The 132,947-nt window shown below is 44.6% G+C and overlaps 7 protein-coding genes and 1 long non-coding RNA gene across 13 annotated transcripts; 5 read left to right on the top strand and 3 right to left on the bottom strand.

The window, feature by feature from the left end:
- Window positions 1-21,229: 21,229 nt before the first annotated feature.
- On the top strand, window positions 21,230-26,552 carry LOC121559137 (plexin-C1-like). The gene is made up of 4 exons (XM_045208401.1): window positions 21,230-22,375; window positions 22,478-22,630; window positions 23,151-23,229; window positions 26,542-26,552. The coding sequence occupies exons 1-4, from the start codon at window positions 21,425-21,427 to the stop codon at window positions 26,550-26,552; spliced, it is 1,194 nt and encodes a 397-aa protein (XP_045064336.1). The 5' UTR covers window positions 21,230-21,424.
- A 1,244-nt stretch (window positions 26,553-27,796) lies between these two features.
- On the top strand, window positions 27,797-46,089 carry plxnc1 (plexin C1). Of its 3 annotated transcripts, none has more exons than XM_041872448.2 (30): window positions 27,797-28,881; window positions 28,972-29,109; window positions 29,628-29,762; window positions 29,852-29,961; window positions 30,271-30,548; window positions 30,646-30,748; window positions 31,023-31,110; window positions 31,219-31,257; window positions 34,116-34,249; window positions 34,476-34,652; window positions 35,165-35,267; window positions 35,470-35,649; window positions 36,102-36,272; window positions 36,395-36,494; window positions 36,692-36,793; window positions 37,027-37,130; window positions 37,264-37,305; window positions 37,449-37,555; window positions 37,763-37,961; window positions 38,598-38,744; window positions 39,524-39,692; window positions 39,887-39,987; window positions 40,777-40,849; window positions 41,471-41,505; window positions 41,587-41,679; window positions 41,977-42,140; window positions 42,459-42,606; window positions 44,429-44,569; window positions 44,661-44,735; window positions 45,243-46,089. In XM_041872448.2, exons 1-30 carry the CDS (start codon window positions 27,931-27,933, stop codon window positions 45,345-45,347), a joined length of 4,512 nt encoding a protein of 1,503 aa, XP_041728382.1. In that variant the 5' UTR covers window positions 27,797-27,930; the 3' UTR covers window positions 45,348-46,089. The 3 variants fall into 3 exon arrangements, with proteins under 3 accessions (XP_041728382.1, XP_041728381.1, XP_041728380.1); XM_041872447.2 differs by having other exon boundaries at window positions 37,443-37,555; XM_041872446.2 differs by having other exon boundaries at window positions 37,431-37,555.
- On the bottom strand, window positions 45,657-55,914 carry LOC121559136 (centrosomal protein of 83 kDa-like). The gene is made up of 16 exons (XM_045208752.1): window positions 55,848-55,914; window positions 54,679-54,858; window positions 54,448-54,598; window positions 54,254-54,346; window positions 53,729-53,860; window positions 50,178-50,429; window positions 49,868-49,999; window positions 49,525-49,639; window positions 49,206-49,350; window positions 48,728-48,877; window positions 48,546-48,621; window positions 48,260-48,417; window positions 47,984-48,113; window positions 47,722-47,825; window positions 47,445-47,640; window positions 45,657-46,375 (listed from the first exon to the last, which is right to left on the bottom strand). The coding sequence occupies exons 2-16, from the start codon at window positions 54,849-54,851 to the stop codon at window positions 46,229-46,231; spliced, it is 2,154 nt and encodes a 717-aa protein (XP_045064687.1). The 5' UTR covers window positions 54,852-54,858; window positions 55,848-55,914; the 3' UTR covers window positions 45,657-46,228.
- Window positions 55,915-58,859: 2,945 nt separating this feature from the next.
- On the bottom strand, window positions 58,860-70,143 carry LOC121559133 (host cell factor 2-like). Of its 3 annotated transcripts, XM_041872441.2 has the most exons (17): window positions 69,356-70,143; window positions 69,094-69,218; window positions 64,489-64,637; window positions 64,099-64,262; window positions 63,654-63,856; window positions 63,372-63,456; window positions 63,165-63,268; window positions 61,604-61,846; window positions 61,192-61,386; window positions 60,834-60,898; window positions 60,473-60,653; window positions 60,311-60,360; window positions 60,087-60,230; window positions 59,713-59,898; window positions 59,277-59,574; window positions 59,087-59,162; window positions 58,860-58,944 (listed from the first exon to the last, which is right to left on the bottom strand). In XM_041872441.2, the coding sequence occupies exons 1-17, from the start codon at window positions 69,703-69,705 to the stop codon at window positions 58,935-58,937; spliced, it is 2,628 nt and encodes an 875-aa protein (XP_041728375.1). In that variant the 5' UTR covers window positions 69,706-70,143; the 3' UTR covers window positions 58,860-58,934. The 3 variants fall into 3 exon arrangements, with proteins under 3 accessions (XP_041728375.1, XP_041728378.1, XP_041728376.1); XM_041872444.2 differs by lacking the exons at window positions 69,094-69,218; window positions 69,356-70,143 and adding an exon at window positions 65,287-65,781 and having other exon boundaries at window positions 64,489-64,665; XM_041872442.2 differs by lacking the exons at window positions 69,094-69,218; window positions 69,356-70,143 and adding an exon at window positions 65,287-65,780.
- On the top strand, window positions 67,417-78,331 carry LOC121559134 (ETS domain-containing protein Elk-3-like). The gene is made up of 5 exons (XM_041872445.2): window positions 67,417-67,747; window positions 72,038-72,246; window positions 74,509-75,282; window positions 76,245-76,367; window positions 77,354-78,331. Exons 2-5 carry the CDS (start codon window positions 72,040-72,042, stop codon window positions 77,447-77,449), a joined length of 1,200 nt encoding a protein of 399 aa, XP_041728379.2. The 5' UTR covers window positions 67,417-67,747; window positions 72,038-72,039; the 3' UTR covers window positions 77,450-78,331.
- On the bottom strand, window positions 78,317-123,060 carry LOC121559138 (cyclin-dependent kinase 17-like). 2 transcript variants are annotated; one of them, XM_041872451.2, is made up of 16 exons: window positions 122,707-123,060; window positions 90,272-90,438; window positions 89,247-89,411; window positions 85,632-85,765; window positions 83,261-83,386; window positions 82,946-83,002; window positions 82,713-82,827; window positions 82,443-82,537; window positions 82,226-82,288; window positions 81,869-82,113; window positions 81,351-81,448; window positions 81,011-81,116; window positions 80,698-80,740; window positions 80,424-80,514; window positions 80,243-80,320; window positions 78,317-80,107 (listed from the first exon to the last, which is right to left on the bottom strand). In XM_041872451.2, the coding sequence occupies exons 2-16, from the start codon at window positions 90,396-90,398 to the stop codon at window positions 80,070-80,072; spliced, it is 1,581 nt and encodes a 526-aa protein (XP_041728385.1). In that variant the 5' UTR covers window positions 90,399-90,438; window positions 122,707-123,060; the 3' UTR covers window positions 78,317-80,069. The 2 variants fall into 2 exon arrangements, with proteins under 2 accessions (XP_041728385.1, XP_041728387.1); XM_041872453.2 differs by lacking the exon at window positions 122,707-123,060 and having other exon boundaries at window positions 90,264-90,346.
- On the top strand, window positions 95,551-112,573 carry LOC121559139. The gene is made up of 3 exons (XR_005998689.1): window positions 95,551-95,561; window positions 97,099-97,102; window positions 112,458-112,573. It is a non-coding gene; the product is annotated as an uncharacterized LOC121559139 (long non-coding RNA).
- A 1,543-nt stretch (window positions 123,061-124,603) lies between the features above and the next one.
- On the top strand, window positions 124,604-129,950 carry LOC121559068 (phytanoyl-CoA dioxygenase, peroxisomal-like). The gene is made up of 9 exons (XM_045208429.1): window positions 124,604-124,785; window positions 125,184-125,239; window positions 125,482-125,592; window positions 125,973-126,141; window positions 128,218-128,299; window positions 128,454-128,635; window positions 128,724-128,873; window positions 128,977-129,108; window positions 129,212-129,950. The coding sequence occupies exons 1-9, from the start codon at window positions 124,720-124,722 to the stop codon at window positions 129,263-129,265; spliced, it is 1,002 nt and encodes a 333-aa protein (XP_045064364.1). The 5' UTR covers window positions 124,604-124,719; the 3' UTR covers window positions 129,266-129,950.
- Window positions 129,951-132,947: the final 2,997 nt, after the last annotated feature.

Raw genomic sequence — 132,947 nt, 5'->3', positions numbered from 1 at the left:
GGCCAATTTTATTTATCAGCTTTTCAATTTTTTTATAGGCCAAAAGCCGGCTATTACCGGCGAACGGAAACCCTGAGGCAGATGTGTCATTGGCCTGGCCCTGTTTGTGTTTGTGTTTGTGTGTGTGTGTTGTAATAGGGAAATGTTAAGATGAATTAAGTTAAAATTCAGTTAGGAGTAATTAACAGAATGCTTAGCATATTTATATGTTTTCCCTTTTCTGTAATACACATGATTTCCAGTGTTTTATTTGGGAAACTCTTTTGTGTACTGGTTGATGATCACTAGACTTGATACTGAATGTTATGGATTGTTCTCATATCTGTTGATCGTGATTGACGCCAGACTGGAGGTACAAGGACAGAGGACACTGATTTGTTATTGTAAGATTAGAAAAAGCAGGCCTAGACACAAACACACACTCCTAAAAACACGCCTTTTCTCAGTGACTCAGACCCTGAAAAGTAAACAAACACGATGGCATTGCGACATTCACTCTGTGGAAAACAAAATTAAATCATAGTATTTTCTTCTTCTTTCATGTCCAATAAATCTAGTCTTATTTTCACAACAGATTGTTGTAACATTACATCACAATGAATCAGGGACATTTATGGCCAGCAACAATAGTTAAGCAGCGCTGCACTCAGTTTTTATCAAACTGAAATGCCTCAACAAGGTCAAGGCTGCATGCCCAACAAGCACTCTCCAGGATTTTTCCACGTTTTTTTAAAGTGCCGCTGGAATTAGAGGAGTTTGTACATGAACTACAGTACCAGTCAAAAGTTTTGGACACACCTACTCATTCCAGGGTTTTTCTTTATTTTCACTATTTTCTACATTGTAGAATAGTAATGAAGACATCACAACTATGAAATAACACATATGGAATCATGTAGTAACCAAAAAAAGTGTTAAACAAATCAAAATATATTTTATATTTGAGATTATTCAAAGTAGCCACCCTTTACCTTGATGACAGCTTTGCACACTCTTGGCATTCACTCAACCAGCTTCATGAGGTGGTCACCTGGAATGCATTTTAATTAACAGGTGTGCCTTGTTAAAAGTTAATTTGTGGAATTTCTTTCCTTAATGCGTTTGAGACAATCAGTTATGTTGTGACAAGGTAGGGGTGCTATACAGAAGATAGCCCTATTTGGTAAAATACCAAGTCCATATTATGGCAAGAACAGCTCAAATAAGCAAAGAGAAATGACGGTCCATCATTACTTTAAGACATGTAGGTCAGTCAATCCGGAAAATTTCAAGAACTTTGAAAGTTTCTTCAAGTGCAGTCACAAAAACCATCAAGCGCTATGATGAAAATGGCTCTCATGAGGACCGCCACAGGAAAGGAAGACCCAGAGTTACCTCTGCTGCAGAGGATAAGTTCATTAGAGTTACCAGCCTCCGAAATTGCAGCCCAAATAAATGCTTCACAGAGTTCAAGTAACAGACACATCTCAACATGAACTATTCAGAGGAGACTTCGTGAATCAGGCCTTCATGGTCGAATTGCTGCAAAGAAACCACTACTAAAGGACACCAATAATAAGAAGAGACTTGCTTGGGCCAAGAAACATGAGCAAATGACATTAGACCAGTGGACATCAGTCCTATGTCCAAATGTGAGATTGTTGGTTCCAACCGCCGTGTCTTTGTGAGACACAGAGTAGGTGAACGGATGATCTCTGCATGTGTGGTTCCCACCGTGAAGCATGGAGGAGGAGGTGTGGGGGTGCTTTGCCGGTGACGCTGTCTGTGATTTATTTAGAATTCAAGGCACACTTAACCAGCATGGCTACCACAGCATTCTACAGCGATACGCCATCCCATCTGGTTTGCGCTTAGTGGGACTATCATTTGTTTTTCAACAGGACAATGACCCAAAACACACCTCCAGGCTGTGTAAGGGCTATTTGACCAAGATGGAGAGTGATGGAGTGCTGTATCAGATGACCTGGCCTCCACATTCACCTGACCTCAACTGAGATGGTTTGGGATGAGTTGGACCGCAGAGTGAAGGAAAAGCAGCCAACAAGTGCTTAGCATATGTGGGAGCTCCTTCAAGACTGTTGGAAAAGCATTCCTCGTGAAGCTGGTTGTGAGAATGCCAAGCGTGTGCAAAGCTGTCATCAACGCAAAAGGTGGCTACTTTGAAGAATCTAAAATATATTTTGATTTGTTTAACACCTTTTTGGTTACTACATGATTGCCTTGTTTTTATTTAGTGCTTTATTGGTCTTGATGTCATGTTGACATGTAGGGACATTTCTTAAAATGTAGGGCCATTTCTCAAGATGTTTCATTTGCAAATGTTTACAGTTGTAAAAACAAAAACCATACTCTGTAAAAACAAAAACCATACCCAAACATAAATTCTGTAAGTAATGTAAGAACATTTTAAGAACACTTTCTTCTCTGACATGCGTAACGTGTGAGTTCTGTCTGCGCCTCGGCCAATGCTAGTAGAATTCATAAGAGGCTAATTTATAATAGGCTAAAGGTAATTCTTAGCACAGCCACATGCACAAAATGTGTGTCTTAGTTATATTTTATATATTTTTGTGAATGAAAAGCCTGTGTTCCTGGGAAAGCGTTGAAGTACAACTCAAGTGCCGTCTTGGACTAGTGGACTCTCATACGTACACTAACACACCTCGCTGCAGGGCTTTTTACACATCTGTTTTAGTGGAATGACAGGGCTGGCCCAGAAACAGAGCCAGGGAAACTAGGCTAGCACAGGTAGGGTGCAGTGACTGCAGCTAGACAGCAGTCAAATCAATCAAACTTTATGTACTCTGACTTTTTTTTACAAAACACTAGTCACTGAGCAAGGCTAGAGGGGGAGAGGAAAGACTACCTACCGCTGCCTTCATATTTATTAGGCACCAGACGGAAGACAACAAACTGAAAGTGGGAGGGACTACCTCCCTGAACATGTCAAATAATAAACACTTGTTTTTTGGTGTGCCCTAATGACTACGACCCAGTTGTGTGGCAGTCCTTGTCTTGAGATATCTACATCCAACCCCCATCTTTTTCCACCCTCCCTTTCTCTTTCACTCTCCCCTATCTGCTGGTCTAGTTGGTGAGTGGTGGCTGTGGAGGCGAAGGTCAGAGACCCCTCTCAGCCTCTGTCCCCTGAGAGGATCACAGGCCATGAACCACGTGCCCAGAGCGTAAATTTCTCTCCTGGTTGGTTGGTTGAGACAAAGCCACAGTGACCTCTGACCTATCCAAGGGCATTCCAGGCCAGGGACATTCCCGGATGCTCTTAGGAACACTGCACTCTGTGACATCATCACTCCAGCCGAGCATTTTGCCTCTTACTTTTTTGTCAGTGCAGAGGGAACAGGAGGAGGGATGTTTGGTAACTCTCTGTGGGGGAGTTGTTAGATGGGGGTGTTGAATAATGGAAGTCGTTTTGGTTGCTATTGTCACAACGCCGCACGAGCAGGTTACTACAATTTAGTCTTTAGTGCCTTTCTGAAGGGCGTTGTGGCCCATATGTGAAAGGTACTGTAAATAAATGTGATTTAAAGGTTCAAGTCTCGTATTGAATGCCTTTTGTATCCCTGAGGGTAGGGTGGGAGGGCTGAAGAAATCTTACTGTCCTATATCCACCTTTTACGAGAGAGGAGGGGAGGAGATCTGATTGAAAGAGTAACTGAATTATACAACTATCAACAAGATGTTAGGAAATGTGAATTGTGCGTGCTAAGGGAGAGTTCGAAATGTACTGGGGCGGGGGGCGGGTGGGGGGAGGGGAGGCATATCTTCTTGCAACTCGAGGAGCCAAAAATTCAACTCCATCCCCAATGTTACAAATATTTTCACATGACCCGCCCCTTGTACTGTAAAAAAAAAAAATTGCGCACCCTCCCCCCTCATAAAATACTCCAAAAAATAATAATACCACCATGAATAACAACTGTAGCAACCCTGAGTTTATACACTGCTCAAACAAAATAAAGGGAACACTAAAATAACACATCCTAGATCTGAATGAATGAAATAATCTTATTAAATACTTTTTTCTTTACATAGTTGAATGTGCTGACAACAAAATCAAACAAAAATGATCAATGGAAATCAAATGTATCAACCCGTGGAGGTCTGGATTTGGAGTCACCCTCAAAATTAAAGTGGAAAACCACACTACAGGCTGATCCAACTTTGATGTAATGTCCTTAAAACAAGTCAAAATGAGGCTCAGTAGTGTGTGTGGCTTCCACGTGCCTGTATGACCTCCCTACAACGCCTGTGCATGCTCCTGATGAGGTGGCGGATGGTCTCCTGAGGGATCTCTTCCCAGACCTGGACTAAAGCTTCCGCCAACTCCTGGACAGTCTGTGGTGCAACGTGGCGTTGGTGGATGGAGCGAGACATGATGTTCCAGATGTGCTCAATTGGATTCAGGTCTGGGGAACGGGCAGGCCAGTCCATAGCATCAATGCCTTCCTCTTGCAGGAACTGCTGACACACTCCAGCCACATGAGGTCTAGCATTGCCTTGCATTAGGAGGAACCCAGGGCCAACCGCACCAGCATATGGTCTCACAAGGGGTCTGAGGATCTCATCTCGGTACCTAATGGCAGTCAGGCTACCTCTGGCGAGCACATGGAGGGCTGTGCGGCCCCCCAAAGAAATGCCACCCCACACCATGACTGACCCACTGCCAAACCGGTCATGCTGGAGGATGTTGCAGGCAGCAGAACGTTCTCCACGGCGTCTCCAGACTCTGTCAAGTCTGTCACGTGCTCAGTGTGAACCTGCTTTCATCTGTGAAGAGCACAGGGCGCCAGTGGCGAATTTGCCAATCTTGGTGTTCTCTGGCAAATGCCAAACGTCCTGCACGGTGTTGGGCTGTAAGCACAACCCCCACCTGTGGACGTCGGGCCCTCATACCACCCTCATGGAGTCTGTTTCTGACCTTTTGAGCAGACACATGCACTTTTGTGGCCTGCTGGAGGTCATTTTGCAGGGCTCTGGCAGTGCTCCTCCTGCTCCTCCTTGCACAAAGGCGGAGGTAGCAGTCCTGCTGCTGGGTTGTTGCCCTCCTACAGCCTCCTCCACGTCTCCTGATGTACTGGCCTGTCTCCTGGTAGCGCCTCCATGCTCTGGACACTACGCTGACAGACACAGCAAACCTTCTTGCCACAGCTCGCATTGATGTGCCATCCTGGATGAGCTGCACTACCTGAGCCACTACCTGCACTACCTTTACCTATTCTAGAATGATGATCGGCAACAGACAGCGCATCAGTATCAGAAGCAAAAATACTACTGTGCCTTTCTATAGTCTTTTGAGAGTAGACCCACAACAGATCCAAATGGAATGAAACATTCAAATAACAGGACTTTTGCACCATAATTCAAATCAATCAAATCACATTTTATTTATTTGTCACATGCTTTGTAAACAACAGGTGTTGACTAAAACTGAAATGCTTACTTACTGCCCCTTCCCAACAATGCAGATAAAGAAAATAGAGAAATAATAGAAAAGTAATACCCGTAATAATAGATACACAATGAGTGACGATAACTTGGCTATATACAAGGGGTACGTTTTAGTCATTTAGCAGACGCTCTTATCCAGAGCAATTTACAGTAGTGAGTGCATACATTTTTATTTATGTTTTGCTTTTTCCTGTTCTGGTCCCCTGTGGGAATCGAACCCACAACCCTGGCGTTGCAAGCACCATGCTCTACCAACTGAGCCACACGGGTACCAGTACCAAATCGATGTGCAGGGGTATGAGGAAATTGAGGTAGATATGTACATATAACTAGGAATAAAGTGACCGATAGTGAACCGTAGCAGCAGCATATATGAGTCAAAGTTTGTGCAAAAGGGGTCAATGCACATAGTCCAGGTAGCTATTTGATTAACTATTTAGCTAACTATACTGAACAAAAATAAACGCAACAATTTCAAAGATTTAGCTGAGTTACAGTTCATATAAGGAAATCAGTCAATTTAAATGAATAAATTAAGCCCTAATCTATGGATTTCCCATGACTGGGCAGGGGCGCAGCCATAGGCCCACCCTCTTGGGAGCCAGGCCAACCCACTGGGGAGCCAGGCCCAGCCAATCAGAATGAGTTTTTCCCCTCAAAAGGGCTTTATTACAGACAGAAATACTCCTCAGCTCCCCCTCCTGACGATCCCGCAGGTGAAGAAGCCAGATGTGGAGGTCCTGGGCCGGTGTGAATACACGTGGTCGGCGGTTGTGAGGCCAGTTGGACGTACTGCCAAATTCTCTAAAACGACGTTGGAGGCAGCTTATGGTAGAGAAATGAACATTCAATTCTCTGGTAACAGCTTTGGTGGACATTCCTGCAGTCAGCAGGCCAATTGCACGCTCCCTCAAAACTTGAGACATCTGTGGCATTGTGTTGTGTGACAAAACTGCACATTTTAGAGTGGCCTTTTATTGTCCCCAGCACAAGGTGCACCTGTGCAATGATCGTGCTGTTTAATCAGCTTCTTGATATGCCACACCTGTCAGGTGGATGGATTATCTTGACGAAGGATAAAATGCTCACTAACAGTGATGTAAACAAATCTATTCGCAAAATTTGAGAGATATAAGCTTTTTGTGCGTATGGAAAATTCCTTGGATCGTTTATTTCAGCTCATGAAACATGGGACCAGCACTTTACATGTTGCGTTTATATTTTTGTTCAGTATATTTAGCAATCTTGGGGGTAAAAGTTGTTCAGGCCAGGGTCCTGTTGGTTCCAGACTTGGTGCATCGCTACCGCTTGCCATACGGTAGCAGAGAGAACCATATGACAAATATAATTTTCACTGCACTTTATAGCCTAGAGTATAATTTTACTCAACTGTACTCACTAATGCAATTTATTCATTGGATTGTGGTGTTGTAGGGTAGTCTAGGTAGGATCATTTTATGGTCCCTAAACAAGATCAATAGGGGAGCTTTTTGAGCTGCGTGTCTTCACTGTTCTTTTATGCGCAATGAAGCACCTGGCCTATGCTGCCTATCCGCAATTCCTCTACCTTGTGTATTTATATAGAAAATTGGTTCAGATTTGAATGATTTTACAGAGCCTTCGGAAAGTATTCAGACCCCTTGACTTTGTCCACATTTTGTTACGTTACAGCCTTATTCAAAAATGGATTAAATAAAATAAAATCCTCAGCACTCTACACACAATACCCAATAATGACAAAGCGAAAACAGGTTTTCTATATTTTTTGCAAATGTATTAAAAAAATTAAAAACAGAAATACCTTATTTACTTAAGTATTCAGACCCTTTGCTATGAGACTCAAAATTGAGTTCAGGTGCATGCTGTTTCCATTGATCATCCTTGAGATGTTTCTACAACTTGATTGGAGTCCACCTGTGGTAAATTCAATTGATTGGACATGATTTGGAAAGGCACACAAATCAAATCAAATGTTATTTGTCACATACACATGTTTAGCAGATGTTATTGCGGGTGTAGCAAAATGCTTGTGTTTCTAGCTCCAACAGTGCAGTATATCTAACAATTCACAACAATACACACAACACACAAAACCTAAAAGTAAAAAAAATTGAATTAAGGAATATATAAATATTAGAAATATTAGGATAAGCAATGTCGGAGTGGCATAGACTAAAATACAGTACAATATAATACAGTATATACATATGAGATGAGTAAAGCAAAAATATTTAAACATTATCAGAGTGACTAGTGTTCCATTATTAAAGTGGCCACACCTGTCTATATAAGGTCCCACAGTTGACAGCGCATGTTAGAGCAAAAACCAAGCCATGAAGTCGAAGGAATTGTCCGTAGAGCTCCGAGACAGGATTGTGTCGAGGCACAGATCTGGGGAAGGGTACCAAAACATTTCTGCAGCATTGACGGTCCCCAAGAACACAGTGGCCTCCATCATTCTTAAATGGAAGAAGTTTGGAACCACCAAGACTCTTCCTAGAGCTGGCCAACCCGGCCAAACTGAGCAATCGGGGGAGAAGGGTCTTGGTCAGGTAGGTGACCAAGAACCTGATGGTCACTCTGACAGAGCTCTAGAGTTCCTCTGTGGAGATGGGAGAACCTTCCAGAAGGACAACCATCTCTGCGGCACTCCACCAATCAGGCCTTTATGGTAGTGACCAGACAGAAGCCACTCGTCAGTAAAAGGCACATGACAGCCCACTTGGAGTTTCCCAAAATGCACCTAAAGACTCTCAAACCATGACAAACAAGATTCTCTAGACTGATGAAACCAAGATTGAACTCTTTGGCCTGAATGCCAAGCGTCACGTCTGGAGGAAACCTGGCACCATCCCTACGGTGAAGCATGGTGGTGGCAGCATCATGCTGTGGGGATGTTTTTCAGCGGCTGGGACTGGGAGACTAGTCAAGATCGAGGCAAAGATGAACGGAGCAAAGTACAGGGAGATCCTTGATGAAAACCTGCTCCAGAGCGCTCAGAACCTCAGACTGGGGCGAATGTTCACCTTCCAACAGGACAACAACCCTAAGCACACAGCCAAGACAACGCAGGAGTGGCTTCGGGACAAGTCTCTGAATGTCCTTGAGTGTCCCAGCCAGAGCCCGGACTTGAACCCGAAAATAGCTGTGCAGCAATGCTCCCAATCCAACCTGACAGAACAGAATGGGAGAAACTCCCCAAATGCAGGTGTGCCAAGCTTGTAGCGTCATACCCAAGAAGACCCGAGGCTGTAATCGCTGCCAAAGGTGCTTCAACAAAGTACTGAGTAAAGGGTCTGAATACTTATGAAAATGTGATATTTCCATTTTTTTATTTTTAATAAATTAGCAATCATTTCTTGATGAGGAAAAATAGCAATTTAATCAATTTCAGAATAAGGCTGTAACGTAACAAAATGTGGGAAAAGTCTAGGGGTCTGAATACTTTCCGAAGGCACTGTATGTGTGGTATGATTGCTAGTTAATAATAATAAGCCATTTAGCAGACGCTTTTATCCAAAGCGACTTACAGTCGTGCGTGCATAAATTTTTTTTTTGTGTGTATTGCAGATCTGGACCAACGATCCACCTACCACTATTGTCACTATGGTTAGAGGGCAGGATAGACAGTTGACTGGTCGACCATATTGACCTGTCATATAGTAAGCGCGTGGAAAAGCGTAGTGATTAAGGGAAGTATCAAAACACCTTGATAGGGGAGGCGCATGCAAGCAGATGAGGAAATGTTTCTATATGGAAGACATTAAATAATAATACCTGAAAAATGGTTAATGTGTATCAGGGAAAAAGTGCACTACCCTCCCAAAAGCAAAAAAAAAGTTAGACAACCGTCCCCTATTTTGGACCAGCCCCCCGACCCCAGTACATTTCAAACTGTCCCTAATCTCAAGTTAGAACTTGGCCTTGATGTGTTTATTGACGAGGATTTCGTGTGAGTTCATGTGAGGACACAAGCTTCAACGGGTATCAAAGGTCCTTTCACAGAGAGGAAAATGATGTGGCACCCACACACACTGAAACACATCCACGTACTCTGGATCAGTTGTGTCAGCTATCCACACACAGAGGCCACACTTACGAAGCTGAGGAGAGAAACCTTAGTTCTCCCACCCTGTAATCAGAGAGAAAACAACAGGGAGCTCTAGAATAACAGGAAATAAGACCCGAACCAAGAGGGAGAGGAAAAGTGAGAGTATCTGTGTGTGTGTAACCAGAACCGGCTCAAAAACAAACAAGATAACTTAACCGGCTCAAATTGTAGAGCATGGCAAATGTCCAGAGTGAAGTTTCGACACAACTTTTTGCTACTCACATGGACGCCAACGTTGCTCTTCTCTAAGCACCTGTTCACACTTCTGTTTGCTTTACACTGCAAGGTGCAATTCAGCAACTGGACAAATATCAAATACAGTACCTCATGAAGAGACGCTTTGTAAGCTTCATTCATACACAATACACACACTCAGCTATGTGTGTCTCTCCGTTCTGGGTAAAGCGTGTATGTGTGTCAGTTCTGGGTGAGACTGGCTGATCGGAGTGTCGGTTTGGTGTGTGGTTTTAAGGGTGTGCCTCACCCCACAACCCATTCCTTTACTACTGAATACCTAGCTCTAGTCACCCCACCATGGGGACGTGTGTTTGTGTGAGCCCAGCATTCTTTCCTGGACCATATCTTCCATCTCTGAAGAACTCATCCACTCCCTCCATTACGCGTCCCTCCCTCAGTAGCACGGCTGTATATCAGTCTACGACTGCGGCTCCCGCTGGTATGCACTCTGTACTAAATCACCGTCTAAATCATAGTCGTCCACTGACACCGTATTATTTTCTATACGTTAGACGTGTTAGAGATTATCGTCATGATTTATGCACCTCCCCACCCCTACTCCACACACAAGGCCTGAATGAAGTCTAGAGTTCAATTATCTTTTCATCGTATATGGTGTATACAATTCACAATGGTTTATCAGCAGTCATACAATAACCAAACACACATAGAGGGGACTGGGTTTGTTTGAGCGGATATTCATTCTAATCTGTTCAAAGCTGGAGGCTATATTTAAAACCTCCCAACCCAGGAAGTACAAGGAAAAAGAGGGAGAGGACAAAGAAGAGGGGGAGGGGTGAAGGATTTAGTAGAAATATTATGCAACACCTCTTCAGATCTCATGTGTTTAACAAGCAGTAAGCACACTCAGTCTGTACAATACCTCGGGCCATATGACCGACGGTATGCCCAAAAAACGGAGATGAATATTTGCTTTGTTGTGTCTGTTTACATAAACAAATAATGCAGTAATTTCAGTCATGTTGCCTCGTGGATTTACAAAGGCACACAAAATGGACGGGGAGAAACTCGTTTTTAGCGCAGACTCTAGATCTCGAAGAGAAGCAGCAGAATAGATGTAAATGAATTCTTGTTTTGTCTTCAAAGCTTGTTTTCTGGTACCACGCCACCGTGACCCCAGTTTCCCAGAAGAGCATCTGCCTTCCCAGTAAAACTCTGTGTGTGCATCAATGCTACAGTGTCTCTTAAATACTCACTCCCTCACATATACATACATACTGTACATACACACACTTTCTCTTTCACACAGATACACACACGCATTTGCACCCACTTGACCTCCAACACACCCACTCGCATTCACATAAAACGCTCATAAAAAGAGAACAGTACAGACCGAAACACACCTGCACTACCTCTCATACATGCAGACATACACACATCGCTGTCTTGTTGATTAACCCAGGCCAGGAGAGGGTGTCTCCTTACGGTGCTGAAGGAGGCCAGCGATCACGGGAGGAATTTCAGTGGGATTACCTAGCGACCGCTTCCCAGAATGCCTCAGTCAGCGCCTGGAAACGGCTTTCCCAGAAGCCTGATTAGAGGAAAGTGGCAAAGTGCCAGCCAGCCAGAATCCATCCACAGGCCGCGCTTCAGCTAGGACATACACACACAATAATTAAATCACACACTCTGAGAGACACACATATTAAATCATACATGATTCCACGTATTTTCAACCACCCACACACACACAAATACACTCATACATTTGCATCATTTACGTATACACACATCACAATCACACACATACCCTAACCTCACAGAGACAGACAGACAGTCGGTGACAATCCTCAGTCCAATCCTGTCTCTCTCTGTGCCTTGTGGGGTTCAATGATAGGGTACACCATGACACTAAACACTAATAAGAGTATTTATTATGAAGAATCCCTATCCCCTGGGTAAGAGTATTGGTAGTCTAGTGTGTACACAGAAACACAGTCAAGCGCATTAGCCAGGTATGTTTACATGTGATGTGCGTTAGTTGCGATGGTGATGCCAAATGCATACTTTAACTGAACCTATAGCGTAATCACATGTACTGTTGCCATATAATGATTCCCGGTAGGCACACTGCACCTACTTTTTTCACAGGCATGGATGACCAAATGTGATATCTTGTGCATGACGCCTCTGATGATGCCAGACCCATATCAAGTAGTGTATTTAAATGTACCTAGGCTAATTCCCTGTAGATGAGTGGCTAGCCTGAACTAGGTTAGATGGACCCGGGCCATGTTGAGGTACCTGATACCATAAGGCTTTCCCTATGCAGTATGTGGCAGTGGATTTCACTGAGATGGGACAGAGATTACCCTCCCTCCTTTTCCCCCTGCCCTCTCTTTCTCCTCCCTTTTAGAGATAAACAATATATTAATGCTGGATGTGAGTTTGGCCAGTCATGAATCGGTTCATACTGTGTTCTCTTTCCTGTCGCCCTGTCTCTCCCTTCCCTCATGTTCTCTCTCTCTTCCTAATCACTTTCATATCCTCTGTCTCCTTCCCACTTTCCCTCCACTTCATGTGTCCTGGTTTTGGCATTCACCAACCCCATTGTTCTTCCAAACCTTTCCCTTCTTTCTCTCTCTTTCCTTCTGTTCTTTGTGTACAAGGCAGACTCAAGCATGCCTTCTTCCCACTCCTTCCTTTCTCTCCCTGTTCAGAGGATCGCGGGCTCTGAAGGATCTAAGCCTATGAGGTGAGATTTATTGAGATTTAAATTGGACGTCAGTAAAAACCTGTTTGTTGGCTTCCAGACAAGCTCTCGCTTTAATTGGTGCGTCTGTCGGCTCCTGGCCTGATTCCCTGACCCCGAGGGAAAAGGGAAAAGAGAGAGGGGGATGAATAGAGGGAGGAAGAGAAAAGTGGCTGTGTGTTAGACACGGTTGGCTCAGCGTGCAATTACGTCCTCCTCTGTTTAAATCCCAACGGTATGTTTTCTCCGAATTAGTCAGCTTTCCAACTCACGTTTTATTATCCTGATAGGTTTCAGGGAAGAGTTCCTTCTGTATCTGGAAAAGACTCAGATTAACTACTATCAGATTAGTGATCCAGCTGAATGAGTTCGGTTGATTGTGCAGTACAGACGACTCCTGATAAGTGTGCTTGCCTTCGGATAAATACAAACTCAGTTTTACAGTCCCAATTCAATTACATTCTTTTTTTATTTTCTCTTAAAATGTTCTCCTGGAATCTGCATGGCCCAGTTAAGTCTGTGCGACCACAACAGTCCCAAGAATGTGTATTAGTATCTATGAATTTGTTTAGGCTACACCCAAACACACCCTATCTTCACAGAGCGTGACAGATGGTGACAATCCTCAGTCCAATCCTCTGGTTCTCCCATGTGAGTGGGGGTCGATGATAGGGTACGCCATGATACTAAACACTAATAAGAGTATTATAAAGAGGGCCTCCCGAGTGGCGCAGCGGTCTAAGGCACTAGAGGCATCACTACAGACCCGGGTTTGATCCCGGGCGGTATCACAACTGGCCGTGATTGGGAGTCCCATAGGGCAGCGCACAATTGGCCCAGCGTCGTCCGGGTTAGGGGAGGGTTTGGCCAGGGGGGGCTTTACTTGGCTCATTGCGCTCTAGCGACTCCTTGTGGTGGACCGGGCGCCTGCAGGCTGACCTCGGTCATGAGGTGAACAGTTTTTCCTCAGACATATTGGTGCGGCTGGCTTCCAGGTTAAGCGGGCGGGTGTTAAGAAGTGCAGTTTGGCGGGTCATGTTTCGGAGGACGCGTGACTCGACCTTCGCCTCTCGAGCACGTTGGGGAGTTGCAGTGATGAGACAAGATCAAAAAAGGGGGCAAAAAAATATATAATATATTGTATTATAAAGAATCCCTATCCCCTGGGTAAGAGTATTAGTAGTCTAGTGTGTATGCTATACATTGCACTTAGCATAGGCTACGAAAACACAGGCAAGCACATTAGCCAGGTATTAGTAGTATCTATTTCTTCTTAATTGTATGTTGTGTCATGCCTGTGTTTTCTGATTGAAATAGGAAAGGGGTGAATTATACAAGAAGAGAATATTCCATATAGTGCCATAGCGTGAGGAAGAAGGGAATCTCTTAGTGAGCTCTTAAACTTGACAACACACACCACAGGGAGAACCACGTCTCAGAGAGCACTGTTTTACACTCCCACATTTCCACCTCGCATGAACTAACACACACACACACACACATTGACCGACGGGCTCATATGCATAATTGATCCTGCATTCTCTCACACAGCATACAGTACTGTACATAAATAACATCCTCACACACACTCAGACAAGAACGATCACACACACAAATCCCAAACTTATGCAAAGGTGACAAATGCATGAGACCACACACCAACATCCACAAACACACAACATACACACACACTCATTTATAGATTTTGTAACTGGAGGAGATCCATTGTTGATGCTGTGTGTCAGTGGGTCACACAGCTCAGAATTTATAGAAACCCTAACCTCAGAGCATCTGAAGAAGGTCAATTTTGAGGCAGTGCACTTACAGCAGGGGAGAAGGTGTGTGTGTGTGTGTGTGTGTGTGTGTGTGTGTGTGTGTGTGTGAAATACGGCAGCAGAGAAGCAAGAAAAGGAAGAGAAATAATTGACCAGTAGCCCTTATTCTCAGAAGCAGCATAGGCCTACCCCAGCCTGCCTCAGCCCCATGGGCAAATTACAGGTATTATGTGGAGTTATTGGAAGCAGCTGTCTCTAAGCAGAGGGATTTCTCCACTGGGTCAGGGTGAGAGTTGTCTTCTCGCTCTCTCTCTTAGGAGGAGGCTGGACCCATGCTGCCCTGGCTGCCAACGGACCTCCTTCCCCCGGCTGAGTTCCCTGAACTGGGAACGCCATATGGAAATCTGGAGCTACTGGGGGATTGTAAGTGGCCCACTGATGAATCCATACCTCACTGGCCTTTCTGTGAGGTGACCCGCAGGATTAGTCCTGTGGAATATGTAATTATGACATAACCACCGCCACATAACGTCTCAGTCAGGAGCGCTGATTGGATGCCTAATGAGCTGTCTTAGGCCCAGACATTGGTTGGAATCCATTGATTGAGTTTCACAATAGCTTACAATTCCCATTACAGTGCAATGCTGTTCCTGTATTACGTTCGTTTCGTCACAGAAAGTAACACTTTATAAGGTGGGCTATAACTACTGTTAAGTGCCTTGAAATGTGTAGTCTGCCCTGGCTATGAAATAGGCCATTAGGACTGGAAGGAACCTGCATCATCTGAGATCAATTTCAAAGTGTCCTTTGTGATTCACTCATTCAGGCCCTGGTTTGTGCTGGAAATACATGTAGCCTACAAAGGGAATAGTGGATAAGAGTTTCATTTGAAAAAAAATTGGCTAATGTTGCAGACCTAATGTTATCTCTCTCACATATAAGGCCTATCATCACAGTTAAACAGGTGATTAATTAGGATCTCAATGTAAGCCTATGTATATTATAATAACGTTTTTTATGGTAAACTGGGAGAGTAGGCTACATCTGTCACATGGGTGAACAGATCTTTAGGCCAAGGCCTGTGTGTGTGTGCGTGTGTGTGTGTGTGTGTGTGTGTGTGTGTGTGTGTGTGTGTGTGTGTGTGTGTGTGTGTGTGTGTGTGTGTGTGTGTGTCTAGCCTAACCTGGACAGCTACTCTAATCGATGTTCCATTTCAGACACTGTGATGGTCGACAACTTCCTAGAACAGCACTAGAATGAAAAAAACATTTGAAAACTCCTTGGAATCTCAGAACGAGGCAATCGTTCCCGTATTGATCTTTCCACAAAGGGAGAGTCCCAGGATGTGGTCATTACTGTTGCCGTGGTGACTGCATCACTCCATGGCTGGGTGGATAGGTATTGGAAATTACAAAAGTGTGGGGGGGTGGTTGTGAGGGCTGGTGGATAGCCAGACTGGCTTTGGGTTGCAGCTGTATGGGTACCGAGCTGTACTGTGCTGGCCTAGTTAAACATCCACCATAGTTGCTGGAACAGTGCAGGAAAGGTCATTGTGAAAAGAAACTCTCTGAGCCAGCATGGTACGGTTCAGGTCTTTATGATAGTGTGAAAAGGGTCCTAGTAGAGTACAGATTCAAGGCCATATGAAATCACACAGCCGAAGACAAGTGTGATGTATCATGAAGGCTGCCTTACTGTAAACTCTGAACAGTTTACTGCGTGGGAAACAGCCCATTAAGGATTCCTTTCTCACAAAGGCACATTTATCATCTAATGTTATGGAGCCTCCCTAAGAAGCCTACTGGTCATGTGTGTGTCGTTTCATTCCTATGATTGGCTGAGCTGTTGTCTAAACAGTACACAGGATGTGATATCACTTGATTGGTATCAGGTGAATGTTAACTTGGCCGTTAATGACATCTGAGCTGCGGCTTAGAATATATATATATAAGAGCACTTCCTCCCAGCTGCCCACTGCACTGAGGCTAGGAAACACTATCACCACCGATAAATCTACAATAATCGAGAATTTCAACAAGCATTTTGCTACAGCTGGCCATGCTTTCCATCTGGCTACCACTAACCCGGCCACCAACTCTGCACCCTCTGCTGCAACTTGCCCATGCCCCCCCCCCCGCTTCTCCTTCACACAAATTCAGACAGCTGATGTTTTGAAAGCGCTGCAAAATCTGGACCCCTACAAATCAGCTGGGCTAGACAATCTGGACCCTTTCTTTCTAAAACTAGCCGCCGAAATTGTCGCAACCCCTATTACTAGTCTGTTCAACCTCTCTTTCATAACGTCTGAGATCCCCAGAGATTGGAAAGCTGCCGCGGTCATCCCCCTCTTCAAAGGGGGTGACACTCTAGATCCAAACTGCTACAGACCTATATCCATCCTGCCCTGCCTTTCGAAAGTATTTGAAAGCCAAGTTAACAAACAGATCACCGACCATTTCGAATACCACCGTACCTTCTCCGCTATGCAATCCGGTTTCCGAGCTGGTCACGGGTGCACTTCAGCCACGCTCAAGGTCCTAAACGATATTATAACCGCGATTGATAATAGACAGTACTGTGCAGCCGTCTTCATCGACCTGGCCAAGGCTTTCGACTCTGTCAACCACCGCATTCTTATTGGCAGACTAAATAGCCTTGGTTTCTCAAATGACTGCCTCGCCTGGTTCACCAACTACTTCTCAGATAGAGTTCAGTGTGTCAAATCGGAGGGCCTGTTGTCTGGACCTATGGCAGTCTCTATGGGGGTGCCACAGGGTTCAATTCTTGGGCCGACACTTTTCTCCGTGTATATCAATGATGTCGCTCTTGCTGCTGGTGACTCTCAGATCCACCTCTATGCAGACGACACCATTTTGTATACATCTGGCCCTTCATTGGACACTGTGTTAACAAACCTCCAAACGAGCTTCAATGCCATACAACAATCCTTCAGTAGCCTCCAACTGCTCTTAAACACTAGTAAAACTAAATGCATGCTTTTCAATCGAACGCTGCTGGCACCCGCCCACCCGACTAGAATCACCACTCTCGACGGGTCTGACCTAGAGTATGTGGACAACTACAAATACCTAGGTGTCTGGTTAGACTGTAAACTCAACTTCCAGACTCACATAAAGAATCTCCAATCCAAAGTTAAATCTAGAATCTGCTTCCTATTTCGCAACAAAGCCTCCTTCACTCATGCTGCCAAACATGCCCTCGTAAAACTGACTATCCTACCGATCCTTGACTTCGGCGATGTCATTTACAAAATAGCCTCCAACACTCTACTCAGCAAATTGGATGTAGTCTATCACAGTGCCATCCGTTTTGTCTCCAAAGCCCCATACACTACCCACCACTGTGACCTGTACGCTCTTGTTGGCTGGTCCTCACTACATGTTCGTCGTCAAACCCATTGGCTCCAGGCCATCTATAAATCACTGCTAGGCAAATCCCCGCCTTATCTTAGCTCATTGGTCACCATAGCAGCACCCACCCGTAGTCTGCGCTCCAGCAGGTATATCTCACTGGTCATTCCCAAAGCCAACACCTCCTTTGGCCGCCATTCCTTCCAGTTCTCTGCTGCCAATGACTGGAACGAATTGCAAAAATCTCTGAAGCTGGAGACTCTTATCTCCCTCAATAACTTTAAGCATCAGTTGTCAGAGCACCTTACCGATCACTGCACCTGTACACAGCCCATCTGAAATTAGCCCACCCAACTACCTCATCCCTATATTGTTATTTATTTTGCTCTTTTGCACCCCAGTATCTCTATTTGCACATAATCTCTTGCACATCTAGCATTCCAGTGTTAATACTATTGTAATTATTCTGCACTATAGCCTATTTATTGCCTTACCTCCATAACTTGCTACATTTGCACACACTGTATATATATTTTCTGTTGTATTTTTGACTTTATGTTTTTTACCCCATATGTAACTCTGTGTTGTTTTTATTGCACTGCTTTGCTTTATCTTGGCCAGGTCGCAGTTGTAAATGAGAACCTGTTCTCAACTGGCTTACCTGGTTAAATAAAGGTGAAATAAAAATAAATAAAAAAATACAAATACAAATGTCCAAGTGCTTTGATCACTTGGACATGCCCCTAGGGACTTCACATACTGTAGGGGTAAGGGGCAAAGATATGCTTTATTGTCCATTAACTTGCAGAGAACAGAAATGTGCCTTTATACTCAACCAAACCCCCCGACACACACACACCCTGAGGGGCTTAAGCAATGGGTCAGCTGCAGTGCAGCGCCCCTAGAGCAATTGTAGGTGGTTAAGTCCCTTGCTCAAGGGCACAATGGCAAGGATGATGTCAGCAACCCTCCTGTTGCCGGCTCACTCTAAGCCAGATTTTCCCGTCGGAGCTGGGATTCGCACCGGCAACCCTCCTGTTGCTGGCCCGCTTCTCTAAACGCTAAGCTACCTGCAACCCCTAGGGTCCATTTGGAATGGGGCATCAGTTGGCTATTTGTGGAGTCCCTATAGGACCTTGTGAGTGTTAGATTACAGTGAGCTATAATGACCCAAAATCGAGAGCTGAGAAAGATGCCTTTTTTAAATGTTTATTATTAGGATCCCATTAGATATAGCCAAAGCAGCAGCTACTCTACCTGGTGTCCACACAAAACATAAAACACCACATAATACAGAACATTAATAGACAATCACAACTGAAGGACAGAACTACATAAAAGGGCATAATACATAACATTATTAATAGACAGATACAGAACTACATAAATGAACATTTTAAAATGCAATGGGCCCATTCTCAACTTTAAAGGCATCCTTCAGTGATTTTGTTTGACTTTTCCTGTTGAAAAGCGATAAATACAGTGAAGTACACACACTAAAGGGTAAAAAAGTTTTTTTTAGACACAACTGCAAACTTCAAGGAGTAGGGCATTCAAGGAGTTGGTGTGATGGTGACTTTGTGATGTCATCGGCCTCCACACTTGCTTGATGAACAAAAGAGGAACAAAAGAGCTCCTTCTGAGCTTTGGTGCAGAATGTTTACTGCTATGGTCATTCATTGTATCGAATAGATGGAAAGGAAATCCCAGAAGATTGAATTGGTAGTAGGAACAGCAGAGAAGTGTTTGTGTGTCAGAGATTTTAGGGCAGAACAACTACAGGGGGTTTTGAGAGAAGGGGTTCCAGCTTCCCATGCCGATGGCCTGGTGTATGATCTGTTGGGGCCGAAGTAGTGGGAAGGGGTGTTGAGGATAGTGTTGTGTGTGTGTGTGTGTGTGTGTGTGTGTGTGTGTGTGTGTGTGTGTGTGTGTGTGTGTTATATATATATATATATATATATATATATATATATATATATATATATATATATATATATATATATATATATATATGGTTAGATTATGGTGACATTTTCTTTTTCCCCATTTCCCTTTTCCCTTTTTTTGTGAACAAATGTGCAACGCACTTTCCGAACTGTGAAAAGCAGCAATACAGCAATAAAGCATCTAGTCTGCCAGAAAACCACAGGAAGACGAAGAAGAAGCTGGAGACTGGAGAAGCACTTTAAGTCCTGGTTTAACATGAGGAAGATAGAAGTACCATATCCTTACAGAGGCCACTTGCGTTTGGGATCTATTATTACTGGTATTAGACCGCCATCTTCTGGTCCAAAGTTAAAAACCTTTACAGAGGTTTCTGCTGCAGTATACACAGCAGGGACAGTTGAATGTGTGTGAGTGTACACGTTTCGAAAAGTATCATCATAGTGCAAGATTTCACTTTTTGTTACATGTATTGTGTGTGTTGATTTGATTGATTGATTGATTGATTGATTGATTGATTGATTGATTGATTGATTGATTGATTGATTGATTGGTAGGCCTGTTTAAAACTAGAACCACAAACAATATAATATTTTTCTTAGGTGGTTGTTACCTATCAATGTTTCATTAAATCTTAATTCAACACCTGGTATGTGAGTAGATTGTGGTGTACCTCATGCCAGTCTTTAGGCTAGTAATTTGTCTAGTACATTCTAGTGATAGCGTAGTAGGCCTAACGCAATATTTTCACCACCAGGAGGCAGCAAATGACTTAACAAGAGCCACCATGGAGTATCAAAAGACGTCAGAGGCATGCACTGTCTTAAGTATTTAATAGTTAAATCTAAGTATTTATTTCAATTTCAATAAAGCCTATGTGATAATGCCACTGGCGTTAGAATAGGCAATGTAAGCATTACCACAAATGCACGTTTAGAGACCTTTTGGAAACGTTCAAATTACGATGTAACTGATACATCCCTCTGCTGAGATTGAAAGGTAGGGAACTAGCGTTAATATTGATATCTCAGTAGAGAGTTAAACAAGGAAGTTTGCAATGCACTTTCCGAACTGTGAAAGGCAGCAATACAGCAACAAAGGATCTAGTCAGACGGAAAACCACAGGAAGAAGAAGCTGGAGACTGGAGTAGCACTTTAAATCCTGGTTTAACATGAGGAAGATAGAAGTACCAGAGCCTCACAGAGGCCACTTGCGTTTGGGATCTATTATTACTGGTATTAGACCGCCATCTTCTGGTCCAAAGTTAAAAACCTTTACAGAGGTTTCTTCTGCAGTATACACAGCGGGGACAGTTGAATATGTGAGTGTCCACATTTCAAAAAGTATCGTCATAGTGCAAGATTTCACTTTTTGTTGCATGTATTGTGTGTTGACTGATTAATCGGTAGGCCTGTTTAAAACTAGAACCACAAAAATTATAATACTTTTCTTAGGTGATTGTCACCTATCAAATTTGAACTAAATCTTAATTCAACACCTGGTATGTGAGTAGATTGTGGTGTACCTCATTTGTCTAGTGCATTCTAGTGATAGCGTAGTAGGCCTAACGCAATATTTTCACCACCAGGAGGAAGCAAATGACTTATCTCAGTAGAGATTTAAACAGGGAAGTCTGAGCTTCAGAGCATAATTGCCAGAGAGGAACTCAAGTTAACCCTAGTTGCAGCATCCATCCAGCTTTTACGCAAACCTCCTGTTGAACTTCGGCACAGTACGACAGTGGCATCAGAGGCGCAGAAGGGTTTACACCATGTACCCCTCTCAGGCTTGACTGACTACATGACATACGAGATGAGGGCTGTTTTCTGGGGGGTTCTCCTCGCCTGTGTGGAATGGGGTCGTGGCCAGGAGACTCAGACATTTGATGGAGACGTCCGCGACTTTGCCATTGGTGACAGCTCGGTATACGTCGTTACCGATGACCGACTCTACCAGTTGAACCATGATTTTACCAAAGTTACAAAGAGGGATAATCCTAAACAAGAAGTACCTCCTGATGAAACGTATCCATTTAAGGTAAACATTTTACTGCCATTCATCAAAAACAAGACCTTGATCACCTGTGGGACCGCAAAATGCGGCTACTGTGAAATACTCGATCTCAACGAAATCTCAAAATCTGTGCATTCCGAGGATATTGAAGTGGGTTCATTGGACCCTGGAGATTCAACCATTGCTTTTATTGTTGATGTCGGGGAGAACTCCTACATTATGGCTGGAAGGTTGCAGAGTCGTGTGCATAAAGCGTGTCCCAATTCTGATCGGTCGCTTGTCCTACGGAATACACTGGATAGTCAGAAAGGGGGAATCTTTTCTGATTCAGATGATAATGAGAATCCATATATTTACACCAGACACAAAGAGAACATTCAGTTTGTGGACGGCTTTCAGAGTAATTCACACATCTACGTGTTCTCGAACGTTCCCAAAGAGCCTCAAGTTCGACTTATTTGGTTCAAGAGCGAGAACAATAAAGCAACCACTTTGAAGTCCCTCGAAGGTACGACACTCAAATGCTGTGGAAACATGGAACGCCGGCGGCTCCTGTCTTCCTCTGTGATTCCAGGTTCTGGTGGGCCCAATGGGCAGGTGCTCTGGGCAGGTGTGTTCACGGCAGGTAACACAAGCGACCCCATCAACACCATGCTGGCCATCTATGACATCAGCCCCTCAGCAGGGCGTCAACTCGAATACAAAGACCCAGACTTCTGCTATCAAGTCTGTGGAGAGGTTGGTGAGATGATGATGATGATGATGATGATGATTTTATATATGGTTTATAACCAACACCATAGCAAAGACACTATCAATATTGTTACCCTAATTTCTTAGCGGAACACCAAGCAGCCAGTGGCGGAGCTGCCAGTGGCGGAGCTGCCAGTGGCGGAGCTGTTTAAATACAGCTCCATGACATCAGTGTTGGCAGTGAGACACAACTCCTGGCTGGTGTTCTTCATCGGGACAGGAGACGGACAACTCATCAAGGTCTGTGGAACACATTTATTAGAACTCTTAAAACATACACACACACACACACACACACACACACACACACACTGGCCTCGTAACACCCCTCTCATGTCATTATTTCTCCCTTGAACACACAGATACCCATACAACAGAATTACAGCATTTTCTACCAAACGTGGCTCACATGAGGGAATTTGAGGTCTAAATTAGCCTGGAGAAACCCCACAGTAACTTTACTAGGCACAATAGTCTCCTTCATGCAGTGTTGTCCCTGGAAAGCTCTAATAATCCTAGCAGCAAATCCCCTGTATATTTCTTACGGTAATATCACATCCATGCAGTACATACTCACAACCAGACAGGGGATTGGTCACCACAGCACATCAATGATTATTAGTGTATCATGTATCATCATCATCATCAAATTAATACTCTTGTTGACAGAGAAATGTGTGTATTGTGGTTTGTTAGTGGGGTATGTCACCTCTACAGAGAGATGTGCATTATTAATGTGTTACTTTTTGTCCCGTGTCAGCTTGCTGTAGACAAGGCCTACAAACCTGCCTGTCCCAGAGTGCTCTACAAGTCAGATGACGACCGCAGTGTGTTAACAAGTACAAATAACCTTGTACTTGTTAACTGTACCATCATCATTCTTTTTATATTTGAATCCGTCAATAGGCCCACTTTGCTCACCTTGCTCCATCTCGCCTCTAGCTCCCAACCACTTTCCTGACCTGAATAATTTGTCACACTGCGCATGCGTGAAATGCGTTAAAAAAATTGACGTAATTAACAGCAAACAACTAATTAACGTCGTTAACGCGCTATTTTTGACAGCCCTAATATATATATATACTGCTCAAAAATTAAGGGAACACTTAAACAACACAATGTAACTCCAAGTCAATCACATTTCTGTGAAATCAAACTGTCCACTTAGGAAGCAACACTGATTGACAATAAATGTCACATGCTGTTGTGCAAATGGAATAGACAACAGGTGGAAATTATAGGCAATTAGCAAGACACCCCCCAATAAAGGACTGGTTTTGCAGGTGGTGACCACAGACCACTTCTCAGTTCCTATGCTTCCTGGCTGATGTTTTGGTCACTTTTGAATGCTGGCGGTGCTTTCACTCTAGTGGTAGCATGAGACGGAGTCTACAACACACACAAGTGGCTCAGGTAGTGCAGCTCATCCAGGATGGCACATCAATGCGAGCTGTGGCAAGAAGGTTTGCTGTGTCTGTCAGCGTAGTGTCCAGAGCATGGAGGCGCTACCAGGAGACAGGCCAGTACATCAGGAGACGTGGAGGAGGCCGTAGGAGGGCAACAACCCAGCAGCAGGACTGCTACCTCCACCTTTGTGCAAGGAGGAGCAGGAGGAGCACTGCCAGAGCCCTGCAAAATGACCTCCAGCAGGCCACAAATGTGCATGTGTCTGCTCAAACGGTCAGAAACAGACTCCATGAGGGTGGTATGAGGGCCCGATGTCCACAGGTGGGGGTTGTGCTTACAACAAAACACCGTGCAGGACGTTTGGCATTTACCGAGATGAGATCCTCAGACCCCTTGTGAGACCATATGCTGGTGCGGTTGGCCCTGGGTTCCTCCTAATGCAAGACAATGCTAGACCTCATGTGGCTGGAGTGTGTCAGCAGTTCCTGCAAGAGGAAGGCATTGATGCTATGGACTGGCCCGCCCGTTCCCCAGACCTGAATCCAATTGAGCAAATCTGGGACATCATGTCTCGCTCCATCCACCAACGCCACGTTGCACCACAGACTGTCCAGGAGTTGGCGGATGCTTTAGTCCAAGTCTGGGAGGAGATCCCTCAGGAGACCATCCGCCACCTCATCAGGAGCATGCCCAGGCGTTGTAGGGAGGTCATACAGGCACGTGGAAGCCACACACACTACTGAGCCTCATTTTGACTTGTTTTAAGGACATTACATCAAAGTTGGATCAGCCTGTAGTGTAGTTTTCCACTTTAATTTTGAGGGTCACTCCAAATCCAGACCTCCATGGGTTGATAAATTTGATTTCCATTGATAATTTTTGTGTGATTTTTGTTGTCAGCACATTCAACTATGTAAAGAAAAAAGTATTTAATAAGATTATTTCATTCATTCAGATCTAGGATGTGTTGTTTTAGTGTTCCCTTTATTTTTTTGAGCAGTGTATATTAGTGTATCATTCCCCCAAGACATGCTAACCTCTCACATTACCATAACAGGGGAGGCTAGCATTTGTTTGGGGCTAAGATATTTGTGCGTCTAACTTTCTCACTCATAATTATTCACTATTCATTCAGGATTATGGTAGCATTCACATTCATGTAGAAGTGTGCTTGATGCGGTCATTGAGTGCTATGAATATGGGAACAAACACTAAACTTTTTACTACTTTAATACACATTTTCCCAATACCTTTGGTCCCCTAAAATGGGGGGGGACTATGTACAGAAAGTGCTGTAATTTCTAAACGGTTCACCCGATATGGATGGAAATACCCTCAAATTAAAACTGACAGTCTGCACTTTAAACTCAGTCATTGTTTGATTTTAAATCCAAACATTTGAAGTATAGAGCAAAAATAAGAAAATGCTTCACTGTCCCAATTACTGAGGGCACTGTATATCCTTAGTTTGTTAGTTTTGTTAATTATTTTCAGTTTATTCCCCCTTTTGCTTGATTTAATGTGCTATTAGGTCTGGAAGGAACCTGCATTATCTGAGGTCAACAGAAGACTGTCCTTTGAGTCTTTGCGAATTTGTTGGCAAGGTGGTTGATCTTACTCCAGCGTAAATCACCTTCTCCATCATTATTTTTGGATCAAAGATGTCTTAAATGTTTTGAAATTGGAGAAAATAAAATGTACTCTACGGTGAACCTCTTGTAAATTCAACAGTTAACTGCCTGCACTTGTTTTGCCTGTAATTTATATTATTGTTTGTATTATCCTGACTTAATATAAGACTGTGCCACTCATATATGTACCTTTTTGTTTTACCATGTCACCATATTATGTTTTTATGTATAAAATAACATGCCTATTCTAAATCAATTGCTGTTTGTATTAAAACTGAAGAAAGTTTCCTTTGTGATTCCCTCATTCAGTTTGTGCTATTTGTATATTCATGTAGCCTACATAATAGTGCATAAGGCTAATTTGAGAAAATAATGTTGCCATCCTTCAATGTGTGAATCAATCAGACCATCTGAACTGTTGTCTAAACATGGTACAAGATGTGAAACTTGTCGACCAGAGTCTGAGTCAGTTGGCATAAGCCTTAAAGCCCAAACTGTACAAATGCCCAATCAAGCACTTTCCCTTACATCCAGGTATTTGTGAATCCCTATAGGACATACCAACTCAGTGGCCTTGTGGTTAGTGTCTGCCCTGAGGTTGGGAGTTTGATCCCCGGCTGAGTCATACCAAAGACACTCATAATTAAAGAGATCGCTTGGGAAGGCCCTGCGATAGACTAGAGTCCTGTCCAGGGGGTGTATGTGTACATCAAGCTGCCTCACGCTACAGAAACAGGAGATCCTGCGTCTATGAGTTGTTCCGGCTCGCCGAAGCCAAGGCTTGTTCAAGGCTACTTACTTATAGGACGTGGAGAGTTGGATCACGTGAGCTCTATGACCCCCAATCTCGCGAAAGCTGAGAGGGATGCCATGGGCCATTCTCAACATTGATTCCTGTATCAAGCGTCGCAGAGTACGAGTGCTGATCATTTCCCCCCCGTCCATGTAGTCTAATTCATTGTGATCCTAAAGACAAAACTGACCCTTAATCGGCACTCCTACGCTGAGTAGCTTGATCCATACGGTCCCAGGTGGTTTAACATGAAGACGAGAGAAGTATGAGGCCAGTACAGAAGAGATAAATACATGTTGCGCTCCTGAAACCCTGAGCAGTCGACGGATAGTTGACTTCAAATTGAACCTGACAGAAGTGAAGAGGAAGAACCTGCGCCGACCGGTGAGGTGAAAGCTTCCGAGCATCACCCCAATGATCAGGAAAATGCCAGAGATGACTCTGGCCCAGTGGGAGTACTCTGCACTGACTCTGTTGCACCGGCTCTATGCACACTTACTGGGCTCTAACCACACACTCGCACTGACGCTCCAACACACACATACACAAAACACACACGCATATTGACGCCACACATACACACTTTCACACTCAGACCCAGTGGCGAGAGCGAGACTAAGAGGAGCCTGTCTGTCCTTCTGAGCTTTGGTGCAGAATGTTTACTGCTATGGTCATTCATTGTACCAAATAGATGGAAAATAAATCCCAGAAGATTGAATTGGTAGTAGCACCAGCAGAGAAGTGTTTGTGTGTCAGAGATTTTAGTGCAGAAGGACTACAGGGGGTTTTGAGAGAAGGGGTTCCAGCTTCCCATGCCGATGGCCTGGTGTATGATCTGTTGGGGCCGAAGTAGTGGGAAGGGGTAGTGGTGTGTGTGTATATGTGTATATGTATATATATATACAGGGTTAGATTATGGTGACATTTCCTTTCCACCTTTTTTTGTGAAAAAATGTGCAATGCACTTTCCGAACTGTGAAAGGCAGCAATACAGCAACAAAGGATCTAGTCAGACGGAAAACCACAGGAAGAAGAAGCTGGAGACTGGAGAAGCACTTTAAATCCTGGTTTAACATGAGGAAGATAGAAGTACCATAGCCTCACAGATGCCACTTGCGTTTGGGATCTATTATTACTGGTATTAGATCGCCATCTTCTGGTCCAAAGTTAAAAACCTTTACAGAGGTTTCGTCTGCAGTATACACAGAGGGGACAGTTGAATATGTGTGTACACGTTTCAAAAAGTATCGTCATAGTGCAAGATTTCACTTTTTGTTGCATGTATTGTGTGTTGATTGATTGATTAATTAATCGGTAGGCCTGTTTAAAACTAGAACCACAAAAAATATAATACTTTTCTTAGGTGATTGTCACCTATCAAATTTGAACTAAATCTTAATTCAACACCTGGTATGTGAGTAGATTGTGGTGTACCTCATTTGTCTAGTACATTCTAGTGATAGCGTAGTAGGCCTAACGCAATATTTTCACCACCAGGAGGAAGCAAATGACTTATCTCAGTAGAGATTTAAACAGGGAAGTCTGAGCTTCAGAGCATAACTGCCAGAGAGGAACTCAAGTTAACCCTAGTTGCAGCATCCATCCAGCTTTTACGCAAACCTCCTGTTGAACTTCGGCACAGTACGACAGTGGCATCAGAGGCGCAGAAGGGTTTACACCATGTACCCCTCTCAGGCTTGACTGACTACATGACATACGAGATGAGGGCTGTTTTCTGGGGGGTTCTCCTCGCCTGTGTGGAATGGGGTCGGGGCCAGGAGACTCAGACATTTGATGGAGACGTCCGCGACTTTGCCATTGGTGACAGCTCGGTATACGTCGTTACCGATGACCGACTCTACCAGTTGAACCATGATTTTACCAAAGTTACAAAGAGGGATAATCCTAACCAAGAAGTACCTCCTGATGAAACGTATCCATTTAAGGTAAACATTTTACTGCCATTCATCAAAAACAAGACCTTGATCACCTGTGGGACCGCAAAATGCGGCTACTGTGAAATACTCGATCTCAACGAAATCTCAAAATCTGTGCATTCCGAGGATATTGAAGTGGGTTCATTGGACCCTGGAGATTCAACCATTGCTTTTATTGTTGATGTCGGGGAGAACTCCTACATTATGGCTGGAAGGTTGCAGAGTCGTGTGCATAAAGCGTGTCCCAATTCTGATCGGTCGCTTGTCCTACGGAATACACTGGATAGTCAGAAAGGGGGAATCTTTTCTGATTCAGATGATAATGAGAATCCATATATTTACACCAGACACAAAGAGAACATTCAGTTTGTGGACGGCTTTCAGAGTAATTCACACATCTACGTGTTCTCGAACGTTCCCAAAGAGCCTCAAGTTCGACTTATTTGGTTCAAGAGCGAGAACAATAAAGCAACCACTTTGAAGTCCCTCGAAGGTACGACACTCAAATGCTGTGGAAACATGGAACGCCGGCGGCTCCTGTCTTCCTCTGTGATTCCAGGTTCTGGTGGGCCCAATGGGCAGGTGCTCTGGGCAGGTGTGTTCACGGCAGGTAACACAAGCGACCCCATCAACACCATGCTGGCCATCTATGACATCAGCCCCTCAGCAGGGCGTCAACTCGAATACAAAGACCCAGACTTCTGCTATCAAGTCTGTGGAGAGGTTGGTGAGATGATGATGATGATTTTATATATGGTTTATAACCAACACCATAGCAAAGACACTATCAATATTGTTACCCTAATTTCTTAGCGGAACACCAAGCAGCCAGTGGCGGAGCTGCCAGTGGCGGAGCTGTTTAAATACAGCTCCATGACATCAGTGTTGGCAGTGAGACACAACTCCTGGCTGGTGTTCTTCATCGGGACAGGAGACGGACAACTCATCAAGGTCTGTGGAACACATTTATTAGAACTCTTAAAACATACACACACACACACACACACACACACACACACACTGGCCTCGTAACACCCCTCTCATGTCATTATTTCTCCCTTGAACACACAGATACCCATACAACAGAATTACAGCATTTTCTACCAAACGTGGCTCACATGAGGGAATTTGAGGTCTAAATTAGCCTGGAGAAACCCCACAGTAACTTTACTAGGCACAATAGTCTCCTTCATGCAGTGTTGTCCCTGGAAAGCTCTAATAATCCTAGCAGCAAATCCCCTGTATATTTCTTACGGTAATATCACATCCATGCAGTACATACTCACAACCAGACAGGGGATTGGTCACCACAGCACATCAATGATTATTAGTGTATCATGTATCATCATCATCATCAAATTAATACTCTTGTTGACAGAGAAATGTGTGTATTGTGGTTTGTTAGTGGGGTATGTCACCTCTACAGAGAGATGTGCATTATTAATGTGTTACTTTTTGTCCCGTGTCAGCTTGCTGTAGACAAGGCCTACAAACCTGCCTGTCCCAGAGTGCTCTACAAGTCAGATGACGACCGCAGTGTGTTTCCCAAGATACACCTGGATCCCGTGGACCGCAAACATGTGTACATGGCACTGAGGAACCAGGTAAGTTCTACTGTACACAGAGACAAATATTATACTGTACAACCATTCTGAAATAGGACCCAGGACATAATATTGTGTGTTTGTTCTAGATGATGCGTGTGCCTGTGGCTCAGTGCAGTAAACACAAGAGTCTGAAGGACTGTTGGTCTGCTCAGGACCCCTTCTGTGGCTGGTGTGAGTCTGAGAACAGTACGTCAAGGTCAGTCACAAGAACCACAACTACACACTTCTACAACTTACACTATATAGAGATGTATTTATTATATCACATTTTCCTTTCTAAAATGTACATTTTAATTATTGTTATGAAAATAAGCAGTGCCAGTCATTTCAATGTCATTCAATGAGGAGAGTTGTCTGGTTTGTCTGTGTTAATGACATCACCCACAGCTTCTTAGAATAAACTTGCCAATATAGATGAAACTTTCTGTGGATATACTTCTATGTCCTGTTTATCAGTATCACCCTAAACCTGCTCATCTTGACCCCTCCATGTGATGTGTTCTAGATGTTCGTTTCAGGATGACTGCCTTCAGCCTTCAGCCTGGATCTCCATCTCTGAGGACTCCCAACAACAGAACATGGTCTCTTACCAGGTGGAGAAGAACAGCAGTGGAGAGATCACACTCACTGTCAAGGTCCACCTGAATGTGAATTGGACAGGAAGTCTCGCCTTCGCCTGTAACTTCCTTATAGGACGTGGTAATCTGTGTAACAGCACAAGCCCCGCTCCAGCGTTGCCACGATGCTCCTGTCTGTTCTCCATCGACCAGCTTCCTGCTGAAGGTCAGTAACCTTTCACCTTCTAACTCTCCTGTAGATTTCTCAATGACAAAATGGAGCATCTTGCTTAGAGATTGTTTCCCTGTGTTCTTCCACGTAGGTCTGAATGTCACAGTGAAGATAAGAGTGGGGAAGCAGAACCTTGCTGAGAAACTAATGCTAACTGACTGTTCAGACATCACTGGACCACCTACCTCTGCCCTGTTAGTCAGAAATCCCAAATCTGTCATGCTACGCCTCAGCACCTTGATATGGCTATGTTTGAACCTACTTGTTTGGGACCTACTTGTTTAGACCTACTTCAATATTTACCATAATGAAATCTTTTAAAAGATATGTTGGGCAGATTGTGTTATACACTTGCCTTTCTGTATGTTATATATTTGTTAGTACATATTTTGCATGAGTAACAGATGGTACACATGTTTATGATTAAATTCACTGTAGTTTTCTTGTTCCTTTCTCTATGTCTCTCAGGTGTTCTCAGTGCATGACAGCTGGATGTAGCTGGAGTAATGATGCTTGCTCCTGGACACCTAGGTCTGCCAACTCAGACCCCATACAGGTATGACACACACACACCTTCTTCTTTAAGGGTGTTCATCTCGCAACTTCTTCACCCATGTTTGTTCCTGTATCTTGTTCATTAACCCTCTCTCACTTCCTTCCCCAGGATGTGTGCAGACTCAGCCAGTCAGGGATGAACTACTCTGTAAGTCCATCATACTGATCAACACTTTTTCCTCTTTATCAGCATCTCTCAGTGGATTTTCTGTCCATTATGAGGAAGTTTGATCTCAGAACAGGGAACTAGGTGTGTGTGTGTGTGTGTGTTTGTGTGTTTGTGTGTGTGTGTGTGTGTGTGTGTGTGTGTGTGCACATCGGTGTCTGCATGTGACACAGAGTGGACTTGAAGTGGTCTGGGATTTTCACAGTGACATAGTCTCAGAAAATTGCAGGCACAGTTATTTCATGCTAAGTACCTATCAAATAGCTAATGACGTGTTTTATGAAATGTGACAAGGACAAGGCTTTCTTGTATATGGTCAGCTCTGAAATAGTTCACGACAACCCATACACTACCACAAAATGTTCAATTTTGTTCACACGGTGTGTCGTAAGATACATACATACATACATACATACATACAGTGGGGAAAAAAAGTATTTAGTCAGCCACCAATTGTGCAAGTTCTCCCACTTAAAAAGATGAGAGAGGCCTGTATTTTTCATCATAGGTACACGTCAACTATGACAGACAAATTGAGCAAAAAAATCCAGAAAATCACATTGTAGGATTTTTATGAATTTATTTGCAAATGATGGTGGAAAATAAGTATTTGGTCACCTACAAACAAGCAAGATTTCTGGCTCTCACAGACCTGTAACTTCTTCTTTAAGAGGCTCCTCTGTCCTCCACTTGTTACCTGTATTAATGGCACCTGTTTGAACTTGTTATCAGTATAAAAGACACCTGTCCACAACCTCAAACAGTCACACTCCAAACTCCACTATGGCCAAGACCAAAGAGCTGTCAAAGGACACCAGAAACAAAATTGTAGACCTGCACCAGGCTGGGAAGACTGAATCTGCAATAGGTAAGCAGCTTGGTTTGAAGAAATCAACTGTGGGAGCAATTATTAGGAAATGGAAGACATACAAGACCACTGATAATCTCCCTCGATCTGGGGCTCCACGCAAGATCTCACCCCGTGGGGTCAAAATGATCACAAGAACGGTGAGCAAAATCCCAGAACCACACGGGGGGACCTAGTGAATGACCTGCAGAGAGCTGGGACCAAAGTAACAAAGCCTACCATCAGTAACACACTACGCCGCCAGGGACTCAAATCCTGCAGTGCAAGGCGTGTCCCCCCTGCTTAAGGCAGTACATGTCCAGGCCTGTCTGAGGTTTGATGGAGTGCATTTGGATGATCCAGAAGAGGATTGGGGAGAATGTCATATGGTCAGATGAAACCAAAATATAACTTTTTGGTAAAAACTCAACTTCGTCGTGTTTGGAGGACAAAGAATGCTGAGTTGCATCCAAAGAACACCATACCTACTGTGAAGCATGGGGGTGGAAACATCATGCTTTGGAGCTGTTTTTCTGTAAAGGGACCAGGGACGACTGATCCGTGTAAAGGAAAGAATGAATGGGGCCATGTATCGTGAGATTTTGAGTGAAAAACCTCCTTCCCATCAGCAAGGGCATTGAAGATGAAACGTGGCTGGGTCTTTCAGCATGACAATGATCCCAAACACACCGCCTGGGCAACGAAGGGTGACTTCGTAAGAAGCATTTCAAGGTCCTGGAGTGGCCTAGCCAGTCTCCAGATCTCAACCCCATAGAAAATCTTTGGAGGGAGTTGAAAGTCCGTGTTGCCCAGTGACAGCCCCAAAACATCACTGCTCTAGAGGAGATCTGCATGGAGGAATGGGCCAAAATACCAGCAACAGTGTGTGAAAACCTTGTGAAGACTTACAGAAAACGTTTGACCTGTGTCATTGCCAACAACAGGTATATAACAAAGTATTGAAAAACTTTTGTTATTGACCAAATACTTATTTTCCACCATAATTTGCAAATAAATTCATTAAAAATCCTACAATGTGATTTTTTGGAATTTTTTTTCTCATTTTGTCTGTCATAGTTGACGTGTACCTATGATGAAAATTACAGGCCTCTCTCATCTTTTTAAGTGGGAGAACTTGCACAATTGGTGGCTGACTAAATACTTTTTTTCCCCCACTGTACATACATACATACATACATACAGTGCCTTCAGAAAGTATTCAGACCCCTTGACTTTTTCCACATTTTGTTACGTTACAGCCTTATTCTAAAATTGATTAAATATATTGTTTTCCTCATCAATCTACACACAATATCCCATAATGACAAAGCAAAAACAGGTTTTAATACATTTTTGCTAATTTATAAAAAAAATAAAAAACTGAAATATCACATTTACAATAGTATTCAGACCCTTTACTATTTTCAGTTATACGGAGCAATATTCATAGATCTGGGCATCTTTTGTAGTTACGCATCCTACATTTAGATCACTTATAAAATAGAGATTTTATCGTAACCAGAATAACATGGATGAAAAAGGTTAAATATAGTAAGAAGATGTTTGTGAATAGAGTATTTGTCTCTGAGTCAAGTCATCATACCTCTTACAGTGGGGATTGTGATTGTGCCCCAGGGTAGTAGTAATTTTGGAGTCACTTTTATTGTAAATAAGAATAGAATGTTTCTAAACACTTCTACATTAATGTGGATGCTACTATAATTACAGATAGTCCTGAATGAATTGTGAATAATGATGAGGGAGAAAGTTACAGATGCACAAATATCATACCCCCAAGACATGCTAACCTCTCAACATTACAATATCAGGAGAGGTTAGCATTTTTTTAGGGGTATGATATTTATGCCTCCAACTTTGTCACTCATCATTATTCAATAAAACTAAAGAGAAAGCCTAGGGCCACAAACACATATTTAGTATCACTTGTCTATCAGAAATATTGTCTGTGTCTGTCTCTGTGTGGGTTTGTTAGGAGCCAGTGATCTTCTCCATAGTGCCCAGTGTTCTGTCCTTCCATGGGAGAAACCACGCACTGATGACTGGGAAGAACCTGGATCACGTGATCAGGGTTCGCATCCAAGGGGACATGAACTGCAGTCACAAGGAGTGAGTCAAAGTGGACAATCGGTTGAATATGATTTATTTACTATTTTATGCAGACATAATTTTTTGAGAGAAATAAAAAAATGGATTATTTTAATCAATGCTTTTAAACAATGATTTTGATGTTTTTTCACTGGCGCTCACTTCGCTCATGAAAGCCCAAGGCTTTATCACTGTGTTTTGGTAAAGTGTGTGTCTAACCTGTGTAGTGTGTGTATCACATGGTCAGGTCTCCTGTGTGGAACCACACTGGGTCCAGTCTGACGTTCCACATCCCCAGTGGAGACAAAGGTTCTGTCAGTGTGTGTGCCGTGCTGCCAGATGGTCGCTGTCTGGGAAAGGCCACTGTCACCTATATGTCCTCACCATCCTGCACTGGGCTAATGCCAAGCACTACCTGGTATAGGTAAAAAACACACACACACACACACACGTAGGTACGCACATATGATCAGAATTATTATATACACATACGCACACAAGCTATACAGAGGTTAAGAAGCATGCCTGTAACTCTTTTCCATATATGGCTACTGGCTATGGTGTTGTCTGATGGGGAAAGAAAGTGGGCCACTTCCCAGAAGTTGCTTCATACAACGGTGTTATAATAGATTGTTTCAGTTCCCACTTTCTCTCAGCTGCTCAGCACTGGCTTCCCTTTTTGCTTTTGGTAGCTCTCTAAAGCAGATTTACCAAATGTTTGTCATTCTTCATTCTTGGCTAGCTAGTTTTTATGGACCATGTCATACTTTATTTATTCTGTGAAATGTTTTTTTTTTTGTGTTACAACCTTTTTCGTAAAAGCATGTGTTTTTTCTTCTGGCTTATTCAAATAATGCTGATAGGACAATCCCATCAGCTCTCTAGGTGTGACCAACAACCCTCCTCTGATTGGTTGATTTCCTATGTGTCCTGCAGTGGGAAAAGGAGGATCATGGTCCAGGGGTCCCATCTGGAGTTTGTGGAGGGGGTTGTTCATGACCACGCCCCTCAGACCATCCGAACCAACTATAGCTCAGGGGTAGGCATCTTAACACACTGATTTAATTGATTTCTTGACTAAGCATCATGTCTTCACCCACTCTCACTTAACCAGTCAGTAACCTAATATGAACATGCACACTGCCACACCTCACCAAACTTTCACCTTCACACAACACAGAAATCAGTCATGGTGGCCTCAATATCTAAGGTATTCTAATTCATGTTGTTGTTGTTTTTAGTCTCTGTGGTACCACACACCTCCTTTTGAACACATTCACCAGCCAGTCACCTCCACTGTGTCTCTGAGAGTGGCCAATCAGACACTGGCCTGCTCATCACAGCTCACCTACCATCCCGACCCAGAATTCACCAACTACACTGCAATCAAGACAGGAAAAGACCTGCGTGTCACCATTGAGGTATACACACATACACATGCATGGAGGCACGGATAAACCACCATATGTACTTAGTACACTCACTCACTCACTCACTCACTCACTCACTCACTCACTCATAAAGAGGCAATTCTTAGAAAAGTATTCAGTTTCATCAGTTCTTTTTTCTCCACAGCTCCTTATTTGGTTACAATCTCTCTCTCTCTCTCTCATGTGCTCTCCCCCTCTCCTCTCTCTCCCTATCTCTCCCTCTCCTCTCTCTCTCTCGCTCTCGCTCTCGCTCTCGCTCTCGCTCTCGCTCTCGCTCTCGCTCTCTTTCTCTCTCTCTCTCTCTTTCCCTCTCTTTCTCTCTGTTGCGCTCTGTCTCTCTCTCTCTCTCTCTCTCTCTCTCTCTCTCTCTCTCTCTCTCTCTCTCTCACTCACACTCACACTCACACTCACACAAAACACTATATATATTTTATTTTTTTCAGAAAAAGGCTGACAAGTTGGACATCACCACAGCAGAGATCTCAGTGTTGGGTGTTCAGGAGGAGAACCAGTATGTAGAGTGTGTCATGGACCCCAACGAGACGAGCAACAGGACTGACTCTGTCATCTGTGAGATAAAGAACACTCCCAGCGCTAACATCAAGTCACTGAGGGTAAAAAATATTATTCAGATAAATCAAAAAATGTTGTTAGTTGCTCTTGGAAACTCAAAATCAGAACTGTCCTTGGAAATAGTATTTTACAGTTAACATGCATTATGATGTTTATTTTTCAGATAACAGTTGGAAATGTCACGATAAACCTTTTAAAACAAGCTGAACCTTCAATGCTAATCATCCTTGTGCTTATACCCATCATCATTGTGGTCATTGTGGGTCAGTATTCAACATCATCAACTTTGTTTTGACTTAGTGTCTCATGACAGACTGTAAATGTCCAATCAAGTAGCTGGCACACAAGATCTGGTTCTGGGTTCTGAAATGAGTTCTGACCAGGTTTGGTTGAACAGGGCCCATAGGTTTAGGTATGGTGGTGGTGTGTGTGAATAAAGCTCTTGTCCTGTCCTGACCAGGTGCGGTGTGGTATTCCTACAGCAAACAGAGGAAAATGGCGGCACAAATGAACAAGCAGCTGGAACGGCTGGAGTGTGACATCAGAAACGACATCAGACAAGGTCAGTCGTCGTGGACACACCGACCTTGATTTATATTCTTCAATCGCACACAGACAGTCACACACGCACACACACACACACACACACACGCACATACTCACTGATGCACCAAATTGGCATGATGAAATGGATTTAACAGAGTAAAGGCCCATGACTTCCACCCACATGCAACACACACATACGGTACAGTTACACCAAAAACAAACACCCTTACTTAACCTTCTGTTCTCTAGGATTTGTGGATATGCAGACAGAAAAGTGTGATTTAATTGAGAACGTTGGAGCCATCCCTTTCTTGGACTACAAGCACTTTGCTTCCAGGATCTTCTTCCCTGACGTACGTAGGAGCTGAACACAGAACAGAGTCAATACAGCATACCTAGTACAGTCTGCTTTAAAATAAGAAATGTTGTGTTAAATGGACAGATAGGTTGTGTTATGTTCATACTTTGTCCTATTGTTTCTATTAGGGTGGACCTGTAATGACCTCCTGTATCAAAGACATTGGCCAGGTGAGATTTGATTTGAACTGAAATCTGCTCGTCTGATTGCCATAACATTACTTTATCAATGACTGAAAGGGAAACGGAGGATGTAAGAGATTTCCATAAGTAGCTAACATCTGTCCTGTGGTCAGGACGTGGTGAAGGTGCAGCCAGACGAGAGCTCCCAGGCCCTGTCCAGACTGATCCGGGATCAGGTGTTCCTCACCTCCTTCGTCCACGCTCTGGAGGAGCAGAAGAACTTCAACGTCAAGGAGAAGTGAGTCAGTGAGCACAGGACAGGACACAATTTAGGCCAAGTGTGACTTAGTTGGTTTGAGTATAGGATATACGACAGGTAAGGTTAAGGCATATAGTACAGTAGAAATGGTTTAGGTGTCGTTTAAGTCATTATGGATGAGCAGGTATGGTGTGTATAGCAGGTAATAGAGATGTCATAAGTCTGATGTATGTTGTGTCCTACAAGGTGTGCGGTGGCCTCACTGCTGACCGTGTCCCTCCACGGTGACCTGCCCTACCTGACCCAGGTGATGGAGGAACTACTCAGGGCTCTGATGGAGCAGCCCAGTAACTCCCAGCCCAAACTCATGCTGCGACGCACTGAGTCCATCGTGGAGAAGCTACTCACCAACTGGATGTCCATCTGTCTCTACGGCTTCCTCAGGGTCTGTCTGTCTGTCTCTACGGCATCCTCAGGGTCTGTCTGTCTGTCTCTACGGCTTCCTCAGGGTCTGTCTGTCTGTCTCTACGGCTTCCTCAGGGTCTGTCCGTCTGTCTCTACGGCTTCCTCAGGGTCTGTCTGTCTGTCTCTACGGCTTCCTCAGGGTCTGTCTGTCTGTCTCTACGGCTTCCTCAGCGTCAGTCCGTCTGTCTCTATGGCTTCCTCAAGGGTCAGTCTGTCTGTCTCTACAGCTTCCTCAAGGGTCAGTCTGTCTCTACGGCTTCCTCTAGGGTCAGTCTGTCTGTCTCTATGGCTTCCTCAGGATCAGTCTGTCTGTCTCTACGGCTTCCTCAGGGTCAGTCCGTCTGTCTGTCTGTCTATATCAGTTATTTTCTTGCTTCTAGCAAAGCCTTATTAATTCATACTGTATGTATTTATTAGCCTCCATGTCATTATGGTCAGGTTACAGTAAAAACAAAATGATCTAATAAATGTCCACGTGTTTGAGTGTCTATGTGAATGAGTGTCTGTTTTTGTAACTTTTCATATTAGTGCATGTTAATGAGTTATACCTAATTGTACATGTGAATACCGGTTTGTGTGTGTTTAACTGAGCTGTGTGTGTGTTGTGTCCCAACAGGAGAGCGTGGGCCAGCCCCTTTTCCTGCTGGTGTGTGCTCTGACCCAGCAGATGTCTAAAGGCCCAGTGGACTCAGTCACAGAAAAGGCTCTCTACACACTCAACGAAGACTGGTTACTGTGGCAGGCTCAGGACTTCACCACAATGGTACCCCCCACCACAAACACACAAACACACACACACACACACATCATCAGCACATGCACACACCAAATGTTCACCTTCACATACACACACCCTTCCTGGATCTAGTGCATGGCAACAGGGGTAGTTGGCAGAAAACCACTTCAGTTCCTCCTTTGTTTTGTTTGTTACCAGAAAAAGTTGTGGTTAGAGGAGCTCGTCTGTTAAAGAACATCTCTCAATATGCTGGGGCAAAAATGAAAGTGATGTTACCCTCAAACATGTCTTCTTAGTTATCTGTTGGTTGTATTCAGCCTAACCTCGAGGCGCATGTGTGTAAATGTATCTAATTAGTATTTTTGTGCTGTGGTTTGTAGATTGGGACAGTTGCACACGCAATGTTGACAGGAAAAGCTATAGCTTTTTTTAGGAAGCTATTAGTAGATATGGCCTCAGTCTCTCTGAAGCAAAATATACAGTTGCTCAGTGGTTTCTTATAACAGAGAAATTAGACCGAGGTATTTATCACAAGAGACGACACCACACAAGATATCCTCCATCTATTCTATCGCTGTAGTGTATAGGTTGAATTGAATGAAGTCCATCAAGTGATATACACAGACATGTGGTTTTATAAAGCTTTAGCTAACTGTTTGGTTTCCCTGACCCAAATAGAAAGACAGTTGGTATGAAGGTTAGCTTCAGTTGTTAGCCATACTGATGAATAGAGCTAATTTCACATGTAATTTTCTAAATAGCCTACATCATGATGTATGTGTGTCTGTTGATTTCCCCCCCCTCAGAGGCTACAGGTGCTGTTTGCTGTGGGAACAGACGGAGAGGTCAGTGAGCCCCTGGAGGTCAGTGCTCTGGACTGTGACACAGTGGAGCAGGTCAAGGAGAAGATCCTCCTGGCCTTCAAGACCAAGTTTGGCTTCCCCTACAACACCCCTATCAGACAGATACACATCGGTCAGTTGTAGTACCTCATGTGTCCAAGACATTAGGAGAGAATGCAAGAGTGATGAGTGCTAACGAGAATTATGACTCTAAAATCATGCATACCTCAAATGAAAAATATTGATCGATCATACATTCTTTCAAAGGAATGGCTTTCAAATGTTCATTATAATGACTTCTCTCTCTCTCTTTCTTTAACTCTGCAGAGTATGAGAAGGATGGAAGGTTTGTCCCACTAAAGGAGGTGGATGCCAGCTCAGAGGTTCTAGGAGAAGTGACCATGCTCAACACACTCAAGCACTACAAGGTTAGAGAACACTACCAAGCTTCCTGATGCAGGAAATAAGCCTAATCTCACGTTCAATATCTCTCTCTTTATCTCCTATCACCATATTGGACAGAGGTAAAAAAAAAAAAAAAAATTGACATGTAGTTGAAGGCCTATACTGCAAAAATGAAGATTAAAGGTCCAATCACTTGCAGCTGTAGTATTACTCAATGTGGCTCAACCGCAGAAGATCTGCGCTATAGCGAGATTTACATTTAAAGGCAACATTCCTGTGTTTGTGGAGACTGCATTCACGGTAAACCCTGCATATGTCGGCTCAATCGGGAAATACCTTTACATTTCAATCGCGCTATTAACGCTGAAGATACGCAGATCTTCAGCGGTACGGATTGAATCTAGTCCTAGGTAGTTGTAATAACTAGACAGATTAGGTTATCAAATTGTTGCTTAATGTCACCAAACCACATGCACAAATTCGTCAGGTATCTTATAAGCACATTATAAGTAGAGGGTCTCGCTAGAACATCCTTGAAATTGAATCAGAGTACTGAGTACAGTGTACTGCTCTCATTCTGCAGCCTGGTTTTCAAGGCTACTAACAAGCAGTATTAGCTCCATTCAAGGCAGCCTGGCTGGTTGGACTGAGCTGCCCGTGTCACAAGGTCAAACCAGACCACAATTAGATTAGAACTCCTGTACTCGTTATTAGTCTCACTGTAGAACATCACTGTATTTTAGGTCTACCAGCTGGTTGAGAAGCTGGTAACTCAGCATTTATCGACCTTCTAACTCAGTGTGTTTCTACAGGTAACGGATGGAGCGTCCATCAAAGTGCTCTCTAAGACTCATGGCCCTCTGAGTCCTCAGAGCAGCCTGAAAGGTAAGGGTGTCAACAGAGATTGCCATTCTACAGTGCACCATGCCTCGATAGCTCCTGGAGTTGTGGACCTTGTACACGTCACCTCACACTGTATTAAACAGGGAATGAATGGTGTGTGTGTGGGGGGGGCATTTTGTGAATGCCTACACTACACAGAGTACACACCAACAGTATTCACACACACAAGCGCATGCTCATAGTTAATGCTCATCACACTACCACACGTGTGCACAGAGTTTGTCAAAGTTTTATTGTATTTATTTATTTTGGCATGGTGGAGTCCCATTGAGACCAAGGTCTATTTTACAAGGGAGCCCTGCGTGACAAACAATTACTCAATCAAGGCAGCATGGGTGTATAAGAAATGCACAAACTAAAAATACAAATCATAAAAAACGACATTCAACAAAACAAACATCCCTCAGTAAAGTTGCGTTTAAAGTAGACATGTTTTGGTCCACATTTACCCTCCCCCTCTTTCTAAAATTGTTATATGGCAGATGTGAAACACAAGTGAGATGCAAGTGAGATGCACAAGTGAGATGTCTGCTTATATAAAAAAAACTAACAGAAACCAGGAAGCTATTTAGTACAATTGTCGTTGTTGTGTATTTTTCACAGACGATCAGAACTACTCCACAAAGTACTTCCATCTGGTAAGTGGCAACATGACCTCTGAATTAGTTGTCCCTGATGTGCGTTTGATCTGATTGATTAATAGTGCTCTTTGACCCCAGATTGACCCTGACATTGATCAGGACCAAAAGAACCCGGAGAGGAAGAAGCTGAAACTAAAGGAAGTGTACCTCACCAAGCTGCTCTCCACCAAGGCAAGAGGAACTCACTGTTAACTTACATCCTGACCTGTCAAACCAACCCCTTTCAACCTGCCACTGTCCTCTGATAAATGGTTAACTGAAAGATGGAAATGTCTAGACTTTGCAGTTATGTGAGATCCAGCATACAGTGACTGTGTAACAGTTCCCTTCCCTTCTCATTTCCCTTATGAACATTGCTTTTAAAAAAAGTGGATAGTTACTAAAGTGGCTTGCTTGGAGCGGTCAGTGCGGTTTCAGTGGAAGGGACATTATATATGGCCATAAACCATCCACTTCCTCCTCTCTCAGGTGGCTGTGCATTCGTTTGTGGAAAAACTGTTCAGAACCATCTGGGGAACCCCTAACCTCAATGCCCCGCCTGCCATCAAGTACTTCTTTGACTTCCTGGACGCCCAGGGAGAGAACAAGAGGATCAGTGACCCGGATGTACTACACATCTGGAAAACCAACAGGTATGTGTTCATCTGGGTAATATTCATTAGGTCACACCGTAGCAAAACATTTTGCAATGGAAAACGAATGAGCGTTTTATTGGACAAGTTCAAGTAGTCCTTCTATTTTTCAGTGTTTTCTTCCATTTGATGCCTAAAGAATATGACCCTGATAGTACACCTGTTTGAGTATGTTTATAGTAGAATCCATCTTTCTTAATGTCTTTCCTCATGTCCAATCAATGTGTTGTATCTACTAATTCAATACTCAAGCCACTAATCACTGTATTGGGATAGTGATAGAATGTTTGACTGGTCCTCTGTCCTGCTCCTTCCCAGCCTGCCCCTGCGGTTCTGGGTGAACATCCTGAAAAACCCCCAGTTTGTATTCGACATGGAGAAGACCCCGCCCCTGGACGGCTGTCTGTCCGTCATTGCCCAGGCCTTCATGGACTCCTTCTCCCTGGCTGAGAAACAGTTGGGCAAGGTGGGGCCAGGACAGAGACATCACAGAATATAATGACTAACACACCTCATATATTGTGCTTTTGTGTACATTTCTGCAAATCTCAATGTCAAATATGCAAAAAGAGTTTGTGGTTCAACTGTTAAAACGCTGCCCTCAAACTAGAGTAGAGTGCATATGTCATCAAGAACTGTCATGCTAATCTACGGGTTCAAACATTTTTTGCACAACTTTCAATGTAAAATATACTAGGAGCCATGTAACAGACAGAGGTTGGTGGTTCAAACCTCATCTCTTGCGCAAACCTCAACGTCAAATATACGAAGAGTAGAAAATGTGAAGGAGTCGGTGGTTCAATTCCTGCCTTGCACCCGAGATGTAGGTTCAAAGGTAATTTCTTGTGCTGTTGTGTACGTTTCCACAATTCTCTATGTCAAATATACAAAGAGCCGGGTAAAGAATGTGAAGGAGACAGTGGTCCAATGGTTAAATCCCTGTCTAGCGGCCAAGTGTTTGTAGGTTCAAACCTAATTTCTTGTACGTTTCTGCAATTGTCAATGTCAAATAGACAAAAAGGGTTTGTGGCTCTGGTGCAAGAATCTCACCCCGATAAGCACAGGGTTGTAGGTTTGAACCCAGGTGCCAGCTCCTGGGCATGGTTGCCTACTGAGGTCTCTGCTGGTCAGTGAGTCAAGGCCAATAGTGCTGAGCGATTAGTGCTTTGAGGTTGTTTCAGTTCGATTATTATAAGATTATCAGTTTTTGACATCTCACGATGTGAAACACAAGTGAGTTATGCAAAACCACATAACTGTGTCAGCTTATATAAAACACTAACAGAAACCAGGAAGCTATTTAGTACAATGTTCCCTCTAAACTGCACACGCTAGGCCCGCACCTCCTCCAGGACTGCTGCGCAGAAGAAATGCCAGGCCACAGAGACGCAAGAGATAGAACTTCATTGAGTTCACCCCATTAGTTTGCACTATATAGATTCATGTTTGTTTCTGTGATCGATTCAACATTAAATCAGCCCCTTTTCAATGCAACAAACAAATCTAACTTTGTAAGATTGAGGCTGTGATTTTGTTGTAGGCAGAGCCCCATGGAGTAGAATTATATTGGTGGGTAGCCCACTAGGGGTCTTTCAATCACCCGCTAGTGAATGAATGCGTTTTTAAGGTCAGTTCAGAGCTGCTCATGTGAACATTTGTTCATATTCTTTGCCAGTTAGCGTAGTTATAGATAAGTATAGGTCAGCAATGGGGAGTACTGCTTCCTACAAGAGCACAAAACATGTGGGCTACATTTCAAGCGTTCTTTGAAAAGCTTTCACGTGTCCACTCACAATACCACAAATTTGCTCAGTGCCGCAAAAAATTAGCGCCAACATTGGTTGTATCTCTTATCTCCCGTTTTGTGTCTGCCTCCCAAATACAGGACAAGTAGGATCACAATGGATTGTCATTGTAGTTAATTACGTTTTTTGCAGTAAACTATGTAGAATATTGGCCTGTTGGAAACTGCAACTCCCTATTACATCGCACAGATCAGGCTTGATCTGATTTATCGCTAGAGAAACTACGCATTGAGCTCACAGAAAAAAACAAACGAAATGGAATTCAAATAATTGAACCGACGTCGATCAATTTAGTTATTTAAAAACGAAAAATGTCAGTTAAACGCTCAGCAGCCAATGGAAATGTCTGCGATAGGTATAATGCCGGTCTCATAACTTGCAGGCCTCTTAGTATACCTGGCATTGACAATGCTAGAAGCTCAAAAGGTAAGGACACCTATCACCTAGATTTGACATGACTCTTCTACCCTCTCTCTGTTCCAGCATGACCCAACCAATAAACTGCTCTATGCCAAAGATATCGCTCAGTACAAGCAGGAAGTGAGGGCCTACTACAAGCAGGTCAGGGACCAGCCACCAATCAGCAGCGCTGAGTTCAAGGAGTTCCTGCACAAGGAGTCAAAGGTACTGCCCCTCTAGTGGTTCAGCTTTCTAATAAATAATTATTTTGATATTGTGCTTTAAGGACATTACATTTATATTTTTGTTTCATTAGAAACATGAAAACGAATTCAATGAATCAGCTGCCCTCCGTGAACTCTACAAATACATGCAGCGGTACTTTGATGAGGTAAACCGTCTGTCCATCTTTCTAGCTCTCCCCTTAATTGGCATTCATGATTTTTCCCATAAACTTCACACTTCCCCTGCACTGTCTAATCACTTCAACCAGGACTAAAAATCTTGAAAAAGCTGTTGTTCAGGCCAACATCACATGATCACTGTGTAACTGTAAAGCTGCCTGGCACAAAGCCTAGTTCGTGGGAAATGAGAACTGCAGTGGCAGAGCGTAGCGTAGCATGAAACACAGCCTATGCCACTTCTATGTGGGGTGGTGATTAGGCTGGTTTCAGTTCTTCATTTTGTAGTGATCTACTGTTTTGAGCTCCACAATAGCAGCTGACCATACCTATGCCACATAGAGTTTAAACATATGCCTAGACCTAGTGTGGATTGATAATCCCCCATTGTGGCATATTGCTACTGGCTGATGTCTTAAATTTATGGACACAAGCTGGCCTTTTTTTTTTGCCCACATGTAAACAAAACAATTGAATGTGTGGTGTCTCCCTGGCAGATTAAACTGAAGTTGGATGAGAATGGCGCCCCCGTGGAGCTGAAGGAGCAACTGCAGCACGTGAAGAGCCTGTTTGACAGCCTCAAGAGCTGTTCCTGGAACTGAGCTCACTCCCTCCCCTTCGACATGCTGAAGGCCAGAAAGCTGTTCTAAGGACCTATGTCCACCCCGCTTTGCTATTCAAAGACTAATATGTCAGGAGACTACATAGAGATTTACAATTTTATAAAAAAACGAGAGAGGCTTTTCAGATTACTGGGATGAACCAAATGATGGCAGAAATTAGCAGGTCACATTCCAGCCAGACATTTATCCAGAAGCAGGGAATATACTCTTATTCTGAAGCTGGGACTTTTGTTTCCTCAACTGAAGCTGAAAGACTAAAGAAGACTTCAGCGGTTCTAGTGCTAATGGTTCACACAAGAAAGTCATAAAAATGTATTTGTATGAATTGCAAATACAAAAACACACATCTTGAAATAACATTACAAAAAAGTTGTATAAATGTTGTGCAAGTCACAGCTCTTTAGAGCCATTAACCCAACCTTTTTTAACACATAAAACCATTTCTTGTTCAGCCAGAATGCCTTTGGGACTCACGCTTTTAAAGTTTCAGAGTGATGGCCTTAGTGTAAACATTTGATACAAATCTCACAACAGTCAATTAAAACTCTGAGGAAGTCACTTGTTAGCCATTGAAATCATTCTTTACATAGGCATCAACAGTCAAGGCATGGAAGGACTCCAGTACCGTTACTCACCAAGGAATGTAAACATTGAATGCATGTAGTTCTTTCTCTTTACATTTGATACGTTTTGTGCCAATAAAATCTAAATGTTGTTAATATAATATTTGAGATCTCACTGATTCAATTAGAATAGGATCATACATCACCAAACATCACACTTTTAGGGAGTAATAAATCCTATATCTCATAGTTTATGGTGAAGGTCAAGCTCACTCTCTGGGGGTCCGAGTGGGGAGGTCAGAGATCAGGGCAAGAGTCGTGCAGGCCAGAGCCCCTGCTCCTGTCCATGGGAGGCCCCAGTTCCTCCATCTGCTGCTGCTGAGTACAGGCTAACTGCTCCAGCCTCCGACGCAGCAGTGATAACTCTCTCTGGTGCTGCTCCTCCTGAGCGAGAGAGAGGAGGGACAGAAAAGTACACAGATTTGCAGATGTTATCGCAGGTGCAGTGAAATGGACACATAATCCAGAAAAATTGAAAAATTATATAGGATGAGCCATGACTAGAAGTATAAACAAAGTGAGTAAAACAGCATGTAAACATTATTAAAGTGACCAGTGTTAAATGATGATGGACATAGGGCAGCAGTCTCTAAGAGCCAATTTATGCTTGATCCGAAAATGTGGTCAGAGGCACCATATGGATGGTGTGACGCAATTGCGGAGCCTCGGGAGGCACGCAGAGGCCAACTTGAGCTCCGTACCATATCGCCGTGCGCCTCTCAAATTTTGTAACAATGCGGAGGGCTCCATATAGCTCTGCAGTGACATGATTGGTTGACGGTAGGTGAGGGCAGGAGGTCCTTTATAAACACAAACTCACTTCCTTGACAACTTCCTTCACAACAGCTCTGCGCTGCTTGGTGAAGCACAAGAAGTATGAATGGCCTGACTTCTACAGAGGCCATTTCACCGTAAATGCTGCATGGCCAATGCAGACGTCGGAATGACCATGCAGCGCCTTTAAGGTTCAGGGCAGGGTACTGGCCGCAGGCCGGCTAGTGATTGCTATTTAACAGTCTGATGGCCTAGCAGTTTCTCAGTCTCTCTGTCCCAGCTTTGATGCACCTGTACCATCTCTATGTTATCCGGGTGAACAGGCCATGGCTCGGGTGGCTGAGGTCCTTGATGATCTTCTTGGCCTTCCTGTGACACCGGGTGCTGTAGATGTCCTGGAGGGCAGGCAGTGTGCCCCCCGGTGATGCGTTGGGCTGTCCGCACCACCCTCTAGAGAGCCCTGCGGTTGCGGACGGTGCAATTGCCGTACCAGGCGGTGATACAGCCTGACAGGATGCTCTCACATAGCTATTCCATTCAGGACCAGACCCCCCCCTGTCCACATAATGTTATTCATCATGATCTAAAACTGATCCTATATCAGCACTCCTACTCTGAGACTGGCCCATCACCAAGGTGATGAGGTATATGAGAATGTACCCGGCTTCAGTGTACTCACGTGAAGGCTAGGCCCCTCAGACCCGGGTACGAGGATGGAGATAGGGCCGAGGCCGGGGGTGGAGGTCATGAGGGCGGGGCCTGTGGCAGAGGTCACCTGGTTGCCCAATAGGAGGCGTCGGAACTCGCTGTGTCGGCGCTGCAGCTCCTTCAGTCGTCTGTTGAGGTGGGCATGCTCCTCTGTGTAGGAGGGACGCCTGGGGAGGAACACACATATTGGTGTTAAAACACACACACAGTCATTAACAGACACAGACACAGTAAGAATATATACATACTTATTGGCTGAGCTGGTCTGTAGCTCCAGCTCTGCCATCTTAGCCTCCAGTAGTTGGATCTTATCCTGGTATCTCTTCTCCTTGTTCTCGGTCATGTTTTTCCTCTAGAAAAAGACACAGAGAGAGATTTAGAGGTCAGAGAGACATCAGAAAAGGGAGGAAGAGGAGCAAAGGACGAAGGGAAGAAAAGTGAAGATGGAGGTGAAAGGAGGATGGGGAAAAGGATGGGAAAAAGGAGGAGGTAGCGAAAAGAGGCAGGTACCTTTTTCTGTGCCAGCGCGGCCCTTTGTAGTTTCTCCTTAGCCTGGCCGTACTTCTCCTGCAGCTCTGCACCCATCTCCTGCAGTTTGTGTTTCTCCTCTAACCACTCCACACGACGCTCCTCCACCAATCTGCAGAGAGAGCGAGGATGGTTAGAATAGAAACCACTTGATGGTTCCAACAGTATCATTTCTAACTGTTCTATTCCTCCTACTCTTGACATAGACAGCATATCCATACTGTATACAGACCACAGTATAAAGGTGATGTGTTGTACCTCTCTGCTTCGTGTTGGGTCCTCTCAGCTTGTGAGCGGGCGCTCCTCAGGTCCTCCCGGGCCCTCTCCAGGGTGTCCCTCAGACGCTGGTTGGCCTCCAGAAGCTCAGCCTCGGAGTGGGACAACGTCCCCAGCTGCACCCCCAGCTCGTGGTTCTGCTGTGAGAGGGAGGGACAGGTACGTGGTCAACTCAATGTTGTTTGGACATTAACATCAGCCAATCAATGTTGAAAGGGCAATAAAAATGGAATGTCAGTCAGGCGCTGAGCCTCAGGCAGTTTAGTACCTGTCTCAGGTCAGCATTCTCTGTCTTCTGTCTCTCCAGTTCCTCCAGCTGAGAGCCCTGCTGCTGCAGTTTAGTCCTGACACATGCAAAACACAAAGGGCCATTAACACACAAAGGTTCATGCATACTATATATTAGTAATGCATTCTATACACAGGTACAGTAACACACCTCTTACTAACCTGAGGTTCTGCAATTCCTTACGGGCAGACTCCTCCCCCAGCTGGGCGCCACGGAGACGCTCCTCCCACTCCTCTTTCTGGGCATTGGCAGCAGCATCCTGCAGCGCCCTCTGCTGCTCCAGCTCAGCCAGACGATCCTCCAGCACCAACCTGAGGACACACACACACACATATTATATAGACACACACCAGTGGACTGCTGAGGGGAGGACGGCTCATAGAAATGTCTGGAACGTCACAAATGGAATGGCATCAAACATGGAAACCATGGAAACCATGTGTCTTATACCATTCCACTAATTCCGCTCCAGCCATTACCACGAGCCCGCCCTCCCCAATTAAGGTGCCACCAACCTCCTGTGGACACACACACGATCGATGTACACAACTTCAACAAAGTAGTCTGAGACAGTGTGTATGTATGTATGTTCGAGAGAGAGAGAGAGAGAGAGAGAGAGAGAGAGAGAGAGATCCTCACTTCTCCTCATGCACGGTAGCGGTTTTGTGGAACTCCTCCTCGCGAGCGGCCTGCACCCTCCGGACGAGATCCCTCTCCCTCTCAGCCAGCACCTCCTTCTGTCTCTCCACCGTCCCCTTCAACACCTCCACATCAGACTGCATACCTGACAGAGAGAGAGAGAAGAAAGGAAGGGGGAGAGAGAGAAAGTTGAAGGAGATGAAGGAAGAAAGCGAGGGAGAGAGAAAGGAAGGAAAGAGTTACGTTTGCAGACTAAAATGAGTGTGATGTACAGTACATGTATACTCAAAACACACGAGGAGCTTTTTTGCGGAGTTACCTTCCATTTGTCCCTGTAGTGTGTCTCTCTCCCTCTCCACCTCCCCTCTAGACCTGGCACACTCCAGCTTCACATTGGCCACCTCCAGCTTGTGGGAGTGCCTCATGCCCTCCATCTGAGAGAAACAGATGAGACTAGCATGAGCACACAGCAACCTAATGATATAAGGGGTTATGGTGGGGACTGTAAGTTGCTCTGGATAAGAGCATCTACTAAATGACCAACAACAAAAAGAAGACCAAAAATACCTATTTTTACGAGAGGCGAGGCATGAGTAACACGGCTGATGACCTCTGTGGTTAGAGGTTAAGGATTAGGGGTCAGAGGTCATATAGGTACTGACCTGGCTGGTGAGAGTGTTGACCTCTCTCTCAGCCTTGTGTAGTCTGCCGGTCAGCTGGGTGTTCTGTTCATGACTCAGCTGCAACTCACTCCCCAGACGCTCCAACTGCAGGCGCAGTGACTGCCTCTCTGCCTGAAACACAATCAATGTATTAATTATTCCACAAATCAATCAAGCACACACAGTAAAGACATTCTACCTAAGTTAGGACTTACTCCATCTACAGATTTATTTCATCATGAAGCTTAAGTTTCAAAGTGACAGTAACAGTTAAAGATTGACTGACATACCGAGACTACAAGTTTCTTACCTCCAGAGACTTGGCTGCAGCCTGGGATTCTGCGAACTGGCGGACCTGGATGCGCTGCACGTTCTCGGCTTGCTGGCCTGAGTTGTCCCTCTGTGCCCGGAGCTCAGCCACCTCAGCCTCCAGGCCCTTCAGACGCAGGTGGAGCTGGGCCTTCTCTCTCAGCAGAGACTCCACGCGTTTCCCATCTCTAGACGGGTCTGTGCCCTGATACTGGGCCATCAGCTCCTCTCTGTCCCTTTCCAGCCGTGATACCTGAACACACAACATATCAGAAGAGCAACGTCTGGACCTCCAGAGTGGCGCAGCGGTCTAAGGCACTGCTTTGCAGTGCTGAGGCGTCACTACAGCCTGGGGTTCGATAGGGCGGTGCACAATTGGCCCAGCGTCATCCGGGTTAGGGGAGGGTTTGGCCAGGGGGCTTTCCTTGAATGCATAGTGCCAACTGTAAAGTTTGGTGGAGGAGGAATAATGGTCTGGGGCTGTTTTTCATGGTTCGGGCTAAGCCCTTTAGTTCCAGTGAAGGGAAATCTTAGCTCTTCAGCATACAATGACATTCTAGACCAGGGGTGTCAAACTCATTTTAGCTCAGGGGCCACATGGAGGAAAATCTATTCCCAAGTGGGCCGGACCGGAAAAATCATATATAACTTAAAAACAACAACTTCAGATTGTTTTCTTTGTTTTAATACGATCAACATACAACATAAAGCTGGAGCCTGAGGACAGTGTGTCCAAAATAGTACAAGCACAACATCACTATTAATCATAAAACACGTCAAATTTATTTGAAAATTCTAAAGAAAAAGAACACACAAACACACAATGCCTCAGTGATTAACAGAACTGTTTCACAGATCACAGAACTATATCAGGGTGTCATTTCTCAGGCAGAAATGTAGATAAAAATAATGAAATCCTGTTCCCCAAACAAGTGCAAGAACCACAGAGTCAAGAATAGGTTAAATATACAAATAAAATAAAATCAATTAAAAACAATAGCACATCAACATAAAAACATATAAACATAAAGCTGGAGCCTGAGGACAGTGTCCAAAAGCACAACATCACTATTAATCATAAAACACCGCAAGTTATTTGAAAGTTCTGAGGACAAAGAACACACAAACACACAATGCCTCAGTGATTAACAGAACTGTTTCACAGATCACAGAACTATATCAGGGTGTCATTTCTCAGGCAGAAACGTAGATAAAAATAATGAAATCCTGTTCCCCAAACAAGTGCAAGAACCACAGAGTCAAGAATAGGTTAAATATACAAATAAAATAAAAACAATTAAAAACAATAGCACATCAACATAAAAACATATAAACATAAATCTGAAAGCGTTGCTCAAACTCCCGTAAATCGGTCCGTTATTTTATCTTTGAACCGCTTCATGTCTGCCACATGTTGGGTCGCGCACACATTTTTCAGACAGGGGAAGTGAGCTGCATCACCACCGGCAAGTTGCGTCTCCCACAATGACAGCTTCAACTTGAAAGAACGTATGCGGTCATAATACTGCGTGACAACTTTGTTGCGCCCTTGCAGCTGTTTGTTCAAGTTATTCAGGTGCTCTGTAACATCCACCATAAATGCAAGGTCCTGCATCCATTCTGCGGAATGAAATTCTAACACTGGTTTGCCCTTTTCTTCCATGAGCTGTTCAATTTCTTCTCGTAAATCAAAGAAACGCCTCAGCACAGCACCTCGGCTTAACCATCTTACCTCAGTGTGGTATGGCAGGCCATAGATGTGGTCTGACGGTGATTCAGGCTTCTGGATCGGATGAAATTAACAGTTTGGATGACCACCTTCATGACGTTATCCATCTTTAATGACTTGCAACACAAAGCCTCCTGGTGCAAAATACAGTGAAAAGTCAAAAAATCACGTCCTCCATTTGCAGATTGCACTTTCTCTCTGAACTTTCTCACAACGCCTGCTTTTTTCCCGATCATTGAGGGCGCACCATCTGTAGCTAGGCTGACAGCGCGGGACCAGTCCACTCCGACCCTGTCCAGCGCGCCGACGAGTGCGGTAAAAATATCAGCTGCTGTCGTTGTATCTGTCATCGGCACCAACTCCACGAACTCCTCGGTGACGGTCAATGTGTCATCAACTCCGCGGATGAAAATGGCCAGTTGTGCAACATCTGTAATGTCCGTGCTTTCATCAATTGCAACCGAAAACGCAATAAATGACTTTACTTTTTTGCTTCAACTGGCTGTCCAAATCCACTGAAAGATCGGAAATCCTGTCTGCAACTGTGTTTCTTGTCAGGCTGATATTTGCAAAAGCCTGCCGCTTTTCAGGGCACACAATCTCCGCTGCCTTCATCATGCACGTTTTTACAAATTCACCCTCACTAAATGGTTTTGAAGCCACTGCGATTTCATTAGCAATGAGGTAGCTAGCTTTCACTGCAGCGTCACTGATGTCTCGGCTGTGAGTAAACACAGACTGCTGTTTCTTCAGACCCGCCAACAGTTCATTCACCTTCTCTCATCCCCGCTGTCCTTGAAAGTTGTCATATTTGTCGGCATGAAGACTCACATAGTGGCGACGAAGGTTATATTATTTCAGCACTGCAACATGCTCTGAACACACCAAACATACAGCTTTCCCATTCAATTCCGTGAATAAATAGGATGACCATTTTTCTTGGAACACTCTGTACTCTGCGTCCACTTTTCTCTTTTTTGACAGAGACATATTGGGGCAATGAGGGTGCCAAAGCACATAATGTTAAAAGTAGAAGCCGTAATAAATATTGCGGGCAAAACAAAGTAGCTCATTGGCTGCACGTGCTTGACCTACTTGCTCTGCCCTGGTATAAACAGTTTGCTTGCTTAACACAATTGCGCCATCCAGTGGACGCAATTGGAACAGCAGTTTATTTTATTGAAAAATTGCAGCGCATTTTATACTTTACAAAATTATTATTATTATTATTATTTTATTTTTTTATCATCTCGCGGGCCGGATTAAACCCGTTTGCGGGCCTGATCCGGCCCGCGGGCCGGACGTTTGACACCCCTGTTCTAGACGATTCTGTGCTTCCAACTTTGTGGCATTAGTTTGGGGAAGGCGCTTTCCTGTTTCAGCATGACAATGCCCCCGTGCACAAAGTGAGGGCCATACAGAAATGATTTGTCGAGATCGGTGGGGAAGAACTTGACTGGCCTGCACAGAGCCCTGACCTCAACCCCATCGAACATCTTTGGGATGAATTGGAACGCAGACTGCGAGCCAGGCCTAATCGCCGCAACATCAGTGCCCGACCTCACTAATGCTCGTGGCTGAATCGAAGCAAGTCCCCGCAGCAATGTTCCAGCATTTAGTGGTAAGCCTTCCCAGAAGAGTGGAGGCTGTTATAGCAGCAAAGGGGGGACCAACTCCATATTAATGCCCATGATTTTGGAATGAGATGTTCGATGAGCAGGTGTCCACATACTTTTGGTAATGTAGTGTATATCGAAAGACAAACATATCAGATCTCACTTTTTTTTTTTTTTACATTCTCTCTCACACGCACGGACACACACCTCAGCATCAAAGCGGATCTTCTTCTCCTCCAGTATGCGAGCGCTCTCCTCTCTCTGGTGGTCAAACTCAGACTTCAGGAAGGTGTAGTCGTACCGCAGCTTGTTATACTCAGACCTGTACTTCTCAGTCTCCTGCAGGGAACACAGAGAGAAGAGGGCTGGTTATAATCAAGGAGGAGAAACAGAGAAAGTTTAATTTGATGTACTGTTTTTTCATTGTCAATAATCTGACAGTGTTAAGTGTGATGGCCCACTCTTCTCTGCCCTCAAAAACATTCAACGCTTAGTTCTCAGTTGCTATGGAGATGGCACTTACAGCTGTGACAGTTCGAGAGCACGGTGGAGCTAAAGTGTCAGAAACAGTAAAAAGCTATCAATAGCAGCTGAAGCTGGATAAAAGCAGTACAAAGTATAAAAAAACAGAAGCAGAGGCAGTCAAAGGTGGTTAAAAGCAGCCAGGAGCAGTAGAGAACAGTAAATAGCATTAGAGAACAGACAGAAGCGTTCTGGGGGGGCGAGGCTCACCTCCTCTAGTTTGTTGAAGCGCTCTCCGACAGGCCCCTCCAGCTCCTGCTGCACCTGGGCCCTCAACAGCTCCAACCGCTGGGGGGTCAGCACCTTACAAAACAAACCGACTGCTGTAAACACTGCCATACACAAAGGGACACTAGCGTAGTCATAGGTCAGTAGGTGTGTTTTCTATGGACTAGCTCCAGTACCTGTAGTCGTAGCTCCTCCAGCTCCCTGGTCTTGTCCAGCATCTCTCCTCTGAGTTCAGCCAGCAGCAGCTGCAGTTTCTCCTGGACAGTCTGCTTGTCACTGAGGAGACGCTTCAGGTCCACCTGCCCCCGGGTAAACTCATCCTGCAGCCTGGGACAGACAACATAGTGGAGGAGAGGTATACAAATGTGCACACATCACACACACACATACTTCTCCCGGGCTGTTACCTGGTATGTTCAGCCTTGAGTGTCTGGTAGTTGGTCTTATGGTTCTCACATCTCATCCGCTCGTCGATCAGCATCTTCTGCAGCTCCATGTCGGACCCCCCCAGCTTCACCGTCCCCCCGGGGTCCAGGCTTGGGAGCAGGGGGGCAGACTGGGCTAGGGCAGAGGGATTCATCTCACCCCTAGTGGATAGATATATAGATGAGGTTAGGGAAAGTTAGAGAGCTGCAGGTTGTTCCACTCCATCTATGTCTAAATAAATCATCCCATTAGTATGAAAGATTAACATCATAGCACGATCCACTTCCTCATCTACACAGGCTTTGGCTCAAAAAAATTAATCATAAAACAGAACCAACTTCATTAGGGAAGAGACTGTCAGTGCTCTCCTCTGCTTGCAGGTCAGACAGATGTAAGGATGGTGTGGTGGGAGGCTTGGGACAAATTGCAGTTGTTACCATGGTAACCCTAAATTCCCCTGGTCTTTGTGCAAATGACAACCGCTTAGGTAACTAGACTGCCTCGGTCTCAAGTGATTTCTCCACCTTTTGTTGTGGATACGCGGGGCCAAGGCCAGAGAGGGATGATTATGCTTGATTGCAAACACTGCCCTCATCATCTCAAGCACCCCACCCACCCTGGAAATGTAGCTAATCAAAGAACAAAGACAGAATATGTCAGACTCAGAATACAGGCTAGGCAATCCAGCAAAGTAAAAAAAACTGTCCCAACATTGTACCCTAAACAAATAGTTCCGCTGACTTGCTGACTGTCTTGCCGGGACCATACTTGCAATGACAGTGGTGAGTAACTTTAGCTAGCTAGTTGATAGCATAACAACTGTTTGGCTGATTACTGTCGCACAAAAACAAATCGCAAGGACACAGATCGCAAAGCTGTCATCATTAGCTAGCCAGTCATCTAGATAAATAGCCATTGCCACTCTTTTCGAAAGTGGCGCTTTAACTCCCGCGGTTCTAGCCAACTAGAAACTAGTTAACGTAACGTACGCTAGCGTGCTAGCAACTGGTCACTGAACAATGTCAAATCAGTTATCAAGCTAACTTAAAAGTAACTGGCTAGCTCTTGGGCACAATTTAGTGTTTCTTCCTTGAAGCTACCACTGTAGCGAAAATGAAAAATAATATGCATTGTTTTGATCGTTGCTTACCTCTTGTCTTGAACTAGACTCCTTGACAAAACTAGCTTTTTTTATACTGCAGAGAACTACAGATTCGCATGGGATCATGGGAGATTTATCTTAACTCGGCTTACATTTTTGCCTCCATGTGGTTAAATGGCCGCATTACATAGGCTCTTGGAAAAGGCCTAGTGAGTCCTGAACTCTTGCCACAATTAATTTGTTATTCAGTTTGATACATTTTCACAAATTGAATGAAAGAGGTTCTGCAGTGTGTATTGTGTAATTGACCAGTTGTTGATGTTAAATGACTGATGCCACAGATGACCTGATTTCAGACAAGAATCACACATACACTAATATTCAATGCTCATGAGCAGATTGTCTTGACCAGTTTTATTTCTTCTTGTTTTTAACCACATTTGGACTGTTAACAGAAGTCCACACTGTTCTCAGTTCTCATTTGACACACTGTACAACATACACCTACCAAGAGTACAGGGATAACAGTTAGTCATGCTGCCGGAATTATTTCTAAATAAACCCCTGTAACAAAACAGGAACGTTAAAACAATTCTCTCCTGCACTGAGCTCATATTAACAAAAATGAGATCTACGCTACATACTCACTGAGTAACATATGATAAAAAAAATTAACGATTCAACAAGAAAAAATATTTGAATCATATGTATCTTCACTTTCGCCATACTACGTAGCTTTGGAATCAGATTTAATTCATGTCTGGATCAAAACTACTATTCAATTCGTAAACATGAGTGGCCCAAAGAAATCTAGTGATTTCCACATTGCATAGTGAGCTACAGTGCTATAAGAGAGGAAAGGTAGTGTCAACCACTGTATTTATGTAGTAATGGAAGTATGGATAGCTTAAGATACACATGGCTTACTTCCTATGGCTACAAAATAGAAATAAAGACAATTGAATAAAGGATAATAACAGTATCCATAAATGAACAACATAAATTGATGAACTCAAACACTCACATTCCATACCCACAAGGCATGTAAGAAGTGCTGTGCTGGAATCATGTTATAATTACAAAAATAACACTTCTTCAGCATGTTGAGGCTGAAATAGAACCATTGACTTGGCCCAAATGATAAATACACAAAACATCCCACTACTATTCAATTCAAGTTTGCTATACAGTGGGGAGAACAAGTATTTGATACACTGACGATTTTGCAGGTTTCCCTACTTACAACGCATGTAGAGGTCTGTCATTTTTATCATAGGTACACTTCAACTGTGAGAGACGGAATCTAAAACAAAAATCCAGAAAATCACATTGTATGATTTTTAAGTAATTAATTTGCATTTTATTGCATGACATAAGTATTTGATCACCTACCAACCATTAAGAATTCCGTCTCTCACAGACCTGTTAGTTTTTCTTTAAGGAGCCCTCCTGTTCTCCACTCATTACCTGTATTAACTGCACCTGTTTGAACTCGTTACCTGTATAAAAGACACCTGTCCACAGACTCCAACCTCTCCACAATGGCCAAGACCAGAGAGCTGTGTAAGGACATCAGGGATAAAATTGTAGACTGGGATGGGCTACAGGACAATAGGCAAGCAGCTTGGTGAGAAGGCAACAACTGTTGGCACAATTATTAGAAAATGGAAGAAGTTCAAGATGACGGTCAATCACCCTCGGCCTGGGGCTCCATGCAAGATCTCACCTCGTGGGGCATCAATGATCATGAGGAAGGGGAGGGATCAGCCCAGAACTACACGGCAGGACCTGGTCAATGACCTGAAGAGAGCTGGGACCACAGTCTCAAAGAAAACCATTAGTAACACACTACGCCGTCATGGATTAAAATCCTGCAGCGCACCCAAGGTCCCCCTGCTCAAGGCCCGTCTGAAGTTTGCCAATGACCATCTGGATGATCCAGAGGAGGAATGGGAGAAGGTCATGTGGTCTGATGAGACAAAAAATAGAGCTTTTTGGTCTAAACTCCACTCGTCATGTTTGGAGGAAGAAGAAGAAGGACGAGTACAACCCCAAGAACACCATCCCAACCGTGAAGCATGGAGGTGGAAACATAATTATTTGGGGATGCTTTTCTGCAAAGGGGACAGGACGACTGCACCGTATTGAGGGGAGGATGGATGGGGCCATGTATCGCGAGATCTTGGCCAACAACCTCCTTCCCTCAGTAAGAGCATTGAAGATGGGTCGTGGCTGGGTCTTCCAGCATGACAACGACCCGAAACACACAGCAAGGGCAACTAAGGAGTGGCTCCGTAAGAAGCATCTCAAGGTCCTGGAGTGGCCTAGCCAGTCTCCAGACCTGAACCCAATAGAAAATCTTTGGAGGGAGCTGAAAGTCCGTATTGCCCAGCGACAGCCCCGAAACCTGAAGGATCTGGAGAAGTTCTGTATGGAGGAGTGGGCCAAAATCCCTGCTGCAGTGTGTGCAAACCTGGTCAAGACCTACAGGAAACGTATTATCTCTGTAATTGCAAACAAAGGTTTCTGTACCAAATATAAAAAGTTATGCTTTTCTGATGTATCAAATACTTATGTCATGCAATAAAATGCAAATTAATTACTTAATAATCATACAATGTGATTTTCTGGATTTTTGATTCCGTCTCTCACAGTTGAAGTGTACCTATGATAAAAATTACAGACCTCTACATGCTTTGTAAGTAGGAAAACCTGCAAAATACTTGTTCTCCCCACTGTATGTTAATTATTGTGAAGCAGTCGCTGGCCGGTCAATCACCCCCCCCCCCATTCAAAACCCCTTCATACACTAAGGCACATTCATTCCTTGGGGAAATTCGCTGGTCATAACATCAGTTATTATCTATTTAACTTAAAAAATACTAATAGAAGTACATTAAAATAACACTTTTTTTTACACTATAATGTAATACAGTGTGGTCAAAGCACAGGTGGAAATTAACACACACAACAGTTATGTACAACAATGACAAAAAAACATAAAAAATAACTTACAAATCTATAAGTTCTGTACAGCATTTTTGTGAGGGACATGGCTCGGTTGGAAAGTAGTCATGCCCTCTGACTTGTTACATCATTTTTCCTGGGTATCGGTTAGCGTCTGGCAGTCGATCTTCAACTTGAGCTGCAAGACACGAGGAGGAAAACCGACAATAAGTCCTCTAACATCAAACTCCAAAAAGAGCAAGCCTGACAATGGCAAGGGACAACTCATCTCATATAAACCTTTTCCTAAGGTTTAGTCAGTGAGAGCAGAGCTTGTTCACCTGTCTGCTGCCTCCTGTTCTGCCTCTGTGGGGCTGCCATCTGGTTGTGATGACGAGGCTTTGAGTTTACTGGCATCTGAAAGGAGACAGAGCCCATGGTTAGAGACCACTCAGTGGTGACAGTCAGTATGCCACTAGAGTACTGATTCAGGGTCAGGATAAACACACCCCCACCCGTCTCGCCGCGTACCCTGTAGCCAGCGGATCTGCGTGGCGGGCCCGTAGCCCTGTTCGTTCTTTGCGGCGATGCGGAAGACGACAGCTGGCCGGTTGGGGGCGGAGCTGTCGATGTAGGCGTTGGCCAGGTGGGCGGGGCTGACGGTGCAAGAGGTCTTGGTGCCGCGGTAGATCCTGATGAAGGCCAGCTGGCCAGGACGCTCAGAGCTGCTGGACCGGCTCTTCCTCACCGCCAGGTACATGGAGTACTCCAGGATCTTACCTGACGGAGAGGTGGGGGAGTCCCACGTGATGTGGACCGAGTCATTAGCCTGGGGGGAAGGAGAGGGGTTGATGTATAAAGGATGAGAGGAAAAGCAGGTTATTTAGGTGAAACTGATTCACATATATATGATTAAACGAGATAAAGATATTGTGAAACTAAAGTAGGCTGTAGGAGTGTACTGTACCTTGGTGATCTTGACAGCAGAGGGCGCTCCGGGGAAGCCAGGCTGGCAGGTTTTGAACTCGCTGGCAGGGCTGAAGTCTCCCTGACCACAGCTGTTGATGCCTGCTACTCTGAACCTGTAGGCTACACCTGGACACAACTCCTGCTTCTCCCTCCACTCATAGTCCTGAGGCCCCTGCAACTTCATCTGTGGGAGTGGGGTGTGTTGAAAATGGTGTGTGTGTCAAATCAGGAAATCAATAAACAGAGATTAGAGACAAATTTACAAAAATGAGTGCTAGCTGAAGATGGTTTCTACATGTTATCTGCACACATTCTGGGCATGTTTTTTCATTATATACTGTCATTTAAGATTCAAACCAAGTTGTGGTTTACCTCTTTAGTATTAGTGGGTCTGCTGTAGATGGTGGGATTAAAGACATTCTCAGGTGGCAGGTAGTAGTGGGTAACCTCAGAGAACAGGGTTTTGAACACTCCAGCATCAAACCACTCAGACTCATCTGATTTCTCACCAGATACCTACCGGGCACAGACAGGGGTTACTTCCATCAGTCTCTATGGTAGGAAAATGAATAACTTCTTTACTATTCTTATTCTACCTTGCACGTGACAGTGTTGGGATCTGAGGAAGTGGTGTCAGGTTCTTGTCCTGTGAATGAGTAAGGACTGTCATTGGTTATACCGATGAGATTCAAACCACACTCATTATCAGTGCCCCATACTGATAGAGTAAAAAGCTAGCTTGGGGTCCATGCTGTTACCTGGCTGGTGTTCACTGCTCGCCACTGTGTCCGAGGGCTGGGAGGTTTTTGTGGGGTCACCCTCCTGTCCCAAGGGCTCAGAGTGTGTTTCTCTACTAGCATCACTCACCCCCTCTGGATGGGGATCCCTAACAGCCTCTGACACTTCCATGGGAGTCTCCGCCTGCCCTGCCGCCACCTCCTGGCGTGGGGGGAGAGACAGCAGTATCCGGTGTCAGTCAACGTAGCATTAACAATCAGGATGTAAGATTTAGCTTAGCTGTTACGGTCTCAATGGCAGTACTAACACCATCTGAATATAGCACTTTCCCAGCACTGTAGCTAAGACAACTGGATATGGATATAAGGGTCACCATCTGACCTGTTGGGACGTCTTCTGGGCTTCCTGTGAGGTGGGGTCATCTGGGACCTGAGCTGACTGGACATCTGGAGGACAAAGAGCACATCAAGCATAGCTTTACATATATACCCCTTCTTAGATCTCTTAGCCTGCGTCAACCTTCAACCCCGGCCCAGTACAGACGTCAACATGGCCTTGAGTGGACCAGATGGCCCGGGACAAAGGCTTCTGCTTCTAAACCACTTTCAAAGCCAATAGCTTGGTATCAGACAGAACACCTCTCAAGGCCATGTGAAATTCACTGGCTGTAGTCATTTCTATTCAAATTAGTGGTCTCTGATTGGTTGTGCGTGAGCAGCAGGTAGACTTCTCCTCTCACCTGATTGTTCCTGGGGGTTCCTCTCCTGGGCACCTGTGCTGGGTGGGGCTGTGGGGTTGTCTAGGGTGTTAGAGGGAGAGACGGGCTGCAGCTGGAGGAGGTAGCACTCTGCTGCCGGTAGGGGGCGCCAGGCCACATGGAGCATGCTGACAGTGGACTTGACCAGTAGAACTGCTGCTGGGGTGGAGGGCCGCTCTGAAAACCACACAAGTCACAGTTAGGTTGTAGCAGCAAAATGGCCTAGCAGGTAGCAATATCCATTTAACTTCAGGGTTGCTATTGTGAACAAATGAGAAATACACTCTCTCCATATTAAAATATGCTTTGAAGATGGTATGACTCTGCAGCACATATTGAGCTACAGTAATAAGACATATGCTGATATTAATAGTATCCTTGTCTCTCTTCTCACCTGTCTCCAGGTACCACAGGTCCTTGCAGCACACTTGGTAGTTCCAGCTCTTCCGGTAGCCGTCACGGCCGCTCCAGATGTAGAGGCGGGAGCCGATGGAGGCAGCACAGTGGCCTGCCCTGGCTCTGGGGCCCCCGCTGCTGGGCTGGGGCTCTTCCTGGTCCCCCTGGCCCTGCTGGTCCTCCTGGCTCACTGTCTGCCCCTGTTGCTGATCTGGGCCTAGGCTCTGCCACGTCATGGTGTCTGATATCAACAGGAAAAGGGTTCAACTGTTTAAGCACTTTGTGACATCTGCTGATGTAAAAAGGGCTTTATAAATTAATTTGATTGATTTAACCTTACTGGGTTCAATTCAATATGATGATCCTCATAATATGAATTGAATTAAATTATGTGACCAGTCAGATACCCTAAGTGATAACATTTTACATTTACATTTTAGTCATTTAGCAGACGCTCTTATCCAGAGCGACTTACAGTTAGTGAGTGCATACATTTTTCATAATGGCCCCCCGTGGGAATCGAACCCACAACCCTGGCGTTGCAAACGCCATACTCTACCAACTGAGCTACACGGGGTAATAAAACCTTGCCTGGAAATGCAAGACACAGATGACTACAAGCACGATTAGCAGTCATACATTCTGTAGCACTCGATTGCTCCACATTGAACGGCCCACTTCTTTCAGACAAATTGGAGGAGGTTGTAGTAATACAAAAATAATACAAAAATAACAGCAAATATGATCACAAGAGGGGAAAAAACTAACACGCTTCACTTCAGAGCTCTGGTGCTGATAGGAACATGTTCTTTCCAAACTCTAAAAGCTAGGACTATGAATACTACATTTATCAAATACTCCAAGTGCAAGATATGTCCACAGTCCACTATCTTACCTAGATAGAAACAAATATGTTCTCAGAAATAAAAACGACTTCAGGCCAAACTGAGCTGCTTTGAACTTGTGGTCAAGTTCCTGGAGAATGTCAAGTTCGTGGCAGGGGAGTACTTCAAGTGTTTAAGTAACTATTGTTCACATTCACACTCAACCCAATCACTCTCACACACACAAAAATACAATATATTCGCATAGTGGTCCTAAGGTTACTAATAGTATAGCCTATACGACCTACAAGGACCAGCCTAGAAACACATTTGGGCCATGGCTGCCCTAAAGACACAGGTAGTAACATCTGGACCAGGGATAAAGCACACCAACCACTGGTCCACCAGAAAAATAAGAGCCAAGCTATCAATAGGAAAATAAAAGGAAACCAAAAAGGAAACCGGAGGCATCAACTTTCACTGCATGACAAGCAGAAACATATTAAGCGTAAGGAGTCACTAGACTTTTAAAAACACAGTTCATAGATTTGGTACAAAGGTACTAAAATGTATTGTAAGTTTAACATCTGAGTAATGCATGACTTAAAAAAGTCACCCCTTCAAAATAAAAGCTTGTCTAAGATTACCCCAAAATATTCAGGTAAAGTCATGAGGAAAGCCAGTAATAAGCTGGTAAATAAGTGATAAGCTTGTAATAATGAGTATGATACTGACCTAAGTTGAGCACGGATAAGGAGTTGGTACAGATCCATTCAGCTCCCAGGGCATTAGGTTTGTCTGTCTCTGGAACGGGGACCCATCCCCCGAAAACATACATCCTTCCCACACAGGGGCAAAGCAAAAAAACTAACCCATATTAGGCAAACATCCATGATACCACACAAACATATACAGTACACACAAAATAAGTATTTCCATTACTTGTTTCCTATAACGTTGGCAGAGTGAAGGCTTCTGGGTAGAGGAGGGGGTCCTTTAGTGTCAGGAGTAGACCATGTCATAGATTCTAAAAGGCAGACAGAAGAGAGTGGATTCAGACAGCCAGTTAGATTACCTCACTTCAATCAGTTCATCGCCACAACCACGAATGCAAGGTTGCGGTTTATGGAAACTGAAGGTTGGTTACAGCTACAGCAACCTGAATTCACACCAAGGAGGTTAGTTAATTCAAAGAAGCATGGTTGTAGACTGAGGTGAGGTTACCGAGGTCAAGCTGCCAGAGGTCGTCAAGGCGACTGCCTCTCATCCCTCCGAAGATGTAGAGTTTGGGGGAGCCTGTCCCAGTGTATGCCACCGAGGTGTGGGACTCTCGAGCCCACGGACCCACACCCTTAGTATCCGGAATGTTCCAACCCTTCACCCCTGACACTGACTGCAGCTCCAGCTCATAAAAGTCATCCAGGTACCTGCAGAGGGGAAACAGAGACAGCCAGTGGGATGAGAACTAGCCTGGTCCAAGATCTGTTTATGCTGTCTTGCCAACTCCTATGGTCATTGGTGTGACCAAACAGATCTGGGTCCAGGCTAGATGAGAACAACATTAGTGACAGAGCAAGCATTAAGGTTTCTTATGATTATCACAACCCTCAATACCCTGATTAGAGAAGTTGCGTTGAAGACTGTTGGAGCTAGGTACATAGCTCCATACCTTGGGACATTGCCATTGGGGTCCTCACTGTCATTGGCCAGCCCCCCGAACAGGTAGCACTTGTTCCCAATGAGGGTGAAACTGTGTCCGAGGCGGGGACAGGGGGGCGGCATGCCGTTCTTGGGCGGCCTGGGTTTCAGCTTCTTCCACAGCCAGCGGCTCGCCTGATAGACAAGGGGTCAGAGGTCAAACATAGCATCTTATCCATCAGAGTGACTACATACCATCTACTGTACAAACTAAGGGGGAAAGACGCTATACTTGTGAAGACCTTTCATCAGAGCTACAGGTCTGTGATTGACAATGCTGCTGCACACTCTTCACCTTATGCATAAAACATGACAGGAGGATCCCGATTACTGAAGACACTAGTGAGTGTGAGAGCCTCACCTGTAGCTCGTACAGGCTGTTGTTGTATTTGCCAAACTCCACCATGCCTCCAAAGACCAGGATGCGGGTTCCCTCACAGGCAAAACCATGGGCAGCACAGCCTGGAGGGATATCCCCTCTCACCGCTGGGAGAAACCACTGCTTAGAGACTAGACAAAGGGCCAGAGATCTGATCACCTGAGAAGAAGTTAATTTAGCTTAAGTCTACAAACATTAAAGGCATTAAAGGCCCCGTGTAGCTCAGTTGGTAGAGCATGGCGCTTGCAACGCCAGGGTTGTGGGTTCGTTTCCCACGGGGGGCCAGTATGAAAAAATGTATGCACTCACTAACTGTAAGTCGCTCTAGATAAGAGCGTCTGCTAAATGACTAAAATGTAAAAACTCATGTTTACTCAATCATAACGCACTGTGTGACTGTAATTATGCAATATCATTTATAAAAGCTAAGTCTTGACACAAAAAATAGTTAGATAGCTAGCTACATGGCCTCCAGATTCTCAAGTGATCATCTGTTCCACACCACATCAAGTGTATGCTAGCTAGCTATTCTACACATAAACAGTACACCTGAAAACAATCATAGTAGATAGAAAGTTGGTTAGCTTAGCTAGTTAACGTTAGCCAAGTAAGCAAGCTGCCTGCTGAGCTTCAGGGAATGTTTGTGAAACTTTCAAGGCATTAAAATATAAGGTCGCACCAGATGGCTAGGAAAACCAAATAGCTAGCTAGCTCACTGCTCAAACGCGAAATGTGTAGCATCCATTAGCTTGCCAAACTAGCTAACTAACGTTAGCCTACCGGTGTTGTAAACATGGAGCTCCTCCGCTATCCCCTCGTTTCCACCTCCAAACACGATAATAAGTTCCCGAATAGCCGCTGCTCGGTGTCCGTGCCTTGACCGAGGAATAGGTCCAGTGAATGAGTTGACTTTTTTCCATAACGGGTCCATTGTTCCGTTAGGAACGCTACACACCGGGGTTCGGTCCATGAACGGTGACAGCAGTTTGGCGCTGTTTGTTGTTAGCAGAGGGAAATAGGCGGAGCGAGGTGGCAAACTCTCGCGTTGTTCCCTTCACCTGAAGTGCAATACTAGACAGAGGAAGTTGCTAGTTTTTTGTTTGGAAATTAATGGAAGTGTCAAATTTGGACTTCAGAAACAATTTTTCCAATAATAGGTGTTGATCCAATTTATGGATTTGGCTTGCCGAAGTGATTTTTAAGCTACTGGTATAAAAATTCAGTTTTGGACATCCTACCAGTTTTTGTGTAGGCTTGCCTAAATGCCAGAGAGAGCCAGTCAAGAAATTGAGTTGAGCCAGAGATTAACGTTTGATTTTAGTTTTAATCCTTGTCCTCTACTTTACATTTTAGTCATTTAGCAGACGCTCTTATCTAGAGCGACTTACAGTTAGTGAGTGCATACATTATTTTTTTATTTTTCATACTGGCCCCCCGTTGGAATCGAACCCACAACCCTGGCGTTGCAAACGCCATGCTCTACCAACTGAGCTACATCCCTGCCGGCCATTCCCTCCCCTACCCTGGACGACGCTGGGCCAATTGTACGCCGCCCCATGGGTCTCCCGGTCTATGACAGAGCCTGGATTCGAACCAGGATCTCTAGTGGCACAGCTAGCACTGCGATGCAGTGCCTTAGACCTGCATTATTTACTGGTAATACAACAAGCTACAACATTCAACAAATATCCCGAAACACTCTTTCTCCAGCCTCACATGGTGCAAGTGGAGAAGATCCACAGCTCTTGAGTTTAAAGTTTGGGGAAGCTTCTGGTAATTATTTTCCCAACACTTTTCCCGGCTGCCACTGCTCTTGCTCAACCAAAAATGTCCTCTGTGTCATCACAATTTTGTGGTAAATTGATCTAATTTGTTGACATTTTGAAAAAGTTGTTGGTGTGTATATATATATATATATATATATATACAAGTAGGAAAGCCTTAAGAGAAATAATCCAGTTGTTTATGGATGAGTGTGTTGTGGGCAATTCGGCAATTCCCCTCCCCCTCCCCTATTTTATGCACATTTCAAGCGAAGCATTGTCAACAGGAGGCATTTATGTAGTCCATGTATCTGATGCTGTCTGGACAGAAATAATATGACATGTCATTTAAAGAAAAATCCAAACACCATCAGAGGGGCGCTGTTTCGCTTGCTCGGATGCTTTATCTGAGATTGATGCATCTTTCTGTCGGGGCGCGTCTCAGTCAAATAAATGATTAATATTTCAATATTTTATTTGGACAAGGTAAGCTACTGACCTATGTGACTGCAGATGTTTTGTGAGCCACAATTTCCTGTCAGTGAGAGGAAACCCCATGCAGGAAACCGGAAAAATGGATCCACTCCCCAACACACGCACACAAGCCTACTTCTTGCACACTCATTGATACACAACAACACTCATGCACACAAACATAATCACATCACTTTATTCCAGTAAAGCCAGGATTCAATCCGATCCGTGTAATATCCACGTTATAGTGCGCTTGACATTTAATGGTAATTTCCGATTGAGCCGACATCAGCAGCGTTTACCATGAACTTCTGGGGAAATGCCTTTAAAACCGCTGTGAATGGAATCTTGGACTAAAACATGTTGAAGGATTAAAGAGCTCCTCTACTCCCGTTTTGACCTCAAGTGAAGCCTGTGAGAATGAAAGTGTGTGTGCACGCGTGTGTCTGTGTGTAGTGCGGCTGATGCAGAATTTTAAGAATAGCCTACTTTTTTACAACTAGCCCAATGCCCTTCCATTATTTGATGTCAAGGAGATGTCACACCCCCCACCCCCCACGCAGAGAGAGAGAGAGAGCAGTCAGTGTGTGTGTGTGTGTGTGTGTGTGTGTGTGTGTGTGTGGAGAAAGGAACACGAACGCCTCCAGGTGTGTGTGTGTGGAGGAAGGAACACGAACGCCTCCAGGTGCTGGCCAAGAAGAAGTTGACATCAGTTGGGCCCGCAAGTAGTCAGAATTACAATATTACTGTGCGTGCGCAGAGAGGAGGAAAAGCGTGTTTACACAGACGGCCGAGAGCCTGGGGAATAATGCGCGAGAGGAAGTGAGCCGGCTCTCTGTCTGCGCGCTCCGACTTCCTGCTCTGAAGAAGGAGAAAAAAAACTCCGGATCCCCTTACAGTCTCGAGCCCCGCAGCCCAGACGGCATCAGCATGGAAAACCAGCGCATTATACGGAATTCTCTTTAAAAACATATACGGAAGGAAAGCAGACGTCTAACACCAGGGTATGTGGAGGAATGCTTCTCTATGATATTCCTATTCACTTTATTAACACAGGATATTCACTGAGTTTGAGTGATGATGGCTTAGAAGTAAACTGTACCAGAAAATATAGTTTGGATATATGATATAACTCCGTCATCACAATGAACTTGAAATTTAGGGGACGACAGTCGACAGATGCTGGTAGTATATCCCCGATTTGTTATGCTATCTTGGCACACATGTATACATTTGAGTAAAAGGTATGTGTTTCGCTATAAAAAAAAGTTACATTTATTTTCGTTTTGATGTTTGATAACATTTGGCTACTCCGTTATTCACACATTGGACTCAAATCGCTCCGGTCTGTCACGGTTCTCTAGTATGCTTTTCACGCGCAATTTCTTGTTGGTTGTGATGCATTTTGCAACTCAAAGTAGCGATTGGTGTGAAAATGAGCTCATGGCCCTTTAAAAACTCTAGTAGACTTTCTGGTTTGTCTGGACTCTGCAGACTAATTGCCGTGCGCTTCCGGATTGAAACTGGCAGCATACAACATCTTGAAAATGAGTCATGTGGCAAACAAAGAGCCGTTTGAGTGTTCCAGGCTCTCCAACACGGATGGCTCTGCCCAGACCCGAGTCCGGTGGTCCACCAGTGATAACCCATACTTTTTTAGACTTTAGCGCGTCTATATACGACGTTTGGTACGATACAGACACAGAGGCATTATATAGCCTATGACGTCTCATGACATCCCTGTTGGTAGCGCAGTGGCTAGTTGATTTTTCCATTGGCAGTGCGCAGGAAGAGTGCGCATTTAGTCATGCCCCCCCCACACAGAGAGAGAGAGCTCATAACGGGTACACTGTATAATTTCTGGCTCTGTGTCATAACACTGTTATAAGATACTAGAAACTCCCCATCAACAAAATAAATTATCCCTACCAGAAGCTAAATGTGGTGTGTGTGTGTGTGTGTGTGTGTACCTGTCCAGGTGGAGAGACGCTGTGGCCTATCATCCCATACAGTACAAATAAATAACATGGGGACATATTCAATGCTGCAATAAAACAGATGTAAATCTATGGTAACAGTATTTTCAGTTGCACCAATCCAGTGTTTATCAGGCAATGCGGAGTTGCAGGTTTCCCTACTATTCCTAAGGATATCCCAAAATAAACAGATCCTGCTGCTTTGTCTCTGAGCTCGGCTAGTTACCCCTTGTCACTATGGAATATCAAAGACTAAATCCATCATACATCATGCCAGAGGATGTCCTGGGGGAGACCCAGAGTACATGTATGCAATGCATTCTCCATATGTTGTTGTGGAATAGGAAATGGGTGGTGTGTGTGTGTTGCCGTACCAGAGCGAGGCGAGGAGGAAACCCGTCCATTTGTCCCATCTGTGAGGTCCCTGTGTTTCCGATGGTTCCCGGTGACAGGAATTCCTACCTTTGAGTTGGGACTGGCCTTTCCCTGGGAAGACGCCCTGTAGCAGAATGAGAGGAAGTCCTCATTTAAACAGCTTTATGGTCTCCCATCACACACACACACACACACCATACACAAAAACATGCATACACACAGGAGACCTCCTCAGGAAACAGAGACAGAGGGGGTATTCACCTTTTTCCTCTCCTGGATGGTCTCTCTTCACTGAGAGGAATGGAGGTGAAGAGGGGTATGGAGGAGGAGGGAAAGCAGGATTCTGTGTTCGGTATTTTCAAACAGACCAGCTTGTGGCTGGAGAAAATGTGTGTATGGGTGTGAGAGAGAGTTAGAGGGAGGTAGAGACAGAGAGCGAGAGAGAGAGGTGCACAGAAGGTTGTGTGTGTGGAGTGTGAGACAGACAGACAGACAGTGAAGTCAAGGTAAATAGTGTCGTTGGGGTGTGGCCTGTCTTTGGCAGAGGGGCACAGACCACATCCTCTTTTATCACCACAGAAACATCCGTAGCTCCACCCCTGTCTGGCCATAGTTGGCAGCACCAAGTCCCTGAACTCTGACACAAGCACACACTTGAATTCTTTATTTTGACCTATAATGAAACATAATTACTACTAAGAAGCACACAGTCACAAAGCACAGCGAATGAGTGAGAGAGTGCAAGTGACTGAGTGTGCATGCGTGTTAGTGGAGTGGCATAGAGCCCAGAGAGGACAAGCTTCTCTGACTTGTCTGATGTAGTAAAGCTGCCAGGCAGCGCTCATTCACAAAGAGCTGCTGTGTTGACCCGTGTTCTTATCATTTAGGCAGCCAGCCAAGCTCTCCAGTAAGTAGAAGTTTTACATAGCCACTGGTGTGTCTCGTTACATATGCAGTAATGGGCTTTATTCCCCACTTCAACATATTGTAATATGAGATGTATGATGTCGCTGGTTGGCACTTGGCCCCATAGACATACATACAGTATGTTTATATACAGTGGGGAGAACAAGTATTTGATACACTGCTGATTTTGCAGGTTTTCCTACTTACAAAGCATGTAGAGGTCTGTAATTTTTATCATATGTACACTTAAACTGTGAGAGACGTAATCTAAAACAAAAATCCAGAAAATCACATTGTATGATTTTTAAGTAATTAATTTGCATTTTATTGCATGACATAAGTATTTGATCACCTACCAACCAGTAAGAATTCCGGCTCTCACAGACCTGTTAGTTTTTCTTTAAGAAGCCCTCCTGTTCTCCACTCATTACCTGTATTAACTGCACCTGTTTGAACTCATTACCTGTATAAAAGACACCTGTCCACACACTCAATCAAACAGACTCCAACCTCTTCACAATGGCCAAGACCAGAGAGCTGTGTATGGACATCAGGGATACAATTGTACACCTGCACAAGGCTGGGATGGGCTACAGGACAATAGGCAAGCAGCTTGGTGAGAAGGCAACAACTGTTGGCGCAATTATTAGAAAATGGAAGAAGTTCAAGATGACGGTCAATCACCCTCGGTCTGGGGCTCCATGCAAGATCTCACCTCGTGGGGCATCAATGATCATGAGGAAGGTGAGGGATCAGCCCAGAACTACACGGCAGGACCTGGTCAATAACCTGAAGAGAGCTGAGACCACCGTCTCAAAGAAAACCATTAGTAACACACTACGCCGTCATGGATTAAAATCCTGCAGCGCACGCAAGGTCCCCCTGCTCAAGCCAGCGCATGTCCAGGCCCGTCTGAAGTTTGCCAATGACCATCTGGATGATCCAGAGGAGGAATGGGAGAAGGTCATGTGGTCTGATGAGACAAAAATAGAGCTTTTTGGTCTAAACTCCACTCGCCGTGTTTGGAGGAAGAAGAAGGATGAGTACAACCCCAAGAAAACCATCCCAACCGTGAAGCATGGAGGTGGAAACATCATTCTTTGGGGATGCTTTTCTGCAAACGGGACAGGATGACTGCACCGTATTGAGGGGAGGATGGATGGGGCCATGTATTGCGAGATCTTGGCCAACAACCTCCTTCCCTCAGTAAGAGCATTGAAGATGGGTCGTGGCTGGGTCTTCCAGCATGACAACGACCAGAAACACACAGCTAGGGCAACTAAGGAGTGGCTCCGTAAGAAGCATCTCAAGGTCCTGGAGTGGCCTAGCCAGTCTCCAGACCTGAACCCAATAGAAAATCTTTGGTCCGTATTGCCCAGCGACAGCCCCCGAAACCTGAAGGATCTGGAGAAGGTCTGTATGGAGGAGTGGGCCAAAATCCCTGCTGCAGTGTGTGCAAACCTGGTCAAGACCTACAGGAAATGTATGATCTCTGTAATTGCAAACAAAGGTTTCTGTACCAAATATTAAGTTCTGCTTTTCTGATGTATCAAATACTTATGTCATGCAATAAAATGCAAATTAATTACTTAAAAATCATACAATGTGATTTTCTGGATTTTTGTTTTAGATTCCGTCTCTCACAGTTGAAGTGTACCTATGATAAAAATTACAGACCTCTACGTGCTTTGTAAGTAGGAAAACCAGCAAAATCGGCAGTGTATCAAATACTTGTTCTCCCCACTGTAGATTGGTTGGCACAGGTGCTGGCACATGATGCCAGGAGGAGCATAATACTAATGACTCCAGTGTCTGGGGTAGTGATGATCTAATTGTGTTGTTGGTGTGTTTTCTGTCTGTATGGGTCGGCTTTTATGGTGCAGGAAATGCCTTCTTGGTTGGGGGCGGGACATGGGGGAGGCTTTTGTACTTGTTGTACTTGAGGGTTAGAATGTGTGTGTTTTTATTTACATGCAGTGCAAGTGTAACTGACCATGATGACCCCTCTCTCTTTCTCCCTCTCTCCCCCCTCTCCAGTCATGGAGAGTGCCATCACGTTGTGGCAGTTCCTGCTGCAGCTGTTATTAGACAAGAGTCACAAGCACCTGATCTGCTGGACATCCAATGACGGGGAGTTTAAACTGCTCAAGTCAGAAGAGGTGGCCAAGCTGTGGGGCCTGAGGAAGAACAAGACCAACATGAACTATGACAAGCTGAGCCGAGCCCTGCGCTACTACTATGACAAGGTACATCTCACACATAGTTGACATTGGCACTACACTAACACCAAACACAAACACACACCTACTGGCATGGATGACAAGGTACACCAACATTGCATAAACCCTTCACAAACATACAGGAAATTGAGAAATCATGTAACTAAACCAAACAAAATGAAGAAGAAACTATACTACGGAACAAAGATAAATGATATAAAGAATGATAGTAAAAAGCTCTGGAGTACTTTAAATGAAATGTTATCCTTCGTTAAGGCAGATGGCTTGTTCATAACAAAACCCTTTGATATTGCCAACCACTTTAATATGTTTTGTTGTTGACAAGATTAGCAAACTTAGGTATGACATGCAAACAACAAATGCTGAGTCTTCATATTCATGCATAATGGACCAAATAATGAAAAGACAAGCACTGTTTTGAGTTCCACAAAGTCGGTATGGAAGAGGTGAAAAAAGGTTGCTATCTATAAATAAGGACAAACCACCTGGTACCGACAACCTGGATGGTAAATTGCTGAGGTTGGTAGCGGAATACATTGTGACTCCTATTTGCCACATCTTCAATTTAAGCCTAGAAGACGGTGTGTGTCCTCAGACATGGAGGGAGGCAAAGGTAATTCCGCTACCCAAGAATAGCAGAGCACCCTTTAAATGGTTCAAACAGCTGACCAAGTGCTTAGCAAACTTTTTGAAAGGTATTTTACAGAAAACAAACTAACGACAGACTTTTAGCATGCTTATAGTGATGGGCACTCAACATGCTCGGCACTGACACAAATGACTGATGGTTGGCTGAAAGTAATTGATAGTAAGAAGATTGTGGGAGCTGTTTTGTTAGACTTCAGTGCAGCTTTTAATGTCATAGATCATAACCAATTCCTGAAAAAAACATAGGTGTTATGGATTTGCATCCTCTGCCTTATTATGGATTGAGAGTTACCTATCTAATAGAACACAGAGGGTTTTCATTAATGGAAGCCTCTCTCATGCAAATTCAGTGGAGTGTGGTGTACCGCAGGGCAGCCGGCTAGGGCCGTTATTGTTTTCTATTTTTACAAATGACCTTCCACTGACCTTGACTAAAGCCTGTGTGTCTATGTAAGCTGACGACTCAACAGTATACATGTTGGCTACAACAGTAAAATAAATAACTGACACTTAACATAGAGCTCCAGTCCATTTTAGAAAGGGTAACTAGGAATAGGCTGGTGCTAAATATCTCAAAAACAAAAAGCATAATATTTGGGACAAATCACTCGCTCAATGCTAAACCTAATTTAGATCTATTATTGAATAATGTGGCTATTGAGCAAGTTGAAGAGACTAAATTGCTGGGTGTAACCCTAGATAGCAAGCTGTCATGGTCAAAACATATAGACTCAATGGTTGCTAAAATGGGAAGAGGTCTGTCCATGATAGGTCGTTGCTCTGCCTTCTCAGTCGACCAGACAGATCCTACAGGCCATAGTTTTGTCACACCTGGACTACTGCCCAGCTGTGTGGTCATGTGCGGCAAAGAAGGACATAGGTCAATTTCAGTTGGTCCAGAACAAAGCAGCATGTATCACACTTAGATGTACACGGATGGAAAGTTGAGCAGAGATTGACTGCATCACTATTGGTCTTTGTGCAAGGTATTGATATGTTGAAGGTACCGAACGGTCTGTTCAAGCAGTTGGCACACAGTTCGGACACTCATCAGTACAACACAAGACAGGCAACCAGAGGTCTCTTCACAGCCCCCAGGTCCAGAACAGATGCTGGGAAACACACAGTATTAAATAGGGCCATGACTAGATGGAACTCTACCACCACAGGTAACTCAAACTATAAATAAACCCAGTTAAAAAACACACATAAATAACACCTTACTGCACAAAGGGGACTGTGACGAGACAGCCATTTTATATATATTTTATTGTAATTTGCACTGTATTATGTGTTAGACCTAGATATTGTGTGTATGTATTGCTATGTAGGGTATGTATGACATTTTAAATGTATGTATTTCAGTCCTTGACTAATAATGTTCTGTACTATGTATTATGTAATGTTTCATGTGGACCCCAGGAAGAGTAGCTGATGCTTTTGCAGTGGCTAATGGGGATCCTAATAAATACCTCTACACAGCATGAACATGTCTGTACCAATTCTACAGGTCAAACCACCATATAACATCATGGCATGCATGTTAACAGTAACACACTGTTATTACTGTATAACATAACAAATTATGCTTAAACTCATCCTTCCCTCTTCCTCCTCCAGAACATCATCAAGAAGGTGATTGGCCAGAAGTTTGTGTACAAATTTGTGTCCTTCCCGGAGATCTTGAAGATGGACCCCGCGGCGGTGGAGATGGGGGTGCGGGGGAGTGATGAGGCTGGTGGGGCCCTGTCAGAGGGGGAGGGGGATGAGGAGGGGGTGAGGGGCGGCCCCCCAGGGAGGAACGAGTACCTCCACTCAGGCCTCTACTCCTCCTTTACCGTCAGCTCCCTCCAGCATCAACAGGACCTCCTCCGCCCCCCTGATCTGCTCCGGCCAGTCAAGGTAGAGCCTCGACATGATCACCACGACGACAGTGGCACAGTGATTCGCTTTGTTCAGAACCGCAGCCATAAGGGCGGGGCACTGCCGGTGGTGTCTCTGCCTTCATCCCCGCCCCCTTCCTCCAACGAGGGCTACTATTCATCCAAACCTTCCCCAAGGCTAGCCCACTCCTCGTCCTGCTCCTCCTCCCCATCACACAGCCCCACCCACGCACTCTGGAGGGCACGGAGCCCCGCCCCTGAGACTGACGAATCAGAGCAGAGCGCTCAGCCCCTTAACCTATCGTCTGGTCACAGAGACCGTGGCCAGGCCACACCCACGCCAGAGAAGAGGGGCTTAGCCAATAGCGTCCCACCAAAAACCAGGAAGCCTAAAGGCCTGGAGATATCCGCACCCTCCCTGCTCCTGACAGCCAATGACATCGGCTCTATCGCCCTCAACAGTCCTGCGCTGCCCTCAGGGTCCCTAACACCAGCCTTCTTCACTGCACAGGTCAGCACCACCCACACTCAATCTTTTCCCAGGTTAGCCCTGAACACAAACGCATACACTCGCTCCACCCTTGCCCTCTGTATGTACGTGCTGATTTGTGTGTGTAATGACATTGGGGGAAAAGACATGACTTATACCCGAGTCTCTCTGGAACTGTCTGTCCTTACCATAAAACAGGCAGGGTAGGGAGAGGAGAGGGAGAGAGGGAGGGAGGGAGAGAGAGAGTTATTGAGGAGAGACGGAGAGAGGAAATTAGGGAACGAGTGAAAGAGGTAAGCGGAAAAGAGTGAGAGGGTGGGGATCGAGACTAGTAAGGAAGAGGGAGGAAGAGAGGTAAGCTGAAGAGAGAGTGAAAAGAAGGGAGGGGAGAGAGAGAGAAGGGAGGGTGGGGAGGTCTGTAAGTGAAGCCATATGTTCCTAAAGCTCTTGAATCGCCGGCGTGAGGTAAGGGCTGTCGTAATACCACGGAGAGAGAGAGAGGGAATCTAGAACTCCTCTTTATTGGGCCACTACAAAACAACTCTTTAAAATAGCATACATCATTCCTTACCCACATAAACACAACCCCCCCCCATATAAACAGATACATTAAGTCAGGGAGAGAGAGCGATAGGGAGGCAAGATGGAGATAAATTGATTTCATATGTAGCTTCTCAGCTGGAACCTAGTGTTCCAAGTTCTGTGACCTCGAGAGTTCCCCCAAGTCAGCCTTGAATTCACTCCCCCCCGTCTCCCACTCTGTCCCCCCAAAGCAGGGTATGAAGCCCTCTCTCCCCTCCTAGTTCCAGTGTTTTACTAAAACAAACAGAGCCAGTGCAGCAGGACTGAATAACCACAGGGAGAAATGAAACCTTTGTGCTGTGTGTGTTCATACTCGGCTAGATCATTTTACAGATCACCAACAGAACATAGAAAAATGTACATCTCTCACTCTCCATAAAGTATTTATTCTCTCCCTCTAGACTCCCTCAGGTCTCATCCTCACCCCCAGTCCCCTGCTGTCCAGTATCCATTTCTGGAGCAGCCTGAGTCCCGTAGGACCCCTGAGCCCCGCTCGCCTGCAGGGCCATGGACCCCTGTTCCAGGTAAGACACACACACACTCTAAAAGAGAATAGAGAGAGAGGAGAAAGGAAAGTAAGCGTGAGGGAGCCGGACACCACCTGGAGTGAAGACTGATGGAAGGGAGTTAAGGAGGAGAGAGGGAGGGACAGAGGGGAAAGTTGTGGGATGGTGACAGAAAGGGTTAGGGGGAGGACAGTTGAGTATTTATGCTTGTTCGTACTGAGCCGAGAGGGAAAGGGCTCCACTCTAACTGGTAAACAAAGGAGGGATAGTTAGAAGTTTGAGCTACGACTAGGGTTGCAAAATTCCGGGAACATTCAATAAATTCCATGTTTCCCGAAATCCTGATTGGAGGATCCCGGAACCAGGGGGGAATAAGTAGGAAATCTATAATCCTCTGTCCAGGACTTCTGTAAAACCAGAAAATGTATTGAAAGTTCCCAGAATTTTGCAACTCTAGCTAAGACAGAAGATTCCCCCAAACAGCCTCATTTTCTCAACAACAACCGAGTCACATGACATCGCCGCTATTTAGTTCTGTGTGTGTGTGAGCGGTTCACTGTGATTGTACTTAAGTGTGTATATGTGTGTGATTCACGGTGTGCATGGGTTTCAAAATAAGCTACAGATGTTTCCTTTCTGGTGTGGACGAGGGGGGGCAGCTTCCTGCTCAGGGGGGGGATTCAGGAGCCCCACCCACTCCCATCAGTCCTCTCACAACAGGAAGTGCCTCTCCTCCCATCATCAGGAGGGATGTTAAAATACCTCGGCCACCATTTTAGGGAATTCTTAAACCCAGTCATCAGCTTCTCCAGAGTTTGGGCTAGAGTTCTTTATAAAGAAAGTTCTCATCATTAGTAGTACGCATGTATAACACTAGACTAGGGATAGAGATGAATGCACTTTACCTCAGTATAATATGGGGGGCATTATTATTATAATTGTGTGGTATTTCCTAATCTGACAGTGGATCTCACCTGTCTTCTCCTCTGTCCATCTGTCTGTAGTTCCCCACCCTGCTGAATGGGCCCATCCCAGTCCCCCTGTCCAGCCTGGACACCTCCTCCCCGCTGCTGCTCTCCCACAGCCCACACAAGTCCTGATCCTCCTGGAAGACAGTACCATACCCTACTGGACTCTACCACCAACTGGACCAAAACAGGCTTAAGCAGGCCCGACCAGACCAAATAGGCCCAGTCCACGCGAGTTCAAATCCTGGACCCCGACAAGGCAGGACTCGAGGCAAAATCAGGTTAAGACAGAAAAAAATCAGGACACTGCTGCAAACCGACTGGATCAGCCTTCAACTGTGTCAATATCATTATCATCATTGACTTGAAGATGCATTTTCTTTAGCTTAGTTGAAACAGATTTATTTTGGACTTGTTTAGTTTGTATCTCATCTCATCCAGCTTGAAGTTGTCCCACATTTATCCACTTCAGAATGCCAGAGTGCTGTCTATCAGAATGCTGTACCATGCATTGTACCTTGTCAGCCCTTTATCAATAGCCTGGCGTATGGTTATAACGCTTTATAAATGTTTGTATCATTGTATAGTGGTTTTGATATGTTCATTTGAGGCTGTGAACCTGGTTGTATTGTTCTGGCTAAATGTTTTTCTATGGTTTTGTATTGTATTACACTTTATGCATTATTACCTTGTACCGGCTGTGCCTTCTCAAATGTAAGAGTTATGTAAATGTTTTTTTTTTTTATAGACGAAATTCCAATTCAATATTGAACAAAAGCTTATGTAACAGCTTTTGGTTCTTTTTCATAAAGGAATTGATACAAATGTATTCTCATAATGATTTGCTATTTTCTTTATGTCCGAGAGTCAAGTAAAAATGTCTTAAACAAGGTTTTAAATAAACATGAAGCATTGAATGCTATACAACTGATTTTATGTCTGGTGTGAGTGTCACCATCTACTTCCATTTCACCCAGAAAACAACAATAAAGACAAGTGTATTTATCAAACAGACTCATTTTACTGTGATGGTTATGAGAAATAAATAGTTCCAGTAAAAAGAGTTACAGGGCCACCAACTGTCAGTGTTCCAGAGATTGAGTTTACACCACAGCAGGCGTTCCATATGTCAGGCACACACACACGCGCGCACACACACACACACACACACACACACACACACACACACACACACACACACACACACACACACACACACACACACACAGGTAAGCTCAGGTCATTCTTAAACTTGAAAAAGTACAGTATTACAATATTAATATACATCACTGCCAGTTGAAAACAACACACACAGCGGCTTGTTAAGTCTATTTAAAATTTCAATTTGAAATGTGTACAAACGCTGGAAGAAAAGAGACTAGTGGTCCAATGCAGACTGTGAAACAACAAATATTTTTTTCTCCTTTGAGAGGCGAAGCTGCTGCCCCTTGACATGCCACACTGACACTGTATTCACAAGGAGAGGTCAAAGACCAAAGGTCAAAAGGTCAAACATAGCAAACAAAATCTCTTAATACTGTCAAATCAAGTCAGCCATTTTAAACACCCGTCATCCTAGTAGTGCCCTGAAATCATGGTATACCCCACTCCCATGGCCAGCTACAGAGTAGAGAGCCATTCAAAAAACTAGAAACTGCTTACAGTTATTGATGATGCAGAAAAACAACCGGTATTGCAGACCTCCAAAAGGCAAGAGGAACTTGCATACAAGAACTTAAGTCAAGACCATCCTGGGGGAGGGGGGAAGAAAGAAAGAGGAGAGAGGGAGAGAGAGGGATAGACCGATGGGTTCCTGTGGGAGGTCACATTACTTCCTGCGGCGCGCCGGTGTTTCTCTCTTCCCTCGCTTTCCTGTTGTCATGACAACCGGAGAGGGGGACGGGAAATGTCATGGGGAGTCAGAATTCCTCCAAACTCCACCTTCTGCTGTGGTCCCATTAGTTGGCCAAGAGGCTCTGAGGGTCGTTGTGCTCTCCCAATGACTGGACTCTGTGCTTAATGACCCTCGCGACCCCATCTCAACCCCATTTTGACCCCTTCCTAACCCCAGTCTGGCCCCTGAAATGTTCTGGAATGTTCTAGGTCAAGGAGGATGAGAGGGAGGCCGGGAATTGCTTCAGTTCAGAGGAAGATTTCCAGTTGAAGACCAGACACTCCTAGTCTCTCCCAGTACCTCTTTCCCAGTCTGGACTGGTCTGGTCTCACTTCAGTCAAACACCACCATCAGAGGAAGCTTAAGAAAGTACTTGGGAAAAAATGCTAAAAAAGGCATTCACTCTCTGAACACAACGACAAGCACAACAGCAAAGTTAACAGCTATGATAAACAACATCGAGATCATCAGTGGAATCATAATAACCATAATTCATATTTCATAACAATAACAATAGTAACCTTCGCGACTGGTCGGCTGTGCATGGTGTCTGAGTTCACATCATCATATACACAAACTGCGTGTTAAATACAGACAGTAGTAGTTTAGCAGCAAAATATACCCCCCTAATCCCCCTTCCATATCTTCAAATAAATAAACGTAGTTCATCTCTCCCTCCCCAATCAACTCCAGACTCACTCGCTCTCTAGGGGGTGAGGGGGGAGGTCTGTCCAGGGGTGAGGGGCTCATGCGAGAAGGGGGAGGGGGCTCTGTCCCGTTCAGTCTCATCTCAAGCGAGAGCCAGTTACTATAGCAACAGGAACGAGCTCCACCCTGGAGGTCCCAGGAGCAGAGAGTCTAGAAGAGCATGCTCTGTCTTCTGTTCTTGCTGTTGCCTGGAAAGATGGAGTGAATAAAAGAGAGAAGGAGGGAGGGGGAGAGAGAGAGAGAGAGGGTTCTATGTATGTCATAACAGTTATGAAGCTCCAGGTAAGAAGAGGAGCGTGTGTGTGTGTTCGTGTTTTACACACCTGACTCTAGGTGTGAGGAGTTCCGATAGCCAGGGTCTCTCTGCAGTTGGATATCCTTCAGAGTGAATATTGATATACCTGAGCGAGAGCGAGAGAGAGGATTGTAATTATGTGTGAGTGTATCTCCTGGCCATTCAGAGGACTAGACCAGTACTGATCATCCCCAGGTTTAGAGACTCACTCTCATGCAGTGTGTGGACCTGTGTCCCCAGGCTCTTGAAGTAGGCCTGCTTCATAGCTTCATCTGCTGAGATCCTCTTCTTGGACTCATACTGGAGAGGAGGGAGACCAACAGTTAACACACTGACAGTACAGCAACAACGAAACAGAATCAGTAAGGCAGAAGTGACTACTGTGCCCCCTGTTGTTCATTATAAGTACTGCATGCCAGTGGTTCAGAGTATAACTGTGTAGGTTACACAGTGTGTGTTAAAAATGTAGACAGAGAAACTCACTTTCAGAAATGATAACAGCAGTTCAATGCCTTCTGTGTCCAACCTGAAAAGGAGAGAGATAGAGAGAGAGGGGAGGGAGAGAGAGTTAGAGTTAGAGAGAGCTCAGGAATCACAGGGTTTACTATCAGTTGGTGGTGACTGATAGGAACTTGGTGGGTCAGAGGAAGGAAGGAGAGTTGCTTCACTAAAGTTCCACAGGATTTCCTGCCTCCTGCACTGACTAAACACACTCACGGATACGCATTCACACACCCACACAGAAACGTGCACACTCACACACTCATTGACGCGCGCGCGCACTAACACACGGTACCTGGGTACGTGGTTGATGAAGGGCTGAGGTTTGTATTTGGGGAAGTTGTAGGATTTGAACTCGTCGACGCCAGAGATCCCTGGCCAGTTGTCCTCTGATGGCGTGCCTGAATAAATAAGAGAGAGAGGGGCCAGTCTTTAGATAACACTCTATCAACGTTTAGTTAACGCTCAAGTAATGTCCCCATCATCATCACCATGTCTGAGGAATTTCCTGCTTATTTAGAGAGTTCTGTGGTTGTGTGTTAGTGTGTGTTTGTCCCTGTAGCAGACACTAGGTGGCGCTAGGTCAGTGGGTTAGTTAGGCTGTAAAATCCAATCAGGGTGTACTCTGTACTCACCCAGCAGTCTGAATATGAGGTGGAGCTCGTCCTCTACGGTGGAGCCAGGAAACAGGGGCCGACCTGCAGCCATCTCATAAAATATACACCCCACACCCCTACACACACACAGAGAGAGAGAAATAGAGAGAGAGCATTACACACATGCACACAGCTTGTTCACAGATACGCATACACACACACACACACACACACACACACACACACACACACACACCGAGAATATATCCTAGGAAATAGGATGAAGGGTTTATGATGTATAGCTCTTACTAAAAGTTTATGTGTAAAATACACTGAATGAAGTGGTTGTAGTTCCTAGGGTGTAAGGGTGTAGGGCCCTCAAATCTGGACCTCGAAGCCAGTTCCACTGCAGTTTTTAATCAGGGACTGATTTAGACCTGGGACACCAGGTGGGTGCAATGAATTATCAGGTTGAACAGAAAACCAGCAGTACTCCGGACCTCCAGTGTAGGATTTGAATCCCCTTGGTGTAGCTTGTTAGGATGTAGTGTTCTTACCACATGTCAATCTGTGTGGAGTACTCGGAGGAGCCTAGCAGGACGTCAGGTGGCCGGTACCACAGAGTCACCACCTCGTTGGAGTACGTCTTAGTGGGGACAGACTTAGCCCGCGCCAGACCAAAGTCGGCCAGTTTGAGTTCCCCTCTCTCGTTGATGAGCAGGTTCTGGGGCTTTAAGTCTCTGTGGAGAACCTTCCGCTTGTGGCAGTACGCCAGCCCCCGCAAGATCTGGAACAAGAAGATCTAGAACCGTACAAACAACACATGCAATGTTAACCACTATTATGCAGGGTTTTTTATCTAAAGTGACTTACAGTACAGTGAGTGCTAGGCCATTAGTCTTGGTCATACTCACCTTGACGTTGTGCATGCTCATGATGTTCCCACAGTCGTCCATGTACTGCTTCAGGTCCTTATCCTACACAGGAAGTGAGGTCAACAGTCAGTCAGACAGGAAGTACATGTACAACAGCCTACTTAGGACAACAAACACCTCCGAGAATTGGGGCAGATATTTGACTACAAAGACCAGCATGCAGTGTGAGCAGAGTGAGGAAGTTAGTGATTCTCACCAGGTACTCGAAGACCAGCGTCAGGCTCTTGTCTGTGTGGACGATGTCGTGTAAGGTCACGATGTTGGCATGTTTCAGGTCCTTCAGTAATGACACTGGAGAGAGAGAAGGAAAGGGGTAATATATTGACAAAGAGGAGGAACAATAGTGAATGAGAAAGAGAGTGAAGAGTGAGAAAAAATTGAAGTTAGCATTGAAATCAGTAATGGGAGGATGAGGGAGAGGAAGATGAAGTGATAGAGGAGGAAAGGTAGTGAGGTATAGATTCACCTTCTCTGATGGCGGTGCAGGGTGCTCCCTCCTCGTGCTCCAGCCTGATCTCCTTTAGCGCCACCAGGTTGTCAGTCAGCTTACTGCGCCCCTTAAACACTGTAGCATAGGTCCCCTATAGAAAGACTAACTGGTTATGACCGGAGTCAAAACGAAATAACGTTTGGGAACCTCTTGTGAAAAACATGTTGTTTTCTGAGTTTATAGGAGTATGTTTGTGTGTGTTCTCTGACCTCTCCCAGTTTGTCCAGTTTGATGTAGGTCTCCAGCTTCCCAAAACCAATCTCCGACTGAAAAACAGAAATAAAGACAGAGAGATCATCTTTCGTGTTGTTTACGTCTTTTTCTCTGTGTTGAATGAAGTCTGTACAGGATACCTTCATTCACTACACAAGATTACATACAGACAGTCCAATTCAACCTCATGCCTGTTGCCATGGAGACAACCAGACAGGAGGGCGGTACCTGAACACTTTAGGGCAATAATGTTATATTCCTTCAATCTCTCTCTCTCTCTCTCTCTCTCTCTCTCTCTCTCACACACGTACCAGTGAGGCCCTGCGGGAGAGTCGGCTCAGGGGCTGGTCGAAGGTAGGGCTGCTCAGCTGCAGCTTCTCCAGGTAACCGTCAGGGATACGGATGTCAGCAGGCAGAGACAGACGCTTGTTCAGGTCCTACACACACACACCAAATTGAGTTAGAGATGCAACATACACATATATCATGAGTCCTATCGAATACTGCGTCTGTCTGTGTGTGTGTGTGTGTGTGTGTGTGTGTGTGTGTGTGTGTGTGTGTGTGTGTGTGTGAGAGACATGTAGACAGCAGAAAGCTCCATGACTACACCCACACACTTTGTCCTAGAAATGACTCTCTCCTCTCCTCCCACTCCTCCTCACCCAGTCAAGAGAGACAGAAGAATAGAGGTGCTTATACAAAAATAATCCAGACATGAAAACAATCGTTATTGAAGAAGAGAAAACATGGCATCGCAGATGCACATCAAATACATGCCTACACACACTCAACACAAAACGGACAAAAACAGACAAACACAACATAGGTAAGCAAACAAGCATTTTCACACACTATTGACACAAAAACACACCCACCATAGATATCATGTAACACACGTGTATACCGCCTGCGATCTCTCCCCCCATAGAAACAGATCAAAAGAGATGTTCTCTCTATAGATAGTGATATGAATCAGTGTATTGTTACAGCCTACTAACCCCAAACACTTGGCTTCAAAGGGAACAAATGGGCAGAATGACATGTACCCACATGAGTGTGTGTGTGTGAATCTGGTTAGATGTAGTAACTGAGATGACGTGTGTGTGTGTGTGTGATTATTCAGATATGTCTGATGATTACCATCTAAAGCTCAAGCACCTCTTGTGCCTCTGCTTAGACTGCTAAAATAAACACTTGGCATCGAGGAGAAATAGGTCAATCCGTGTGTGTGTAATACCATAATACTGATATACAGGTAGTCAAGTACTGCTTACACTTCTCCAGACTGACCACCAGGTGGCAGAGTGTCACCAGGCTGAGGAAACAGCATTCCTACCAGTGATTCTAGAAGAACTCAGTCAACAGAACCAGTGAGACTAGCATTAACCTGCACTAAATATATTATCCATAGTATAAATTCTAATAGTCCATGGGACACCAGGAACTAAAGTCAAACTTCACAGCATTCACACACATAGAAAATAGCAAAAAGAACACAGCTTACACATACAGAAAAAAGCAAAAACGAGTCACACAGAGAGGAAAGGAAAAACATCCCCAGTCTTAAAGAGCGACTGAGAACACGCCGATTGGCACTTGTGTTTTTCTGTCGCTCATTAGAAAAACAAGAGATCAGTATTGGAGATGTTTGTCCCCCATGAGACACTGTAGACGAGGAAGCCTATTTCACTTCCTCAAAATCTCCAGAATGAATCTAAGATAACTCAAGAAATCTGTAATTAAAGTTGCTGCGGAGGATGTTTTAATTGTGCAATGTGTGGAGCTGCTGGGCAGGTCTGTCTCACTGTCTGTGGTATTGGATAGAGAGCAATCACCGCAGCTGTTCACCCCATGTTAGTGGTCAAATGCTCATCTTCAAATTAAAACTCAACCTCCATTTACCCGTTGTGACGCACAGATGTTCCAAACTCCGTTTTGGACGAGACTGACTTTATGACCAGAATGATCCTTTTTACACTTTGTAGTAAATTTTGACACTAGAATAACTGTTTCTGACTCATACTGATGCCACATCAGTACGTTTTCAAAAGGGATTCCTTACTTTTTAAAGGCAGTCCCTCTTTAAATCCCAGGTTCTTGCTGAGCTAAGTGGAGCAGTCTCTCTCCCTGTCTCCATCCCACTCCCTGTCCGAGGTTCCTCTCAGGATTGTTGACCAGCTATGTGGCGGGGGATCGTCTGGAATCTCAACAGTCAGAGGCCAAGCGTGTCACAGATTACTGTCGCATGACAACATTCCATTAGTCAGTCAGTCAGTCTGTTTAACTGTTAGTGGCCTGAACCAGCTCATACTTTCCACCCTGCCTGCCATCAACCCTCCTCTTTCTCCATCCCTCTTTCTTCCTTTCTCTATCCCACTACCTCCATAACTCCCTTTCCCTCCACATCTCTCCCCCGCTCTTTCCCTCCATCTCTCTACCCTCCTCCTCTCTCTGGTCCTTGGGCAACAGGATTCATATCAGTATTCAGAGTCAGACAGTGAAAGCCTCGTAGAGTGTTCCCTGCTTATCTCTCTCCTCTCCTACCCACAACACCAACAGAGAAAGAGAAGAGGACAGAGATGGGGAGCAGGGAGAGGTGTAGTTCCTTTATCGAGAGACAGGGATTGGTGGTGGGGGTTGGGGAGTACTCCGTCATAGAGTGAAGAGTGTGTGTTTGTGTACCTCCATGGAGATGCGTCGTTGCACTCTATTCCTCAGACACACCCCGCTGGGCGACTGCACCTCGTCTGACGACGTCCCAGACGCCTGGTCACTCTCCCCGTCTGAGCCCATCTTCAGGTTCTCATGGACGATGTCTTGGGAGGAAGAGTGGAAGAGGAGAAAGAGGGAGGAAGAGTTAGAGTTTAGAAGCTGAACATGCTCAATTTCAACATTTTGTCTGGCAAATGACACTCATAATCTTCTATGAGATAAACATGGTAAGGAATTGCTATAGCTTGTGTCAAATTGAGTCACTAGTCTGCTGTTTTTAGTAAGAATGGGAGAGAATTAGTTAGAGACAGAAGGAGTGCTCTCTCTCATTCTGTCAACAGTTACAGTTTATGGCCTGGTCCCGACCCTACAACCTCTCTTCTTCTCTCAAGTTCCCTTCTTTCATCATCCTGCAGTCTCTCTCTCCCTCTCCCCTTCTCTCACCCCTTCCCCCTCTCACCCCACAGGCCAAAGATTAAACAATTTAACCAACTGCTTCCTCCAGAGTCATAAAACTAAAACTACAGCCTCTGGTCTAGATCACGGTGCGTAGTGGGGGGGTGAACTAACGAACACACACAAAGTTAAAGCAGTTCTGCATGGAAGAGTGGGCCAAAATTCCTCCACAGCGACGTGAGAGACTGATCAACAACTACAGGAAGCATTTGGTTGGAGTCATTGCAGCTTAAGGTGGCACAACCAGTTATTGAGTGTAAGGGGGCAATTTCTTTTTCACACAGGGGAATTGGGTTTTGCATAACATTGTTTATTAAATAAATATGTAGTTGTTGTGTTATTTGTTCACTTATGTTCCCTTTATCTAATATTAGGTTTTGGTTGAAGATCTGATAACATTCAGTATCACAAATATGCAAAAGTAGAGAAAATTAGAAAGGGGGCAAATACTTTTTCATAGCACTGTACATGCATTCACACAAACACACAGTGTTAATGAGTAGCTGTATCTGAGTGTGCTGGCACATATTCTCTCTGTCATCATTGTGTCAACACCTCCAACCCAGCAGCCTGTCATCATATCATCCAGCACACTGTACTACTGTCATCTTCACCTCCCTCTCCCTCCTTTCTGCTTCTCTCTCTATCCGTCTATCTTATTCTCTGTCTACCAAATACCCCTCTGTTCTTTCCAACTCTACTCTCTTCCCTCTCTTTGGCCCTATTTCTTCTCTCCCACTCTGTTCTTTGAGCTAAACAGGCATATAACATAGTGTGACAGTGTGTTCTAATCTAGTTTCATCTTGTCCCAGATAGACTTGCCTGGTTGTCTGTTCCCCCCAATATCCCCAAACCCATGTAACTCTAACTGGGACAGAGTTCAGTCTGAGGAGAAGCGCTTAATCAAAACGTATCGACAAGACCGCAGACCATAATAGTTGGCTCACCCTGGAGACCAGAGAACAGCAAGGAACAGCTATCGTCATGGTGATGGCTCAGAGAACATGCAGGGGAGACGTTTGTCCTCAGATACACACAAATGTATGAATCACATACGCACACAAACATCTAACTTTTAGAAGCAAATATAAACCTGCACAAACACACAGTGTAGAATGAGAAAGGTTGACTCATACAACAATACTTAATTGAGAGGAAGGTTAGAGATAAAGATGGCGAGACAGACGAGTCTGGTGTTGTGTGGGATGAAATGTCACACCATGACCGTGTCAGGACGGAACACTCAGGGTCTATGACACACTTCCTGTTTGTCCCCTGTCGCCATCTGCTCTTTCTCAGTCACTTCCTGGTGCGAGAATGCCTGTCTCCACGGCAACTCACCCTGGCAGCTGGGTGGCGACCGGGTGGCATGGCCATGAACGAGAACAGGCTGCTTATAGTGGTGCTGCTAGTGGGTGTGTCATTAGTGAAAATGCCTGCATCTTTGAATGAGTGTGTGTGCGTGCATACAGTAGGGAAAAAAAGTATTTAGTCAGCCACCAATTGTGCAAGTTCTCCCACTTAAAAAGATGAGCGAGACCTGTAATTTTCATCATAGGTACACGTCAACTATGACAGACAAATTGAGAAAAAAAAATCACATTGTAGGATTTTTAATGACTTTATTTGCAAATTATGGTGGAAAATAAGTATTTGGTCACCTACAAACAAGCAAGATTTCTGGCTCTCACAGACCTGTAACTTCTTCTTTAAGAGGCTCCTCTGTCCTCCACTCGTTACCTGTATTAATGGCACCTGTTTGAACTTGTTATCAGTATAAAAGACACCTGTCCACAACCTCAAACAGTCACACTCCAAACTCCACTATGGCCAAGACCAAAGAGCTGTCAAAGGACACCAGAAACAAAATTGTAGACCTGCACCAGGCTGGGAAGACTGAATCTGCAATAGGTAAACAGCTTGGTTTGAAGAAATCAACTGTGGGAGCAATTATTAGGAAATGGAAGACATACAAGACCACTGATAATCTCCCTCGATCTGGGGCTCCACGCAAGATCTCACCCCGTGGGGTCAAAATGATCACAAAATCCCAGAACCACACGGGGGGACCTAGTGAATGACCTGCAGAGAGCTGGGACCAAAGTAACAAAGCCTACCATCAGTAACACACTACGCCGCCAGGGACTCAAATCCTGCAGTGCCAGACGTGTCCCCCTGCTTAAGCCAGTACATGTTCAGGCCCGTCTGAAGTTTGCTAGAGTGCATTTGGATGATCCAGAAGAGGATTGGGAGAATGTAATATGGTCAGATGAAACCAAAATATAACTTTTTGGTAAAAACTCAACTCGTCGTGTTTGGAGGACAAAGAATGCTGAGTTGCATCCAAAGAACACCATACCTACTGTGAAGCATGGGGGTGGAAACATAATGCTTTGGGGCTGTTTTTCTGCAAAGGGACCAGGACGACTGATCCATGTAAAGGAAAGAATGAATGGGGCCATGTATCGTGAGATTTTGCCCTTCCATCAGCAAGGGCATTGAAGATGAAACGTGGCTGGGTCTTTCAGCATGACAATGATCCCAAACACACCGCCCGGGCAACGAAGGAGTGGCTTCGTAAGAAGCATTTCAAGGTCCTGGAGTGGCCTAGCCAGTCTCCAGATCTCAACCCCATAGAAAATCTTTGGAGGGAGTTGAAAGTCCGTGTTGCCCAGCGACAGCCCCAAAACATCAGTGCTCTAGAGGAGATCTGCATGGAGGAATGGGCCAAAATACCAGCAACAGTGTGTGAAAACCTTGTGAAGACTTACAGAAAATGTTTGACCTGTGTAATTGCCAACAAAGGGTATATAACAAAGAATTGAGAAACTTTTGTTATTGACCAAATACTTATTTTCCACCATAATTTGCAAATAAATTCATAAAAAATCCTACAATGTGATTTTCTGGATTTTCTTTTCTCATTTTGTCTGTCATAGTTGACGTGTACCTATGATGAAAATTACAGGCCTCTCTCATCTTTTTAAGTGGGAGAACTTGCACAATTGGTGGCTGACTAAATACTTTTTTCCCCACTGTATGAGTGTGTGTGTGCAAGCATGTGTGCCGTTAGTGTATACATGCATCTCTGAGTCTGTGTGTGTTTGTTTCTCTCTCTGTGTAACTCACCGAGGCGGCTGCCATTGCTGGGGAAGGTCATGAAGGATCCCAGGCTTCCTCCGATGACACTGTGTGGCCTGCGGAGGGGGGGCTTCTTGAAGGAGCCAGTGTACTGGTGCAGGAACGAGTGCATGCTGTGGGAGGAGGGTGGTCGCCCATTACGCACGATCGGCTCTGCAAGGAGAAACAATATGTCAATCAATTAGCCAATATGTCAATCAATCAGCCCATCTATCGATCCATCTATCCGATTCATCACGCAATCTACCAATCAATCAATCAGTCATTTGTACAAGTAGTTCATATACGGTTCTGTCTTCTGTTGAGCAGAATTCAGTAAACAAAGTGCTTCCTTGTTTCGTTATGTTTTATATAAAAAGGGTAGAAAAGAACACTTATGCAACCTAAAGTAGGTCAGAGGATTTTAGCTTCATACTTCAACAGCTAAAAACGTCTGTTTATGTGTGAGTGTTTTCCTTCTCTGTGTGATGTCTTTTCCACAAACATTGTGGCAGCATCACCTGCCGTCTCCCTGCGTTGTGTGTGTGTGCCCCAGTAGGTGTTTCATCCCACCAGGCTGCTTCTGTTGTTACATAAGGACATAGAGCTCCTCTCTAGGACACGATCATTCACACTGCTGCTCTCTCTCGCTTTCACTGTGTGTCAATTTCCCTCTCTTTCTTCCTCTATGTGTCTCTCACCCGTTCTCTCGGTCTCCCTCAGGCCATTGGCACACCAAACTCTCATTAGCCATCATATTAAAATCACTTCAGAAGGCAAGAAAGGATACTGTTGGCTGCCAGCTACATCAAACATTTCAACTGTATCCTCGGGGCGACCAAAGGGCCCTAATGTGTGTCCACTGGCTGGCTGTATCCTTCTCTACTGGCATTCAGTCAAGACTCACTTCAAAATAGTAACATTATCAGTCTCTAATCACTGGGACTGGCACAGAGCTCTGGAGTGTGTGTGCGCTCTGTTTGTTTACTAATACAATCTATAATACTCACTCACACACACACACACCTACTGACCGTTGTCCTTGTTGCCGCCGTCCTCGATGGTCATCTGTTCGGCCAGTTCAGACAGAGACTCGTCTATGGTGTGGCTGGAGCGCAGAGTCAGGGACAGACGCCGCTTAAACCTCTTCATCTTCTCCATCACACACTCCTCAGGGTTGGCTGGGCTGGGCTGGCAGGGCCTGTAGAGCACAGAGGGCAAAGGTCAGCACTGGACCTACACACACACTCAATTATCTTTAACATTTTAGTCATTTAGCAGACGCTCTTATCCAGAACGACTTACAGTAATGAGTGCATACATTTTCATATTTGTTTGTACTGGTCCCCCGTGGGAATCAAACCCACAATCCTGGCGTTGCAAGTGCCATGTTCCACCAACTGAGCCAGACACACACACACACACACACACTTTAGGTGGCCAGGCATAAACAAATAACTTGTAATTGTCTCGCTAGTCACTTCTAGTCCAATGTTGCTCACATAGCGACATGCTAGCTTCCTTATCTTGAGATTGGTACAGTTGGGTTGGAGTAAGTATGTTGTGTTGTTGTGATGTTATTATTCCAGTATTGTACCAACACATGAACACACCTACACATTGACAGTGAGAAGCCCAATCCTTAAGCTGCAAGAGTATGCATGAGAACGTAAGTGTGTGTGCTAAAATAGCACCCTTCATAAATAAACTACGCCTCCTTTTAATCTAATATTTATGAGGAGTAGAGGAATACTGCAGTCACTGCACCTCTCCTTAGCACTCAGCACTAAGATAGTGCCTTAATAAAGCATGAATTAAAGATGAATTTAACAGCCAAACATGAATACTGCTTTCCTTAATTTCAAGCAAAATACATCAACACACACACATATCCACACAGATGCAGAAGCAGACACACACACAAACACACCGCGCGCAGAAGCTCATCCATAATTTATCAAAGCCATCTCTCCTGTGGCTAAAATGACATAATGAGAGGTGCAATACAGAGGTCAACTTTAAATCCACAGTACCAGCTAAATATAGGAATAGCAGTCACAGTCACAGTCACAGTCACACACACACACACACACACACACACACACACACACACACACACACCTCCCCATCAGTGTCCTCAGACTATCCACACCCTAATTAACAGCAGTGGTCGTCATGTGGTTGTGTCCTGTGGTGTGATTGGTGGGCTGCAGTGACAGATCTGGGCCAGCGGCTGTAATGATTGGCCAAGGCAGACTGGCTGGCTGAGTGTGATGGGAGGTGAAAAGGCCAGCAGACTGGGAGAACTGGCCACATTCCATAGCAACACAAATACCTGCCTGGTCCGATGGTATGGCTGTGTTTTGTGTGCATCCATCCGTGTAGGACCTACTGTATGTGTGTGAATGTATCAATGAATTATGTGTTGTGTGGATATGTTAGTGTTTGATTTATGTGTGTATGGTAAATATGCATAAATGTATGTAGAATACAGTATGTGTGTGTGTGTGTGTGTGTATCTATCTGTGTATGGTTTGTGTGTGTGTGTGTGTGTGTGTGTGCATCTATCTGTGTATGGTTTGTGTGTGTGTGTGTGTGTGTGTGCATGCGCATGTGTGTATGCATGGTGTGTGTATCAGTGTATGGTTTGGGTATCAGTGTGTGTGTTTATGTGTATCAGTACGTGCGTGTCTGTGCATGCTGACACAGCAGTAAGCCAGGTCACAGGAAACACCTTGCTCTCTCTGCCTCAGGCCAGTTTCCCTGCCCATTGTGTTGCCGCGGTGACGCCCTCGGGCGAGCGGGACCCCCCCTTCTAACCCCCCCCCCACACCATCCCGTACTGGACACGGCGATAACACACTGCCAGCCAGCAGTGAAGGGTGCGGTGTGTGACACACATGGGATACAGTAAGCCACTACATCATGAAAACATCCTAACACAGCACTAACCTCACAACATCAGACAGAGACACAAGATTATCTAACTATCCATCTCTCCATCCATCGACACTGTATATGCAAAAGTATGTAGACACCCCTTCAAATGAGTGGATTCGGCTATTTCAGCTATACCCGTTGCGGACAGGTGTATAAAATCAAGCACACAGGCACCGCCATAGGATTCCACCTTTCCAACAAGTCAGTTAGTCAAATTTCTGCCCTGCTAGTGCTGTTATTGTGAAGTGGAAACGTCTAGGAGCAACAACGGCTCAGCCGTGAAGTGGTAGGCCACACAAGCTCACAGAACGGTGCCGCTGAGTGCTGAAGCGCATAAAGATCGCCTGTCCTCGGTTGCAAACTGCCTCTGGAAGCAACGTCAGCACAAGAACTGTTCATCGGGAGCTTCATGAAATGGGTTTCCATGGCCGAGCAGCCGCACACAAGCCTAAGATCACCATGCGCAATGCCAAGCGTTGGCTGGAGAGGTGTAAAGCTCGCCACCGTTGGACTCTGGAGCAGTGGAAATGCGTTCTCTGGAGTGATGAATCACGCTTCACCATCTGGCAGTCCGACGGACGAATCTGGGTTTGGCGGATGTGAGCAGAACGCTACCTGCCCGAATGCATAGTGCCAACCGAAAAGTTTGGTGGAGGAGGAATAATGGTCTGGGGCTGTTTTCCTTGGTCTGGGCTAGGCCCCTTAGATCCAGTGAAGGGAAATCTTAATGCTACAGCATACAATGACATTCTAGACGATTCTGTGCTTCCAACTTTGTAGCAACAGTTTAGGGAAGGCCATTTCCTGTTCCAGCATGACAATGCCCCCGTGCACAAAGCAAGGTCCATACAGAAATGGTTTGTCAAGATCGGTGTGGAAGAACTTGACTGGCCTGCACAGAGCCCTGGCCTCAACCCCATCGAACACCTTTGGGATGAATTGGAACACCCTGACTGCTAGCCAGGCCTAGTCGCCCAACATGAGTGCCTGACCTCACTAATGCTCGTGGCTGAATGGAAGCAAGTCCCCGCAGCAATGTTCCAACATCTAGTGGAAAGCCTTCCCAGAAGAGTGGAGGCTGTTATAGCAGCAAAGGGGGGACCAACTCCATATTAATTCCCATGATTTTGGAATGAGATGTTCGACGAGCAGGTGTCCACATACTTTTGGTCATGTAGTGTACCTTTCTCCTTCACTCCCTCTGAGATCATTAGCTCAACTGTATACACTTGAGACACCATCTGTCTGTCTAGACACACGCACACACATCTCTGTCATCCTTAAAATTCCTCTGTCATTCCTGATGGCATGTGTGTGCATTGCAGGAATCTCTGAAATCATTAAATCAATGACCGTCTGGATCTGTGGCTGCAGTTTACCATACCCCCACCCTGATACACCCTCACCCTGACACACCCCAACCCTGACATACCCTAACCCTGACACACCCTCACCCTGACACACCCACCATTGCACACACACTCATATGTCCAGCCTAAGCCTATATGCTAAAATGACCTCCAGGCTTGGAGGCAACGGTCAGTAGAGCACAACGTCAAAGAACGATCAGATAGAAATATATAGTGTAGAACAAACATGCCTCACTGTCATGAAGAGTGAGTAATCACATTAGTTCTATACATGACATTTCTATCTGTGCCCTCAAATGTGCCCCAGGCCAACGCATATAAAACGCATCTAGCAGCACATCCACCCTCACCAGTCAACCACTAATCTACCAATGAAAATCTATAACACTGTGTGTGTGTTAGGGGATAAAATATTTGTCTCCCCCACCCTTCGCCCCACATGCCCTAACACCCACCATGTACCAGGCAGGGTGAAGGCAGGGACTCTTTGATGTCAGTTTTAAGCGTGTGTGTGTGTGTGTGTGTGTGTGTGTGTGTTGCACAGGTATGACCTGGTTCTCATCTCATCTCGGCTGGAGTCGATCTCATTAAAACAAACATAGTTAATAAAGGAGAGGAGTGTGTGTGTGAGCATGTGTGTGTGTACTGTGTGTGTGGTGAAATTTTGCCGGTCCCCATATGGAAAAATGTTATTTTAGGCTTAGGGGTTAGGTTTAGGGTTAAAATTAGTGTTAGGGATTAGGTTTAGAGTTAAGGTTAGGGAAAATAGGATTTTGAATGGGAATCAATTGTTTGGTCTCCACAAGGATAGTAAAACAAACGTGTGTGTGTGTTTTGCGCGCGTGTGTGTGTACGTACATGCGTATGTATGCGTCTGTGGGTGTCTCCATTTGTTTAATCACAACAAACCTGCTGGGAAGAGGAGATGAGATGAGAGAGATAAGGGATTCCCAAACCTTCCATAACAAAGCCATCACCTACAGAGAGATGAACCTGGAGAAGAGTCACCTAAGCAAGCTGGTCCTGGGGCTCTGTTCAAACACAAACAGACCCCACAGAGCCCCAGGACAACAACAACAACACAATTAGACCCAACCAAATCATGAGAAAACAAAAAGAGAATTACTTGACACATTGGAAAGAACAAACAAAAAAACAGAGCAAACTAGAATGCTATTTGGCCCTAAACAGAGAGTACAGTGGCAGAATACCTGACCACTGTGACTGACCCAAACTTAAGGAAAGCTTTGACTATGTACAGACTCAGTGAGCATAGCCTTGCTATTGAGAAAGGCCGCCGTAGGCAGACCAGGCTCTCAAGAGAAGACAGGCTATGTGCACACTGCCCACAAATGAGGTGGAAACTGAGCTGCACTTCCTAACCTCCTGCCAAATGTATGACCATATTAGAGACACATATTTCCCTCAGATTACAGCGATCCACAAAGAATTAGAAAACAAACCCAATTTTGATAAACTCCCTTATCTACTGGGTGAAAAACCACAGTGTGCCATCACAGCTGCAAGATTTGTGACCTGTTGCCACAAGAAAAGGGCAACCAGTGAAGAACAAACACCATTGTAAATACAACCCATATTTATGTTTATTTATTTTCCCATTTGTACTTTAACTATTTGCACATTGTTACAACACTGTATATATACATATGACATTTGAAATGTCTTTATTCTTTTGAAACTTCTGAGTGTAATGTTTACTGTTAATATTTATTGTTTTATCTACATCACTTGCTTTGGCAATGTTAACATACGTTTCCCATGCCAATAAAGCCCTTAAATTGAATTGAAATTGAATTGATAAGGAAAGGAAAAGAGGAGAGAAGAGAGAGAGGTAAAAACAGAGAGCAGGAGAGAAGAGAGAGAGGTAAAAACATCGAGCAGGAGGGAAAGAGATCGAGAGGTAAAAACAGAGAGCAGGAGGGAAAGAGGTAAAAACAGAGTGAGCAGGAGGGTAAGAGAGAGAGGTAAAAACAGGGAGGAGGGAAAGAGAGGGGTAAAAACAGAGTGAGCAGGAGGGAAAGAGAGAGAGCGAGAGAGAGAGAGAGAGAGAGAGAGAGAGAGAGAGGGAAAAACAGAGTGAGCAGGAGGGTGAGAGAGAGAGGGAAAAACAGAGTGAGCAGGAGGGTAAGAGAGAGAGGTAAAAACAGGGAGGAGGGAAAGAGAGGGGTAAAAACAGAGTGAGCAGGAGGGAAAGAGAGAGAGCGAGAGAGAGAGAGAGAGAGAGAGAGAGAGATGGAAAAACAGTGAGCAGGAGGGTGAGAGAGAGAGGGAAAAACAGAGTGAGCAGGAGGGAAAGAGAGAGAGAGGGAAAAACAAAGTGAGCAGGAGGGGAAGAGAGAGAGAGAGAGAGAGAGAGAGAGAGAGAGAGAGAGAGAGAGCAGTAAGGGAAGAGAGTGTGTTCGGAGTTCACTACTGGGATTTTCCAACAGAACATTCTCCATTTATCTTATCAGCCACACTCGTGGTCTTCATCACACACACACACACACACACACACACAGTTTGATGCCAATAAGGCTATGATACTAATGTTACTGACATGTTCTGTTACCATCCCAACAACTCTTTCCTTGGTCTTTCCTTGTGCCAATGAGCAGAGTGCAGGACACAGGCCTGGCCATGTGGCTGAGGCTGAGTATGCCTGTGTCTGCCCCTCAGAGCATCACTGTCCTTGGGCAGACAGGCTAGGAAAGTGAGCAGGCTGTGGAGGATTGGGTTGCTGAGACCAAGGTTGTTTCTGTTGCTGTGGGATGTGATACACACACACACATACTCCCTTTCCTGCTGCATAACCTCAGTTGGCAAGGAAATATGAGAAGAATTGAGGGCCAAGGAAGCCACAGCTGTCCTCCAGTGTGTGTGTGTGTGTGTGTGTGTGTGTTGGGCAGTCTTTAATATCCAACAATAATGCTGCTGGTCCCATCTCCACTAACTAGAGCATTTCCCTCTCTGCCACCATGCAGCGCAGATATAGAGTTACTAGATTAGATGTTCCCATTGGACAGGTTTCAGAACCTGTATCAGCCGCACAGGGAGAAAACTCTTACCCTCGCTATTTTACATAAGAGAACTCTCTCTCCCTCCCTTTCTCTCACTACATCTCATTCTCTAACTCACTCTCTCTGTAGTGGTTGCACTCACTCACACACACACACTGTACAGCAGGGATCATCAACTAGATTCAGCTGCAGTCCGATTTTGTCTTGAGCAGGATGGTCAGGGGGCCGGAACATAATTTCAAATAATTTGTAGACTGCAAATTGACCACAAGAAGCCCAAACAGATATAATATTTGACTAAAACATAATCATTTAAAACCTTGCTTACATTATATAAGATCACATACACTGTGTAGAAAACATTAAGAACACCTTCTCCCTCCCTTTACCTCAGAACAGCCTAAATTTGTCAGGGCATGGACTACAAGGTGTCGAAGCGTTCCACAGGGATGCTGGCCCATGTCCCACAGTTGTGTCAAGTTAGCTGGATGTCCTTTGGGTGGTGGACCATTCGATGCACACGGGAAACAGTGGAGTGTAAAAAACCCAGCAGCGTTGCAGTTCTTGACACAAACCGGTGTGCCTGGCACCTACTACCATACCCTGTTCAAAGGCACTTACTGTAAACCCATTCTCCCTCTGAATGTCACACATACAACATCCTTGTCTCAATGCTTAAAAATCCTTCTTTATCCTGTCGCCTCCCCTTCATCTATACTGATTGAAGTGTATTTAACAAGTGACATCAATAAGGGTTCATAGCTTTCACCTGGATTCACCTGGTCAGTCTATGTCATGGAAAGAACGGGTGTTCTTAATGTTTTGTACACTCAGTATATAATTTATACATGCGTGGGAATACTTCGGAACAGATTTCCGAAATTAAAATCACTTGGAGTTGATTTGCTGGTGTTTGTACAGTCTTTTATATCCAACAATTAAAAAAGAAACATATCTACCTTTTTATTTTTGCTCAGAAAACTTGGGGGGCTAAATAAAATCACCCACGGGCCACCAGTTGGGGAAGTCTGCTGTACAGGTAGGGCTGCACGATATGGGCAAAAATAATTTAACCAAATATTGCGATTGTGATTTTACTTGTGATTTAGATCAAAACAATAGGCTGAACTGTTGGAATCATATAAATAAAATGAGTATTACGACTATGGTTGGTGTTGTTTGGCATGACAACTAATGAAAAAGACCTGTAGAAGTTGTTGCGACAGGGTAGGAACCAAAGTGCTGGTCAGAGTTTTCCAGGGGACCCTTATTACATTTGAATGTTATATTCATGATGTTTAAAAAACAATAATCAGCCTCGAGATATGGATATTGCACTTTTTTTATTATTATTTTTTATTTCACCTTTATTTAACCAGGTAAGCCAGTTGAGAACAAGTTCTCATTTACAATTGCGACCTGGCCAAGATAAAGCAAAGCAGTGCGATAAAAACAACAACACAGCGTTACATATGGGGTAAAACAAAACATAAAGTCAAAAATACAACAGAAAATATATATACATTGTGTGCAAATGTAGCAAGTTATGGAGGTAAGGCAATAAATAGGCTATAGTGCAAAATAATTACAATTAGTATTAACACTGGAATGATAGATGTGCAAGAGATGATGTGCAAATAGAGATACTGGGGTGCAAATGAGCAAAATAAATAACAATATGGGGATGAGGTAGTTGGGTGGGCTAATTTCAGATGGGCTGTGTACAGGTGCAGTGATCGGTAAGGTGCTCTGACAACTGATGCTTAAAGTTAGTGAGGGAGATAAGAGTCTCCAGCTTCAGAGATGTTTGCAATTCGTTCCAGTCATTGGCAGCAGAGAACTGGAAGGAATGGCGGCCAAAGGAGGTGTTGGCTTTGGGGATGACCAGTGAGATATACCTGCTGGAGCGCATACTACGGGTGGGTATTGCTATGGTGACCAATGAGCTAAGATAAGGCGGGGATTTGCCTAGCAGTGATTTATAGATGGCCTGGAGCTAGTGGGTTTGGCGACGAATATGCAGTGAGGACCAGCCAACAAGAGCGTACAGGTCACAGTGGTGGGTAGTATATGGGGCTTTGGTGACAAAACGGATGGCACTGTGATAGACTACATCCAATTTGCTGAATAGAGTGTTGGAGGCTATTTTGTAAATGACATCGCCGAAGTCAAGGATCGGTAGGATAGTCAGTTTTACGAGGGCATGTTTGGCAGCATGAGTGAAGGAGGCTTTGTTTTGCGAAATAGGAAGCCGATTCTAGATTTAACTTTGGATTGAAGATTCTTAATGTGAGTCTGGAAGGAGAGTTTACAGTCTAACCAGACACCTAGGTATTTGTATTTGTCCACATACTCTAGGTCAGACCCGTCGAGAGTAGTGATTCTAGTCGGGTGGGCGGGTGCCAGCAGCCTTCGATTGAAGAGCATGCATATAGTTTTACTAGTGTTTAAGAGCAGTTGGAGGCTACTGAAGGAGTGTTGTATGGCATTGAAGCTCGTTTGGAGGTTTGTTAACACAGTGTCCAATGAAGGTCCAGATGTATACAAAATGGTGTCGTCTGCGTAGAGGTGGATCTGAGAGTCACCAGCAGCAAGAGCGACATCATTGATATACAATGAGAAAAGAGTCGGCCCAAGAATTGAACCCTGTGGCACCCCCATAGAGACTGCCATAGGTCCAGACAACAGGCCCTCCGATTTGACACACTGAACTCTATCTGAGAAGTAGTTGGTGAACCAGGTGAAGCAGTCATTTGAGAAACCAAGGCTATTTAGTCTGCCAATAAGAATGCGGTGGTTGACAGAGTCGAAAGCCTTGGCCAGGTCGATGAAGACGGCTGCACAGTACTGTCTATTATCGATCGCGGTTATAATATCGTTTAGGACCTTGAGCGTGGCTGAGGTGCACCCATGACCAGCTCGGAAACCGAATTGCGTAGCGGAGAAGGTACGGTGGGATTCGAAATGGTCGGTGATCTGTTTGTTAACTTGGCTTTCAAATACTTTCGAAAGGCAGGGCAGGATGGATATAGGTCTGTAACCGTTTGGATCTAGAGTGTCACCCCCTTTGAAGAGGGGGATGACCGCGGCAGCTTTCCAATCTCTGGGGATCTCAGACGTTACGAAATAAAGGTTGAACAGGCTAGTAATAGGGGTTGCGACAATTTCGGCGGCTAGTTTTAGAAAGAAAGGGTCCAGATTGTCTAGCCCAGATGATTTGTAGGGGTCCAGATTTTGCAGCTCTTTCAGAACATCAGCTGTCTGAATTTGTGTGAAGGAGAAGCGGGGGGGCATGGGCAAGTTGCAGCGGAGGGTGCAGAGCTGGTGGCCGGGGTAATGGTAGCCAGGTGGAAAGCATGGCCAGCCGTAGCAAAATGCTTGTTGAAATTCTCGATTATTGTAGATTTATCGGTGGTGATAGTATGTCCTAGCCTCAGTGCAGTGGGCAGCTGGGAGGAGGTGCTCTTATTCTCCATGGACTTTACAGTGTCCCAAAACTTTTTGGAGTTAGTGCTACAGGATGCAAATTTCTGTTTGAAAAAGTTAGCCTTTGCTTTCCTAACTGCTTGTGTATATTGGTTCCTGACTTCCCTGAAAAGTTGCATATCGCGGGGGCTATTTGATGCTAATGCAGTACGCCACATGATGTTTTTGTGCTGGTCAAGGGCAGTCAAGTCTGAGGAGAACCAGGGGCTATATCTGTTCTTAGTTCTGTATTTTTTGAATGGGGCATGTTTATTTATTTTAAAGAACAACCAGGCATCCTCTACAGACGGAATGAGATCTATATCCATCCAGGATACCTGGGCCAGGTCAATTAGGAAGGCCTGCTCGCTAAAGTGATTTAGGGAGCGTTTGACAGTGATGAGGGGTGGTCGTTTGACCGCGGACCCGTTACGGACGCAGGCAATAAGGCAGTGATCGCTGAGATCCTGGTTGAAGACAGCGGAGGTGTATTTAGAGCAGGGGTGTCAAACTCATTTTAGCTCAGGGGCCACATGGAGGAAAATCTATTCCCAAGTGGGCCGGACCAGAAAAATCATGGTATATATAACTTAAAAACAACAACTTCAGATTGTTTTCTTTGTTTTAATACGATCAACATACAACATAAAGCTGGAGCCTGAGGACAGTGTGTCCAAAATAGTACAAGCACAACAACACTATTAATCATAAAACACATCAAGTTTATTTGAAAATTCTAAAGAAAAAGAACACAAACACACAATGCCTCAGTGATTAACAGAACTGTTTTCACAGAACTATATCAGGGTGTCATTTCTCAGGCAGAAATGTAGATAAAAATAATGAAATCCTGTTCCCCAAACAAGTGCAAGAACCACAGAGTCAAGAATAGGTTAAATATACAAATAAAATAAAAACAATTAAAAACAATAGCACATCAACATAAAAACATATAAACATAAAGCTGGAGCCTGAGGACAGTGTCCAAAAGCACAACATCACTATTAATCATAAAACACCTCAAGTTATTTGAAAGTTCTGAGGAAAAAGAACACACAAACACACAATGCCTCAGTGATTCACAGAATGTTTCCAATCACAGAACTATATCAGGGTGTCATTTCTCAGGCAGAAATGTAGATAAAAATAATGAAATCCTGTTCCCCAAACAAGTGCAAGAACCACAGAGTCAAGAATAGGTTAAATATACAAATAAAATAAAATCAATTAAAAACAATAGCACATCAACATAAAAACATATAAACATAAAGCTGGAGCCTGAGGACAGTGTCCAAAAGCACAACATCACTATTAATCATAAAACACCAAGTTATTTGAAAGTTCTGAGGACAAAGAACACACAAACACACAATGCCTCAGTGATTAACAGAACTGTTTCACAGATCACAGAACTATATCAGGGTGTCATTTCTCAGGCAGAAATGTAAATAAAAATAATGAAATCCTGTTCCCCAAACAAGTGCAAGAACCACAGAGTCAAGAATAGGTTAAATATACAAATAAAATAAAATCAATTAAAAACAATAGCACATCAACATAAAAACATAAACATAAAGCTGGAGCCTGAGGACAGTGTCCAAAAGCACAACATCACTATTAATCATAAAACACCCAAGTTATTTGAAAGTTCTGAGGACAAAGAACACACAAGCACACAATGCCTCAGTGATTAACAGAACTGTTTCACAGATCACAGAACTATATCAGGGTGTCATTTCTCAGGCAGAAATGTAGATAAAAATAATGAAATCCTGTTCCCCAAACAAGTACAAGAACCACAGAGTCAAGAATAGGTTAAATATACAAATAAAATAAAATCAATTAAAAACAATAGCACATCAACATAAAAACATATAAACATAAATCTGAAAGCGTTGCTCAAACTCCCGTAACAGTCCCGTTATTTTATCTTTGAACCGCTTCATGTCTGCCACATGTTGGGTCGCGCACACATTTTTCAGACAGGGGAAGTGAGCTGCATCACCACCGGCAAGTTGTGTCTCCCACAATGACAGCTTCAACTTGAAAGAACGTATGCTGTCATAATACTGCGTGACAACTTTGTTGCGCCCTTGCAGCTGTTTGTTCAAGTTATTCAGGTGCTCTGTAACATCCACCATAAATGCAAGGTCCTGCATCCATTCTGCGGAATGAAATTCTAACACTGGTTTGCCCTTTTCTTCCATGACCTGTTCAATTTCTTCTCGTAAATCAAAGAAACGCCTCAGCACAGCACCTCGGCTTAACCATCTTACCTCAGTGTGGTATGGCAGGCCATAGATGTGGTCTTTCTCTCTGAGAAGGCTGTCAAACTGACGGTGATTCAGGCTTCTGGATCGGATGAAATTAACAGTTTGGATGACCACCTTCATGACGTTATCCATCTTTAATGACTTGCAACACAAAGCCTCCTGGTGCAAAATACAGTGAAAAGTCAAAAAATCACGTCCTCCATTTGCAGATTGCACTTTCTCTCTGAACTTTCTCACAACGCCTGCTTTTTTCCCGATCATTGAGGGCGCACCATCTGTAGCCAGGCTGACAGCGCGGGACCAGTCCACTCCGACCCTGTCCAGCGCGCCGACGAGTGCGGTAAAAATATCAGCTGCTGTCGTTGTATCTGTCATCGGCACCAACTCCACGAACTCCTCGGTGACGGTCAATGTGTCATCAACTCCGCGGATGAAAATGGCCAGTTGGGCAACATCTGTAATGTCCGTGCTTCATCAATTGCAACCGAAAAACGCAATAAATGACTTTACTTTTTGCTTCAACTGGCTGTCCAAATCCACTGAAAGATCGGAAATCCTGTCTGCAACTGTGTTTCTTGTCAGGCTGATTTTGCAAAAGCCTGCCGCTTTTCAGGGCACACAATCTCCGCTGCCTTCATCATGCATGTTTTTACAAATTCACCCTCACTAAATGGTTTTGAAGCCACTGCGATTTCATTAGCAATGAGGTAGCTAGCTTTCACTGCAGCGTCACTGATGTCTCGGCTGTGAGTAAACACAGACTGCTGTTTCTTCAGACCCGCCAACAGTTCATTCACCTTCTCTCATCTCCGCTGTCCTTGAAAGTTGTCATATTTGTCGGCATGAAGACTCACATAGTGGCGACGAAGGTTATATTCTTTCAGCACTGCAACATGCTCTGAACACACCAAACATACAGCTTTCCCATTCAATTCTGTGAATAAATAGGATTACCATTTTTCTTGGAACACTCTGCACTCTGCGTCCACTTTTCTCTTTTTTGACAGAGACATATTGGGGCAATGAGGGTGCCAAAGCACATAATGTTAAAAGTAGAAGCCGTAATAAATATCGCGGGCAAAACAAAGTAGCTCATTGGCTGCACGTGCTTGACCTACTTGCTCTGCCCCGGTATAAACAGTTTGCTTGCTTAACACAATTGCTATTGCGCCATCCTTAACACAATTGCTATTGCGCTATCTTGTCAATATTGCCATCCAGTGGACGCAATTGGAACAGCAGTTTATTGAAAAATTGCAGCGCATTTTTATACTTTACAAATGTTTTTTAATCTTTATTTTATTTTATTTTATTTCGTCTTTTATTTTTTATTTTTTAAATCATCTCGAACCCATCTCATCTCGCGGGCCGGATTAAACCCGTTTGCGGGCCTGATCCGGCCCGCGGGCCGGACGTTTGACACCCCTGATTTAGAGGGTAAGTTAGTCAGGATGATATCTATGAGGGTACCCATGTTTACGGATTTAGGGTTGTACCTGGTAGGTTCGTTGATAATTTGTGTGAGATTGAGGCCATCTAGTTTGGATTGTAGGATGGCTGGGGTGTTAAGCGTATCCCAATTTAGGTCACCAAGCAGTACGAACTCTGAGGATAAATGGGGGGCAATCAATTCACATATGGTATCCAGGGCACAGCTGGGGGCTGAGGGGGGTCTGTAGCAAGCGGCAACAGTGAGAGACTTATTTCTGGAAAGGTGGATTTTTAGAAGTAGAAGCTCAAACTGTTTGGGCACAGACCTGGATAGTATGATAGAGCTCTGCAGGCTCTCTCTACAGTAGATTGCAACTCCGCCCCCTTTGGCAATTCTATCTAGATGGGTTGGCTGAGTGTGCTAACGCAGTGAATAACTCAAACTTAGGAAGTAGACTTCTGATGTTAACGTGCAGAAAACCGGTTACAGAAGTCAACAAATGATAGCTCCTGGGGAGTAGGAGTGATACTGGGGGCTGCAGGGCCTGGGTTAGCCTCTACATCACCAGAGGAACAGAGGAGGACTAGAATAAGGATATGGCTAAAGGCTTTAAGAACTGGTCTTCTAGTGCGTTGGGTACAGAGAATAAAGGGGGCAGATTTCCGGGCGTTGTAGAATAGATTCAGAGCATTATGTACAGACAAGGATATGGAAGGATATGAGTACAGTGGAGATAAACCTAAGCGTTGGGTAACAATGAAAGAGATAGCATCACTGGAGGCACCGATTGAGCCGGTCTCGGCGTGTATGGGGGGTGGAACAAAGGAACTATTTGAGGCAGTTTGAGAGGGACTTGGGGTTCTACAGTGAAATTGTATAATAAGAACTAACTGGAACAGCAATAGGCAAGGCATATTGACATGGGAGAGAGGCATAAAGCAATCACAGGTGTTATTAGAGAGAGCTAAGACAACAACTGGTAATGGCAATAAAGTTTGGGCTGAGGCTAAACAGAATAAACAGGACAGGGTACCGTGTAAAGGAACAGTCCAGCAGGCATCAGCTGTGCAGCTGAGTGATCATAAGGTCCAGTGAACAGCAATATGTGAGTCCGAGAGCAGTTCAAATTGGTGCTTCAGCACAGCGAGCAGGAAGCACGGTTGTAGTGGGCCGGGGATAGCAGATGGATCTTCGTGGTCGTCACAACGGGAAGCCTGTTGAAACCACAGACGATTACGTCGGCAGACCAGTCGTGATGGATCGGCAGGGCTCCGTGTCGACTCTAGGAGGTCCCGTCCGGTTGACAGAGAGGTAGATAGCCAGGAGATGTGCTTGACTCAAGGCTAGCTCAAGGCTGATTAGCCAACAACAACGTTCATATGGTTGCAGCTAGCTAGTTGCGATTATCCAGTGCTAAAGGTCCAGTGATTCTGGCAGAAAATCCGATAGGTTCTGGGTCGATAACTCGCTGTGCAGACAGTGCAGACTGGCCGATAATAGTCCAGACTAGAGCTGGCTGGTAGGTAGCGCAGGCCACGGACAATGGAGAAAAAGCCGCTAACGGTGGCTAATAGCAAGTAGCTAGTTAGCTGGTTAGCTGGTTAGCTGGCTACTCCCGTCTGGTAGACAGAGAGGTAGATAGCCGGGGCTAGCTCAAGGCTCAAGGCTAACTGGTGCTACGGGGGCAGTGGTGATTAGCCTACAGTGACATCCATTCGGTTGCAGCTAGCTAGATCCGGTGTTAAGGTCCAGTGATTCAGTTATTCCGGCAGAAAATCTGATGTTCTGACGGTGGCTAATAGCAAGTAGCTAGTTAGCTAGTTAGCTGGCTGGCTAGTTTCAACTGGATATTTTAGATAAAGGTGAGTAAATAATAGAATCCGTTCCACATTGAGTGAGGCGGGTTGCAGGAAAGTATATTTAGTAGAAGGATGAAAAGTGTGATAGGGAAATATATACGTGAAATACAAAAAAAATACAAAAAACAGGCTATTTACATGGACACACAAGAGAACACGACCGCACTGCTATGCTATCTTGTCAATATTGCAATTTTGATTAAAATATAATTCATTGTGTAGCCCTATGTACAAGCTCTGTGTATGAGATAAGCAGTCTTTGTCTCAGATACAGAGGGGTGTAACAGAGACTGGTATCATCTCTGGGTCACACCAAAACAAAGAGAGCTCATGTGACAGGGCTGGGGGACTGGGTATAGGGAGTGGGGGGGGGCACAGAGCCCATCTGGCATATCTGAATGATGTGAAAGGGAACGCACAGAGAACTCCCCATCAAACACAATCCAACACACTGGCTGATGGGCTCTGTGCCGGTGTCCCCCACCATCTCCCTCGTCTCTCCCCCACTCTCTTATCAGCATCCCTTCAAAAAAGCATACATGCGCAAGCAGGCACACACACACACAGTCTATACATTCTTCTGTGAAGTCCTGACCCACATTCCAAACCCAAACCAGGCACTCCCTCAGATCTCCCCTTGTTCCCCTTAGCCTGTCCTTCTGGGGATCCCCCAGTGTATCGTGGGTAGGCCAGAGCTCAGCGAAGAGGAGGAGACTTCAAAGAGCAGGCGGGGGAGAGACGGCAGATGACAAGGCCTAATTAAGACTAATACACACACTCACATCCTTAAATTCCTTAAAATTTGACAACTAAGACAGCTCCCTTGAAGTCATGTCCCTAAAGATACAGTAGTTCCACCCCCATTTAGGGAAATCTGCCTTGAAGTTGAATAAGAACAGCAACTTTTCTCTCTCTCCCTTTTGTCTCTCTCTAGACCCTGAACTCCTCGTCACCATGGTGACCAAGGCCCCAGAGTCTATATTCTACTTCCAAAAGACTACGAGGTCTAGACTATCCCAGAACTCTCTCTGGCTGGCTGCTCTTTTCTCTCCAGTCTCACTCCCACTCTTTGTCAAGTAACTAGGAAATATGATATGGTCAAATTAATATTCAATTGAAAATGGAAAAGAAAAAGAAAAATGGAATGATGTGTGTATTGATGTGTGTGTGTGTGTGTGTTTATGTGTGTGTGTGTGTGTGTGTGAGAGAGTGTGAAAGCGAGAGCGAGCGAGAGCAAGCGAGGGATAGAGAGAGCGGGGAAAATAGAAAGTTAGCATATTTTGAGTGAGAAGAACAGAATGGTGTCTTTGTGTAAGAGGCATGACATCACCAGGGTAACTCCAGGCATGTACTGTTAGCTGAGGAAGGTACAAACTAGAACAGAGAAAGAAAGAGTGAAAGAGAACAGAGATCAGAGAGAAACAGAGACAGAGCTGTACTGTAATTCATTACGAAACCAGGACAAAAAAAATACCATGATTTCGAAATGTTCACAATTTTATCCATTGAAGGGTCCTTTGGAGGAAGTTGTTGACGTATGTTTGACATTTGTATATAAAAGCATAACTAAGAAATAATTCATCAAAGTTGGCCTACATTAAGACGCCATAATGTTTCATCTGTAGGCGCTACAAAGCAACAATTGGTGTCATATGAAGCTTTACCGCTTGCTCTGTAATATGAATAGTATTTTGATTTCAATAAACACATTTTTACATTAATTTATGAATTTTAAAAAATATAAACATGAATATAGAAAAATACAAATGTATTGTTGAACATAATATACTCTACGGGCATATCAAAAGTTCCAGAGTGGGATCTCTATCTACTTTTGTTATGATCCAATTTGTAAGCATTACCAACAGAGTGAATGTGAAAATGGATTCAAAATGGTCGCCTTCTGCTGGTGATGTGCAGGATGTGTAATGATACAAGTAAAAGGAGGGCCGTGATTGGTTACATTGCCTATTGTGCCAATCTCTCTATAAAAATGGGCTATAACTTTAAAACTAGCAGAGATCCCACGCTGAAACTGATATTCCAGTAGAGTATATTATGTTCAACAATAGTTTTAAAAATTGCCAAATCTAAAAGATAGTTTTCAATATTTATATTTATGTACATTTGTGTGAAATAAAAATACTATTCATATTACAGAGCAGCGGTAAAGCTTCATATGACACCAACTTTCGCTTTGTGCCACCTACAGATGAAACATTCTGTTGTCTTAAAGGAGGCATGGGTAAGGCCAAAATTTAATATGCCAACTTTGATTAATTAGTTCTCAATTATGCTTTTAGATACAAATGTCAAATACATGTCAACAATCCTTCCTCCAAAAGGACCATTCTATGGATTACATTTAATAATTTGACCCGAGGCTAAAATGGTTAACACTGTGATAAGCTATTCAACCACACCCCTGAGGCAAAGGCCTACTACCTGTTTTTAGGGCTGGGCGATTTATCAAATTAATTAGAATTTTGGTTTTAGCGCGATGTTCCAAATGCCTGTATTGCAAGAAGGCTATTTTTGTTTGTTTTTATGAGCGTTCTGAGTCTTTTTGGTCTAGTCTCCTTGGTGCCTTCTGTGCTGTGTGCACTGTGCACCTTCCCACTGGCACACAGACACCAAGCCCCTCCCCCTGCCACTCACAACAACAAAGATGAAAGAACTTCTTCCTCTCTGACAACAAGCAGTTTAAACACGCTATTTGCATTTGAGGTTTGGTCCAACAGAAATCGGTCATATGGACACCGAAACGCTTAGACATAATTTTACTGTAATAGACGATAACTTAACCTTTCTAACGATACCATTTTTATGTCTCAGCTCCCAAAATGTTGAACAGAGCAGACCCTACTAAAACGAGAGTATCAATGAACATGATTGTGGAAAATGTATGCTTAGTTTGTCGCGCACGGCATTGCGGTACCACATTCCGCTAGCAGCATTTTAGCCACAGACTTATGTGCAATGAGCATAAAAATACACATTGATATCAGGAATTGGCAACTCGTTCTCATTCTGAGAAATAAGCATATTCCTATCCAGGTAAGATTTCAATATCTAAACAAAGTGAACAGGCTATGTTGTTCAAACAGTTGGAGACAGACAGGAGGGTGTATTCATAACAGTTCAACTGTTCTACTTTGTTAGCAAGCAAATAGATCCAAGTTGGCTAGACTTGAAATATAAAGTTTAGCTGGCTACTCACTAGCACGTGGGCTTGTGCTTGAGAGATTGTTTATTGGGGGATGTGCATTGTAGATGGTTCTGGTAAAAATGTTAACAGAAAAGGCATTTTCATTGACAGACTTGAAAGCCAGATCAGTGATTATTGCAAAAAAAAGCAGGTTAAACTATTTTGATAAAATAATACAATTATTAGTGGGTCTTATGGGTGTGGAAGGCTAACATTTAGCCTAGGTATAATTTTACAATCCCTGAATTGACATTATTGCTGACTGTTTGAAATACAGTGTATTGACCTTTAAATTGTACAACAAAGCTTATTTCAGAGATTCTTTTTTGTTGTTGTTGAGATATATATATATATATAGTGAATCGCCCATAAGTAAAACATTTTTTATAAATAAAATAAAATGGAGATATGATTTTTAGGCCATATCACCCAGCCCTACCTGTTCTATGTGTCTGCTGTGTACAGAGAGGTGAGTGACGGTCTATAGTTACAGGCTTAGCCCTGGGCTAGCTGACATCACCCCTATGAGATAAAGATCACAGACAGTCACAGACTCCTGTAGGCCACCACATACACCTGTGTAAGAGAAAAGGGGGTACAGCAGTGTACACACACACACACACACACACACCAGTGCCAGATGGGTTCCCTCATCTTGCAGGTGTGCCTTACTAACCAAAACCACCACTGTCCTCAGATGAATTGGATCAAAAGACATGTAGACTAGAAGATACTTCCCAGCACTCACCCACACACAGCATTACACCCGTTCCTGGACCCTGAGGGAGTTCCATTAAGCTGAATCGCGGTGCACCGGGCTATGGCCTGTCATGTGAACGGGAAAAAGTAGTGAGGGAGGAGGGCCTTTCTAAAAATCAAGCAGTAATCTGCGCCGCTCAGTCATGTTGTCAACAACGCAGCATGATGCATCATTCAGAAACATACATATATTTTCCATAAAATATATGTCAGAATTTTCAAACTAGTTTTCATTGGGAAGGCAGATAAAGGTTTTATATCAAAAGCAATCACTTTTGGACGGGAAAACAGAATCCTACTCATTACTCCACGTGCTTAACCTATGTCAATTTTGTTGAGCCAACTTCACTGGCTAACTCATTGATCCTGCTTTGTAGTCCACCCCTCTGGAGGCAGCCCGGTTCCAAATCGAATACAATCAACGCAACCCGGTTAACCCAGGGAATGCCAGAGGCATTAATCAAATCCCCTCCCTCTCTCATCACTCCCCCTCCACACCCCTAACCCAAACCTTGCCTTATCACACACACACACACACACACACACACACTTCCCTTAACCAAACTCAGCCTTATCTTAGCCAGCCTACCCAAACACACAGATGAGGTAGCAACATAAATAATGGAATACTGCCATTAGAGCTATAACACTGCCTCCCCTCTGATCTTTTGACCTGCAGCCAGACTCAGGGGTGAGAGGTCGGTCATATCACTATGACAACCTGTGACCCCTGACCTCCCAAAACCCACACGAGCCAACTGGCTGAGAGGTAATGACTGCTGCCACCAATAACCATAAACCAGTGCTGCCAGGGAGCAACCATTCACAGTGATGTAATGGGATGTGTTAGCCCAAAACGCTGCTGCAAGACATCCATCATACTGGTTGACTGGAACTGAGCCCTGCCCAACATGCACGCACACACACACCTCTCAGTGTAAGGAGATAAAAAGAGTTTCAGCGTGACTGACCCTGGAGGGATGAGCTGAAAGAACAGCGCTAACGGGTAATAGACGTGTGCGTGTGTGTACATTAAAGGCCCTTGCGCAAACAGAGACAGAAATACCCATGTCCCAAATGCTGTAATATCTCCTTCAGTGTGAGAGTGGAGAGAGGAAGCTGAGAGAGAGGAAGCTGAGAGAGAGGAAGCAGAGAGAGAGAGAGAGAGCGCGAGAGAGAGAGAGAGCGTGAGAGAGAGAGAGAGAGAGAGCGAGAGAGAGAGAGCGAGAGAGCGAGAGTGAAAGAGAAAGGAGATAAGAAGAGTGGGGAGTTGGGGATAGCGAAGGAAAGAGGGAATGGGTGAAAGGGGGAGGGAGGAGAAGAGGAGGAGAGGGGCAATAAGGGGGGTTATTTTTAGGTCTGGGTACTGCAGACTCTCACAGCTGAATACACAGTGTGTTGTACAGAGGACAGGCCTGCCATTATACACAGACAAGCATAAACACCACACAGGAACGTGCTCCCTCCCTCTCTCCCTTTTTACATTTGACGTTTTAGTCATTTAGTAGATGCTCTTATCCAGAGCGACTTACAGTTAGTGCATTCATCTTAAGATACTGTAGCTAGGTGGGACAACCACATATCTCAGTCATACATTTTTCCTCAATAATGTAGCAATCAGCAAAGTCAGAGCCTTTCTGATCATAAATACAAACAACCCACAGAATAAAGCAGGAAAATGTGTTATCAGAGCCCCATAGTGAGTGGCTTGACACACACACAGGGTTTGAACTGGCGCCCAGACACGACAGTGTCATCTGTGTGCAGCAAGGGGGGTTGGAAAGGGACAAAAAGCACTGTGTGTGTGTGTGTGTGTGTGAGAGGGGAGATAAGAAGATGTGCACGGACTAGGCTATACATTATCCCTGTGTCAAATGGAGAGATGAACGGGACAGACTCCAACATGACCCAGACCTCACCCCTAAACACACACACATGCTCTTAGCCAGTTAAACACAACCCTTTGGGGTTGCGTAGACCGCTACCCTTTAACCAGCTTTAGCAATCTCTCAGTTTTGCATGACGACCCTTTGAAAAGATAAAAGACTCCTCTTCTCCTCTGTGCTTCGTTGTCTCATCCCTCTGTGTGAGGGAGGAGCAGAAGGCCACACCGGTGCTGTTATTGAACCCTCTGTAGTCTGACAGTCAAGTCAATAACTGTCAGCACCTCCATCCTCTCTTCCTGAAGCATCATCCTCCCACCAGCCCTCTCAGCCTTACAGTTACCCATCTAGCTGTTTACTTCTCCTTTAAAGCCATACCACACTAACAAGGGCTAACGAGCTGCTTCCGGAAGACTCAGGACAGCCAGTCAGAGGAGCACAACAGGGAATGTGTGACTGTGTCCCCAAAACACGGGCTTCCTCTTCGCAAGGAACAGCTGGAATAGTTCACATTCCACAGGACAGAGATAGGAGAGGGACACGAACTGAGGGGACACACAAACACAGATACACACGCAAGATGGATGTGAACATTAAAGCAGCAAAATGCCTAAGTTATCTAAAAGTGTATTCCAACAACATAAAGAGCATATCAATTATTTCATCCTCGCAAGCTTCAATGGTTTATCACTTCACTGTCTTTTTTCCCACCGTTATCCATTCCCTCATCTCTCTCTTTTCCTATTGATCCTCCCCTTTCTCACGACCCGCCCCAGGCCCCACCTCTAAACCATAAAGCCCTAGAAAACAGGTGTGCCCACCAGGTGCCCCTAGGGGTCATCCCAGAGACACCCAGGCCAGCACAGGTGGTTGTTGCATCCCACGGTCCCTGTTCTGTTCCCACTGGGCCAGCCAGCGGTGCTTCCATACCCGGCCGTCGCCGGCCACGGGAGCCTCGAGGGCTATGCCGCGACAAGTAGGAGGGCCGTCGCGGTGAGCACGGAAGCCTAGGGCGCCGCGGGTGCAGATCTTGGTGGTAGTAGCAAATATTCAAACGAGAACTTTGAAGGCCGAAGTGGAGAAGGGTTCCATGTGAACAGCAGCTGAACATGGGTCAGTCGGTCCTACGAGATGGGCGAACGCCGTTCGGAAGGGAGTCGGGTTCAGATCCCCAAATCTGGAGTGGCGGAGACGGGCGCCGCGAGGCGTCCAGTGCAGTAACGCGACCGATCCCGGAGCAGCTGGCGGGAGCCCCAGGGAGAGTTCTCTTTTCTTTGTGAAGGGCAGGGCGCCCTGGAATGGGTTCGCCCCGAGAGAGGGGCCCAAGCCCTGGAAAGTGTTGCGGTTCCGGCGGCGTCCGGTGAGCTCTCGCTGGCCCTTGAAAATCCAGGGGAGAGGGTGTAAATCTCGCACCGGGCCGTACCGACCCATGTCCAGGTCGCTCCAGGTGTGACATTCCTCCTCTTCACCTGAGTGAGGGTTAAGAAGTCAGGAAGATAAACATTCCCGCCTCCAGTTCAGGCTTCTCAACGCTTTCAGCTAGTCTCCTTTCCTCTCCATTATCTCCATGTCCTCTGATTTGGCTGGAAATTACACGTGAAGGCAGAATGGCTAGGAAATTAGACTAGGAAAGGAAGCCATTCAAGAGAGTCGCCTGCCTCTCAGCCATATTTCCCCTTATCTCACTACCTCCTCCCAATACCACTTTAACCCCACTTGAGGTCAAGACGACCAAGCCTTCACAAGGTTAATAATTTATCTGCACACCAGTGTCATCTTCAACCAGTGCCAGTCAAACAGCTGCTGACACACACTGCCACCCAAGACCCTCCAAAAGAGTCCTGAGACTATCAGCACTAACACACACCAACATACAGCAGCCGACACACACACACACGTTACATGAGTTCTGCTACTGTACCATAACAGAACAAACCCTCCTTGTGATGTAACTTTACCTGCAGCTAGATCAATCAAATGTATTTATAAAGCCCTTTTTACATCAGCAGATGTAACAAAGTGCTATACAGAAACCCAGCCTAAAACCCCAAACAGCAAGCAATGCAGATGTAGAAGCACTTTTTTCTTCAGCCTCTTGGCTGTTTGCTAACAAGGTTCCCATGACTTCCTAAAGCTCCAGAGCCCCACAGTGTTAGCTGAACTAGTGAACCAGAGTCAAAAGACACTGTACTCTACTGTCACTGTGCTGTCACTGTGTGCTACGCGGGTTGAGATATGATGGTCTGTACAGCACTGTGAGGGAATGTAAAGAATGTGCCTGTCAGAACAGTGTGCTCACTCCACTAGGCCCCACTATGTAAAGTTACATTACAAGGTAAAGTTTGTTCTGTTATGGTAGCTGAACTCGTGTTCCTCTGTGTGTGTCTGTGTATAGAGTAGGCTTTGTGGAGTTCAAGGCTCCATGACTTAATCAGCATGGCAGCCAGGAATGACTGTAACGTGACACCATCACTCTGTATTAGACACAGTCAGTCTGTGCAGTTGTGCGTGTGTCTATTTCAGGGAATTTGCCTATGAGTGTGTATAATGAGTACAGTATGTGAAGTGTGTCTGTGTGTGTACAGTATTTGTGGTGTGCTTAGTGTACGAGTGCTACTGTGTGTGTGTGTGTGTGTGTGTGTAATATCTGTGAGTGTGAATAATCCGTCTCGGTCTGCTGCTGCTGCTCGGACAATGCCACCCTCTAATCTCCAGATTACCAGCCAATGTCCCAACCCCCACAGGGCAATGCATGATGGGACAGTTTCCCCAGGGGGAGAGAGAGAGGGGGGGCACGGCTGTGACAGAGAGGGATGGAGGGATGGAGGGAGGGAGGGAAAAAAGAGAGGACAAAGACAGAATGTGTGAGTGCACACACACACACACACACACACAGTGCCGGTCTGTGCATGGTACCCGGGTGGTGTTAATCAGACCCTGGGATCCTTCCAAAAGGGCAGCTCCAGTTCCCACAATGCCCCTCTTCAGACCACGACAGGAGGGCATTGGGCTCGTCTACAGAAACCCCTCAACCCCACCCAGCTTCCCTCCCTCCCTCCATCAAACTCTTTTCAGGGGACAGAATGTTTATCCCTCAGTATAAGAAGTAGTCCCATTACCACCAGAACACAGACCCACGTACATCGACTCCAGTTCAGAGCCATTCATATAAGATGACATCACAGCCAGATAACAATAGACTGGTATTGTACTGTTGGCCTACACACTCTCATTCTCACAAATTGCAGTCTGATATAAATGGCTGATTACGGTATATATGACCTCAATTCTCTCCATATAACAGCAGGAAGGAAGCTGCGGCTAGGTCGCCAAAGCAGACCAAGGATGTGTGTCTAACACACCTTGAAAGTACAGTCTATTTGTTTGCAGAGCAGCACACCAGACACTGAGACAGTGGTGCCAAAATACCATAATAATAATAATAATAATAATAATAATAATAATAATAATATGCCATTTAGCAGACGCTTTTATCCAAAGCGACTTATAGTCATGTGCGCATACATTTTTACGTATGGGTGGTCCCGGGGATCGAACCCACTACCCTGGCGTTACAAGCGCCATGCTCTACCAATTAAGCTACAGAGGACCACCATGACTAGTCATCACATCATAACACTGTAATCAACTACACTGAATGCCTTTTACAGTTGAGCTGTCTACACCACAACTTCATCAGTTTCACTTTCAAACTATTAATACAGAGAGAGAAAGGGATACAATACAGAAGACCACCCCTCTTCCACATTCCTTACATGGCTGACATAGCTTCCATAATCAGCACGTGTGCAAATGTGTCTGTCCCTCCGCCTCCCCTCCCTACTTGTGCTGATTCAGTCACCCATGGTCTAAAGCAGGCCTGGGAAAAAGAGCTGGTCAACTGTTGTCACACAGAGCAGGGGGTGGACACAGGCAGCTGCTACATAAGTGGAGATAGCCAACAAGTCATTAGGTTTTAGGCATGGTCACCCATCAAATGATCTCCCCTAGGGCTGTTGCGGTGACCGTATTACCGCCACACCGGCAGTCACGAGTCAAATTCCACATGACCGTTTAGTCACGGTAATTAGGCTTCTCCAAGCTCTGATGCAGCTGCTGGTCATTAGTAGCCTACCAAACTTGCTAACTGCCACAAGCTTCCCACAATAAGTTGGGTGATTTTTGGCCCATTTCTCCTGACAGAGCTGGTGTAACGGAGTCAGGTTTGTAGGCCTCCTTGCTCGCACACACTTTTTCAGTTCTGCCCACACATTTTCTATAGGATTGAGGTCAGGGCTTTGTGATGGCCACTCCAATACCTTGACTTTGTTGTCCTTAAGCCATTTTGCCACAACTTTGGAAGTATGCTTGGGGTCATTGTCCATTTGGAAGACCCATTTGCGACCAAGCTTTAACTTCCTGACTGATGTCTTGAGATGTTGCTTCAATATATCCACATAATTTGTGGTCCTCTGTAGCTCAATTGGTAGAGCATGGCACTTGTAACGCCAGGGTAGTGGGTTCGATCCCCGGGACCACCCATACGTAAAAATGTATGCACACTTGACTGTAAGTAAGTTGCTTTGGATAAAAGCGTCTGCTAAATGGCTTATTATTATTATAATTTTCCTTCCTCATGATGCCATCTATTTTGTGAAGTGCACCAGTCCCTCCTGCAGCAAAGCACCCCCACAGCATGATGCTGCCACCACCGTGCTTCACGGTTGGGATGGTGTTCTTCGGCTTGCAAGCCTTCCCCTTTTTCCTCCAAACATAATGATGGTCATTATGGCCAAACAGTTCTATTTTTGTTTCATCAGACCAGAGGACATTTCCCCCAAAAGTACGATCTTTGTCCCCATGTGCAGTTGCAAACCGTAGTCTGGCTTTTTTATGGTGGTTTTGGAGCAGTGGCTTCTTCCTTGCTGAGCGGCCTTTCAGGTTATGTCGATATAGGACTCGTTTTACTGTGGATATAGATACTTTTGTACCCGTTTCCTCCAGCATCTTCACAAGGTCCTTTGCTGCTGTTCTAGGATTGATTTGCACTTTTCGCACCAAAGTACGTTCATTTCTAGCAGACAGAAAGTGTCTCCTTCCTGAGCGGTATGACGGCTGCATGGTCCCATGGTGTTTATACTTGCGTACTATTGTTCGTACAGATGCCTTCAGGCGTTTGGAAATTGCTCCCAAAGATGAACCAGACGTTAAAAAAAAAGATCTGAGGTCTTGACTGATTTCTTTTGATTTTCCCATGATGTCAAGCAAAGAGGCACTGAGTTTGAAGGTAGGCCTTGAAATACATCCACAGGTACACCTCCAATTGACTCAAATGATGTCAATTAGCGTATCAGAAGCTTCTAAAGCCATGACATCATTTTCTGGAATTTTCCAAGCTGTTTAAAAAGGCACAGTCAACTTAGTGTATGTAAACTTCTGACCCACTGGAATTGTGATACAGTGAATTATAAGTGAAATAATCTGTCTGTAAACAATTGTTGGAAAAATTACTTGTGTCTTGCACAAAGTAGATGTCCTAACCGACTTGCCAAAACTATAGTTTGTTAACAAGAAATGTGTGGAGTGGTTGAAAAACAAGTTTTAATGACTCCAACCTAACCGTATGTAAACTGCATTGATGATATGTATTTTTTCCTGCTGCCCCTGTTTTGATACAGGTGCATGATAATGTCCATTCTAAATCAAAACAAAAATGTCACACGTATATTATTTAGTATATGCTACTGGTTATATTAATTTGGGATCTATTGCATCCCACAACTGTCCCAGACTACGTTTGGAATATTTATTTCTCACACAGAACAGAATAGGTCGACTTTCGTACTATGGGGGATAGTAGATTGACATAGGCTAGTGCTTTTGCTGTTCGTTAGGCCTACTCATCTTGTTGGCTGACGAAAAGTAAATGTGGACAGTTCTTCCAATATCTTCAATATGCACCTCGGAATTGGATAAGGACATGCGCAGTTGTGTCCCCGATGTGTCTGTCTTCACTTGTAGCCTGTGAGCCGGCTGATGAAATTTCGTGACTGCCACAGCCCTAATCTCCACTACACTTTAATTGTGTATATTTAAGTAATAAGGCCTGAGGTGGTGTGGTATATGGCCAATATACCACGGCTAAGGGCTGTTCTTATGCACGATGCAACGCGGAGTGCTAGGACACAGCCCTTAGCCGTGGTATATTGGCCATATATCACAAACCCCCGAAGTGCCTTATTTCTATTATAAACTGGTTACCAACGTAATTAGAGCAGTAAAAATTAATGTTTTGTCATACCCATGGTATACGGTCTGATATACCTCGGCTTCCAGCCAATCAGCATTCAGGGCTCGAACCACCCAGTTTATAATCAATACTTAATCATGTGCAGTATAGACAACATACATGACTATGAAATTGGGAAAATATCAATGATAAAGTGTTAGAAGTAACACCTCTGAGTTTTCCATCTTACAGAATGCTGTTCTCTGGTTAGTTCTATAGCCGTCTGTACATTCCTTTACCTCTGTTCTAAGACTCTTTAATGTGTCGGTGTGGGAGTGATGCACACTCAGGCTGCAATAATTACACTCATTATCAAGGCTACAATTAGACTACCCCGGAAAAAACATAATTGCTCTGCGACCCAAAATACACCCAATGACAAAGGACCATGTCCCGAATTCACATGGCATCAGATGATAAATAAAGGGGGACTTTATCAGCCTCCTCTTCCTCCCTCTCTTCTCTGTCCTCCTCTCAGGAATCAGGAACTGAGGGAAAGCATCTGATTGACCCTAATGATAATCTGATGTCACATTCCACACGTCCAGGCAAACAGTTGAACCCTTGGCTGACCAGACTGAGACTCACAAACACATGAACATTCACACAAGGACTAAAGAGAAATATAGTCATGGAAAATATATGTATATCTTGCTCTCTCGTCCGCACACACATAAAACACACACTTGTTCATCCCTCAGTATGGTGTTAGCTATGTCTTCAGTGCTAGCTACAGTTCTGGTTGTGGGCACTGTGCTTGCTGTTCCTCTCATCCCTACTCAATTAGCTTTCTCAAGACAAAGTTACATAACACAAGATTAAAGGCCTGATGTGATAGTGCATGAGAAAGAAAGAGGAAGAGAGAGAGAGAGAGATATCTTGTAAGTTGGGATGGATAGAAATAGCGTAAGAGATAGCGCCTGGTTCTGTTGTCAATGGCAACAGTGTGTTCTAACCAAGGATGATCATCTGTAAGCCTGTCAGAGGGATATTCCTCTCCCATAGCAGACAGGAACTTTGTGAGCATACTGCGTACTTTAGCACATCTGCATTGTGAATGCATGCACTGTCATTGTGGGCATTTGTGGCATTAGTCTGTTAATACTCCCCCCCCACCAGAGTGAACACGTTCATATAGGGAGAATAGTCTGGACCCTATCCTCTCTTTTTCATCCCCTAATCTCCTCTCGTCTCTCCTCTCTCAGACTTGATCTACTGATTTGCATGTGAAGGCAGACAGACAGATACAGTGGGGGGGGGAAAGTATTTAGTCAGCCACCAATTGTGCAAGTTCTCCCACTTAAAAAGATGAGAGAGGCCTGGAATTTTCATCATAGGTACACGTCAACTATGACAGACAAAATGAGGAAAAAAAATCCAGAAAATCACATTGTAGGATTTTTTATGAATTTATTTGCAAATTATGGTGGAAAATAAGTATTTGGTCAATAACAAAAGTTTCTCAATACTTTGTTATATACCCTTTGTTGGCAATGACACAGGTCAAACGTTTTCTGTAAGTCTTCACAAGGTTTTCACACACTGTTGCTGGTATTTTGGCCCATTCCTCCATGCAGATCTCCTCTAGAGCAGTGATGTTTTGGGGCTGTCGCTGGGCAACACGGACTTTCAACTCCCTCCAGAGATTTTCTATGGGGTTGAGATCTGGAGACTGGCTAGGCCACTCCAGGACCTTGAAATGCTTCTTACGAAGCCACTCCTTCGTTGCCCGGGCGGTGTGTTTGGGATCATTGTCATGCTGAAAGACCCAGCCACGTTTCATCTTCAATGCCCTTGCTGATGGAAAGAGGTTTTCACTCAAAATCTCACGATACATGTCCCCATTCATTCTTTCCTTTACACGGATCAGTCGTCCTGGTCCCTTTGCAGAAAAACTGCCCCAAAGCATGATGTTTCCACCCCCATGCTTCACAGTAGGTATGGTGTTCTTTGGATGCAACTCAGCATTCTTTGTCCTCCAAACACGACGAGTTGAGTTTTTATCAAAAAGTTCTATTTTGGTTTCATCTGACCATATGACATTCTCCCAATCCTCTTCTGGATCATCCAAATGCACTCTAGCAAACTTCAGACGGGCCTGGACATGTACTGGCTTAAGCAGGGGGACACGTCTGGCACTGCAGGATTTGAGTCCCTGGCGCGTAGTGTGTTACTGATGGTAGGCTTTGTTACTTTGGTCCCAGCTCTCTGCAGGTCATTCACTAGGTCCCCCCGTGTGGTTCTGGGATTTTTGCTCACCGTTCTTGTGATCATTTTGACCCCACGGGGTGAGATCTTGCGTGGAGCCCCAGATCGAGGGGAGATTATCAGTGGTCTTGTATGTCTTCCATTTCCTAATAATTGCTCCCACAATTGATCTCTTCAAACCAAGCTGCTTACCTATTGCAGATTCAGTCTTCCCAGCCTGGTGCAGGTCTACAATTTTGTTTCTGGTGTCCTTTGACAGCTCTTTGGTCTTGGCCATAGTGGAGTTTGGAGTGTGACTGTTTGAGGTTGTGGACAGGTGTCTTTTATACTGATAACAAGTTCAAACAGGTGCCATTAATACAGGTAATGAGTGGAGGACAGAGGAGCCTCTTAAAGAAGAAGTTACAGGTCTGTGAGAGCCAGAAATCTTGCTTGTTTGTAGGTGACCAAATACTTATTTTCCACCATAATTTGCAAATAAATTCATAAAAAATCCTACAATGTGATTTTCTGGGGAAAAAAATCTCAATTTGTCTGTCATAGTTGACGTGTACCTATGATGAAAATTACAGGCCTCTCTCATCTTTTTAAGTGGGAGAACTTGCACAATTGGTGGCTGACTAAATACTTTTTTCCCCCACTGTATCTGTCTGTCTGCCTTCACATGCAAATCAGTAGATCTGTATATGGATTGAACATTTGTCGGACAGACAGACAGGCAGACACTGTGGGTTTAGTAGGCAGAGGGTCCCGTGAAAAGAACACTCACAGAGGAACCTTTCCAAAGACAGAGGGAGAGAAAGGACAGCACCGGCTTAGAGAGAGGCTGGTGTCAAAGGAGGAGAGAGGGGAGCTGACACACACAGAGAGACAGAGACAGGCATAGAAAGAGAAAGAGAGAGAGAGAGAGAGAGAAATTTAAATAAAAAGAGCGAAAGAGAGAGGGGGCTGGCAAAAGACAGACTGTACAGCACGGTATTCTGTGCAACTGCCATGAATAATCGACATGATCATATCCAATCGGACCTGAGAGGATGAGTGTGAGCCCTTTCATGAGTCATGACACAGAGGAAATTCATGGGGCACCAGTACACCATCACTACCGTATATAATCTGATTCTGTCTCTGTTTTCCTTCCATGCACTTTACCTCCCAGCACCGAGACTGATCAATATCAAAGCTATCGTGGCATGGTGTAATCAGCAGGGTTACACTGTAGCACTATAGAGAAATTATAGAGAGAGTTGTGACAGAAAAATGAAGGTTTGGGTCAGTATAATTAGCCTGTCCTGAGGGATTGGTTTCACACAGATAGAACAACCTGGAAAGATTCTCCTGATCTGGGTCATTGTAGCTGCAGGGAACTGCTAGATCTAACCTGAGTGCATGTACACACACACACCACTGGCCAAGAACTAGCTGACACCAACCAAGATTTGACACACACAGACACACCTCTGGTTGATGAAAAACACCCGCTGGATATATGCAGTACTGGGGGGATAGATGGAGGGGAGGGTGCATGTTTCAGCCCAGGGCCATATTGGCTCCAGAAGCACAGTAAAGGGCTATTCCAGACAGACATGTAGGCTACACCACCACTTGAAAAACATAACAGGGGTCAGAGTTCAAACAACACAGCTCCAATGAGACGAGTACAGGAGGACGAGCGTCATCACAACCACACACACACCTGTCAAAGTTTGGGACTGCCAATAGGATAGGAAAGAGGGACAATTGGACAGAATGTGTTCCTCAATTCATCTCTGATATGTTGGCCTCTTCCAACTACACTCACAAGGTATGACATTAATGGGGGATGTATACTATGCCAGTCTGCTTGCCTGGTTTCTTTATGGCATCGTTTTCAGAGGGAAATCTGACTGAACTGATCCATTTCCACCAATTATACCATGATATTGTTTCCCTGAGAGGCAGTCACAGCCAAGGGCTGCTACACTGAGATTAGAGTGTGCCAGGTATTACTGTGGTCCAAGGAACCAATTCCTCATCATCACCATCAACACCATTACACACTTACAGTAACCCTGGTTCAGACATCTATATGCTGTGAATTGTAACTTATAGGCTTAACAACCTTACATTCATCGATAACATTGTACACAGTAGCCAATCAGTTTCATATATGCACATTTGACACATCAACTTACAATGTGCGACACTGTTGGGCACCTGTTATGGACCTTTAGGCCTATTTTTTTTATGGTTCAGATAGGCTACAGCAAAACATCATAAAATGGGGAAAAAACGAACGAAGCCAGTGTAGTGCTGAAGGGATTCTTTGTGTATAAAATGTGCTGACATGCATCCAACTGGCACGGGTCATGGCATTGACTATTTACACAATGTATACTGTACTCAACACTTTCAATATAATCTACTGTATGTACATGCTTCAGCTTTTTCTGAGTGTATAGCCTAAAAGGTGTTGACAACATGGTGTTAAAAATCAAATGGTGCGTAGCCTATAGGTTGAAGGCAAATAAACAGAAATGGTATTGCCCATTGTAAACACACAAATATAATTGTGTTTATAAAACTCATAATAGTAGGTGTCCTGTAGCTAGTCCTATTTTGACAAGCAAGCAAAATAGTTGGTCAGCTCAACTAGACCCTTGTGGCGACGCAACATCGTGCGCTGGCAACATTGTTTCTACTCCTTTCAAAGCGGCATAGCAGTAGCCATTCTGATGGATAGTGTGATTGTTAAACTAAATGAAGCCACAACATTTGGCTACTTACCAGAAACGATGTACGTTGTTTCGACCTGACTTCCAGACCTCGATAGGCGCTTCCTCGGAGGCCGGATTCCCGTCTTTCCACCCACCAGTAAAAACAGTTCGTCTACGTCTTGCTTTCCGCTTGCGCACCTTATTCCGTATAGAATGTTCTCACATGAACACAGTTTTCAAAGTTCAAATGATAAAAATGACAGACCAGATTCTGAAAGCTCACTTCTATGACGAGCAGGGAGTTTATGGGGAGTGAGAACGGATTGTGTCGGTGGATGAACCCGTAGGGCTGCAAGCTTTGGCTGCCCGCATTCTGACGCCTCCGCCTATGCTGCTGCTGACATGAAGAGAGAGAGAGATCGGGGAAATGAAGTGAATGCGATTGGTGGCCGCCTACCAGCAGCACCAATATGGCCCTTCATTCAATGAGTAGTTTTGTAGCGCCTCCTGCAGTAGGGCTACTACACAGATAAATCATAGCCTACATTCCCTGACAACTAGGCCTATTAATCAGTGGTGCAAAGTACCTAAATAAAAAATACTTTAAAGTACTAGGCTACCTAAGTCGTTTTTTGGGGTGTCTATACTTTACTTTACTATTTCTATTTTTGACAACTTTTACTTTTACTTCACTACATTCCTAAAGGAAGTAATGTACTTTTTACTCCATACATTTTCTCTGACACCCAAAAGTATTCGTTACATTTTGAATGCTTAGCAGGACAGAAAAATTGTCCAATTCACGCACTTATCAAGAGAACATCCCTGGTCATCCCTACTGCCTCTGATCTGGAGGACTCACTAAACATACATGCTTCGTTTGTAAATGATGTCCGAGTGTTGGTGTGCCCCTGGCTATCCATAAATTAAAAATACAAGAAAATGGTGCCATCTGGTTTGCTTAATATAAGGAATTTGAAATGATTTATACTTTTACTTTGGTACTTAAATATATTTAAAACAAAATACTTTTAGACTTTTACTCAAGAAGTATTTTACCGGGGGACTTTCAGTTTTACTTGAGTCATTTTCTATTAAGATATCTTTACTTTTACTAAAGTATGACAATTGTGTACTTTTTCCATTACTGCTATTAATTTATAACTCTCTTGGAATTGGATTGGGCCCTTTGATTTTGGAAGCATGCATGGATCGATCTACTTAGGCTAAATTAATTATCACTTGAGTCTGCGTCTGTTTATCTCTGTCTTCTACTTGTTCATTCAAGGCTATATATGTTGCATGTTTTGTAAGTTTGTCACAAAGATGCTCTGTTTTCTTTTCTTCTCTCACGCGGATGGTTGTCATCGGACGGGATTGGGGAGTGGTATTTAGTGTTTAGTGTCCAATTATTTGTTTGCTTGTTTGTTGTTGTTGTTGTTGTTGTTGACCATGACTGAAATTAGCTCTGAGACCAGGCTGAAATAGTGGAAAGCTTCCATTCAATTAATAGTGTGTGTGTGTGTGTGTGTGTGTGTGTGTGTGTGTGTGTGTGTGTGTGTGTGTGTGTGTTTGGTTTTACTATCCTTGTGGGGACCAAAAGTCCTCACAAGGATAGTAAATCAAGGAAAATTGTGGGGATATTTTGCCGGTCACCACAAGGAAAAAATGATATTGTAGGCTTGGGGTGTAGGGTTAGGGTTACAATTAGGGTTAGCATTAGGGTTATGGGTTAGGTTTAGGGGGTTTTAGGGTTAAGGTAAGGGTTAGGATTAAGGTTAAGGTTAGGATAAGGGTTAGGTGTAAGGGAAAATAGGATTTTGAATGGGACTCAATTGTTTGTACCCCACAAGAATAGTAAAACAAACGAGTGTGTGTGTGTGTGTGTGTGTGTGTGTGTGCGCGCGCGCGCGTGTGTCAATGTCCTTCTCACTTGTGGACTTTGACCTAGTTGGAGAGTAGTCTACACCAGCAGCATAGGCCTACATAACAGTGGCCATAGGACTGTCTGTCACTGTGTAGATTGAAGACGCATCGGCATACAAAATAAAGGAATACAGAATAAAACATATATTCTTGCAAAATGTCTCGAGCGGCAGACAGACTGAAAGTGGTCTTCAATCATCTAGATCGACCATCTTCTTTTGTTGTATCCTTTTCAACTGTTTTACTGAAAATGTCGTGTGTTTCTCCATGGCTGAGCCGTGCTGGAATTTCTGACCGACTTTCAGGGACTGTGTGTCGGTACAGCTTCGCAGGACAGGCCGGGGCATGAGTAAATTGTCAGGCCTTTTCAGAGCGAACTGAACATTGGGAGTGGAACTATAATATTGCAAAATGTATTTATTTTCTGTAGGCTAAATGTGTTTATTTATCCATATAAGACTACGATATCTTATTGGCTATGTATGCGTAAAAGGCGCGCTTGTGTAGTCTAACTATTAGGCTATAGCTATTCACAATTTAATTTGTTGACAATAATTAACATAGTTTACATAAATGTGTAATAGCTACAAATAAAATATGATCTTAACTCATTGCATAAAGCAAGCATCTTCTACCTCTGGCCAAAACGTTGCCTACTATCAACCACAAGCACTGAGGTAAGTGACACCTCAATCTCATATTTGGGCTGTTTTTGACTATGTCAATGGCCTTATATTATGACAGTCTAAAAGTATAGGGACTGACCCATGCCCTACTTACTGAACACATTACACAATGCTGAAATCATCTCAGTAGTTCATTCAACTTTGAGTTACGATCACACTTTATCTAAACACTGTAACACAGGCATAGAGTCTAATAAGCGTTTATCACACTGTCATTCACTTGCTGTATCCAGGTATTCCTTTGACAATGATCTGCTGAGCACTGAGCAGAGAATCTCCTATGAGGAGAATGGCTTCCTCCTTATCAAGGGCCTGGTGTCTGGGGAGGACATTGACAGATTCAGGTAAGACCACAACACCATGAGAGAGACAACAGAAAGGTCTCAGATGAGACTGAAAGGAAAACACTAGATAAACAAAAAACAGGCAGCTAACATAGCATGCTCAATGATAAAAGTACTAAAAGACCACATAAGAGAAAAATGGCTGAACATCACTTGACTTGACTTTCTCCACCAGCGCTTCAATATGTCCCGTCTTTGACCCAACATGTAGCATGGTTCACCAGTAGAACACTAGAACACTGCTCCTCTGTACCAGAGACACATGGCTTTACCTGCTGGGCTTAATTAGTGATGCTACAATGAACAAAACTGCTGTTCCTCTAAGGACTGAGTTGGTGTGTCTGCTTATGTGTGTGTGTCTGTGCCCGTGTGTGTGGCAGGGTGGCGTTTGAGCGGATATGCCGTCGGGAGGTGCAGGTCCCGGGGCTGGTGGTGATGAGGGACGTGTCCATCGCCAAGTCAGAGTTCGTCCCTGACCAGAAGGCCATCTCCAAGCTGCAGGACTTCCAGGAAGACACTGAGCTATTCCGCTACTGTAGACTGCCTCAGGTGCACACACTGCATGGACACACACACACATGGACCCACGTGCGCGTACTGCATCAAGATCTCATCGTTTCCCTTCAAAATTCGACGTATTATGGATGCACATCTATTTTTGATCCATTAATTCTTCATGGTTACAGGGTTAATTCGCGTGGTTACAGGGTTAAAACAGAAACAACTGAAAGGTTAAAAGCTTAGGCATTAATTACGAGTGGTTAATGCAAACAAATTTAAATGCGCTATTACCATCAGGTATCATCTGTATTGTTAGTGTTCTCGCAGCTTGCTATATTTTGTGCGCAGTGGTCTGAGCAGCGCGCTTCGGCTCGGAGCATCACGAGTTTGCGTCGGTCAATTGTTGTTCTTTTTTTTGGTGAGCGCTGAGGAAGGCATATACAGTGCATTCGGAAAGTATTCAAACCCCTTTACTTTTTCCCAAATGTTGTTACATTTTAGCCTTATTCTAAAATTGATTAAATAATTTTTCCCCCTCATCAATTTACACACAATACCCCATATTGACAAAGCAAAAACTGGTTTTTAGAAATGTTTGCAAAAAAATAAAATAAAACTGAACTGTCACATTTACATAAGTATTCAGACCCTTTACTCAGTACTTTGTTGAAGCACCTTTGTCAGTGATTACAGCCTTGAGTCTTCTTGGCTATGATGCTGCAAGCTTGGCACACCTGTATTTGGGGAGTTTCTCCCAATCTTTTCTGCAGATCCTCTCAAGCTTTGTCAGGTTGGATGGGGAGCGTTGCTGCACAGCTATTTTCAGGTCTTTCCAGAGATCGGGTTCAAGTCCGGGCTCTGGCTGGGCCACTTAAGGACATTCAGAGACTTCTCCCGAAGCCACTACTGCATTGTCTTGGCTGAGTGCTTAGGGTCATTGTCCTGTTGGAAGGTGAACCTTCGCCCCGGTGTGAGGTCCTGAGCGCTCTGGAGCAGGTTTTCATCAAGGATCTCTCTGTACTTTGCTCCGTTCATCTTTCCCTTGATCCAGACTAGTCTCCCAGTCCCTGCCGCTGAAAAACATCCCAACGGCAAGATGCTGCCACCACCATGCTTCACCTTAGGGATGGTGCCAGGTTTCATCCAGACGTGGCGCTTGGCATTCAGGCCAAAGAGTTCAATCTTGGTTTCATCAGACCAGAGAATCTTGTTTCTCATGGTCTGAGAGTCCTTTAGGTGCCTTTTGGCAAACTCCAAGCGGGCTGTCATGTGCCTTGTACTGAGGAGTTGCTTCTGTCTGACCACTCTACCATAAAGGCCTGATTGGTGGAGTGCTGCAGAGATGGCTGTCCTTCTGGAAGGTTCTCCCATCTCCACAGAGAAACTCTAGAGCTCTGTCAGAGTGACCATTGGGTTCTTGGTCACCTCCCTGACCAAGGCCCTTCTCCCCCTATTGCTCAGTTTGGCTTGGCAGCCAGCTCTAGGAAGAGTCTTGGTGGTTCCAAACTTCTTCCATTTAAAAATGATGGAGGCCACTGTGTTCTTGGGGACCTTCAATGTTGCAGAAATTATTTGGTACCCTTCCCCAGATCTGTGCCTTGACATAATCCTGTCTCAGAGCTCTATGGACAATTCCTTCGACCTTACGGCTTGGTTTATTCTCTGACATGCACTGTCAACTGTGGGACCTTATATAGACAGGTGTGTGCCTTTCTAAATCATGTCCAATCAATTGAATTCACTACAGGTGGACTCTAATCAAGTTGTAGAAACATCTCAAGGATGATCAGTGGAAACAGGATGCACCTGAGCTCAATTTCTAGTCTCATAGCAAAGGGTATGAATACTTATGTAAATAAGGTATTTCAGTTTTTTCAATTTGTCATTGAGGGGTATTGTGTGTAGATTGATGAAAAAAATACATATTTAATTCATTTTAGAATAAGGCTCTAGTGATCAGGCAGACACACACACACACACACACACACACACACACACACACACACACACACACACACACACACACACACACACACACACAAGTGTGTCTGTCTTTCTTTCCATTTTTTCTTTCTTTTTTCCACATCAAGTTTTTATTATTTCAATTGTCTTTGTCTTTCTCAGATCCTGAATTATGTGGAGTGTTTCACTGGTCCCAACATCATGGCCATGCACACCATGCTGATCAACAAGCCCCCAGACAAAGGTACAGAATAGTGTGACCCTTATCTAACCTCTAACCCCTGACCCTCAACCCCTAACACTGACCCTTATCCAGAAAGACACACATAGACACACCTTCTTGAGAGTGAAAACAAAGAGCCTGCCTATTTAATCCAATGTATGTTTATGTTTCTCAGGTAATAAGACGTCTCGCCACCCCATGCACCAGGACCTGCACTATTTTCCATTCCGTCCGGCGGACCGCATCGTGTGTTCCTGGACCGCCATGGAGAAAGTTCACCGCCAGAACGGCTGCCTGGTGGTCCTGCCTGGTTCTCACCACGGCACCCTCAAAGAACACGACTACCCAGAGTGGGAGGTGATACACACATACACACCTGCATCCTCAACAAGCACGACTACCCCCACTAGATCTTGTGACATCACTTCCCTTTCCTCTTCCTCAGGGCGGGATCAATAAGATGTACCACGGTGTCCGTGACTATGACCCCAATCATCCCAGGTTGCACCTGGAGATGGAGAAAGGAGACACAGTGTTCTTCCACCCTCTATTGATCCACGGATCTGGAATGAACCAGACGCAGGGCTTCCGCAAGGTAACACACTCACCCCTGAAAAACACTCTGGAAGCCATAGATACATAACCATTCTAGGATCCTTAAATCATGGAAGAGTGTGTGTGTGTGTGTGTGTGTGTAGGCCATCTCCTGCCACTATGCCAGTGCTGACTGCTACTACATTGACGTGAGGGGAACCACCCAGGAGAACATAGGGCAGGAGGTGAAAGAGATCGCAGCAAGGAAATATGCTGTAGATGACGTCACATTTGAGGTACATCTCTGCAGGAGTGATACAGTATACATCAAACACATGTTAATAAACTGTGTATAACAGTGTGCTGTGTCTAAAACTGTCTGTTTTGTGTGTGTTATAGGATACCTGGGCTGTAAGGGGCCGTCTGGTGCAAGGGGATAGGACCAATCTGTGAGAAAGCCCGCCCACCGCAGTGTGATGGTCACTCACCACTAACAACCTGCCAATCAAAGGAGATTGAAAAGAGTTGACAAATCTACCAGCCAATAAACTGAGACTCAGTGACGGGAGTAATGTATTCATTAGGTGAGAGAGATTGTCCAAGAGTCCAGTCAGGGATGTTTGCTGGGTGTGTTTAACGTATTAAACTAAAGGGACGTTAATTGCAGTTAAATATTGATTGAAGTGATCATCTTCTGCCTAACAATAAAGCACTTACTGTGTGGTGGACTAGAGTGAGAGGAGCAGAGGTAGAATGTGTGAGAGAGAGAGAGAGAGAGAGAGAGAGAGAGAGAGAGAGAGAGAGATAGACTGGGAGTGTGTACGAGAGAGGTGAGTGGATGAAGGTGAATAGGAGGCTATTTCTGTTATGAATATGAGTATGTTTTAGTACACTTTGGAAACCAGGTACTCAGGGTGTCACTTTGTAGACCAGTCCGCCATGAAATACCAGTAACCTTGATGCCTTAATATAACAGAATCCTAGTTGTATTTTACATCACCGCCTTAACAATCAAATCTATGCTGCTTTTAATGAGTGTAATGAGTACTTATGTTTAAAACCGGTTTGTAAATTAGTTTATATGTGATTTCCTTTCATTATTGTCGATGTGACTGGCAATAAACGGACTCAGAATCAATTGCTTCACTCTCTTTATTGTCTGTTCATTGGAGTTCTAGTGAGGATGGTGAGGTACTCTCTTGGTTTCCTCACTCCTTTGTGCCGCATCCCAGACACACACTCACCACCTCAGAGACCATTTTTGATCCCCTTAATCTGATGTATTTTACCTAAACCTTCCCCTTCCCCCTCGACCCAATCTGCTTTCCAGACACTCTCCCAGCCAGCTCCTCCCCCCAGCCCAAAGCCTTATGAATATTCAGCAGCTAAAGCTTTTTGAAATCTCCATCACCGTGGAGATCAGGGATAGGGGGATGGGACAATAAGGACAATTTAAAGAGCATTACAATTAAGATGGATAGCATCCACCTTCAATTTCCATATACAGCACCAGTCTGGATACCTGACGTGATAGGATGTACGTATGTGTGAGGGAAAGAGAGTTTGTGTGTGTGAGGGAGCGTTTTCCCTGTGTTTTCAAATGGAGGCTGAGATGTTTCCTGACTAGGGCTGGTGCCTCTCCTGTGGAACCAAAGAAAACACCTGAGGGCTGTCTGTGTGTCATGGAAAGGAGAACAGCCATTCCATTCAGAGTAAAGCGGAAAACCTTAAGTCTATCAGTTAATCAGACAGACACCATACATGAAATCCTACCAACCCTAAACATGTAATTCAGTGTCAAAATCCAGACCCACAAACCTCATACTCTTTTCATGATCACACACACACACACACACATGCGGTCTCTAAGCCAGGATACTGTCCTGCACTCACTCGCTCGCTCACTCACTCATTCACTCAGAAAAACAGGAGCCAAGGACAGACTCCCCTGCCTAGTTTCCTACTGAGAGACTCTTAAAGAGAGGAGTTCAGTCTCAACACCATCTTCTTTTCTTGATTTGTCCAATACATAGTCACCTGCATGTGTTTATGTAAATGCATAAGCAGTCCTTAAGGTGGCGTCATCGAGTTACTGCATGAGTAAACTGCATGATGTCTTTTGCAGTATTTATGGAGGTGGTCTGGCTGTTTGTCATTATTGTGGCTACATACATACTGAAGGTAGATTCCTTTTAGAGGAAAGAAGAAAAAAAGCTGAACTCAGGAGGCTGAAAAGATTTGGCATGGGCCCTCAGATCCTCAAAAAGTTATACAGCTGCACCATTGAGAGCATCTTGACTGGCTGCATCACAACTTGCCCATATGGAAATGATATAGAAGAATTTAACAAGATTCTTATATGTTCTACCTGGAACTTGTCAGTAATACATACGGCAGCAAATACCCTTACAAGATTCATAGAAGATTCTTGTAATATCTGACTTATATGGGTGGTTAACATTTAGACAACAGAAATGTTGCATGTATTATATAAAAAAACATACAAGAGACATGTAAGCTAAGCCTTCTAAGATCTCACATACATGGGACATACACGTTTCAAAGCACTTGTATAACACTGTCTGACGTCATTGACGCATGCAATGTGACACTTGTTGAAAAGGAGGAGAGCAGGAGAGTAAGAAGAGCAGAAGGGGGAGGAGAGGAGGAGGAGGAAGAGAAGTGAAGGCGGACAAGAGGAGGAGAGAAGAGGAGGAGGGGGGAGGAGGGGATAGAAGAGAAGGAAGAGGATAGAAGGACCGGAGGAGGAGAGGAGGAGGGTGTGGAGGAGGAGGACAGGGAAAGGATAAGGAAAAGGAGGAGGAGGAGGAGGAGAGGGAGAGGAAGAGGATGGGAAGGATGAGAGGAGGAGGAGGAGGAGGAGAGAAGAGGAGGAGGAGAGGAGAGAAGAGGAAGAGGAGGACAGGGAAAGGATAAGGAAGAGGAGGTGTAACGATCCCGGCAGTCTGAGTCGGGTCCTGTCTGTGGACTAGTTTTTCTGCTCGGGATCTCCAGTTTCCCGAGGGTTCTGGAACGCTCCGGGGAGCTCTCTTGATTTCCGCACCTGCATCCCATCAGCAATCTGCACACCTGGTCCTGATCATCACCCTTCTTAGGCTCTGGCCTAACATCCATTCCCTGCCGGATCGTTAGCCATGAACAGTAGGTTTACCAGAGTATCAGTCTTAGGGCTTCTAGCGTTAGTTTTGTTGTTTTGCACCTTGTTGGTTTGTTGTTTACTTACCTCCGTTTTGTTCCATCTGCAGTCACTCGTCCGGAGCCTTCATCCAACCTCTGCCTGGTGGTCGGCGGCTGCCGAGGCCATGATTGGATCAACCACTGCACCCCCAACAACTAATCAACGCCGCCCGCTCTGTTCCCTGGATTATTCAGCATCACTCTTGACTTTGTAAATAAACACTCACCTTCGTTTCAACTTACCTTGTCCTGGTCTGCTTCTGGGTTCTGGCTTTGTAACTCGTGACAGAACGATCCGGCCAGTAATGAACCCAGCGGACCTGGACTCTGTTCGCCATGCCATTACCCATCAGGAGAAGATGTTGGGCCATCATAGCACGGTACTACAGGAGATCGCGTTGTCAGTTCGGAACCTTTCTACCGGTCTGACGGAGGTCCAGAACCAACGCAAGTTTCCGGTGGAGGATCCACTACCGGTTTCACCCATCTCGCCTGCCGCTTCTGGAGCTGTGTCCTTCCGTGAGCCCAAGGTTCCGGCGCCGGATAAATATGAGGGGGAGCTGGGAAGATGCCGTTCCTTCCTTATGCAGTGTGGATTAGTGTTCGATCTACAGCCCTACTCTTATGCCACAGACAAGGCTAGGATAGCCTTTGTGATTGAGGTTGCTGCGTGGTCGAGCGCTGGAGTGGGCTTCAGCCGTTTGGGAACGACAGGATCCCTGCATGGCTTCATACCAGGGGGTTCACGACCGAGATGAGGAAGCTCTTCGACCATTCCGTCCGAGGGAGGGAACGCCAGCTAGGCGCCTGTTTCGCTTCGCCAAGGAACTGCGCAGCGTGGCCGACTTCGTGATCGAGTTCAAGACGTTGGCTGTGGAGAGTGGGTGGAATGAGGGAGTCTCTGCAAGCGGCCTTTTACCAGGGTCTGTCGGAGCAG

This window comes from Coregonus clupeaformis, chromosome 28 (genome assembly GCF_020615455.1).
Source record: "Coregonus clupeaformis isolate EN_2021a chromosome 28, ASM2061545v1, whole genome shotgun sequence".
NCBI lineage: Eukaryota > Metazoa > Chordata > Actinopteri > Salmoniformes > Salmonidae > Coregonus > Coregonus clupeaformis.
The sequence above is the reverse complement of the archived record's forward strand: the minus strand, read 5'-3'. Positions and strand labels throughout refer to the sequence as shown.

Excerpts from the sequence above, each read along its gene's own strand:
- LOC121559138 (XM_041872451.2), bottom strand. The coding sequence starts at position 90,398 with ATGGAGAAGATGAAGAGGTTTAAGCGGCGTCTGTCCCTGACTCTGCGC. Across the intron at positions 82,828-82,945 it reads AACTGGACAAACTGGGAGAG|GGGACCTATGCTACAGTGTT; the intron begins GTCAGAGAACAC and ends GTCTTTCTATAG. Across the intron at positions 82,538-82,712 it reads CTGCACCGCCATCAGAGAAG|TGTCATTACTGAAGGACCTG; the intron begins GTGAATCTATAC and ends CTCTCTCTCCAG.
- plxnc1 (XM_041872446.2), top strand. The coding sequence starts at position 27,931 with ATGACATACGAGATGAGGGCTGTTTTCTGGGGGGTTCTCCTCGCCTGT. Across the intron at positions 30,749-31,022 it reads GGACCACCTACCTCTGCCCT|GTGTTCTCAGTGCATGACAG; the intron begins GTTAGTCAGAAA and ends TATGTCTCTCAG. Across the intron at positions 42,607-44,428 it reads CTGAGAAACAGTTGGGCAAG|CATGACCCAACCAATAAACT; the intron begins GTGGGGCCAGGA and ends TCTCTGTTCCAG.
- LOC121559133 (XM_041872441.2), bottom strand. The coding sequence starts at position 69,705 with ATGGCCAGACAGGGGTGGAGCTACGGATGTTTCTGTGGTGATAAAAGA. Across the intron at positions 63,269-63,371 it reads GCCAACGTTATAGGAAACAA|GATGTATGTTTTCGGGGGAT; the intron begins GTAATGGAAATA and ends CTGTGTGGGAAG. Across the intron at positions 60,899-61,191 it reads GAACCCCCAGGAACAATCAG|ATGTCCAGTCAGCTCAGGTC; the intron begins GTGAGAGGAGAA and ends TTTGTCCTCCAG.
- LOC121559068 (XM_045208429.1), top strand. The coding sequence starts at position 124,720 with ATGTCTCGAGCGGCAGACAGACTGAAAGTGGTCTTCAATCATCTAGAT. Across the intron at positions 124,786-125,183 it reads ATCGACCATCTTCTTTTGTT|CAAGCATCTTCTACCTCTGG; the intron begins GTATCCTTTTCA and ends CATTGCATAAAG. Across the intron at positions 125,240-125,481 it reads TATCAACCACAAGCACTGAG|GTATTCCTTTGACAATGATC; the intron begins GTAAGTGACACC and ends TGCTGTATCCAG.
- LOC121559137 (XM_045208401.1), top strand. The coding sequence starts at position 21,425 with ATGACATACGAGATGAGGGCTGTTTTCTGGGGGGTTCTCCTCGCCTGT. Across the intron at positions 22,376-22,477 it reads GCTATCAAGTCTGTGGAGAG|CGGAACACCAAGCAGCCAGT; the intron begins GTTGGTGAGATG and ends CTAATTTCTTAG. Across the intron at positions 22,631-23,150 it reads GAGACGGACAACTCATCAAG|CTTGCTGTAGACAAGGCCTA; the intron begins GTCTGTGGAACA and ends GTCCCGTGTCAG.
- LOC121559136 (XM_045208752.1), bottom strand. The coding sequence starts at position 54,851 with ATGAATCCCTCTGCCCTAGCCCAGTCTGCCCCCCTGCTCCCAAGCCTG. Across the intron at positions 54,347-54,447 it reads TGGAGGAGCTACGACTACAG|GTGCTGACCCCCCAGCGGTT; the intron begins GTACTGGAGCTA and ends TTGTTTTGTAAG. Across the intron at positions 46,376-47,444 it reads CTGAGGGGCCTAGCCTTCAC|GAGGAGCAGCACCAGAGAGA; the intron begins GTGAGTACACTG and ends TCTCTCGCTCAG.
- LOC121559134 (XM_041872445.2), top strand. The coding sequence starts at position 72,040 with ATGGAGAGTGCCATCACGTTGTGGCAGTTCCTGCTGCAGCTGTTATTA. Across the intron at positions 72,247-74,508 it reads TGCGCTACTACTATGACAAG|AACATCATCAAGAAGGTGAT; the intron begins GTACATCTCACA and ends TTCCTCCTCCAG. Across the intron at positions 76,368-77,353 it reads GCCATGGACCCCTGTTCCAG|TTCCCCACCCTGCTGAATGG; the intron begins GTAAGACACACA and ends ATCTGTCTGTAG.